Source organism: Panthera tigris, chromosome A3 (assembly GCF_018350195.1).
Source record: "Panthera tigris isolate Pti1 chromosome A3, P.tigris_Pti1_mat1.1, whole genome shotgun sequence".
NCBI lineage: Eukaryota > Metazoa > Chordata > Mammalia > Carnivora > Felidae > Panthera > Panthera tigris.
This window is the reverse complement of record NC_056662.1, coordinates 126,769,249-126,913,427: the sequence shown is the minus strand read 5'-3', so window position 1 is coordinate 126,913,427 and position 144,179 is coordinate 126,769,249. Positions and strand designations below refer to the sequence as shown.

Below are 144,179 nucleotides of genomic sequence, written 5' to 3'. Positions count from 1 at the left end.
CCGGGGGCCCGTGACATCGCTCACAATTCTGTGGGGTTTGGGGAACAGAGTGCCCTATCCACTTTATCTGAAGACAGAAGGGCAAAGTGGGAGACCACAGGATCCCCATGGATAAAGGACACAGGCTGGCCCCCCACTCTCAGCACTGGGAATGGGGGGTGAAGGGCCAGGACATGGGTGTGAGGTAGAAATGGATGTGGGGGAACTACACACTTCTTCCAGCTCACATCTAGATCTTTCAGCCAGTGCTCCACGTGGCTGAATGGGAAAGCTGAACACCTGACTATCGCCGGAGGCGGAGCTAGTATACAGGTCTGGGCAAAAGCAAAATTGGGGCAGAGAATGGACTTCTGTTCAGGCAGGACTTTCAAAGGGTTTGGTGCCCACACTGATGGTTTCTGTTGGCAAAGACAGCGTCTGTTCAGTTGAAACTGAACTTCTCCATAAACCCTGTTTCCTCCTACCCGCTTTCCCCATCTCTTTCCTCACCCTTTCCTGAACAATATTAAGAAATAGTATGTTTTTTAATACAATTTCCAGTGAAAATACATTATGCCCTTGACAGTGGTGTCCTTAAGCCAGCTTATGAGCCGATTGTTAAATTTTCAGAAATCGTGCGAGCTGATTGTTCAACATGGCCGTTATTTAAAAATTAAACTATAAAACTTAATTAAATAAGTTATGATGAAAACAACAGTAATAAATGCTCAAAGTCATCACTTCCTAATTATTGGACTGTCTCTTACCATTTTCTGTGCTCTCGAGTTTACTTACATCCATCACATCTGTATGATGAAAAATACTGTAGAATGGGGGTCACATATCTTTGTAATTCCATGTTCAGCAAAATTATCTTGGTAGCTCTAAAGTAGTCATGGTTGGGAGCATTTATACCACGGAAATCAGCAAACGTCACAAATCAAGCCTCGATTTATTAATTTGTTGATTGCCTAGACATAAAAGAGTGGTGGGTAAAATGTTAATAATGCAAGTTAAACTTAAAAAATGTGCCATGTCTATAGCTGTTCCATTGTAAATAACCCACCAAAACACGGAGGAATATTATTTTCATTTTCAAAAACTGATCTGAGTCAGCAAAGAAGCTGCTCATGTCATTGATAAACAAGCGACATGCCAACACACATCTCCATCCTTTCACTTCCATCTTTCTTGTTAACTAAAATGAAAATATCAGGGCACCTGGGTGGCTCAGAGGGTCGAGCATCCGGCTCTATTTTGACTCAGGTCATGTTCCCAGGGTTGTGGGATCAAACCCCTTGTCGAGCTCCAAACTCAGTGCGGATTTTCTCTCCTCTGCCCCTCCCCTGTGTGCTCTCTCTCTCTCTCTCTTTCTCTCTCTAAAATAAAAAAAAAATGAAAATATCAACTAACATTCATATCTAAACTGTTGTTCATCAATAGCTATCATAGGTTGGTAACAGATACAGTAATTTGGCAAACGTCTATGAAAGCATTCTGTGAGAACGACTTGGCTGTGTGAAATGTACAATAAGGAACATTATATATTTTCTTATTATTTGTAAATTGTGTACTATAATATTTTACATTGGCAAAATTTATAATCAACTTATGTACGAATGCATATATTCATATATAGGCAACTTGTGTGTGTATATATACACACATATATATTTTATATACATATATTTTTTCCCTAGAGAACTTATTGGCAGATATTTATCAGCATACCACTGACTCTTGGAGTCATCACCTGACTGATTGGAAAACGGACACTCATACACAATGTCACAACATTTGTAACATTGGGCCCAGATAGCACTGAGCCCAGAGTAGATACTCTAGTTACGTGACTTGGAGACTATATCAAGATTCCATAATGTTACTAGATTATATGAAAGTGCTCTATTCTTTTCATTTCCAATGCTTTCTGTTGACTTCCTAACATAGCCTTGCATTCCTCATCTCCAAATAAAACTTTATGACAGTAGTCTTGGACACGGAGGACTTCTAGCAGGGTAGAAACATGGCACGCAGGAGGACCCAGGGAGTACAGCCCGGGAAGGAGGGCGCAGGCTGGGAGCTTTCTCCTTTGAAAACTTGGGTGCCCAGGGAGGGAGAGTCCATGCCAGAACAAGCCGGCGGATGGTTTAAAAGATTAGATGCCTGGAAGTTCAGTCACACCCACCTGTTTACCTCTAGCTGAGTATACACTAAGCACTCCATAAATGCAGAGTTCACAAGAAGTCAACACAAAGTCGATCAACCCAAAGTAGCTACTATTTATGAAGAGTGAGCTCTGTTTATTCAGTGCTTGATGTTTCGTATCCGTTATCTTTCACTTTCGCTAGCCCCCTGCAGCCATTGGTATCATCTGATTCCATTTTATAGATAAGTAACCTGAGGAGCAAGGATGTTAAGTAATTTTTAACAACCAACTTTTGGCAGATCTGATTGCCTTCCTTTGCAGGGCTCTCCAATCCCAATACCTATCTTCTTGCCCTGTACCAGGGTGAGGGAGGTAGGGAGGTAGTACGTGAGAGCTGGTGCGTGGGAAGGAAAGAGGAGCACACACACCCCGTGGTCTGTACTTGAGTATAAAAATGAAGTACAGAGTCCACGCCACCGGAGGCTCTTCTCAATGTGTCAGAATGACGTAAAGATCCTCCGGAAGGACTGTTTTCCGGGAAGCTTCCCTGGCAACACAGAAACAAGAGCTATCGGAGAAGCCTATGGGGCCACGACGTGCCTGAGGTTGCCGGGCCGTAAAACGGGGGAGCGTCCGGAAGCCTCCTAAATAATCCACTGCAGTGTTGGCTGGAAAGTCTAGGCGGGCTTCCCGGTTCGTATCTTTAATGAATTCTCTGAAGGACAAGAATGAGAATAAGAGTAAAAACGGCAAACATTTACGTAGTATTGATCAGGTGCCTGGCACTCAGGATTCACATTTATTAAACTAACTTCATCCTCAAGACACCCTACAATGAAGGTCATACATAGTGACAAGATTGCTGGATGGTTCTGTGACCCGTTCCCTTCTTCCTGGTGCACAGCTGGGACCGTATTTCTAGTTTTCCCTGGGTTAGGTGTCTCACACTGCTCGGCACTGGCCAACGGAAAGCGAATGGCCAGGACGTGTGCCTGTTCCAGATCAGGCCATGGGGTTCCTGTGTTCCTCTTCCTCATGGGGTCTTCGGAAACCAGATGTTGCAAACAGCAGAACAACTGTCAGACTGAGGCTTCTGAATGACTGGAACAGAATTCCCTGCGCATCTGAAACTATGCTATTTTGTGAACGAGAAACTTTTCTGTTGAGCTAACGCATGTTTGAGTTTGTTACCATTGCCGGGTCTACTCTAACGAGGTTGTATACTGTCCTCCTCCTCATCAGTATCCCCATTTTACAGATGAGGAAATTGAGGCACAGGTAGCTTGCCCAAGGTCGCACATCTAGACGGTGGTACAGCTGGAATGTAAACCCAGGCAGTCAGCTCCAGAGTTCACGCCCTTGGTCATCACATTAGTACGCCTCCTTCTGGACTGAAAGAAGGTGGTCTCTGAGAAATCGACTGAGTTGGGGGTTGGTGGGGGAGGCACTGGTCACCAGGTGGGCTCATGCCCCTTCTTTCAGCTTGCCTGGATGGGTAAATTGAATTCTTAGGAGAAGAGGCTTCCCCAAGACCCCCCACAAGGTAGTCAAATAGGTAGGATTAAGGTTCACGTCTCCAGATCCCCCAATCTATCGGCCGCATCGCTCAGCCTGCCTACGACACGTAGTCTAACAATATGCATTCCTACAAAGCTGCCCAGACTCCAGCAACATAGCTTAGCAAAACCTCCACATTTACGGATGGGGAATGGAATCTTGGGAAGATGAACTGACCAGGTATTAATGGGGTAGGGCTGGGGTTCAAACTCAGTGAGACTTGGGGCTGTTTATTTAAGGAGCACCCCATGGGCCTAGTGGCACCAGGTGGCAGGGAGTGAGAGGCTGGGAATCGCCACCCTATCACTCAAAGTGAGATAATGGGAGTCGTGAACGGGGCTTTGAAAGCAAGTGTATTCACCCTCATTTATCGGTAATAACAATGTTCACAGCCTCCCCACGGTTTTCTGGCATGTCCACAAGCTTTACCTGACCTGCAGTCAGTCCCTCCTCTCACCGTCCTCTCTCAGGACACGTGTCTTTGGAGGTCTGTGGGTTTGGCATATCCAGGGCAGGCCTGTGTCACAGGCAGCAGGGAGCTGCCCGCCGGCACGAGCAGGAGCACGGGAAAGGTCTGCTGACCGTGGAAGTGAGCACGACGGGGTCGACGCCTGCACGCCCATTTTGCAGGTGGGCAGGATGAAGGTCACAGAGGTGACCTGCCAAAGCCCCCGGGCTGGCATGGCTTCTTAGCAGTTACCGGTCGTGTCCCTTGCAGCCCAGAATCTGGGGCAATGATCTGCGAATGAGTGACAGCGGAACCTGACCTGGCAAGTGGAACCACCGACGGGGCCTTGCCTGAAGGAGGGCCTCGTGCTCCAGGTCCCCAGAGACTCCCCGGAGCGCTCAGCCCACCTGCTTCCCTGCAGGGGTGGGTGGTAGCGCAGGTGGGCCGGCGGCGCGGCTCAGACTCCCGCACGCCCGGGCTCAACCGCTCCCGCCGAACGCGGGCGCACAGAGCAGCGGCTCCCCCTTCGGGGAAGCGAAGGTCCGCCTTGCAGGGGTCCCCGCGGGCGGCCCGCTCGACGCGCCGCCGCCCCCGCGGGTCCTTCCTTTGTCCCGGCCCGCCGTCTGCCGCAGCCGCGAGCTGGCTGCAGGCGGGGCGCGCCAAGGCGCTGCCTGGTGCACCAGCACCATCTAGGGGTGGTCCGGGTCGCTGGGGTGGCACCCAGAACGGGGGAAGAGCGCTCTCTGACCATCCCGGGGCGGGGGTTGGGGTCACCTCCAGGGCTTAGGCAAGTCGCCTCTCCGGCCCTGTCCTTGGTTTACCGCATTCCCGTAGAGGGGACACTCCTACCGACCCCGTCAGCTGTCACGTACTCTCATGCCATTGTACTCCCAGATCGTGTTGGATCATTTCAACAGCCACTGGCACGTAAGGAGAGACGCCGAGGCTCTGAGAGGTTAAGTACCTTGTCCCAGAGGGCACGGCAGGGTGAGGGAGCACCTAGAATCCAAGCCAGGTGCTTTTGTGCCCCACACCCGTGCTGTCGTACCGCCTGGCTGCGGGCAGTTTCTGTAGATACAAAAGTCCACGGGAAAGCTTATCTTGCGCCTTGTCCTCCACCGGCTACCTCCTGTGTGATCTTGGCCAAGCCACCTAACCCCTCTGAGACTCAACTGTGTCGTTCACCCTCAGGGACCATCCGCAGCCCTTCCTTTGCCCCTGCTCACAGGGGCGCATCTGCCTGCCACGGGAAGGTTCCTAAGTCAAAATGCACTCCGAACGGGAAAATCAGATGTTGTGAGTCATGTGAGGATCAAGAAGGAAGTCTCTCTGGAAAAAAAAAAAAAAAGCTAGCTCCATAAATACATGAATTACATTCCCACACACACAGGGCTCCAGAGCCGTCCAGCCGGAGGCAAACCTTTAGACCCTGGCTTGGAGGTCTGCAGCCTGTGTCATTATCTCCATTTTACAGCTGAGAAAATCGAGGCGCAAAGAGCTACAGACGTTTTCTCAGAGCTGCTGTCAGAGGTGAGCCAAGACTGAGGTCATTGCCTGCTGCCCGCTCAGGTCCCGTCTCTGGGGAGGGAGGGGGCGCCCCTCCGAGGATTCTCAGAAGGGCTGAAAGCACCGGCTCCCCTGAGGCCCCCGCTGGAGGGTGGAACCCCGAGGACACTCTGCGTCAGGAAGGAGGACGTGGGAGGGTCTGGTCTGGAAGAGAGAAGACCAAGAGGAACACGAAGGCTGGCTCTAAATAGCGGGAGGATTGACACACGGATGAGTAAGCAGAGGAGCGAGGCCGAGAAGGGATACACGGGGCGGGGGAGGGCGGGGGATGGGTGAAGGTTGTAGCAAAAGGAGGCGCAGAAGCAGAGACGGGGGGAGCCCTGCCACCGGGCGATCTGTGTGGTAACCTTCCTCCCAGAGCTGTCTGGAGCCCAGGCCATCTCCCTGAGGCCACAGCCCGCTGTTCCTGAGCTCCTGGGGCATTCTCTCTCACCTTGTTCTCAAAGGTAACCTGACAATAAGCCTGCGATTGCCAAGAGCAGGTGCACGACTTCAGAAAGCATCTTTGTCCTCTGTCCTGAGAGGGCAGGTGTGCGGTGACGTGCAACATAGCCCAAGCCACCCTGGGAACTGCTGGGCCTGTCATTTGTGTAGGCTCCCCCGACTCTGGTCGGCTCCGCGTAGGATGGCCATCACGTCAGGGAAGCAGTGAGTTTCCGTCTTGTCACCCAAGGGCCTAACTGATGCAGGTACCGCCATCCGTCTTTTCATGGAGCCACGGCCTGAGAGTGACTCTTGCTCCCTGGGACCGGGACCTCCAGACTATTTCCCTCATTCTCTGCCCCACACACCCCACTCCTACCCCAGCACGACGCCAGTGAAGAGAGAATTTTCTGGAAGCACTGTCGAAGCGATAGCACTTGAACCCCTCCCTGGCATCTGTTGTCACTCCAGCGGCTTCCTGCCACTGACACGGCCTGAGGATTTGCCAGACCTGGGTGGTGCACTGGCAGATGCCTCCGCCCCGCCCCCCATACAGGCGCGTTGCACTAACCCCACCACCCACGTGGCTGATAGGAACTAGCTTGCCAGGAATGGGCACGGTCAAGTCTTTCTAATTTTCCTGGTCAATGTCCAAGCCCCACTTGCCCAGCTTAGCAGGAAGGTTTTCAACCCCTTTGACGGCCAACCCCTACCCCATCTCCAGTTGTCTACCAGCCTATGAAGGATCTTTAGGGCTTAGTCAGACTGAAGGGATAGGTCCTGCTAACACACGCGAGATGAAGAGACAGCTGGAGTATGGTAGGTTCAGAGTTCACTGCGGTGGAAACTGGTTCTGGACACTCTGATGAGTCCCTGGCCACTGTTTCTATGGTGCCCTTATTGGCCTCTGTCCTGCTCTGGCCCCCACACTCCCAAGGTTATAGCTCATGGAGTTTCTACTCACATACTCAGCCATTGTAAATAAATGCCATCATCTCCTGGGCCACCAAAGCTGGGTCTGCAGGGACTTCTATCCATACTCAGCCAAGATCTCACCTTTCCATCATAAGGCACCTAGCTTTGACCCTGGCTCACCCAGACCCTTCTGCCTTCCTGTCAGTGGGCTGCATAGGTGCTCTCTCATTCTTCCAGAGGAGATCCAATAGCAGAACATCTCAAAAGAGGAGTTAAGACCCAGCTCCTTTCCAGAAGGTTCCTTGCCCCTCCTGCTTTCCTTTTAATCAACTCTCCTAACCAAGACATGTTATCATATATCAGAAGACATTAGCTTTGTTGCACAAGGCCAGGGAAAACCTTATCACTCCTTTCTATCTGGGGTACAGACTAACGTTGCTAATTTGTAAACAAGGGGCTGGGGTCCAGATGATTGAGATGTCTTGCTCAGGATCTCTTGCTTGACGGTGGAGCCAGAACTAGGATCTAGATCTTGTTAACAGGGAGGTGTTTATTCCAGTTGCCTCTCCTGGCCAGGAGTGAAGTGCTAAGAGGGTTGTCCACTTTACAGACGGAGGCTGCTTTTCGACTCTTTCTGTGGAGGAAACGGTGACATTTTAGTACGACTTCAAAGAAGTTGAGACCTCTGGGCACTGGCTCAGCAAGAACCCAGCTTGCCTCCCACCCAACACCCCCTTGCCTTTTGACCACAGATTACAGCAAGGGGAAGTGGACTCAGGTGTCAGAAAAACTTAAATTAAATCCTGACCGTTTATCTTACCACTCATGTGATCTTAGCCACGATTCTTCAAACCAGAGTGCCATTTCCAGTTTCCAGAAGCTAATAAATGTCTCTGCTTCTTGGCCCTTGCTCCCTGATGCTAGCTGCATCGTCCGATGCAATTTTAGTGTCTATATTTAGGCCTGGGATTTGGATCGAACACTCAAGGTGCCTTCCTCTAGGTATGAAACTCGGGTTGGCATTGTTCCTGTCCGATTTTCACTGGGAACAGAGGTCTCTGAGTCCTGGCTGCCAGTACCCGGACCAGGCCTTCATTAATTTCCAGTTCCAAAGAGGCATATTAGAGTATCCCTGTGGAATAACCCCTGTGGTCCACACTTAGGATGATTGCTCAGCCAGAAATGACCGCCCGTGGCTGCAGTAGCTGCCGCCGATCTTTGGGGCCTTCTAGACTGTGATTTCCCTGGAGACTCTGCCCGGGTGGGGCTGAAGGCAGCTCCAGGATGCCTGCTCAGTGCTAGCTCATCCACCAGTCACAAAACATGTTATTGTGCACGCTTACATCAGAACAGGGATTGAGCCTATGCGCAAGGGAGACCATAAAGAGATCGAAGGCAAATTAAAAGGCAGAACTGCACTTGGACTTGAAGAAGGAAAGCAGAGCGGAGGAAAGAAGTGAATGGAAACTAGTGATTATGCATAACTGAGCGACATTGTAACTTATTTTTTTAACTTTGCCCTGCAAGGTTATCTGCATAAATAAGAGGTTTTTAAAAACGTTATAGTTAGCTAATCAAAAATATTGCACTTTTTAAAAGGAAAGGCAAGTAATCAGTTCTTTTGTTCTGATCTGAATCTCAGCTTGAAGCGTGAACCTTGACGTCTATAAGCACAGCAGCCAATCAAGGTTGGTGGACCCTTCTGGACGTTGCACTAGCAACGACAAGCCCCTAAGTTCATTGCGTAACTGTTGCTAGCTTGTTTATTAAACATCTTCTAATATGATTTTTTAATGGGGGTGGAAGGCCGACTGCACTGTATATGCAATACCCTGGGCAGGGCCCGTCCCACTCTGGGGTATGAGGAATCAAAGAATAATTAGCAAAACCACTTACTGAGCCGATGTTCATGTTCCTTTGGGGAAGGGTCATCTTTCCTTAATTCAAGTAGAACATTTGATGTCTTGATCCTAAGTGTCAGTATCAGAAAGTCTTGGCTGAGCCTTGGTCCCTCTTGAGCAAGGCAGGATGTGTGAACTTCAAATACACATGTGCCCTGTCATCTTAGTCCCTCTATTGATTGTCCAGAAATGAGTTTAATGAAGACAGAATGTCTCCTGTAAACAAATCATTATCCCTGATCAAGGAAGTGTAAACAGAACCGGGCCTGGGAAGCAGGCTCTTTGTCTCTCCCTACCACAGACATGTGAAACGCCTGGGCTCTGGGGATTTACCGGAGTCTGGAGTCAATAATGGAACTTCCTGGAGCATAGGGGGAAGACCCAAAAGACAGACACACAGAGCTCCAACAGTGTCTTCAACATCAAATCTTATTCTAAAAAATTGAAAAGATGGAATTAAAGCAAGAATAGGTGAACTTTATTTAAAAAAAATTCAAATGACCTTCAATGTTTAAAATGCTGATATAAAGGGGATGGAAATCTATCACAAAGCATTTTTTACAAGACTACTTTGAATGATAGAACCTAGAGTGAGATCGAATATACTTAATCTCACTAAAATCAACATTTACTTTCTCCATGCTCCTGGATAAATCATTAGAGCCTCTTGATTCTTCATTTATAATACATACTTCATCTTCTTTGTATTTTAATATGTACTCTAGGAACTTTGTTTCGTTTGTTTTGTTTTGTGATGAAGATAAAGCTGCTTAGATAATTGTGAAGGACGGGGTAAATATGAGGGGTTATATTTATACAATGCCCAGCACACTGGTCCTTAATAAGTGGTTGCTCTTGTAATTTTTATCCTAATTATCGTGATCACCATCCTTCTTACCATTTAATTACCTCTGTGCAAAGTGAAGGATATAAGCATGTTCGAATTAATAATGTAATAATGGATACCTCTTATTGATTGTAAAACTGTATGCCAAATTTTGCATGCGAATTAACGTTTTAGTGATCCCCAGAACACGGAGAGAACGGCATAGTGATCATCACTTTACTGAGGCTCAGAGAAGTCAGGCATCTTTTTTTTTTTTTTTTTTTTTTTCCAAGTTGCCCAAGTGATTCTCATTGTGTAGCCAAGGTTAGGAGCCGTCGTTCCAGAAGTCCCGTGGTCATCAAAATGGCTTGTTAAAATGGATCTAGCTCGTGTTCTTCAGAAAAGGAAGCAGGAGAAAAAAACCCACCACCTGCTTTCTACAGGGCTGCTGTGGCAAGGAATAACTCTAGGACACTGGTACCCCAATGGGTGAGGGGTTCTGCACTTGGATCTTTTCATTACATCGCACTCACACCCAACCACTCAAGTCCCCCGATCACCCCTGCTCAAGATGAGTCTGCTGGCCATGCTGGGAGGTCTAGATACTTTTGAAAAGAGGAGGCTCGGATGTGACAGGCAGGTTATATTTCTTTAACTCACTGCCCGGTCCCGTCTGTGTCACTTCCAAACTCTGGGCCTCTGTGTCTTTTGTAAAATGCAGATCCTAGCTCCTGTCTCACTAGGGTGCTGTGAGGCTCAAAGCAGACCATGTGGATGGAGCCCCTCTGTGGTCTGTAATGGATAAAGTGCCTATCCCCACGAAGGCGGTGGCTGAGTGAGGGAGGAGGGAGACTGCTTTGCAATGCATCAGAGGGAGGGAGGCAGAGGGGACAGACTGAGGAGCCCAGGAGAAGCTGAGCTAACCTGGGTGGGCTTTCCTGAGATTCGCCCCTAATCCCCCTACCTGTGAGAACCCCATGCTTTCCCAGTTCCTCCAGATGGAGTCTGACCACATCAGAGCCTCCCTCTAGTGGTTTCGGTGCTAGGCGGCCAGACTTCCCGATCCCACACTGCCATCCGAATTCCTTACAGGTATTGGCCTCGCTTATAATTCCATCCAGGGGATCAGAATCCCCACTTTATCCCCTCTGCTGATTCCCTTTCTGTGAACTGGAAAAAGCACCAACGTATGAAATCTACCAGCTCTCTATTTTCTTCTTCTCCTCTCCCCCACCCCCTTCAATCCCCTTCCTCCTCCTCCCCCCCCCCCCTCTTTCAAAAACAGGTCTTCTTGTCCCACACCACAGCTAGGGGCATAACTCACAGTTTCTGTTCTTTCAGCTTCTATATCCCTCAAAATGGGAAGTTAAGGTCAAAGTGAGATGCCTGCGGTTATGTCTTTCAGAACCAGCATCTAGATCCCCCAGATCTGGTGCATCTGTTCATTGATTCCTTCATTCCTTCCTTCATTCATTCATTGAATTTGTTGAATGAACATGCAGTTCCAGGAATATGGCAGCATTTGTTGAATGGGCACTTGCCTGGAGTCAAAGGACAGACAATTGGGAAGCCGAAGGGATCCTATCATACCTCAGCCCTCCCACCATTCCCATCCTGTTCCACTTCCTAAATCCTCTTAGTTTCCTTCTTTTCTCTTGCTCGCCTCCCAGGCTGGTCTCAACAAAGAAGTCAGTGTGTCCTTTTTAAAATGCAATTTATAATAAGTCACTCCTCGTTCAAAACTCAACAATGACTCACCATTTCACTCAAAGTGGAAACCCAGATCCTTACTATGACCTATAAAACTGCCAGATCTTCCTCTGCCTGACTCCTACTTAGCTTTCTGGCTTCTGTCTTCACATTCCCCTACCCTGGCTACCAGGCTTCTCACCCTCCTCCAACACAACAGGCACTCCTGTGCATGGGCTGTGAGGCTTCCCTGCTCTTCTCTCTCCTCTTTGCTCATTTTTTGCATCCTAATCCAGGGTTCTTGGCTGCCCAGCCCATTTAAGAATGCTGAATTCCCAGCAGCCCCAGCACAGGAGACAATGGAGCGGTCTGGAGGTTCAACATGTTAAGAAACACTAGTCTGTTCATTAAGGATTTCCTAGTCTGCTTCTACCTGAAGCCAAACATCTGGATGGAATATGCAAAAGCCAGACCACATAGTTGGGTGTTCTTCACATGTGAGTATTTGCCAGCAAAACGCAGACCATCTGGTGACTGCCGCTGTTTCATTCTGTATCCTTAAGTTCAGGTTCAGTGACTTTAAATTCAACAAACATTTGTTTACACCAACCCTTTGCTGGACCCTGTGCCGGTGGCGGGGGATCTGGAGAGGAATGATTCCCACCATGGACGAACTGGCAGGCCAGGAATGGGTGCCAAGGTCACAGGTGATTTTCCCCAAGGCAAAAAGTGCCACATGAAGGTTCCAGATCTGAATCAAGGGGCTGATTAAGGGGGTGGGGGGTGGGGTTCATAGACAACCGGTGAATTGGAACTTCGGAAGCTGCAGCCTGTCAAGGCAAGGAGAGAACCTCGCAGAGCTCAGTTGTTTGATCTGTAGAATGGGGGAGACATCCTTGGGTTGCCCAAGACTAGAGTGGACAGTGAGGAAAAGAATATGAGGTCTGTGGTGTAGGGGCACTGCCATCTCATCTGCAAATGGGGGGTGTGAGCATGTAATGTAATGTAATAAAAATTCTTCCCCATGTTTGAAAGTATAGGTTAAACTATGGACCAACCAAATATAGGAGTTTTACCTCTTTTGAAAGTAGCTCCTCCTCCTCTCTTTACTGCGTAAACATTTACTCACTTAAGGCACAGACGCTTGCTCCACCCTCCTGGAGAAGTCTTCTCTGACTGCGAGTACGTGAGCCACTTTTAACTGTCCACGGCCACCCCTCGCCTGACTAAGCTCTGCCACAGTTCCTATCCCCCCGTGTTCTCGTCGTCTGAGTCCGGGACTCATGCAGACCAGATGGAAGGGAACACACGCCCTCCTCCCTGGACACTTCAGAGCTCACTGACTTTCACGCGCCAGGGTGGTGCCTTCTCCAGGCACTCTACAGGGAGCAAGTCCTGAAGGGACCACGAGGAGCGGACATAAGGACCCTGGATGGCTGGGGTGGGGGATGATGGAGAAAACGGACGTTGCCCGGAGGCAAATAGTGCCCAGCCCTTTGCCTTTTTTTGTCAGCTGGGGACACAGAAGACATTTCCTGACATGCACCATCCTGCCATAAGTGGCTATGTCATGAGGCTGGTGTCAGGATGCTTGGGAGGGCTCCCTCTCCCTTCTTGCTCCCCTCCTCTTCATTCCACATGGCTTTATGTTTTTCCTCTCTCTTGCGTCCTTTTTCCTTATTCCTCATTTACCTTTACCCCGCCTTTCTTTTCCTTTTCCTTTCTACCTACCCATCTTAATTCCCATGACTTAGGAAGGTTGGGGATCCCGTAACTGAGGAGGGACTAGGTCGGCAGAAGGGGAAGCCCTACTGAGTTGACTGTGGGCTCAGCCTACCTCGCCCGATTTCATGCTCATCATCACTCTGTCGGCAGATTTTTCTTGTTCCTCCTTTGCAGATGAGAAATCTGGGGCTGGAGAGATCAAAGGATGTTTCCGAAATCACACATCTAGGCCAAAACCACACGTCACCAGGCCGCTCTCGGAGCGCCAACTACACACCAGGTCCTGCGCAAGCCCTGGAGGGTGAAGATACACATGTCATTTTCTGTCAAGCTCTCCTACTCCGGCAGCAGCCGAGCGCCTGTGATTCTGCTGTGATTCTTCGTAACACGCTGCTTGGCATGATCAAATCACAGGTTGGGCAGAAACATACAAAATAAAAGTGGGTGGCAGTTACAGATGAAGCAAGAATGGGAAAATGTTGGTGCCTGTTGAAGTTGAGTGATGGGTATCTCGAGATTTATTGTACTGCTTTGTTATGCCTGGTTAATGTTTGAAAACGCCGTGTTAAGTGGCTCCTAATTATGTCTTCTCAAAACAGACAACCACCCCACCCCCAGCCCCGGAGAATCCCTTCTGGGAAGTTAAGACTCCTAAGTACAGACACCTTCCCAAAACAGATTTGTCCCTGTAAGCCCTTGTTCTTGCATAGGGTTGTCTGGGTAAAAATGGCCCTAGTTTGGAAAGGAGGAGCCAAATCACAGGAACAACATATACCCCAGCTGTCTGTGGGCACAGGCAGGACAATCACGTGGACTGAGAAGCCTCTGTCCACCTGGGACATCATGGAGTGCATTATCCTCTGTTTTATAAGCCTTCTGTGATACACGCACTATTTATCACGATTGCTTAGAAGACACTAGAAAAAATTATGATCCTCCCAGACCCATGAACCTTTGTTCTTTTGTCTTACAGGAAACCATTCTCTTCAACATCAGAGTCTCCATTTCTGAGAAGGCAATAGAATAGTCAATTTCCTACAATGTTGCTTTGCACAGGAAAGAGCTTGATTGAAAACCAAAGCCACTGATTGTATCTCCCGTCTACTCTGAGGAGGCTTTTCGTCCTGGTTCTTTGAGATCTTGGCCACGATGGCTTGTTGGCAGATGGGTCCATCTCTATATTGGGCGTGGTAAAAGGCAGGGTCCTGAGTTAACGGCACATCTCTTCCCACCCCAGAAGTGACCAGGTAACAATCTCAGCTAGCCGCTCCTCTGGTTCTTTCTGGATTTAGAAACTTGTGTGAGCTGCGGACGTGCTGCTTCTCCTGCATGTATAATCTGGATCCCGAGTGTGACCAAAACCCGGCTCTGCTGGTGGGTCAAATCTGTCAGGCTGTGGGGAACGTGGGGTGATTGTACCAATCTGTCAGTTCAGTGTTTTTCCCTGAGTACATTCTACGTGCTGAGGCTTGTGCGAGGAGCCTGGGAGAAACAGAGGGGAACGTGATTGTGTCCTTTCATGTGGGAGCCGGGGAGACAAACAACGTAATTTAAACTGAACGTATTCCAAAGCAAGATTCTCTCATTTTACCCAAAAACTCACACCTATTTCTGTGAATGATCCCATTCACCCCCCACCCCCTGCCCCCATCACTCTTACCAGAGACATGGGATTCATCCTAGATTGTTTCCTCCTTCCCACCCTCCCACACCCCATATAACATCCTAAATCTTCTAGATTATTCTTCTGCTCCTCCTTTCCCATCTCATGAGCTCTACCCCATTGGCTGTCTTGCATGACCTCCCTCCCGAGTTTCCCCGGGGCCACCCCTTCCCAGATGACAGATCATTGACAGGCTTACTTTTGAAAACCTGTCAATGGCTTTCCATCTCCTTTCAGGTCAAGCCTGTCAATCATCTGAAAACCAGGTGCTTCCCAAGATGCTGACTCACGAGACATTTCCCATCCAGTTTCCCACCGTTTTCCTTTGGGAGTCGCCCAGCCAGTTTTTTTTTTTTTTTTCTCCTTCTGGGATTCCATTCCATTTTCCTGATGGCGCCCCTTCTCCCTGACTTACATTCTGTCTGACACGTATCTCCCCCTATTTAAATGCTACCCATGCTTCCCGCTTACTCCAATGCCACCTCCTACATGAAGCCTTGCCTGATCTCCCAGTCTGAAGTCACTTTTCATCTCCAAATCTCTCAGAGAAGCATTGTGGCTAGACCAATGCTTGAGATACAACAGGCTTGGACTTGAAATTTGATTACGCCACTAAATAACCAGGTGCTATTAGGGAGTCAAACTCTCCAAGCCCCAGTCTTTCTGCCAGTGAAATGGGGACCAATCATTCCTCATATTTTTGTTGTGAGGATGAGAAACTACGGTCTTAGCACAATGCCCATAGCACGTGTTTGCTAAAGGGGGGGTATCCTTAACATCATTCATGGCCATTATTATGCTCTGTCTTTAAGTTGTGTGGGCATTGGCCAAAACTCCCACACTCTGAAGCGAAGTGGGTGAGGGTGATGGGTGAGGGCTGCATTTACCGTACGGTGGGGGTCTGCTCTGGCGGCCGAGGGCACGGAGCGGTCAGGTCACGGAATGCAGCAGGCTCGGGGCCGACACTACCAAAGCCCCTAGGCCCCGCAAGGACCAGCTTGTTTCATTAAAACAAAGGGAAGGGTTTCCTTGGAAATCCTATTTTCCCCCAGATTTCCCTCTTGGCTGCTTCTGTGGCCACACATGTTTCCGATGAGTCCACATTCAAATGAATTTCAGCCGACAAATAACTCGATACAGCTCTTTGGTGGGAGAGAATTCCTTCGGGATGAGGTCGTGGTTTGGCTACAGTAAAATTAAAAATAACCCAGAACCCCCCGCCGCCCAGGCTGGCATCAAACCAGGACAGTGCATTTGGGAACCATTATCGGGTTTATCGGGGTAACATATCGCAGAAAACCTGCTTCTGTTTATAGACCATTTTATTATTCCGTTTTGACATTTCCCTTTTTTCTTCAACCTTTTTCCCCCTTAAGCAAATATCTATTAGACTGAATTGAAATGTGATCCAACCAAATATACTGTTTTTCAACTTCAGGCTAAAGCAGGTCTGACTAGAAGCAGAAACGCTTAAGTGAAAAGTTATGATTTACTTTCTTTCTAAAGGGAAACAGTGTCAGAAGGAGAATTTTATGTGACAAGGGAGCTTGTGGAGCACGGAGCAGGGGGCTGGCGGCTGACGGGGGGCCTGGGAAAGCCCTGGAGCTTAGAAGGCCAGGAACGACCCTGCCCGAGCACCCCCGGGGGGAACACTGGGAAGAGTGCACAGGCAGAACCTGCTTTTTCCAAATCGGCAAAATCCCCAGATTGGATGGTACGTATGTGAAGGGTCAGATCAGGAAGAAAACCTAGGGATGGTTGACCTCCCTCCACCCCTGTTATCTTACTATTGGGTAAACTGAGGCCCACAAGGCTGCAATGACTCACCCAAGGTAACTACACTGAGCTCTGGAGCTCAGCACATGTGAGTTTGAGGACCAGCTCTACCACAAGACCCTGGGCAAGAGACTCAACTTTCTTGTGTCTCAAGTCCATTGTCTATGAAATGGGGTGATGACTGTTTGTGCCCTGCCTGTGTCAGACAGTGATGGAAAGATCCAATGGAGAAACAGCCAATAGAGCAATTACTTCCTGAGTGCTTTTTCTGTCCTGTGCGCCGTCCCAACCCTTCACACACCCACCTGCTACTCACAGCAATCCTACCAGGTAGATTCCAGGATGGTCCCAATCCTGAAGATAAGAGAGCTGTGTGAGGCTCAGATAAGTTCAGTGACACGACCACAGTCAGGTCGTTGGAGGACAGTAGATGCTTGATTTGAACCAGGAGCAGATTCTGATACGAGAGTCTGTGCTCTTGACCTTGACGTGAGCGGGTCTCTGTGACCCCTTAAATCAGAACCCCGATTCAAGGGTGAAATGTGAAGTCCATGCTCAGCCGGGACAGAAGCCCAGGTCTTCTGAGTCTTGACCCTTTGTCCTGTGTCCTTTGCCAGGGCCCGAACTGTCCAGCTTCCATCTCCAACTGGGGAGAAGGCCAGGCTGCTTTCCTGCCCTTGTTGTCAGGCCTGGAGCAACAGATGAAATGATGGAATGGAAAGGTGATTTGGACTGTCCGCGAACGCAGCAAAGTACAGACCCAGAAGGAATGTGTGCTGGCGAGTGCTGGGGGCTCCAGAGGCGGGCCTTCCCTGAAGACTGACATGCGCGTAACAGCATTTCCTGGGTAAGGCTGTGAGGTTGTGAGGTCCCCGTGGTTGCTGAATCGCGCTCTGCCTTTGTGTCTGCTCTCCTCCCTCTTCCTCCTTCCCTTTGACTTCTGATTGTTCCCAGGCATGACTGCCTCCTGGCTCCCCTCTTCGTAAGTGCCTGAAGGTCTGATGCCCTAACTTCCTCTATCATATCCATGTTCCTGTCCCGTTTGCTGTCTGTGTTCCAGCTCCACTGCTGTGTGTGCGTGTGTGTGTGTGTGTGTATTTTGTTCTGACTTCTTGGATGCACCAGGCTCTCCCTTCCCCCGGGGGCTGTTGCCTTGGCCCAGAATGCTCTGCCCTCCACTCTGCCCAGCTAACAACTCACCCTTCAGGCCGAGGTCCCAGTGTCCTTCCTCAGATATAACCTCCCTGATCCTCTGTCTTAATCTCTCCCTACATCTCCTTGTTTTTCTCTCTCATAGAACCATTCCTTTTCCTTTGTGCCTTTCTGACACTGCACTCATTTCGTTTTTTACCTTTCTCTTTATCGAGACCAGAGCTCAACAAACTATCACTGTAATAAAATATTGCAGCCTGTACAGCCTGAGTAGAAATGATTTTTACATTGTAAATGGCTATAGAAGCACCAATATAATATCCTTGATTTTGCTTCTTTGCCCTGCAAAGCCTAAAATATTATTACTTGTATTTATCTTTTAAGATAAAGTTAGCTTACCCCGCTCCAGACTGTAAACTCCATGAAAGCATAGACCATATCTCTTTAATCTACTCCGTGTACCGATTACCTGATTCAGTGCCTGGCATATAGTGGATGTTCAGTCAAAATTGGTTTACTGAAATGATCAATGAATCCTCCCCTCTTTCCAGCTCCCCCAGTGGAAGGCCGTGGGTTTGGTAGGAAGAATTCATGTGGCATCCAAAAATCTCATTTGAACTCCAACGCTACTGTTTGTTAGCTGTGGGGGCTCCGGATCGGTCAACATCTTTGAACCACCATTTCTTCATCCTTTGAATGAAGTTAATAATGGGAGGGGTGAAATAAGGTTATAAACATAAAGGTGACTTGACAAAATGTAAAGACCATATAAAATGTTAACTATTGTCATACTAATTGATGCTATTGTGCCAAATATCAATTTATTGCCTGTTAGCTCCAAATTCACCTTTTGCTGCTTGCTCTGTGATGATGAAGGACCCTGGAAATATTTTCCCTTTGTCAGCTCATGCAATGTTTAGCTTTTCCAGTAGAGGGCGCAGAAGGGACAGGTCAAGAAGAAGGCACTCCACTCTGGTGGGCTGCTTCCTCCTCCTACCGTTCTGCTGCCAGGGTCACATTTAGGGGCATCTAGTGGGGCTCCCCCTATCAAGTTGTGGTGGCCACCCTATGGACAATTTCCCTTTGACTTTCAGTGCCACCTCTAAGGGCTCACAGGCTCTCCAGCGGCCAGCTCCCAGCATTGCCTGCATCACGGTAGGTTTCCAGCTTGTCAGTCATGCCTGTGGTTTCTTGCCTCCCATCTTTGGCCCGCAAGCACCACGGAGGAGCCTTTCTTTCTTACCAATTCCAGCTGTGGGCCCCTGCCCATCTGTCTCAGCCTCCTTATACCTGGGAGGGGTATTTCAGCTGTAGTTCCCTGTCCGCCACCCTCGTCCTGGTGTCTGGGCATCAGCTTTGACCTGGGACAAGCCACTGAGCTTCTCTGCTGTCCACAGAGTACAACCTACACCTTCTCCAATGAGGAGAGTCCCATCCTTGGAGAAAGCCCTCTGCCTTCCCAGTTTATTTCTCCCACAGATGCCTTCCATCAACCTTAGGGAATTCTTAGGTGACTCATCACTCCTTTATAGATGAACTGTGGCTATTGTCCTGGTTAGTCATTATTTATGTTACATTTTCTCTGTTCAAATAACTGTATGCATTCTGTCTCCTGATCGTGCCCTGGCTGATGGAGAACTGTTGTGGCAAGTTGTCTCAGGAGATAGACCCACAAAGATGAGATTTAAGGATTGGTTTGGTTGTGTCTTTAAACTTGAATGTAGTGCTGGGTTTTTTGTTTTTGTTTCCTAATGGGAAATGAGAAGCTAGTGGTCCATGGCATGCAGTGGCCTGCTGGTTAGTCAAGCTGTCACCTGTGGTTGAATGTGGTGAGGTGCCAACTGAAGACATGCCTTGGGAGCCCAAGTGGCTCCTGCACATGACCATTTGGTAGTAATGATGACCACGGGAGCTGTGGTGTGGGAGGACTTTTCTGAGTACAAGCGAGCAATTACAGAAAAAAAAAAAAAAAAAAACCAAACTCTAGTCCTTTAACTATCAACTCAAGTCATATGTTAAGGATCAGAAAGACCCTAAAATATGCTGTTTTTTCTTATAACCACAGGGCTACTATTAGGAAAATCAACAAAAAAATGTATTGGACAGGTTGCTGAATTAAAATGGCAGTTGCATTCAAAGTCTTGTCAAGTTTATCCCGTGAAAGTCAGGACATTTATTGGGAATTACGAAGATACGAAAATCTGGCATGAGAACAACTGGTTGGATGCAGATGATACTGACGATCTTGAGCCTCCAAGTTGCTCCGAGTCCATTTGCCACTGAAATTGACTTCTTGGAGACTAGCCTTCCTTTACCTGAAAACCTTCTCATAAATCTACCTGGGGTAGGTTATTCCTGTCCCCTGCCTTAATAGAGGCTGATTATTTTCTTCGAAATCTACCACAACCACGTCTGTTGCCCCTGGATCCATAGCCAAGGTCACATCTGTACCGGCTCCGGCAATAAAAATACCTACCAAAGCCCAGGTGGAAATAGTTTAAACCAAAAAGGATTTAAATTTCTGCTAATATATAAGTAGAAAGCAGGGCACATGAGTGGAAGCTGATTTGGTAGATGTTAGACCAAAGAAGGTAGAATATAACAATAGAGTGGGCCAAATTCATTTGATATTACTAAATATTCCAGATCATGTGCTAACTCCTACATCTAGCGGTGGCTCTCCTAGCTTACTTGGAAACTATGAACCTGCTGGAGAGGTGCAGTTTGTAGAGTGAGGAAATGCAGAGGATTTCCAGCCTCCTCTCTACCCTCCAAAAGACCAACTTTGCTGGGGAGAAACCATATAGATCCATGTGAAAAGTGAGTCAGAAACAACCTCTTAGGAAGGCAGCCACCTGGGAACAGTGGGAAAACAAGCAGCATAAATAGCCACAACTGTGGTGTTCAGAAGGGTGGGCTGGAGGAGTCAGAAGCCATTCGTTGGAAGGGAAGGGCTTTTGTTGGAGGTGGAGGGATGCCTAGGTGTGGGGGGTCATGACAATGGAGTGGGGTAGCTGAAAGAGAGAGGCAGGCTTTTAGATCAAGAGTGAAAGCATGGCCACAGAGCAGGGTCTTCAGATCTGTGGAGTCTGACAAATGTCCCACAGATGCTTAGGGAAACTCAAGGTCCCAACAACAGACTGACTCCCATGTGTAAGTATGACCTATGACCTCAGCATCTTTGGCCTGTGTCTGGGGCTGTGGTGCTTCCTTTCTAGATCCAAATGGCTCATAACCACAGTAACAGCACTTTGATAAGATGCAATAGTATTGCGACTGGGATTTTGGTAAAAAAAAAAAAAATATGGCTCAGTCCTTGGGCAAGTGGCTTCCCCTTGGTGAATTTGCCTTCCTGCCTAAACGATGAGCAACTTGCACTAGGCCATCCCTCAAGCTTTGAGAATTTAGGATTCTTGTCTTTATGTTTTTTAAAGTTAAGTCCATACAAAGTGTCCTATTTGAAGGTCTAGAAACCAGTAAGATAGGAACAGAAGTACCAGTTTCTCTGAGAAGAGACTATCCACATCAGCGTGGAAAGAAAAATCAATGGGCTCTACTTGTTCTGTCTTCCAGACTCTGATGTTCATAACGTTGCTTCACTTTAGGCTTCTGAGCATTTGTAGTAGTTGGTTAATCAAAAGCGCCATTAAAAGAACTACAATCCTATGCTTTAGCTGAATATAAAGAATATATTAAAAATCAATGTTAAATGGTTAATTGACCAGTGTTTCTTTAGAGGTATAAGCTCCCCAGCCCTGGGGTGTGCAGATATCAGCAGAACGACTCTCTTCTAGGAGTGTCACAAAAGGGCATTTCTGAATGACATAGAACCCAGAGAACACGTGCCAAGCTGTCACTGTCCAGATTTATGCTGATTAAGCTATGAGATAAATATGTGTGCTGGTCACTTGGGGTTGGCTTACTCCACCTATCACAGCAGAGAAGGAAACACTTCCTTTGTTCATGGGTCTATTTCTGAATTGCATGGATATTACAACCCTGATATATCGGTACCTTATGCTTTTTTCTTAACTAAGGAAGAGACTTGTGAAAAGAAATAAGAGAAGACACAGAAAGCTGGGTGACTGCCACAAGGCTAAATTGGATATGTCATGAATAATAAAATAAAGATGAAATATGCCTTATTATTTGCAAATTTAACTAAATCTATGAGAAATATTTAATTATAGCTATAAAAGTTGTCATCAAAATGACCTACCCTAATATGAACATAAAAAGAGTAGACAATGAAATCTTCATTAGTTAATTAAAATTTCTTAATTTAATGAAGTAAGTGTCATTCAGATAGATGAAGTTAAACAAACATGGTATGCCCTGTAGTTTACAAATGAGACCCTGAAAATAAAAATGGTTAGAAAAGTAAAACTCTGTCTTTGTTTTGTGAACTTGTTCATTCAGTGCCCTCACTATAGTCTAATATAACATGCATGTTATCAAATGTCAGAGCTGGAAGGATCCAGGACAAAATGGATGGGACTCGGTAAACATTTCTGCATGCGTGGATAATCATCTGCTCCAGCACGCACAGGGAATTTAGAGGAAGAAACACCTGGTGCCAGAAGCACTCACATTAGACTAAGGATAAAATACCTCTTCTACAAGGATATAGCAGCAATGGTGGCTTTATAGACACTATCCGACATCTTCGGATGAATTGCTCAGTGCACATGCCAATGACGGTATTAGGTTGAGCTGGGGGTGAAAGAATGAGGACGATCGGATGTCTGTCTCTCCCACTACCGCGTGGCAATCATCCTTTGTAGATCGCGAAGTGAGTTTAAAAACTTCATTAACCGATCAAAGTCCCAGACCAGGACTTGTTGAGAGGAATGTATCAACGTTGGCTTCTGCAGGAAAAGCAGGCCAAGCTCAGGAACCCAACAGGAGACAATATTCTGGCACTGGGATGTGTGCTATGTTAACCAGCCAGTGTCTCCAGACCCGCTTGATAAAGGATTCCCTTGTCCCCTCTATGCAAATCTGTACTTTGAGGTGATAGCTGCACATACCTCCTAAGCTATCCTAGATCTAGTCTTTGAAAGATCAGAGATTGATTGAAGTCCCCATTCCCCGATGCTTCATTCATGTATTGTTACCTCCTCCTGAAGCTACCATTTCCTTTACTCCGTGACATATCAGTGCCTAGGCTGTGGAGTCCCCAAGTCCCAAGATTCAGCTTTGAAGTTTCTTAGGGCCAAAACAGCTGCCCCAAACCAGCACGTTGTGAAGAACCCCGAGAGAGGTATGATGGGAGCCATGTAGAACTGGTGGCTTGGAGAGCAGTGGTATGACCCAAACCATCCCTTCCCATTGACAACAGGTGATTTGCCACTGATCTTGGCTTACTGGGGAACACTGTGACCTTTAAACCTTTGTACATATTAGCTGTGCAAACACTCGTATTCAAAATATTACCTATGTTTCCAGCCTCAGTTTATGCACCACAGCCCCTAGAGAGATAACACTCATAATTAGATGTTCACATCATCTACCTTCTTGTTCTTTAGGGAATTAGACAGAACCTCAGAGCTCCTGGGAAACTCCCATAACTTCTGGACCAGAGTTTCCAAAATGTGCATTTCAATATCCTTGGTCTTCAGTGTTCCATGAATGTCAGGCAGTGAGCAAGTAGGCATCCAGACCCACCGTCCCCACCTCTTCAAGCAGCTCTGGTTGTCTGCGTTTCATGGTGTTCTAGGTAAGCTTTTGTTTAAACACAGGGATTTTTAGGCAAAATGTTTAAATTACCTACCTACAGCCACTGTTGTGAAGAGGAACTGAAATAAACACTCCTGTGTGCTTAACACATGGCTTACGGGTATTGAGTGTGCAAGAAGGTTCACGTTTCTGAAGCACAGTGATTGAGAGCATGAGCCATGGAACTCAGCTGCCTGGGTCAGAATTCTAGACCTGCCACGTACAGCTCCGCGAGCTTGGAGCATTTCCTTAGCACTTTTGTGTCTCAGTTTTCTTCGCTGTAAAAAATGAGGATAGAGAGGTTAATCTGCATAACATACCTTCTGGGCCCACCTCCTGGTAAGTGCTATTCATAAGCATTTATACTTACTTGTATCTTCACTATAATTGTCGGTTCCCTCTCCAGTTCCCTCCCTTCAGTCCATATTTTCCAAATCATCTTCCCATAGAGCCATCAAAATAATCTCTGGAAGGCATAAATTCAGCCATGTCACTTCTCAGTTTAAAATCTTTCCCTCTCTTCCTATCACCCTCATATATTTTTGCCTCCTTGTCCAGCCTCACCTTCTACTGGTCTCCCATCTTTTATACCCCCAGGGAAAAAACCCATGTGCACCAGTTATGTGAAGTCCTTGATGGTGCCATGCTCTCCTGCCACATGCTGTCACTTCTATCTGATATAGTCACCCTCTTCTTCCTGCCCCTATGTCTGTCTCCCTCTGGTCCTCAGAGCTCAGCTCAGCCACCATCACCAGGATGACTTTCATAATTATGTTCTTAGCAAGTAGCGCATGGTCTTACACGCAGTATAAGTCATCGGATAACTGAAAAATGGAATGAAAAAGGAGTTCAGAGAAGAGATGAAAAATGTTTTCATTTAGAATTTCCTCCCTTTACCCCTGGGCCAGTGCTCTTCCCTTATCACCTTAGGAATTCAGAGATGCTAACTTGAAAACTCTCTGAAAAAACCTTGCATGGGCAACTACAGTTCTATAGGTCCAGTCTAGCTATCTTGAGGGCACAAAATGAGTTAATAACAGGTAGTTCAAGTCAACATGCCATGCATGGCTGCTTCTCAAACAACCCAACTCACTCTAAGGCTAGAATGGGACATTTATTAAAAACACTGGCAAAATCTGTCAGAGTGAGACCTTTCATATCCGTAATTCCTACCATCTGTAACATCTTACGTTACATAAGATCCCCAATTACCAGTAGCCGTGTTAATCCATCATCTGTCCTAAATATTTTTAGCTGTTCTTTCTGTTTTTGTAAGTGTATGTGTTTTAGTCGCCACAATTAATTTTATGCTGACTTTATCAGATTATGCGACCATCCAAAATCTTTTGGGAGTGATTTTTCAGAAGTATTATAAAGTGCAATAACATCTTATATTGAAACCAAAGGAAAAAGGACAAGTCTCCTAATTAAGGAGAGGCAATCAAGATTTCCTCTCCTTTCATAGAATATTAAAAATATGATTTCTTACAGAGCTGTTATTTTTATCTAATAAGAAGGCACTCCATAAGGTCTGTGTTACTATTTTGTGAAAGTAATAAAAATGCATCTTCAGGAAATTATTCATGCTAATGAATCTAGAATGCATCTTTTATCTATTCTTCACGAGTACTAGAGTTATTTACTCTTCAAGTTCCAGTTGGACATAAAGAAAATCTTCCTCAAATAAATATGAGCAATGGTTTACCATTGGTTGATTAAGAGGACGATGTAGAGCTCTATCTCTATTTCTTTTGGAACGGTAGTACTCTTGTATGTCCCTAAATAGTATTGTCTGCTTTGTGAAGTATTGGGCTTCTTCTTTATACAAATATAGAAGCCAAGACTGGAAATCACACCTCAAAGAGGCTTAAAAATGTCACCTTATCGTTGGTGCACTTTGCAAATAGAGATCATTTTATGAGCACTAGACAATATGGCTCCCCACACCTGACCCCACGGGCCTACCCGTGATGTCAGAGGCCGCTCTGGTGAACAGTTCTGCTGCTCATTGTCAATGGTCTGCTCAGGGGCTGAACTCTCCCTCTCCCCATGTTTTTGTTTCCTGCTTTCTCTGATGTCAAGGAAGCTTGCTCAACCCGTGCACAGGTGCAGCCCAGGGATAAAGCTCAACTAACTGAGGGGTAGGGGGGAACTGTGGGTGAATGCTCCAGCATCCAGCCCTTCAGTGAGAGGCAACTGAGGAGTTTCCCCCACAGTTCTGTAGAGGGTTTTGAGAGGACTGTGCCTCAGTTGCCCACATAAAGTAACTTGTTCAACAAGGGATCAATTGTCAGGTGCTCCTCTTTCCCTGTCTCCTTCTCCCTCTTTGCTTGCTCCTCCTGTCTGGGTTCATCTCCTCAGTAAACTAGCTGTGCCTAAGTGATGGGATCGAGCTCTGTTTTGGGGCGGAATTCAAACTAAGATTAGGCTACAAAGAAAAACTTGATGAATTCCAAAATGGTAGTGGTAGTATAATTTTTTTTTAAAAAAATGTATCTTTATTTTTGAGAGAGAGACAGAAAATGTGAGTGAATGGGGGGCAGAGAGAGATGGAGACACAGAATCTGAAGCAAGCTCCAGGCTCTGAGTTGTCAGCACAGAGCCCGATGCGGGGCTTGAACTCACAGACCACGAGATCATGACTTGAGCCAAAGTCAGACGCTTGACCGACTGAGTCACCCAGGGGCCCCGGTAGTGGTAGTATAGATCATACATTCTGGTCATGATACAATAATACCAATATCAAGGACAAAATTAGAGCATGAAACCCAACAAAATCCTCAATTGCTTGGATATTTAAGATCACTCCTAAATAACACTTAAATGTATTAAAAATTATACCCAGAGCATAAAACAGCATAGTAAAAATGGTAATGAGATGCAGCTAAAGGTGTTGCCACAGGAAAATGCATTTCCTGAGTTTTCCCATACACTAAGAAAAAAGCACTAAATATTCCACACGTTATTTAAAAAGTCAGTTAAAAAGTTAATAAATGAAAATAAGAAAGTTTAACCAAGAGAATACGAAATAATGAAGTAGTTGTAACTAAAAATTAATGATCGGTTGCCATATACAAAGCCCTTTGTTATTTTTAGTAATTAACGTCAGTTCACAGATGGCAAAACTGAGACACCAAATTGCCCAAGATCACGCATTTACTAGGTCATGAGAGCTGACTGAAAACCCAGGCTGCTGTCCGAATTTAGAGCTCTTTCTCCCCCTCTTAGGCCACGTGCTGCTACTCGGCAGCTAGGTCATACAGCGCACACACATACATGTATGCGGGCACACGTACAAACAGATAAGGCATGCGTTTGTCTAATCGAGGAAAAGAAGGAAGAAACACAAACTCAAAAACATTACTTCCACGGAAGTGTCTGTAACTACAGATAAAGAGAAAACAGTGAAACAATGTATAATTAATAAAAATTTTTGCAAAATGTTTTCAAATACAGACAAAACATATCACTTTCTACAAAAACGTAAACTAAAAATCAAAAGAAATGTACATAGTACGTGAACAAGGCTCACACATATGGAAGAAATCAGTAATACTGAGTGCGAATGCCTCCCTAAAAACGTCAGTTGAGATAGTTTCTTGAGTAATTTGTTTCAGGTCGTCAAACAACACATAAGTCTTTCCTTTTTTTTTTTTTTTTTTTTTTCAGGTCTAGAATTAATAGCAAAAAGTAAACAAATCTCTCTGATCTTTTTAAAGATCCTAGAAGAAACTCTATATATGGATTGTGTACCTGCATACTTGTACACATACCCACACATAACAGACCAGTATCACTATTAATATTGAGAAAAATGCTAAATAAAACTAAACCGAAGAGAAGACAGCTATAGACGATACTACACTATAAAAAAGTACACAGTATGACTATGTAGAGTTTAGCCCAGGATGTAAGAATGGTACAATATTAAGAAATTTGTCAATATTATTCCTGACACCATTTTATCTCACAGGAAAAAAATACAATCTTCTTACTAGATCCTTAATAGGGCATGTGTTTAAAAAATTAATGTACTTAACAAGGAAGTTGTTCAAGTCCACCACGAGCTACACAGTATTATTAGGCGATTGTGATAGAATTGTGAGCAAGCTGGAGAAAAACTCTGACTGCATGAAGCTTACATCTGGCCAAAAGTTAATGGTAATAAAGCAAGTATAAACATAATACATGCTATGAAAGAGTAAATACAGTGGATTATGCTACATATACCTAGGAAAGATGCAAAAATCTAAGGATTTAGATAGGGCTCTGAAAAGAAAGTGATCCTTAAGCTAATATAAGAAGACTGGGAAGGAATTAAGTAGGTCAAGGAGTTTAAGGAGGGGTGAATTCTGTCCAAATTCCTCCAAAAATTGCAGAGGATGGAAGACTTCCTGACACATTTTATGAGGCCAGAATTATTCTGATATTAAAGTCAGGCAAAATCATTACAAGAAAAGTAAACTAAAAGCCAATATCCCTTATGACCATAGACGCACAAATTTTGAACAAGTTTTTTTTTCAAATTTTGTTAATGTTTCATTTATTTTGGGGGGAGAGAGAGAGAGAGTGCAAGCAGGTGAGGGGCAGAGAGAGAGGGAGACACAGAATCCAAAGGAGGCTCCAGGCTCTGAGCTGTCAGCACAGAGCCTGACGCAGGGCTCCAACTCACAAACTGTGAGATCATGACCTGAGCCGAAGTCGAACACTTAACCCACTAAGCCAACCAGGCACCCCTCCACAAGTTTTTAAAAAAATAAAAAATAAAGATGTGTAAAAGGACAAAAAATCATGAATAAATGGAGTTTACCTCAGCAATGCAAAGTTGGTTTAACATTCAAAAACCAATCAATATAATTCACCGTATTAATAGACTAAAAAGAAAAGCAAAGATGTGATTTTCTCAATAGATTCAGACAAAGTATTTTCCAAAATCCAACAGTACTCTTTTTTTAACCCCTTAAACATATTATTAGTAGCTTTTAAAAAGTTTTTGTGTGCTAATTTTACCATCTTTGCCATTTATGGATATATTTCTATTGTACTGACAAATTTTCCTTGATTCTCTGCACATCAACTAAATTTACTAAATGTTGTACATTGTATATGCTATATTTTTGAGAAACTAGTGTGGTGAATTTGTGTGTGTGTGTGTGTTTTATTTCATTTTATTTATACATTATCCATCTATCTATTTATCTATCTTTTTAAATTTCAGTATAGTTAACGTATAGTGTTATATACGTTTCAGGTGTACAATATAGTGATTGAACAGTTGCACACATCACCCAGTGCTCATCATGACAAGTGCATTCATTTATCCTTATCTTCTATTTCACCCATCCCGCCCCCCACCCCCACCCCTCTGGTAACCATCAATTTGTTCATTCTAGTTAAGAGTGTGTTTCTTGGTTTGTCTCTCTTTCTCCTTTGCTTGCTTGCCTTATTTCTTAAATTCCACATATGAGAGAAACCATATGATATTTGTCTTTCTCGACTGACTTATTTTGCTTAGCATAACACTCTCTAGTTCCATTCCATCCATGTCATTGCAAATGGTAAGATTTAATTCTTTTTTATGACTGAATATTATTTCATTGTATATATATATATACCACACCTTTATTCATTCATCAATAAGTAGATACCTGGGCTGTTTCCATAATTTGGATATTGTAAATGATGCTGCTATAAACATAGGGGTGCATGTATCCCTTTGAATTAGTGTCTTTGTCCAATATGTATTCTTAATAAAGTTTTTCAGCAATGAAAAGAAATTCTCAATCTGACTAAGGGCATGTACATATAACCTACAACTAACAGCACTCTTAATGTTGAAAGATTAGATGTTTCCTCTTAGGATCAGGAACTAGAGAGGAATATCCATTCTCACAGCTTTTATTCAACATTGTGCTAGAGGTTAATTAGTGTTATAGGGCAAGGAGAATATACAAAAAGGATTCATGTTGAGAAAGAAAAAGTAAAGCTATCTTTATTCACAGTTTATGTTAAACATCTTATGAAATCAAAGAAGACCTTACGGGGAAATTTACTATATTCACAGATCAGAAGACTCCCTATTTTAATATGTCCATTCTTCCAAATTGATGTGTAGATTCAAAGAAATCTCCATGAGATCCCAACAAGTTATTTTGTGTGTGTAGAAATCAACAAGCTGATTCCTATGCAGAATATGCTGTACCCTCCTGTGGAGATTTACAATGAATAAAAAAATCTGGTAGTAAAAAATAGGTAAGTAAAATACGTTTAACCTTGTTTCATAAGTACTTGAAAATTGAAAACTTTTTTTGATGCAACATCAATTAACATCTCTGAGAACATATTTTAGAACACATGCTAAAGGTAATAGTATTATATAAACATGGTCAGATATATGTCATGGAAAGAAGAACGTTGGCTGTTTAGAGAATGGTTTAGAGGGAAAGTAAAGGCTGGATGATCTTCTAGGGAAAAGATGATGAAAGTTGGAGGAAATAAAGAAAAATGAACTGGGGAGAAATTGATTTTGAGAGCTCTTTAGAAAGGATAATTGTTAGGACTTAACGATGAGCTGAAGGAATTAGGGTAAGGGATAAGGAAGGTCATTCCTATGAGTTTGGCTTGAATCTAAAAACACTATAAATATGAAAACTCAAGATGATACCTGGCCATTTCCAAAACTATTTTCTGCCCATCTTATGTGATATTCAGAAGTCCAAGGACAAATAAAAATGCTTTTCAGCTACCTAGCAACGTAATTTTTTTAATGAACATATTATCTTTTATAACCAGAGTTCTAGAGACAAAGATGAACCAAGTAATAGGACTTACAGGTTCCAGGATAAATGGCTATGGACTGACTGTTGGACATTCCTAGATTGCTATCCAAGGTGCTGAACTGATTTGTCTAGTTATTGGAAACTACTGCTGTTGCCCTTTTGCCTTTGCCTCAAGCTTAGTTCTCTGATGGAGTATCAGCCTTGTCTCAGACCAAGCTAGACTTCATCTGATAGCATGCCTGCCCTGAGCAGGACTAACTGACTCTGACTTTTGATTGAGACAACAGCTTGATTTCTCAGTTGGACTCCTGGCATATCAGCTGCAAGCTGCAAGCTATATGTCCACAGACATTAAAAATATCCTGGCAGGTAGGTAAATATTTTCTCCAGGAATAAAATTGACCAGCCAATGGAGCAAGTAATTTGTTAGTGTGGATGGTTGTGGGCTATAGAAATTCTCAGGGTTTCATTTCAGCACATTCAAGTGTCAGAATCCTGAAGTTTTCCCTTTACAGGCAGCTTCTGTTGGCTGCCTGCCTATGTTGAACTTGACCCTATAAGGGACACATTCTCCTCCTTTAGGCACTTAACATCTAGTATAAAAAACAAATATATAAAGTACTGTTCAGTGGCCTATATTTAGCATCAAATAAATCAAATGCATTAGAGATCAAGACAGAGAGAATTAGCATGGATTGCAGTAGTTGGGGAAAGCTTCTGGAAGAGGAGGAGTAAAACCCAGGCCTTGATGTACAGGTAAATTTTAGATAGGCAGTGAAGAAAAGGGGGTACAATATCACAGGTGTGGAAATGCCCATGGCACATGAAGGTAGTGAATACTCAACTGGTTCAACCTAGAGCTCCCTCTACTTTTATCTTCTCAACCCACATTCACGTATAACACTATCACTTTTCTTTGTATCTCTCCCCACAGTGATGGCATTATTTCTCTTACACAAAAGGAAGAAAAACCATATTTATTGACATTTGGAAGAAAATAATTCTATAATTTCCTTCAAGTGCTTTTGATATTTCCTAGTGACATGCTTCTTCAATGTGTAAGGAACCTTTTAAAACTCCTGGTCCTCAAGTCACAAGATTGAAGACTCTAGCTCTTAGGAAGAGTAGGAATGGCTAATAAAATGTAGCCCCTGGTTCGAAACAAAGCTGTCATGGTGCAAACAAGGACAATTTAAAAATGAACAGTAAGTGCAGGCAGAGAAAAGGAAGAATCTAGGAATATGCAACTTGTAGGGAAAACTGGAAGAATTCGTAGGGAAAAGACATTCTTAAATGAGTTTACAAGATCTTCCAGCCTACATGAGTCTAAACAAAATTCTGAGTCTTATATAGAATCCTTCTTACCACAATTTCAAAAAGTACTTTGATAGAACTTGGAACCTGATGTGACTAGGGCAGAAAAACTCCCTTCTTTGGAGTTCGACTTTGAGCTAAAGAGATAGGGGACGCCTGGGTGGCGCAGTCGGTTAAGCGTCCGACTTCAGCCAGGTCACGATCTCGCGGTCTGTGGGTTTGAGCCCCGCATCAGGCTCTGGGCTGATGGCTCAGAGCCTGGGGCCTGTTTCCGATTCTGTGTCTCCCTCTCTCTCTGTCCCTCCCCCGTTCATGCTCTGTCTCTCTCTGTCCCAAAAATAAATAAACGTTGAAAAAAAAAATTAAAAAAAAGAGATAGAAGACTCAAGACCTCTATTTATAAGAGGAGTGTGTGGTTGTAATCAGCAAGTTTTTGTTTGTTTGTTTTACCACTACACCAATTTTTTGGCATTGGATGGAACAATGTACTTAATGAACATGAATACTTTAAGTAAATTGATCAATATTATTTAGCATTACTTAATCACTTAAATTGTGATAACTGCATATAGTATAGACATTTCCAACAGCAATGTCTGCCTGTAAAATCTATCTACTCAATGTTACCCCGAAGCAAGAAGTTAGTGTGAATACAGATTGCACTGTACTCACATGTCACCAGGTTTCATGAATGTGGCCAGCTAAACTCTTCATCTCCATTCTTCCAAGAGAACCCCAATTAACAACCAACTTCTTGACTATCATGAAGGGTATTCCTCACTAGCTATATTCCTCTGGACAATCACACACACTCATTTTTTCATTTCTCTTGACCCTCAACACTCATTTAATTAGGGTCTCTCTCTCTCTCTCACCTTTGGTTCCTTTCCTTCTTTCTCCTTCTGGCTTTTGTCCATTTATAATCTGTCAATGTTTCTATTTACAGAAAATTTCCCATTTCTACTCATTTCCCTTTGAGCTCCAAATCATCCTAATTATTGTGCCTTTGTCTTTTGTATAGGGCACCATGGAAGGTCTTTTTCTGACCTATTGATAGCACACACAATTAGGTCTCAGGTGAAAAGCTTAAAAGGTGCAGGGATGTCCTAAAAATTTCCATATTCAATTTTTAAAAGAATTGCATTAGGGCTGAAGTTGCCTGAAAATTGTACTTATATAGAATAAGTTAATGGCTGACTTTGCTGAATCCATAAAGTGTTACCACACTAAAAAAATAGAATACATGGGTATTTATTAGGAATTCTTAGCATCCTTGAACAAATAGGTCTCATGCATCTCTAGATATCAATCATGTCTCTGTTTATTCTATGTCTTTTTTATAATGAATGATCTTTGCTGAAATGAATAAATATAGCTGGTACCAAGAGCAGAACATTGTAAGTATTTTATGTTGTATATGATGAAGGCGAAAGGCAGATGGTGTGATTTGCTGGTACCCAAAGCAGGTATTTAGCAAGTACAGATGTTCAGCAAATATCTATGATCATGTGCTTATTACCCACTCAAACTTGAACATCATAAAAATAGAGGTATATTTTTAAATATATGTACCAAACTTTAATTTTCATTTCACACTCAAAACTTCTGTACAAAAAGAGGCAAAGCAGGCGAAAAAAAATCACAATGACTTTAGCAAACAACATATGACAATTTTAAAACAGCTTTGTGTATGCAACAGCCTTGATAGATGTAATGGGGAAATTGGGTTCCAAAATTTTTGTCTCTTTAGGATAAAATTCCACTCTTTATCGTTAATATTTTTTTAAAAAGTTTGTTGCCGTTTGGGTACAAGATTGAATAAGAATTCTCTGAATTCTGCTGCACAGTTGGATTCCAAGATTGGGTAGGCTTCTTTTTTCTTTTGAGGAAGCATGATTTTTTTTTTTAACCTAAATGTGATGATGTATAAAAACCTCAGTTTACCATTAATGTCTTGATATAATGATGATGAGTAGAAGCAAATGATGAAGCATGATATTAACTAACAGTTAAGAGATAGTATCCAAGACTTTCTTTCTGGTTGTTAATCAATACTGCAGCCCTAATGGGCTACCACAATTCAAAACACTCACTGCCACTTGCTTTCTATTAGTAGTTGTTAGTGATGGATGAAAAATTTCTGCGAACATAGTTATGATGCCAAAGCAGCAGTGCATCCGAGAAATGTAATTTTCACCTGTTGCCTGCCCAAAAATAAATATCTGAGTAATGGCAAACACTGTTTACTTGAAAACTATGAAACATCAAATATGAAATAGAATGAACATTGACATGGATACTGTGGCTAGCACTTTCCCCTAAACCACCCCATGGATCTTGAACACATGTGCATGCAGCACACAAAAAAAATCATGATTGTTTAAGGACTCCTAATGCCTGGAGGACAGTCTGTTAAAAGAATTTGTCTCCCACAGTAGCTCTGGAGTGGACCGGAGATCCATCACCTCTTAGTGATCACAGACATTCAATTAACTTGTCCTCCTGATAATCATAGGCAATAGTTCAGGCCCTGGACTTTTGAGAATCCATGTACGGGTGAATCTTAGCTTTGAAACAAGGCAGCCTGGCTAAACTGGGGCAGGCCAGCAGCCCCTCCCATATGTTTGGTCCCACTTGATAAAAAGTCTAATTAAAAATTATAAATATGCTCAACTATTTACTCTGCAAGTCCTTTCCTCTCTCCAAGACTTAAGCTCCTCACCCGATAAAGGAAAAAAAATGGACTCCATGATGATAAACATTGAGCGCCTCTATAATTCTTGACAGTTGTTGCCCAAAGATAACACGTGGCTGCCAAATAGAAGATTTCTTAAGCTGAATAATCAATGAATTTGTTCATCCATTGTTACCCCATTTTCTGGCTTCCTCTAAGGTATTAAAATCCCTAGGCTTGAAAAGGTCGTGAAGGCCATCTAAGTGCATTTCTGTTCTGATGAGAGAATCCCCCCATCTAGGCAGCTGTACTTGTTCAGCTTGAAAAGCTCCAAGGAAAAAGGTCTTTTCTCTCTCTGTTGACTGATATGTAGATATAAACCAGAGAATCTTTTCTGCCGCTTGACTGGGTTTGTTGTTATTGTTAAAAATAAAATAAAATTTAAAAAAAGTATGTTTCCCTTTTTTTTTTTTTTTTTTGGAAGACTCAAGAGAATGCCATCTGGACACTAAAGTCTGGAAATCAATTGTGTCTACAAGTTATTCCTTGGAACATGGTGAATGAAACCCTGATGTACCCAGGCCCAATTTCTGGGATTATCAATCACTGGGCAACTCTCTCCTTCTATCAGAAATAGGCAAATAATAATATAAACCAGACTTAAGGCTGATTTAAAAGTGTCCAGTCTCATCTTATAGTATGTATGCATAGGCCACATGGTGAACAGGGGAAGATTCAGGAGTGAGGTATCCTGGGTTCTAGTCCTACATGGAGTTGATCCTCTTTGACTTCAGCCTTGTCTCATTTCTGTACCGGAGGTTGAGACGGGAGATTTCTAAGATTCCATTCCAAGCTCTGATCTGCAGAAAGGATGACTCTAGGCCTTGCCATATATTCAAATATATTCAATCATCAAGACAAGATGGGGTGATGCTTCCTGGCCTCTGTTTACTAAGGAAGCATGTAAGAGTCAGCCATTTTATTGGCTCATTGCCTTGTAGGGCTCTTGGAGATTGTTTTAATTGCCCATTTCATAGATGAGAAAAGTGAGACACAGAGCTTAAGTGTATTTTCAAAGCTCACACCATGGATCAGTAAGGCTAGGACTCAACCCAGGTACTCAGACCAAAGGTTTAAACATTCCAACCAGCCAGCAGTGTGGTCAGGGAGGAGCTGCCTTTTAAATATTAGGGAGCTGGAAAATGCAGGGATTCCCCTCTCTGAATTCCCCAGTTTCCTGGTAATCAATGAAGTACCCTAGGCCTCTGTTGCCATATGGATGGTCCCCAGAGGACAGGGCTCATTTTAGGAGGGACTGTGTACCCAGCACCCCACAGACAACTGGAATGTCATCAAAATTACTACAGTTTCACAGCCAAAGGGTTGAAGCGGAGAGGTGACTGTCCTGTTGCCTGTGTGTCCTTCCTCCCAACCCGTCCCCCACTTTCCAGACAACCACTTTCACAGCTCAGCTATGACAGCACATCTGTCTATTCTCACTTCTCTCTCACAAACTGATTCAAGCACAGGTGATTTTCCTCTTGAAGGATCAAAAGGGAATGTTAGAGGAATATAAATCCAGAATAAATACGTGCAAACAAAAAAGCTGCACATGTGGTCTGCAGTCTGAGGAGAGAGAGGGGGCGTGCTGAATTCGAAACACTTGAATCTGTGTCTTCACATGCATTTTTCTTTTCTCGGATTCCTCTCTCCCTCTGTCAGGATAACAGTTGTGTTTCTTGTAGCCAAGCTGACACAGGAAATCAAATACTTCGTGTTTCTATAAGTATACTTCCCAGAGAGATTACACATCTAGATTTAAAACACTACCACAAACTATTAGGAATTTCAGATTGTTACAGGTGTAGTTAAAGGACTCCAGTAGTAAAGATCGAAATCTCCAAATTTTGACTTTGGAGAAGGGGGTTTTGTTTTAGACATCAAAGGTAAGGCTCTCAAGTCAATTTATGCTCTGCTGGGTCGAGTCAGTCAGGATACAAATTAAGGTCCGTGTATTTCAGTGACAAGGAGGAAACGGTTATGTAAATACACAAGTATTAACATCAATCTGTATTAAATTATGTAAACATATACATCTTCTGAGGTCAGTACATAGATCCTCTTCTTTGAGCAGAGCTCTACTGAAGCATTGCTCGAATCTGTTTGGAAGTCGATTCATCATTCAAGTGCTTTGTAGTGAACCTGGATGGAGAGAAAACACTGGGGGTCAGTGTGTAAACAGCACCTGCCAGAGTGCCAGGGATGACTCTCAGCCCATCTTGACCTTGAGAGACACAACTGATATTTATAAATCAACCCGGGGCTTGTGCCTTAGACAACTAACCACACTTCAATGCCCAGAGTATTCTCAGACAGACTTAATATTTGATTCTTCTTTCCAAAGGAATTTTGTATTGTGGTTTATTCAACAAGTAGACTTTTGTCTAATCAAAGAATTACACGGGGGAGATATAAGCTATTCCATTTTCCGGGGAGGTAGATGTCATGTGAATGAGTGCAGGATCTCAACCATCTAGGCTAACCCTGCTGAGTTACAAATTTCAGCATATGGATCGGCTAGCAACATTACCCAAAACTCCAACGTCTATGGTTTTCTACTTTCCTGGGGACTCCTATGCTCACTGCCACCACAAGAGGGCACAAACGCAGGTCAACAAACAAAACCAGGCAGCACATCTGCACCCTCACATTAAGCTGGTATAGGAATGGTTTATGAAAAGGGAAGAAAAGGGAATTAAATTGGAATCAAACCTTGACCATGTCCTAGACATTTCATGTCAGTTTTCATTTCACTCACTAACTTTGCAGGAGAGGTTACTGCCTCCACTTTACCGACGAGAAAACTGAGATTCAGAGAGGTTTAAATGACCCATTTCAGACCCCAGATCTGACAACATGTGATTTGTGAACCATCCGTGGTTTCTGATTTGGACCCAAATGAGTCTGCCCCAAAAGCCTGTGCTCCTTTCCTTCACTGCACTATCTACAGAAGCCACAAATGCCAACACTCAGAGGCGACTGCCCTGCTTTTCACAAAACCCTGCTTGATTCAATGAAGCTGGAAAGCTAAAAAAAATAAGAAAACATCAGAGGTGCCTGGGTGGCTCAGACAGTCGAGTGTCTGACTTCGGCTCGGGTCATGATCTTGCGGTTCGTGGGTTCGAGCTCCACGTCGGGCTCTGTGCTGACCACTCAGAGCCTGGAGCCTGCTTCTCATTCTGTGTCTCCCTCTCTCTCCGCCCCTCCCCCACTCATGCTCTGTCTCTCTGTGTCTCAAAAATAAATATAAACATTAAAAAAAAATTTTTTAAAAATCAGACGTGAGAGTCTCACTGTGTATGGGAAGCCCTCCTGCTGTGAAGTGGGCACCAGTGGAGAAACGCTTGGTTCACGCACAGAATCTGGAAGGCTCCCGTGTTAATGTTGCATCTGCTCTGAAGAATGATGACCTAGCAACTCCACCAAATAACATCAACCTCAGTTTCATTCATTTCACGTGTGGCTGTTTCTTCATTTATTAAATGGGGATAACAGATCACCTTCCCTCTGAGTTGTGATGATGAACGTGCTCGGGAGTGGAGAATAAGACGTAAGTGTTGTATGTAGGTAGAAGATTATTGATCCATCCCACTTATACTTATTGAACATTTACTGCATGCACAACACTGAGTGGAACTCGGGAAAATCAAAGATGAATAAGGCAGCAAGGACCATAAACCTTCCAGATTGCAATCCGGCACAGGAATGATTTACACAGTAGTGTGATTCCACAGATTCCTGTAGATGTGTCATAGCTAAAAAATAAGCATCCCTTCTCTAGAGTGTATTAATAAGCACACGTATCCTTGGGAGAGAGACTGCTTGGGCATTAGTGGTTGGCAGGGAGAAGCTGAAAGGGGCCACCGCTGCCACTGCCAAAAACTGGGTATTAAGATAGGGTAGAGCAGGGTTTTCATTCACAGCTGTGTATGCAAGGCTCCTAGGGAGCTTTATAACAAACACAGAGTGGATGCCCGAGTCCCCACCCCGAAGACTCGAATTCATTCGGTCTGGGTTGGAAACTCTGCCTCAGTGTTTGCAAAAGTCCACCACAGTTCTCACGCGCAGCCAGGTGAAGGGGAGAGTGAGACTCGGGAAGCTTCTTCCGGTGAGTCCCCACTTACCATAAGGCAGCACGGCGGCCCACAGTTAGGCCCATGACCCATGGGGTCACACAGACCCAGGGTTAGGTTCTAGCTTGGTGTTCGGCCGGGTGGCTTTTGGCAAGTTATCTGATTTCCCTACATCTCAGTTTCTTCCCTCTGTAGAAAGGCTATGATACAAACGATGCTGACTTCAGCTGGTTGTTGGAAAGATTAAACGTGTGAAGACATGCACGAGGTTCTGCCTGGTGCTCCAGTGCTGGGTCCCTAACAGCATCTAGATTCGCAGTCTCTCGGAAGGGGCGCAGGGTTGAGGCTCACCTGAGGGCATTCAGCAGCCCCTCCACACTGTCCGGGGCCTGTTCCTTCAAAACCTTTATGCAGCCTTTCATCTAGGAGGAGAAAGCACCGCATTTTGTTAATACTACAGCAATTGCGTCCATGACAGTATCTGTTCAAACAACCATGTGTGCATAATCAGATCACATTACTTCTGCCTGGAGAAATCACACACAGAAACGACCAGCAGACCTTCCTAATCCCTCACGTTAGCGAGAGGTCGCCTCTGGGCACTTCTAGAAGTTGTGTATCCCTTCTCACACTCTACTGCCATTGAACGTTTCACGTGTGTGGCATTGAGGCTGTGACCCTGGCATTGAGGCTGTGATCTTGGCATTGAGGCCGTGATCCTGGCATTGAGGCCGTGATCCTGGCTTGCACTCCAGAGCCACATGCAGGGCATTCCTCTCAGTGGTTGCTCGGTGCAGACTGACTGCCTGAAGGACAAACCTGATGATTTTTCTGCCATCACACTTTCCACGGTGCTTTTCCTCCTTTAGCTGATGGACTGGCAAACACTTAATTTTTTTTTTTTTTTTTGCTTTCTTTTTCTCTTTTTTTTAAAGGACACAGCTAAAGACCAACACCAGGAGGCCTCCTCTCACCTCACGACCTTCACCAGGTAGAAGTAACCACCACCTCTTTGTGTTCCTAATAGTAGGCTGGCATTTATCAGGGAGCCTTGGAGACTGAAGCACCCAGATCAATCTGCCTCCCTCACTAGATCAGGGGAGGACTGGTGAAGGCCACAGGTTAAGAATGTGCGTGCTTGGAGGCAGGCTCCTTGGGGTTCCTCCATTCTTGCGTATTTAGTACCTGCGTGGACCTACACAAGTTTTTGGTTTTTTGTGTGCCCTTGGAATATAATTTATTCATAATTTGGGAAGTATAAGAAAGATACATATATAGAGATCACATTCCATTATGCATAGCCTAAAATTTTTTTTGACAAAGGAAGTATCTCCCTGCAAAAAATACAATCACTCATCTTCAACTCAGATGTTCACACTCTGTATTAAATTTGGGGAGACTAAGGAGCTCTTTTATAATGGTTTCTTATAAATATTTTCTGTGGGTATGCTTCTGGTATGTAGGAAGCTTTATCTTATGGCCTAATGGACCCCGATAGCTTGATGGAGGTAGCCAGAAGCACAGGGTTGAGAATCATTTGGGAGTCACATATAGGCTCATCAGGAAAGAAATGCCATGGGCAATCAGAGATGTCTGTCACGGGTGCAGGGTGGGGGTAGGCTACAAACACGCCAGGTATGTGTCACTTGCAAGGATGGAATCAAGCTCAGGGATGCACAGATTTGGTCCCTCTCCCAGTGGAGTTCATGGTCTAGTGGAAGAAGGGAGAGAAATAGCTCATCAGCAGTGTGAAAAGTGTTCTTGTAAAACATGCCTGAAGAGTAATGATGACTTGAAAAGGGGAGAAGAGCACTGGCTGCTCTTTGGGAATTTCTAGTTCTGTCTCAGCCTGATTATAAAGCCTTGGGTGTGAATACGACCCAACCAGGGATGTAGTCGGGCCCAGATCCAGTGAGAGTTTAATAGCATGTTAAGGAGTTGGCAGGCCTTTGCCTGTAGAAAACACCCCTGGCAGGTGTTAAACAATCTAGCAATGTCATCAATATAGGAAGGGATCAGAAGGATGCAAGTCTAAGGATGGAAGGGTCAGTGAGAGCCCCTGAGGCTGTCGAGCGTGAGAGCAGCAGTGACATGGAGAATCATGGGGAGGCAGGAGTATGGATCCGAGGTCCGTCCAGTCCACGGGACCCGGTGACTGATAAGATATGGGGGCAAAGAAGAGGAAAGAAAATAATTCCAGGCTCCAAGGGACAATTCCTGGTTTCCAGCTTAGATGTCGGGTCAGAAGATGATGAAACACCTGAGGCAGGAACCCAGGAGAAAAGCAGGTTTGTAAGGGAAAGGATTGTCTTTGATTTGGTGCCGGCCATGTTTCAGGTGTCCAGAGGAGGTTGGGTCTGGAATTCTTGGTGAGCTTTGGGCTGGAGACTGGGGTTAAGGAGTGATTCCTTATCAGATTATTACAGAAGTCTAAGGAAATCAGCAGAAAACACCACCTCACTTCAGCCTGGCTTCCTGGAACCCAAGGATAGCATCTGTTCTCTCAATGACCCAACCCCTCTGGGCCTCGGTGACTTTTCTCTGATGATTCATTCCTCCAGAAGTACTCTTCCTTCCCTCTTTCTACTTGGGAAAATTCTACCCCTTTCCCAAGATCCACCTCAAACATCACCCTCTGTCTCTCCTCTAAGCGGAATCAGCTTCTCCCTCGTCTGGGTTTCCAGGGCATTTTCTTTGTAAGTGCATATAACAATATGCATCTCAGGGTTTCACAAATAAATGCTTGTCTTTTCACAGTTGATGATATCCTAAGGATTTATAAACCCAGTGCATGTAGCTGCTGGCTTAGCAGCAGACTGGCATCTGAAGGAGCTCCTTTATGTCATCAAAGAAAATGGCCCATGTTGAACACATGTTGCGTTAGGTAAATCTGAAACTTTCTCGGAGAAACATGCAGACTTCAGTAGGAACAAAGCTTTCTTAGTGAGATCGAAGAACAAATACATTTCATGAAGACTATGTGTGGTTAGATTTAACATTATATCATATTTACGACCTCACCAGACTCAGTAAATGACAAGCAAGGACAAGCTATTTAAAGGTTAGGGTTACAAGACATAATTGTACCTAGTATATTTTTATTTTTTGACTCTGTGACAAGTTACCAAATGGCACTGGTAAATGAGAATGTCCTGTGAGTTACCACGTAATAAACTCCATCCACATTCAAATGATATTCATGGAGTTATTAAGAGTTATTTATACTCAGTCCATAGTATAAAAAATGTTAAAGCCTCACAAAGAATACAGTAAAAATATTTATTGGTATGAAAAAAAAACATGCTATACTGTTATGCAAATAAATGTTTTAAAAGAGCATTTATAGCAGGGTGCTAATTTGTTAGGTACACACATGCATCTACACAAACATCCATATAAAAAGAAGGGACGAAGATATGCTGCCATATCGACAATGGTCAGTGGTAAGGTTACTACAGATACATTTAACATTCTGTATTTTGATTTCCTAGATTTTCCTATTTTTTATACTAAACACTTTTTTTCTTGGCAAACACAAATCACTGCCCTAAAAATAATACTCTATGAAGACCCATGACTAGCTGTGCTAGGAGGCGAGAACTGCAAAATGAGTAACCCAAGTTGCATTTCTAACTGATAAATTTCCTTACATCCTTCTGACTCGTGGTCCCTCTGGGAATGAAGACTTTCTGTTGGCACAGCACTAAAGCATCAGAGATGCTGCTCTGTACAGATGAGTAAAAACAGAGTGTGCTGCCCAAACTTAGCATTGTCAGAATAAGTTAGTACCAAGAGGTCCCATTCTGACCTTAAAAGGCTTTATATGTGTTTTTTGGTTTGTTTATTTGGTGGGGGGAGGGAAGTAAAGAGAGAGAGAAAGAGAGATAGAAAGAGAGAGGGAGAGAGAATCCCAAGCAGACTCTGTGCTGTCAGCACAGAGCTCGATGTGGAGCTCAAACTCACGAACATGTGATTGTGACCTGAGCTGAAATCAAGAGTTGGATGCTTAACCGACTGAGCCTCCCAGGTGCCCCCAAAAGGCTTTATATGAACACATGAGATACACTATTGGGTTGATGCTGCAGACAGAAAATCCAGAATGCTAAGTGCTCTGGGGCCAGAGGAGAAGGGAGGTTCTGAGCATGCAGGGCACAAGAGATGTGCTCCTGGATGAGGTGACATTTGTGGAGTGTCTTAAAAGAATCCCCACACCAGAAAGAAGGGACGGCACTCTGGGCAGGGCAAAGGGCTCAAGTATATCCCGATGACAAGAAAAGGCATGGCATTTGGGTGAAGCCACCAGTTGGGGGAGGCAGGACAGGAAGTTGGAATACTGTTTGAAATGTGACCATATCTTGCCATGTCTTGCAATGCAGTATCTCCCAATGCCGCTAACTTTAAGATGCCTATAACATATAAAAATATATTCATATGGCACATCGGATACGTTGAAGGGGAAGTTTGCAGCTAAGTGACTATTCATCTGCTCAGCTCCTCTACCGGCTGAGGGCATTAGTGTCTCTGTGCTCCTGCCGTGCTTTTTGATCGGACGTCTGGCTGTAAGCACATGAAAAAGATTGGGCTTCTTGCTATGAGGACGGCTGCCAGGAGGGGGCTTGCCCCTGGGGAGAGATCCCTCTCAACGGGGAACGGAGGAGAGAGAGAAGCAAGGTCTGTTGTGCAACACTCATGAGCTCTTATTTAGAAAGCAGAGTTCATAACTATTCTTACATCGATCTTGGATGTCTTGCAGAAAGCTCCCACGGGATGGACGTGGTCATAGAGGATGATTACTCCCACCATCACCCTCATGCAGAACATCAGCGTTTCTTCGCTTGTAAACCTACTCCTGTACTCCCTGGAAGAGAGAAGAAATGGCAGCTGTGTTTCTTCTTGCCAGAGCACGTTCATTTCTGGCTACTTTAGACTCCTCCAATCATCTCTTGAGAGCAATCCCATACCTGCAACAACCAGGTTAATACGCTCTTAAAGAAACCCATGATGATCATTCTCCTTGAATCTATCCAATCAGCAATTCAGTGTGAAAATAAGGTAAATTAGAGGGCAGTAAATTCTCTTCTCTTCTGCCCTTCAGCGGGCCAGCTCATCACGTACATCACTCCCCCCACCCATCAATCTTGAATATTTTATACCAGGTCCCTCTGGCTGTCCAAGATTATAGAGAATAATGGCTTCATTATGGAGAGAAAGAATCAGGCTCATTGCTACAGAGCAGCGATCATGTCTCCAGTCAGAGTAACTTCCTTTGTTAAGACACAGGCTGCAGATTGAATTGGATTGGCAAAGATGCGTAAAAGAAATTATGTACCATTCACTGGGCCGGGAGTACTTGTGGAGTGTGAATTTTGTTCACTTACCTTGACAGGGTCCCTGATGATTCAGATAATTCAAGATAATTTTAGAGGCTTTCTTAACATCTCTCTCATTATGAATTAGGCCCGCAATGAAGATGATTACTATTTCTGTCTTGGAACAAGTCTTAACTTTGGTATAAGTGAAATATTTGAAATTAACACCATCTTACATCTGAACAGAGCATCACATTTTATAAGGTGCTTTTGATGTCTTTGGCCCTCCCAAGCCCTCTACAGCACAGATGACATTATGGGAACTTCATCGGAGGAGGAAACCGAGGTCCACACAGGCCATTTCGCTGGTCTGCCGGCACACAGAAGTAGCTAAAGAGATAGCTGGAGCCCTGACTTGTGGGTGTGTATTTCCTCATTACTGTGCTGCCTCACCATTAACGACCTTGGCCATTTCTAAAATCTAGCAACTAGTTTAAGCACAAAGAAACTAAGAGAGACAGACAGAGACAGAGAGGGAAGGGAAGGGACAGAATGAGAAGGATAGATGGAGAGAAATCTCCATTATCACCCTTGCCGCAGTCCTACCGCTCCTACCCTTTGTTCTAAATCTTCTGTCAAATCTTTTCTCCCACATACTCATAATAATACCCAGTCATTTAGGCCAACCCTCCACGTGGCCCTTCCACATCTTCCACAGCATCTTTGATTTGAGTCACAGTTCTGCCATCTAACAAGCTATGCAGCATTTGGGAAGTCATGAACCAATTTGGACCTCAGCTTCTTCAACTACAAATTGGGGCGACTTACACTTAGCATCCAGCGTTCTTTGTGAAATGGATTCAGATCATATACATGCCCATGTTAACGTGTTGACCCAAATGTTACCATCGTCGTCACCATCATAATCGTCAACATATGAACAGGCCCTCTCTAGGTGAACCCTGACCATGAATCCACCACCGATGGAACTTACGGTGTTTCCAGCATGACTTTACAAACACTTGTCATCGTACTGAGGCAGTCTGTGGTGTTCTCTATTGGCAGGGTTTTGTTCTAAGAGGGAGACACGGAAGTAGGTTAGTCCTGCTAGCAGCTTTTACGTGTAATTCAGAAAAAAGGACCTCGGTGCGTAGTTTCACTCACTTCGGAGACAAAGTGCATGGTGGCGTTGCTGAGGGTTTTCAGCATTGGCGTGGCTTCTGCGTAGAAGAGGGACATTCGATTGGCCATCTCATTATTGACTTCATTCTCAATGTCTAGCTGATGAAAGTAAGAAGAGAATATGCAATTGATAAACAGATGGTCAAAAATCCTGACACGATGTCTGCTGTAAACGGAATCACAGAAGAGGGCTGGCTTCTCCCTGTGCCCTGCCTGATGCAGAAATCAGAGGAAGACATGGGGAATGGGCACACACAGACCAGGGGACCCAGGGGCTCACATGCATGTTGTTGATGCGGTTGCGACTTATCGTCCTTCTGTAGTAGCTGAAGTCATTCTGAATGGCTGGGTTCCTCATCTGAAATTCAGAAGAGAGGAAAGAAGGTCATCTCTCCACATCAGATGGGGGATGCGCATTAGGAGCCCAGACACCAGACTATATAAACATAATAGGACGTCTCTTGGTTGCAACAGTCAAAGCAACTTCTGGTTAAAAATAAATACTCAGAGGGGCGCCTGGTTGGCTCAGTCAGTTGGGCGACCAACTTCAGCTCAGGTCATGATCTCACAGCTCGTGGGTTCGAGCCCCGCAGCAGGCTCTGTGCTGACAGCTCGGAGCCTGGAGCCTGCTTCGGATTCTGTGTCTCCCTCTCTGTCCCTCCCCTGCTCACACACTGTCTCTCACAAAAAAATATACATTTAAGACAATTTTGAAAATCCTCAGAGCCTTATTATTTTATCGTATGGCTACACGCTAGATTTCAGGGAAAGAATCCTTGTTCTCCATCAGGATGGAGTCCTTCTCCACTTGAAAAGGATTCCTCTTATTGAATTTGGCAGATTTTGAATTTCTGTTTACAAACCACCGACCTACATCACTTTTACTGTAAGGAAGGCAAATTCTCAGCTTACATGTCTCTGTAGGGAAGGAGACACCTCTTACTCACTGATTCCCCACCCCACAGCATTAGCAGAGTGCCTGTACACGGTAGGTACTCAGGACAAGTTTGTTAAATTGTCTGAGCGTGTGCGGTCTAACCTTGAGCTCATCAAATCGAAGGGTAAAATGAAGAATTTCCGCAAACTCCTTCGCCAGGGCCTGCTCCCTCTCCAGGTGTTGGGTCGGTGTGTAGGGCGGACAGGTCAGAGATTCTAATAAACTCTGAAGAGCTTTTTCTGAAAGTCAAAGTGAGTAATACACATTTGAGGTGGCCCACGGAGATTCTTCAAAAAGCATAGTTCTTAGGTCCTGCAGACATTCTCAGAGATAACCTTTCTTCTCCATGCCTTTTGCCATAACTGTGTGCAGGGTGATGTGTGTGGATAAGAAGAGGGAGCCCATCATGCCTGAGCAGACTGCCTCCCCTGCGACCCCCAGGGCCACACAGATTCATCCGAGTCTCTCAAAGCTCGGCTGAACTCTCCAGTGCGCACAGTGCTAACTCCTGCCACTGTTCAGAAACCACAGATGCGTGTTTTTGGATCATGTGTAGGAGAGAGCCTTTCATGACAGGGGAGGAGATGAGGTGGCCCAGAAAACATGCCTAGATAACCTGCACTGCAGGGAAAGACTTGGGGTCCCTTTCCAGCTCATCTCTGCCCCTATACTCCAACCTGATCCAGGGGAGCTTTCTTGCAAACCCATTGTGATACCGACCTCCATTATTGTCCCCGAAACAGTCTCATTAAATCCTCTTGTCCATTTCCAAACATTCCCTCCAGTTTTTCCTTCAACGTATATCTAACAATGCCAAGTCGTTTAACCAAGACTTGACAGCAAGGGTTGGAACCAAACTATGGCACACAGGCCAAATCTGGCCCACTGTCCACTTTTGCAAATAAAGTTTTATTAAAACACAGTCACACTTTGTTTCTGTTCCTTAATGTGTGGACCATGGCTACTAATGTCCTACGATGGCAGAGTTGAGCAGGTGCAACGAAGATAGGAGGGCCCAGGAGCCTAAAAGATTTATCATCCGCTCTTCACAGTAAAGTTTGCGGGCACCTGATCTACGGTTTTTAATGGTCTTTTACAGCATCTTTACAAGGACATCTCTTGCCGTTTCCGTTTATGGGAATGCCTGGCCTTCTGAGTCAGCCAGTTCTACCTTGGTGGTATCTTTTGCCTTCTGTTAAAAATCTGGCTCATTAAGATTTCAGTTCATGGGGTCTAGATACACACTTTGAAGAAACAGAAAAAGGAAACAGAGAAGAAGCTATCTGAGAGTCTTCAGAGGCTCTCTGTTCTTACAAAACTGTTTTTGCTCATTCAACCACTTCCTTTGGGTCTTAGCTTCAAGTTCTCTCGACACCATGGCTATCATTCTCCCCCAATTTTTTTTATTTCTCTGTTTAACTCTTAAAATATGGCATTCACTTACAGAAAAAGTAAAGTAGAACATGACTACCCCTTTCTTCTTTCTAGATATATTACATTAACTGATGGAACCTCAGAGAGCTGTATCCTGGGGGGAGTGGTTATATCACATAGGTGGACGCATCAAGCTTCCTGTCAACCAGACTGGACTTTACTCTTGCTTCTGCAAAGCCATTCTGAACGTGTACAGGTTGCTTTTCAGGCTAAAGAGCAGAATGTTGTTTGTTTTTCCTGTGTTTTACTATATTAAATTTATCACATGACTCTAACCAATCAAGTTCTTTTTTGGATTAGCCGGTGATCTTTTGTTTCAACTCCCCTGTCATTTAGAAATGTGGTCAGACCACAACAAAACTGTGACGAGTGAGACTTAGCTGAGAACAAGACTAGAGGGACACCCAGGAGCAGAGACACCCCCAATGTGCCGAGAACCTCAGAGGAAGAAACTCTGAGATGAATTTAAGGGAATGAAAACCACACGTGTTGTTGTCCATGAGTGGCCTCTCCTAAGACATTGCAGATGGATGTGGGACATCTCTCAGGTCACTGAGCTAGCTCTTCCTGCTTCTTTCTCAAACTCTGTAACATAACACAACTCCGTCACACGCAGGATAAAAACTACACGTACGTACTCACCTAGCCTTATGGAAAATTCATAAAATCTCTTTAGCCTCACAACCAGAGGACACACTGCATTCCAAGCTTTTTCTTGAAGCTGGATGTCGTTGGGATTTTGAATCGCCTACAAAAACGCGATAGAATTGTCTGTTTAAAAAAGAAGCAATAGCCTCCACATCAAAATGCCTCAAGACTGAGAAAGTATGGTAGTGGAAGAAAACACAAGTCCTGATCTATTTTGCTAGACATCGGTTCACGGGACTGTCCTCCAAGATGCTCAGTTACAATGAGATTTTAGCACTTGACCATAATGCAAATGACCCTACAATCAGATCCTATATCATCTCACTTGTTTCTCTTACTTTAAATGCAAAAAAAAAAAAAAAAATGCGAATCTGATTGGAAGCAATTCAGCCTTCCTCCATCACGTTTTGATTCTACTAAAGTCAAGCCAGTGCTTATTAGAAAGTGCAGGTCCTGAAGATGTCTTTCTTTCTCTACGATACGTATTACGTTCCTTCCGTTCTGTGATGTTACCTAAATTACCTAAATTAATGGGGACCACGACGTAGAATAACCACCTTTGAGAAGCTGTCACTTTCTCAGAAATGCTGTTTTGTCTGGGTTGCAGCAGCTTAAGGACTAGAGCGTTAGTGGTGTTTTTTCCAGAAGGATGGCGGCAGTGGCCGTAAACTGTGTGTGTTAAGTGAGCCTGTGTGCACATTTGTGTATGTGTTGATGCTGCCACCAAGCTAATTATTTCACATAAAAGGAGTATCAACTTTCTTGCCTTTAAGGCATTATGCAGCCTTAAGAGCCATGTTGGCAATTTTGTCTTTTGTTTTGGTTGTTGTTTTTCAGGTATTTATTTTTTTTTTAATCTCAAGTCATTGCAAGATGATAGACCCCCAGGCTACTTAAAGCAAGGCAGCTCATGGCTGTTGTTTCTGATACTGTGGAACCTGCCAAAACTATTACAAAATGCTGGAAGTCTGTGCAAACCCAGACCTCACGACTTATGCTTCAACTGTTGTCCATAGGCTTTGTATGGATGTTTCCTTTAAATGAAGTAATATGCCGATCTATCGTTGTTTAAACGTCAGTCCTGTGATAACAAATGTATGACGGAGAAAAGAATGGCTAATATTTTACACGGTCTACCGCACCGTGTGTTCAGATTAATGTACTAGAATAAAAGGGGCCATTCATACTTTTTTAGAAAACACATTACCCTCCTTGTTCTTCCTAGTACACTAGGAAATACTAGGGCTATTACTTAATCTTGCTGGGTGTGTGTGCGTGTGTGGGTTTCCCTTCTCCTCCGAGGGTGCTGTCAGCTCAGTGTTATCATTGGCATACATCTCGGATCTCTGGCCCCGCGCCCTTGTAAGCTTGCAGGTCTGCGAGGATGCTCTCAGAATCCTGGAGGACGGCGCTGATCTGGTTCCATATTTCCCTCTCTCCTTCCGTGGGCTGGGCATCTGAGCAGAAGGGAAACCAAAAGACACAGACGGCTTGTGTTTACAGACAGCTTGGGAAGAAGATTAGCATTCAGTCTACCTGATAGACAGTCCTATTTGATTCCTACAGGTTTGGTCTTTACTCGTTGACATAATAAGCTGCTAGGAAAGGAAACTAACACAATTTCTGCATGTTACTTAGTTCGAAACAGTCATCGGTCTCTCTGCGCACGTCAAACCAAGCATGTTGGAATCACTGCGGGTACTGTATTTGTTTGTGTAGAACATGCTTTTTGCACACCGATTATCATGTGCCAAGCGGTTAACTGGGTGACAGAAGAAATAAATATTGCTTTTTGGGGTCCACATTTAATAGGAGAAGCTACTGAATATTTCTGTTCTGACTAAAAGCCCGTGAATCTGAGTACAGACGGGAAAAGCAGTCCCCCTTACATTTCCATATAAAAAATAAGCTTAAAATATTAGATAATCCTTCAGAGCCATGACGGAGATGTATCTTTCTGGAACACAATGACACGGAGAAAGCATTGAGACTTCCCATTGAACATGAACTCAAGAAGTACGGGAGGTTTTTTTTAAAGAGACCTGTACTGTTCATCTTTGGTCTTGACTGTAAATGCTATTCACAAGAATAAGTGACACATTCAGGCTTACATAAATGAAGAGCATATTCTGATAACCACAGAAGCATTTCCCTCAGCTCTAAATTCCCACTTGATTACATTCCTGCAGGTAATACATGTTCTTGTCCCTTTGAGTATTTTGCGGGGGTTGGTGGGTGGATTTTGGTGGTAAATCTCACATTACCTATAAAATAGGTTGCGTGCCTGGGCTAGTGAGGAAAGTAGCCTCCATCCCAAACAAAGGCATTGCTAATCGAAGGGGGATAGATGTCACCTCTTAAAAATTTGTTTTCAAAAATCCCAGTCCTAAGGTAGTGAATTCTCTCAGGAGACCCCACTCATGAAAGGGTAAGTTAGAGTTATGTCTGTTATAACATTCCCCAGATCAAATCCCAGTTTTGACAAGTCTTGGTGGGAGCACCAAGGGTTGATCCTGAGAAAGGTAATAATTCACAGGTGTTACTCTGGGAGTATAAGAGACGGAATTCCTGAGCTAGGTGACATTGAAGTAAGGTGCTGACCAAGCTGATGGGGCTTACAGGAGGGCTATCAGAGTAAGGGTTGGGCCAGATGAGGCTGCTTCTGCTTTGGCCGCCACCTGCTGGACCTACGCTAATCTGAGGCCAGAGCTTTGAGAAAAGATGCCCATTTTTAGATCATTTTCCTTACCATGTCTTGCTAAGACCTAAGAGATTGGTAGAGTTACCTGGGAAATGAAGGGTGAAACTCATCAGAGTATGAGAGTTCTCTTTAGAAAGAAAAATCACAGGTCCCTATAGACTATTCAGATATTTTGCAAACTCTGCCTTTTAGGAAGGAGATGGATTTCAATGAGAGAAGGGGTAAGGACTGAAGTGCACGTGCACCAGGATTCAGAGAAGGAAGAGACAAGTGTGGTGTGGGAGGAGAGACAATCACTCAGTATAAAGGATGGGCTTGAGCTAGCTGGCTGGCTGGAAGGCCGAAGGGAGTGCGACCTGAAGAACATGACAGAGATCTGGCAGGTTATGGTACAGATCCTAGCCTGGGAGGCAGAGGGGCAAGAGGAAACGTGTTATTCCTTTATCCTTTTCTGCCCTTCCACTGTTTCCATAAAATTCTTTGGTGCGATGATATGCACGTTATTAATCACTTTGTAGGCTATCCTTTCCTGCTTTCCCAAACTTTTCTCAAAGGATGTCCTAAATAGAAACCATTAAAACCTCATGAGCTAGGAAGCCTGTCCCTGAAGACAGCATTTCAGTGAACAGAATTCCAGGGCAATATCTGAGTAAGAAGAAAGTCAGGGAAGAGAACCATGTGACAAAAATGCAGCACAGAGGTCCCAGAAAACAAGGAAAAACAAAAGCTCATTCCCTCCAACCCTCTCCTCCTTTGGATGAATAAACTGAAAAATCATCAGCCAAAAAGGCAATTTCCTAGAAAGAGAGAGAGAGAGATTTGAAGAGGAAGAAAAGAAAAATAGGCTGTGACCAAGATTCTGAGGGGTGAGTCTCTTTGAATGTAATTAGAAAGCAGTATGTAAAGAAGGCACTTGGAGACCAGAAAAGGAAGCCTTCTGAACTTGGCTGTCACGGTGACTCCATCTCAGCAAATCACCCCTCGGTAAGTTTTAGACAAAACCGAATTAAAGTGAAGTGGCTGGAAGAAGACAGCCGGACAAACACAAAAACCCATTCTTCTGGTGATTAACACAAAAGGAGAAAATTTTCAGTCAGGTTTTGAAAACAGAAGCCTTTCTTAGGCGCTTCAAAAAGACTGTTTCTAATAGCGCGGCCCCAAAGGGGTCCTGGCTGCAGACGGGCAAGCTTCACTCTCGCTCCCACGGGAAGGGAATCTTGCTGATCCAACTCAACACTGACCCTGATGCGACCATAGAGAGCTGGACGAACAACTTGGGGCGGTGTCACCTCTCTCTCAGAGGCGGCAGATTTGGGGCTTCAGTGAAGCAGGTTCCATCATACAGTAACCCTCTCCCGGCACCGCAGTGACCTATGAAACAGGACCCCCGGTCACAGCCTCCCTCTCTGGGGAGATGTTTCTTTTGGCAGATGTCCTGGTGTCTTCATAAAAAACGTTTCTCATATGGCCCCATTTAGCAGGGGTGGGGTGGGATGGGAGAAATCCAATCCATCGGTCCTTCTTCATCCTGACTTAGAAATGTGTTGGCTCATTTTCTTCCGTAATTTGTTAGTCTTATCGGGTGCCCTCTTTTTTTTCTCCTTCCCCTGTCATGGAACCGAAGTCCCCTCTTTCAGCTAACAATGAGGACCTTGATGCTGGCAGCATGGTCCCTACCTTCTGGGGACTCGAATCACAAGTGGGGTCAACTTCCAGGGTGGAGAGTACGGACTGGGAGAAGCTCTGATCTGTGTATTTTGCTTTTTCAAATAGAAAGAGGATGGTGTAACCCTAAGTGACATTCGGCATCGGCTCATGTAACCTATGGAAGTTCAGGATTCGTTCTACTTTGATCCCCCAGCTAAGTGATTCGACAGCCAGGACTAATGAACGAGAATCTGATCCACTAGGCTGCAGGACTCTGGCCTTATTTCTTTCATCAAACCTCCAGGACCTAGTGCAATGCCTGGTACATAATGTGCGCTCGAGAAAGATTTGCTGATTCAAAGAACTGAATGAATGATTTATCACTCACACTATGTCTTATAACGATTTTTCTGCTTGTCTTTGTATTTGGAGATCTTTGGAGACAGAGTCTATATTCTTATTCTCGGTGCCTCCATATGTCCTACCCATTGGAGACACTCAATGCGTATGTCATGACTCAATAAATAAATGAGGATGTTGACCAGTATATATCTCTATCTCTATACCTCTATCTCTATCTCTGTCTCTCTCTATATCCATCTACCTACAATCAAATTGGCTATTCGTACTTTCATTAACACTTGTGTTTTTAAATCATCCATCATTTAGCTACAGCCTCAATGTCTCTTCAGGGTGGTTAACACACTATTCGGATATTTGTTGAGTGAAAAACTGCACTGAAGTTGACCATCCCAAGTTTAAGGCTGTTAGCACTTGTTTTCCAGAATATCCCTTTAAGAGGCTTTGGGGTCTCCATATTCAGGTTCAGTTGGTACCCATGTTTTAAAAATGTATGGTGTCTTCAGATGTCAAAGAGAAACATCTTGCCAAATTGGTGATTGAAAAGGTCTGCTGATATTCAACCTACCAGCCACCTCCTAAAGCACTTGCTGAGTGAACAGGGACTCTGAATTATGGGTTTTTTCTATTTTTAACACAAAGATTGACCTTTTGTCAAAGGTACACACACGTGCATATGCCCACCAATAACATTATTGATGGAAATGAGTCCTTATTGTCAGTGGTAGCCGGTGAATCTCTCGGTGATGTTTCTTCCGAGAATCACATTCTAAAATTCTAATCATTGTCAATTATTTCATTGCCATTGAGAAGAATAGTTACATCAGGCTGGACTGCTCTAGTCTAACAATAAAGCTGTTAAAAAAAAACCTGTGATTTACACAGGCAATTTCACAAACCAATACTTTGAGGGGCCCTGGAACAAGCCTATCCAGGCCATTCCCCAGGGAATGATTTAAACCCCTGTTCTGGACTTGCTATTGTGGGAGGTATGAAAATGTATCATGTGCACTGTGACCTTGAATACATTGTCAAGAAATCGCTGAATTCCAAGTGCCTAGAATTTTTAATGGAAAAATACCCTCTATCAATGAAGACAGTGAAGCAGTATTCATTTTGTTTACAGGGGATCTATTTCTCCTCCTCGGGCTCAATTTGCTAGTAATTATGGATATTAACTGCCAGGATTCTGGTGTCACTGGGGTCAGGTGGAGGCCTTGCCATGGAGGACTGTGATGTTTACTGAGAGCAGAATGCCTAACATTCCACCGTGTGGATGGAGAGGAAGGTGGCTGAGTGCTATGCTTGTCAGGAAGGAACATCTTTGGTGAACATACCCCAGGGCACAAACCAGGCTGTCAAATCAAAGTGTTCTTATCTTTGTAAATCAGCCAACAACACACTCTTGTCTTCACAAGCATCGGGAACACACATACCTTCTCTTAACAACCTATTCAGGACTGTATGGAAAATCTGACAGAGAATCAAACAAATCAACTGAAGATAATGTGAGTAGAAGACACAATTTATTTGGAGATGTCTTTGGCTTTGAAGGAAGCTCTGGCCTTTCATCAATAGGATATATTGCTATCTCTGCACCTCGCCAGCTGTTGTATAAACAGTGAAGAAAGGTACAGCACAAAGATTTGCCAAAACCATAGATTAAATCCATAGCTCTTCTTTTCCACCACGTCCTTACTTCTCTGCCCCTCGCCCCTTCAGGATAAACGAAGATACACAGCTAATTATCTATGATTAACATTTGGGGATATAAAGCAGTCATGATTTATAGCAGAATGCTAACTGCTTACAGAAACCCCATAAAATTGCAAAGATCCATTGGAAAATGTGTGTAACTGGGCTGACATATTTATTTGTAGAGGAACATTAGTCATCCTGCACCAGAGCCCAGAGCCCTCTCCTATGGAATTTCCGATGAGGTCCTGTATAAAGCAGGAAGGGTTGAAACTTGAAGGCTCATCTACTTCAGCTCTATGCAGTGGGACCCCTGTGATGTCACAGGAGGAGGGAACTCAGAGGACAGAGATTTTTGAGGCTTAGTTCCTACTGTCACTTTCGCCACTCACTGCATATGAGACCTCAGGGCCAATCAGTTCATCTTTCTGGTTCTCAGGTTACTTCTTGGTAAAAGGAAGGACATTGACAAGAGCCCTGTCCCCTCTCTAACTGGTCTTGTTGGGATTATGACCTGTAGACCCGCAGAAGGATGTTGACAAAGATATAAAGCATTTAAAAAGCAAAGTGCTAGAGATTTCATGAATTTAATGACCGGATTTCTATGTTGGCATAAATAAATTGCTTTCCAGGTCTGCTCTGTTGGTTTTTGTTTGTTTGCTTCACTTTTATTTTTTTTTATTTATTTTTTTTTTCAACGGTTTTTTATTTATTTTTGGGACAGAGAGAGACAGAGCATGAACTGGGGAGGGGCAGAGAGAGAGGGAGACACAGAATCGGAAACAGGCTCCAGGCTCCGAGCCATCAGCCCAGAGCCCGACGCGGGGCTCGAACTCACGGACCGCGAGATCGTGACCTGGCTGAAGTCGGACGCTTAACCGACTGCGCCACCCAGGCGCCCCTGTTTGCTTCACTTTTAAAGTGACCAGGAACATCTCCTATCTTCCCCCCTTTCCTCTCCCCAAATTATCTAGCCTCTTCTGAACAGCCTTAGCAGAAGTGAGGGTACCAGAGATGGAGGTGTGAAACAAGAGCTCAGTAGTGGCAGGGGGTAGCCTGCATCAGCAAAATCATCACAGATGAGCAGCTAATCTGACATCCCTCCTCGTTTTGAAAAGTAGGAGACCATAGTCCCAATAGAGCAAAATATTCAGAGCCTTTCTGAGAGTATAATGGTTCGGAGGCTTTAGAATTGCCTTCCCAACTACCCCCACCCCCACCCCCACCCCATGACCACTGTTACTGTTCTCGGTATGCTCTTAAAGGTGGGTTTGTCTTCTAAGGAAATCATTTCTCGGTTACCGCCTGCCAAGAAACATTTCTTCAGCTCAGCCCTAGACTTCCTGTATTTTCTCTTTTGGCTGGCCCGTCACCTGCTCTCCATTCTTCCAGGTAGGCTTCTGTATGACCTGTACTATGACTGTCTATCCAGTGCGTCTGCATCTTCTCTCCTCAGGAAAATTATAATAGTTTTTGAAGAAGCGGGCATGTTCTCCCAATGTCCTATATTTATATGCCCTGTGTCATCCCTCCACGCCTCTCTGCCTCCTAAGATCTCATCCCCACTCCTCTTGTTCCTGCCTGACGCTACAATGCAGGAGATGCTCCACATATAATTACTGAATTAGCATCAATAAAAAAAAAAAATCAAAGTTCCTAAGCTTAGACTTCAGGCCCAGCTCTCTGCTGGACACCGGATATGCAGTGATAGAAGCATAAGATACCATCCAAATCTTTTCTGCAGGGAAGTTCTTCATGCTGAAGTGAAATGATAGCAAAGACACCTAGTTATGTAAGAAGGAATTGGAGGGCGCTGGAACAAGTAAATATGTCAGTAAATACAAAAGATCTATTTAAATTACGCACACACGCGTGCGTGCACACACATATGTGCACGCACGCGCGCACACACACACACACACAGACTATTGAGAGTTTAAAATATAAGGAAAAACACCACCACCACACATGGCAAATGGGGAGTGTGTAGCAGATGTCGAAGCAAAACATAAAAGGCACAAGGGTGGAGGGAGGGTGATCGGATATGCTGTCACAAGATTATTGAATTCTTTATGAAATGAAGAAGACATTTTGAAGACAGATTGCAGTAACTTAAAGATGTATATTATAATCTCTACAATAAGCCCTAAGAGGCAGAACTAAAAAGCCAACAGAAAAGATAAATGAGAGTACCGAAATTATTCTATTTAATCAATCATGTTTGAAAAGATTCTGAGAAAAACAAAGAGCAAATACAACAAATAGAAATCAACATCAAGATAGGCTCAAGTACAAACATTAATTAAATGTAAATGGGCTGCTGACCCCAATGAAAAGGTAGATATTATCAGCATGGATGGACGAGCCAACCAGCTTTTGTTGTTGACAAGAAGCACACTGTGAAGGTGAAGGCACAGATCAGATGGGGAAACATACACCATACAGACCATAAGCATAAAAAAGCCGTTACGGTCAAAATATAAAATGCTTGAAGATACACTTAACAAAAGATATGCAAGAGCTCTAGTAACTATAAAATACTGCTGAGTGAAATTAAAGAATATCTAAACAAATGGAAAGACATACCATACTCCTAGGTAAGAGAATCAATATCATCTAGATGTCAATTCACCTCAAATTGATCTATGGATTTGATACCATAATAGTCAGGGGCGCCTGGGTAGCTCAGTCGGTTAAGCGTCCCACGCTGACCAAGCATCCCACATGGCTCAGGTCATTATCTCTTGGTTCGTGAGTTCGAGCCCCGTGTCCAGCTCTGTGCTGACAGCTCAGAGCCTGGAGCCTGCTTTGGATTCTGTGTCTCCCTCTCTCTCTCTCTGCCCCTCCTCTGCTCATGCTCATCCTCTGTCTCTGTCTCTCTCTCTTGCTCTCAAAAGTAAATAAACATTAAAAAAATTAATATCATTATAATCAGTATCTCAGCAAGATTATTTTGTAAGAATTGAAAACTTAATTTAAAATTTATTTAGAAAAGTAAAGGAGCTAGAGTAGTCAAGGCAATCTTGAAAAAGAACAACAAACCTGAAGGACTTACTCTTCTTGACTTTGAGACTTATTATTTGTTATATTTGGGTAGTGAAAAAGATCAGTAAAGCAATAAGAGAGAAGAGAAGGTCCAAACATTACAGTTAACTGATTTCTGATAAGGGCATTCAAGCAATCTACTTGTGCTAGAAAAAGCTGATAACACACGAAAAAAAATAAACCTCTCTCACAAAATACACACAAATTAGTTCAAGACTGGCGACTGACCTAATTTAAAGCTTAAATTTCTAGAACTTCCAGAAGGAAGTAGTAGAATATCTTTAGGCCCGTCGGGTAGGCCATGATTTCTTAAAAAGGATATAGCGTGTCCTTCATACAAAAGAAAACAATCTTCAATCACACTTCATCAAAATTTAAAACTTCTGTTCACACAAAGTCAAGAAAATAAAGAAACGAGGCCCTGAATGAGTGAAAACATTTGCAAGCTATTAACTCCCAGATGACAGGTATCCAGATGTAAGGAAATCCTACAGTTTATTGATACAAAGAAAAAGAAACTCATTAAACATGGGAAGAAGACCTAAGTGGTCAATATGGTCTAAAAACGCTAAGCAAATATTCCATAAGCACGTGAAAAAGGTTCAACATTATCAGTTACCATGGAAATGCAAATTAGAACCACAAGTGAGAAAACATCCCACAACCACTAGACTAGCTAAAAGGAAAAGGTTGAGGATACTAAGTGTTGGGGAAGGTGTGGAACGTCCGAAGACTAAGCTGCTGGCAAGAATGGAAATGAGTACATCCCATTCGGAAAACTATCTGACACTGTCTTGAAAAGTTGCATAGAACTGACCCGGCAAATCTACTCTTAGGTATGGTAATACAAGAGAAATGATGCCCACGAAGATTCTACAAGAACGTTCACAGCATGTTTAGTCATAGTAGCCCAAATCTGGAAGCAGTCTAGGTGTTCATCAACAGGGAATGAACACACAGACTCTCCTACAACAAGAGTATTTAGCAAAAAGGGGGAACAAATTAGCACCACGTAATAACATGGTTGGATAGCAAAAATATTATGTTGAAGGAGAAGATACAAAAAAGCATAGATTGTATAATTCCATTTATATGAAGTTCAAGACCTTATAGATTAGGTAAATTAATCTTCGAGATAGAAATCAGATCTGACCGGTAGTTGTTTCTGGGAGTTTGTCAGGGGCAGGGGATTGCCAGAAGAAGAAGAAGATTGCCAGAAGAGGAACTCTCTGGAGTGAAACATCCTGTCTTGACAGAGTGTGGTATTTGTCAAAATTGACTGAAATATACACTTAAGACTTGTGCATTTCAGTGCATATAAATTATGCCTCAATAAAAATAAATGTTAAAAAGTGGAACAGTCGGGCTAAGAAGAGAAGTTATCTATTCTGAGCAGATGGAATGGCTTCAGAATTAACCAGAAGCAAGAAATCAGATTTTCCAAAAGATGCTTGTTATTATTGTTATTATTATTGTAACAGCTTTATCGTGATATAATTTACTCATCCCAAGTATACATTTCAGTGATGTTTAGTATATTGCCATTGTTGTACGACCACTGACATCATTAATTTTAAAACATTTTCTTAATTCCTCAAGAAACTTTGAACCCATTAGCAATTCCCCATTTCTTCCCAACACCCCCAGGTCCAGACAACCACTAATGAACTTTTTATCTCTGTAGATTTGCCTAATCTAGACATCCCACATAAATGGAATTATACAATATGTGCTCTTTTGTAACTGTTTTTTTTTTTAACTTAGCATAATTATTTCAATATATCCATCTATCAGTACTTTACTTTTTATTGCTTAAGAATATTTAAGTGAATGGACACATCACACTTTATTCGCCCATTCATGATTTGATGAGTACTTGGGTTGTTTCCACTTTTTGGCTATTATAAATAATGTTACTATGAGTATTTATGTACAAATTTCTGTGTGGATACATTTCTCTTGGGTATATACCTAGGAGTGGAATCATTGGGTGATAGGGTAACTTTATGTTTAGTGTTTGAGGAAATGCTAAACTGTTTTCCAAGCCATCTGTACCATTTTCCATTCACACCAGCAGTGTATGAGGGTTCCAATTTTTTCACAGCCTCACCAACGCTTTTATTTATTTTGAGAGAGACAGAGAGAGTGCAAGTGGGGAAGGTGCAGAGAGAGAGGGAGAATCTCAAACAAACTTCACAGCCCAATGCTGGGCTCTAATTCATGAAATTGTGAAATCGTGACCTGAGCTGAAATCTAGAGTCAGAAGCTCACCCAACTGAGCCACCCAGGCGCCCCACTCATCCACACTTTCTACTCTCTCTCTGGTGAAGTGCTATCTCGTGGTTTTGATTTGTGTTTCCCTCTTGGCTAGTGAATGTTTTTTTTTTCCTGTGCTTATTTGTCATTTGTTTATCTTTGGAGAAACATCGACTCAATCCCCATGGAATATTTTGATAGATCAAGTTGTTTACTGAAACAGAGTGTCTTTGAAGCAAGGTGACCTTGCATAGATTTCAGTCTACTTGAACTTTGACCTGTCTTAGAGACCTTCCACTCCAAGGCAGATACTGTATGAAGGACTGAAGAAGTGTGTCATTCTAGAGTCATAGGTGTGATTAACGGCTAACTCTCTACTGCCTATGTGGCAAGGGAAAAACAGGGCAACGAGAACTAAAAGGAGTTTTTGGTGACCAGTTCTGGAGACCTCAGCTCTGGATCTTGGAAAGGTTGCTTGGTTACATCCCCTCTACTAAACCCTAGGGTGAGTTAATGCGTCATTTGGATGCATTAGTTAAATGTGGTTCCCAAACTGGTTAATCATCAGAACCACCTGGGAGATGTGGGCAAAAGCAGATCCCTGGAACTAGGCCACTGAATCAGAATTTTGGGAGACTTTCAGACAACTATGTAAAAACCGTATCTACCAGATGTTTCTAATGATCATTTCAGTCCGGGAATCACTGGAACGATTTCACTGAAAGGCTAATGTCTGCTGCCCACTTTGGGTGCCATTAACGAGTGGATTCAATTGAACAATCATCAACAGACCTTCAGGCATACGTCTTCTGTACAGTGTCTCCCAAACCATCACTCACGCAAGATTAGGTTGCATTTTACTCCCCCTCTGTCTCCCAGCCTTCAAAGAAGAAATGGAAATATGACAGTAGAGACAGAAAAGGGAAAAAAAAAAGTAGTGGGCTGAAAAATAAAACAATAAAAAAGATGTTAAGTGGTTGTGTAGAAATGTGAGCAAAGGGTATAGAACTCACTGCAAAGGTCAGACAAGAATTTAAATTAAATCTACACAACTAGAAAACCTTGGGACAGATGTGTCTAATTTTGTATTATATTTTGACCCAGCTTAATTATATCTATTTGACCCAGTTCAATTATATTCCATCACTGACTTCAAAAAGAATATTCAACACTCAAAGTAGAGGTGCCAAATTCATTTAAGCTGTTGCTACATGCTGTTTGGCCTTCCTTCCTCCCTCCCCTTCTTTCTCCTTAACTCTTTGCAATCCAGCCTCTATACTCAAAGGAGTAACTCTTGAATCTGTTTTTCCTGTGGCCACTAGTAGTGGGGTAGTCACTGCCCAACTTGCCATTCCCTTTCCAAGCCTTATCCATCCTGACTACTCTGCAACATGTGAATCCACTCACGTTCCCTCCTTCTTTACTGTCTGTGATCTCCTGACTGCCTCAATCTAACGTGTTCTATTCCTTTCCTTCACAGGGCCAGCATCTGTTACTGAGGCTTTGTTTGGCGATCAGTGTTCCATGGGGCTAAGTGCTGGGTTGCAAACCTGAGCGGTAGGGTCCAGGCCTAGTTTAGTCTCGGCTTAGTGAGATGTTCTCCTACCTTAATAGTGTAATCTCTTTTTCCTCTTTTCCAGGGAAAGTCCTCCAACTTAAACAACCTCCCTTGAAGCATGAGCACACCTAACATTCCTGCCTGCCGTGCTCTTGTCTGCTTTCTAGTTTTCCCTCAGGGAGTTCAGCTATTCTTTTTTGGTTTTGTTTTTTAATCTTGTTTCAATGTTTATTTATTTTGAAGGAGAGAGACGGTGTATGAGCAGGGGAGGGGCAGAGATAGAGGGAGACACAGAATCTAAAGTGGGCTCCAGGCTCCGAGCCATCAGCACAGAGCCCGATGCAGGGCTCGAAATCAGGAGCTGTGAGATCATGACCTGAGATGAAGTCAGACGCTCAGCCGACTGAGCAACCCAGCTCCCCTCAGCTATGCGTTTTGAGGACAAACCCAATTACAGACCCGATTACAGACTGTTAGCCCTGAGCTTCTGCAACCGCTGTGGTCTAGCCCAAGCCAGCCTTCCCTTTCTGCCCGCATTTCCTTTCAGCAAGCATGTGCTATTCTCTCTAAATTGGGCTTCTTGTTCTTCAAACATGCCCTTTCCATTCCTATCCCTATTTCCACTGTTGGAAAACTCTTCTCCCTGTATGCCTATAGAAAAATCACTCATTCTTTAAAACTCATTCCAAAGGCCACCTTTTGCTGGAAGACTTCTCCAGTTCCTTCCGCAGTCTTCCGTTTCCTGAAACCAGATGCATTCTTTTTTCTCCTTCTTTACTCCCAGGGTGTGGTGCGCCCTTAAGCCCCTTAGTTTATCTTGTCTTGAACTATGGGCTGATATTATCTGCAAAGTAGCCTCAGACTCCATTAGGCAATGACTGTCCTTGTTTAGCTCTATTTCTCTGACATTGCCTCCCTTACATGGATACTTGTACCCATATTCCACATACCACTACTGAGTTGAGCTGAAATCTACAGACTTAAAGAAAAATCATGACCACAGCTGACCTTTCCTACCCTTCTGGTCCATCATCATTCTGTTTTGAAAATCACCGTTAGGAAATAGGGTTTTCAGGATTAAGAAAAAAGTATTTTTTCCATGAGATGTCTTGGTTCGCAGAGAAATAAGATGTCCCTCCCTAGTCAGAAATGGAGGTTGCTTGTGATAAGCACTTAAGGAGGATAAAAGCCAGAAACCTGTGTTCACGTTCCCATCTTCATAGTGAAGTCATCTTCACTATTGACTTCTGTCCAGTTATTTATCTTTTTAGAGTCTCAGTGAAATAATGTTAACCTTCTCCTTGGGATTGATGAGGAAATAAATAGTTTATATATTTTCTATAAATTGACAGTTTTATATTTTCCTTAAATACTATTGCTCTAGTCCTAATGAGCCACAAGGCATGAGAACCTATTCTACATGTTCCTTGTTGAAGAAATTGTTAACATATCTACAAATTCAGTTTCAGTACCATAAGCCACTATCAAAATTCAGGATGTTTAAATGTTTTTGTTTTTGTTTTTGTTTTAGCCACCATGACCTTTTTAAAAATAAGAAAAAGTTAAGGAACTATTCAAACTACAAGACTGAGCAGACCAGAGTACTGGGTCATAAGAAAGAAAGAGAGCAGTCCCTCTGCTATAGCCAGGGGCTGGGGATCCCCTGAGGAATAACCTCCGAACTCTGGTACTCCAGAGAACACCCTTTGAAAACCAGTGCTTTAAATCCCTGAAGATTTTTATTTTATCACTTGGAAGGCTTTTAAAATTAGACTTGACAAGGAACTCAATACTACTCTTTATAAAAGCACAGAAAGCCAAGAATCCCAAAACAGGTAAATAGACAAATGGGGGGCACTGAACCTGGTAGGCAATTATAAGCAGCATGTGCAGATGTGTGTAGAATTTAGAGCTTCAAAAAAAAGTGCAGACATCTGACTACCTTAGGTGTTCATATGCCCCCCAAGTTTTGAGTGAATGGGGTATTTTACCTTCACGTCTGTTTTGGACTTCGTACATGCTAGTTGCAACAGTGTAAAACGCGTGCGACAAGAAGTGGAAGGAATCAACTAAACATGCAAGTAGTAATATGAGGGGGTAGGATAAGAGGTGATTTATCTTGTAAAATTCTTTAAAGTGACTAACAAATTTTCATTTTAACAACAATAGTAACAACAACAAAGATATGTATGCGGGAGTTGCGAAAGTTACACCAGTAAAAAAGCCCATTCCTTTCAATGTGTCAAATCACTCTATTGTTGAGTTCCCACCTACACACCTGGCCACCTATGCCACCTCACCAAACCTAGCCAAGCACAAACCAACCCAACTCAACCCAACTCAACCAGTCCAACCGAACCCAGCCCAACCCAATCAAAACCAACCAAACCGTCCAAGCAACGATACCAGCAAAATGAGTTAAATCAGAAGTGAGATATCCTCATGGAATATAATCTAGATTCAACACTTTTTTTAGGACCCATGAGTTTTGGGAGTACTTTTCCTTTCCAAGTAGCTATTTTAGACTCACGAAAGATTCGGAAAAGGCATATCTAGGGAGCAGTCATCTTTTGCTTTACTGTATCTTGAAAGGGTCTTCTAACATTTACTTAGAAAATCTCTGTTAGCAAGTTTAAAATATATGCCATGAAATTCTGACTTATTTTTTGATCTAAGTAGATACTTGAAAACTTAAAGTTTAAAGCAGATTAAAGTTTGCAACAGTGAACACTGGGAATAGGAACATTTAATGTTCTTGCTATTGTAGAATTGTAATTTAGAAAAGGGGGAATACAGGAGTGAAGGTGGAACCATAAGCTTAGTTGATAAAACATGAATGTGTCACTCATTTGAAAATATATTCAACCAAGAAAATAAACAAGATAAGAATAATAGCCTCCATGTTTATTCAGTCATAATGCACAAGCCACTTTACTTTAGAAAAAAAAATAAATTTTTCATAAGAGAAACATAACCTCCAAATTAAAGGGGGGGTATCTCAAAATTTTGAAATAGTTTTGTGCAATCAAATAACATAAAAAACAGAGATGACTCAAAAATAATCTGTAAGCCTATTTTCTAGTTTTATAAATTTTTTTGTGTCTAGTGATATTTGTTATATTAATCTACATAAATTAGTATACATACTATTTTTCTTTAGAATATGACATAGCATTTCATAAAAATTATTAAGAAAAATACATGATGATGACTGATGCTAGCTGATGAAAGCTGACTGGTTGTAAAATCCAAGAAAACCCTACATACATTAAAAATTTTTCCTATTAGGTTTCTTAAAAAAATAACAGGAAAAGAAAGAAATAAAATGATCTTTGAAGACTCAGAAAGAACGAACGGTAACATTTGGATTTAAGTATCATATAAAATCTTTATAACTTCTCTATCAACAAGCTATTAAGAAAGTAAAAGGTTCCCGTCATTATCATTTGATTTTTGGAACTTACTTTCAAAATCCAGGAAAAAATGTGGATAGTTTTCAATTTCTCTGGTAAGGACTTTGAGCAGGTTTCCCATCCCAGCAAACCTAGGAGAGGCAATACAAAACCAAATACCATTAAAAGGATGAAAAATAGACTTTTTTTTTAAGAAAAAAAATAGACTTTTTAAAGGGTTGGACATATTTTACTAATTTGTGTACATCACTCTGGACTTCCAATAGCTGCATCTGATATAAAATATCTCCACACCAGATGACTAGTAACTTAGCAACTCCTTCCTGAATCAGGGTAGGATAAACATCTGTGAGGTCCTGGCTCTCCAGAAGTTAGGGATATCCAGTGTAAAACATATAAAGTATGACAGTGAGAAGAACGTCACAAGCTGTCTCTGAAGAATACACTTGTATCTTGGGTCTCATTCATAATAATGACAATTAACCAAAGAACACTCTATTCTAAGAATCAGGTACTTTAGTTATAGGAGGGAGGGCTTAGGTGTATTTATGGGTTTCCCTTTGCCCTTCACCAAGTCCTTGAATCTTTACAGTTAATACTTCAGCATTGCTTTGTTTCCTTTCCACTGATGTGAGAATATACCATGTTAATGGACAAGCACAACAAGAGCATTATTAAAATATCTTTCCAGAAAGGTCAGTTTCTTAAAATTTCTGGAGAAAGGAGTTTAGAAAACACAGATTTACAGCTCCGGAGACCCCTCATGGCCTGTGGAGGAGGCCAGATTTCCCAGAGGTGCAACTAGCTGGAAAGTCAGAAGCTCTCATAATTTGACATTTCAGTGGTAACAAGATTGGGTACTTCATGAAGTGTAAACATGAAAAGGTATTCATATTAATCCAAAAAGTTATTTTCAATGAAATTATAGCATAATTGCATGGGTGAATCAAACCAGCAGAGAAATACAAATTTGATACATATTTGCAATCCCAACTTAAAAAAAGAAAGAATAGGGAAATAGTTATTATTGAGGTAGAACACAAAATTTCTACTTCTTTCAGCTCTAGACATTAAACTATTTTCTTCAGGAGGCCACTGGTCCATTCAATCATTCGGCACCTACTCATGGAGCCACAGTTTGATGCTGGATGCTGTGCTCTTTGGAAGGCATTTCTCTAACTCACGACTCAGACACCTCAGTTTGTAAAGGATCAACTTGAAAAATCATTGGACCAGTAAAAGAAAACCGCAAGGCTGCAGTTTTCTCTGCACAGGGCTTCCAACAGTGTTTATGCTGACACAGGAATTCCTAAAAATACACCACTGTAAGAAAGATGTGATGAGAGGAGAATGCTTTGTGTGAGACAGTATGCAGCCAGAAGTTCCCTTGGATGCAGAAGGTGGTAGTCTAGTCCCCATAATCCTCCCATGAGAAAACACCTGCACACATCATCCACAGTATAGGTCACTAATGTGGAGCCAGAAAAGAGACTGGGGAAGCCTGATTTCCATCCTAGTTCTGTTACCCAGGGCGAGCTGCCTTACTTCTCCAAACCTCGGTTTTCTCATCCGTAAAATGAGTTTTTGAAATTTATCGATTTCAGGGCACTTAGGTGGCTCAGTTGGTTAAGCCTCCAACTCTTGATCTCGACTCAGGTCATGATCTCAGAGTCATGGGACCCCACATAGGGCTTACCATTGAGTATGGAGCCTGCTTGGGATTCTCTCTCTCCCTCTCTCTCTGTCCCTCCCCCACTCATTCTCTCTCTCTCTCTCTCTCTCTCTCTCTCAAAATAAAATAAAATAAGTGAAATGTTATCTATTTCATTGAGTCTTGAGGATTAATGAGATAGAAATATAAAATGCTTAGCACGTCACGTACAGGAAGTGCTCAAGAAATGTTATGTACTACCAGTGTTAATAATGATGATGATGATACCGCCATAATCATTATGATGATTATAACAGCCTTCAAATACTTATTTAGGATTATCCTATGGAAGGTGGATTAATAGGTTGCATGCAGCTCTAGGGAAGAGAGCTGGGTCACTGAAGAAATAATTGAAGAAGATCTTCATTCAGAGTCATGAAAAACAAAACATTAGAGTTGTCTGAGTATTGAGGGCTGTGCCTTGTGAAATAGTGAAGTTCCTGTAACTGGTGGTGTATAAGTAGAAATGTGTTCTACCAGCCTGCAAAAATATTGCAAAAATGAATTATGTGTTGGGCAGAAGGTTGGACAAGATACTTAGACTTTTCCCATCTCGTGGTATCTGAATATCTGGGCATGCACATACACGTGGGTGCACACACATACACACACGTGTATGCACACACTGGGAAGCAAACACCATGCTTTGCTCTTCCAAAAAGAATCTTCCTTATTCTTCCTGTCATTTTTCTCTTCCTCCCATGCACATTTCTTTTTAAGATACCTTTGAGCAAAAGCCCCGTATGAGGTAGATCCTGCCAAATTCAGAAGCTCAGAACTGGTATGGTCCATCCCTACTGCTGAGCAACATTCACAAACCCTCCTGGGGTCTCTTGGAAAGAATCTGTTTCCAGCTTAATGAACAGTTCCACTTCAGACCTGGAGACACTTCTGGTAGTAAGATGATTCTACAGTTTAATAGCAATCCCAGCTTCCACATAAAATGCCCTAATGGAAGTTAAATATTCTTGATTTTCCTGGTTTTGTGCTATTAATGTGTCGCAAGAGACCTGAATGGATTTAGCTGCCTCCTAAAACTCTGTCTTGTGTATGATTCTACTGTCAGACTACCTGGGTGGGAAATATGTCAATCCTTGGAAATTAGCAACAGCCTGAAAGGAATACACGTGGAGATACAATCAAATATCACTTGGCTACAGAATTCTAGATGTTCAAAAGAATAAAAGATGTTATTTAAGCTGGTTGGCTCATGTAGTCAAACATTTTGGAACATGATTCTAACATCAACTGGGGTCAATTAAGGAACTCCCAATATTCTAGATGTTTCATACCCCAAACAGGAAATGTCTACAACAATGACTGTGGAACATTATGTAGTATTAGGGGTCAAGTGCAGTCCTATGGAAGCTGCAATTCAATACACACTCTTTGAATAAGTACAGAACGATTTGAGGATTTCTATTCCTCTTCAAGGTCAACAAGAACCCACAGAAGTGTATGCTGGCTTAAGGTCTACAAAGTGAGTTAACATCACACAGACAGTCACTGAGAAGAGACCCCAGGTTCCACTTGGAAGGGATCCTCACCCATGGGGCTTGCACCACAGCCCCGGTCATGACCTTCATGGCAGTGACTGCTCTTTGCAAAGAGCTTCTCCATGCACACAAAATCCATTGCTATGCAGCGCGTTACTAATGAGATGGTTTAATTCATTAATACGATGATTATTTTTAATATTTCATCTTGCTCCATAAAAGAACATAAGATAAGTTATTACGCACTATTAGAAACTGCAAATACTTACATAGCACAAGTGGGGAGAAGAAAGAAAGAAAAGTGGAACAGGAAGATAAAGAGAAAGTAGTATGTGAATTATAGTTCATCTGGGCCATAAAGTCTTCATGTTTACCGGAGACAAGTGTTCAATTTGGACCTGAGCTTCTGCGGGCCGGCCAAAGCAAAGGAGAAAAATGTTCTCTTTCAAGATTTGGTGTCCGGAAAATAAAAACAAATGGGTTAGGCTAAAGAAGTAGAGCTTCTTGTTCTACTGTTTTTTTTTTTTTTTTATTAAAAAGAAAAAAGGAAAACTTGATCATAGCTAAGAGACAGTTGAGACAAAGAGAAGTTTCCTATGGCTAAGAGTAGACAGAGGAAGTCATGTCTGGGGAGAAGCCAAGTCTCAGGGCTCCCGTGGGTACAGAAGAGGTTTTGCGGCCAAATGGGTGGCAGGCAGGGAAGCTTGGTGGGCAGTACGGGGCTGATGAGAAAGCACGAACTCTGGTTTCCACGTTGTATTTGGTTAACTCCATGGCTACAGTTCTAATGTGTCCTGCTGCTGGGTCTGTCCAAGGGATGCCAGCTACTTGTCATTCTCCCCTGCAGTGTGGGGACATATGCCAGAGAGAAGAGAGAAACCCAGCAGGTGCTCTGGGTCTTGTAGGAGAGCCATAACCCGAGTCCCTTAAAACAAGGATGATGATTCTGATGATGATTCTTGGTGGTTTCTATGCTGTTTATGTAAGTTCAAGGGATAGGAAAGGTCTCCCCAGTAATATAAGAGGGGGAGGAGAACCCAGTCTGAAGGAGAGAAGTATATCAAAAAACATAGATGCTAAAGTACTAAAATAATAGAAACTGAAGTCACAAAGGAGGATGGTACGAGGGATTCCAGGCATAAAAGAGATGAAGCAACAAGGTCTAGAGCGTTTTTATTACTGAAAATAGAATGTTGTCTGTATTGTGAAGTTTAGACTTACTTTAAACACACACACACACACACACACACACACACAATTCCTTTAACATCTTCAAAGATCATCTTAAAGTAAAGTCCTCCTGGGACTTGCTATAGCCACAGTGTGCACCTGAGTGTTGTGAGATCTGAATTCATTTCTGCAAGGAGAGTCTGGCAGGGGGGCAGCAAGGGAAGAGTCCAAGGTCTTGGTTATCAGATGAAGAGAAAGGAAAAGGACATACCAGTTGGATAAGTACTTATGAAGGGGTGGGTCCTGCAAATACGCTCTCTGACTCTTTTACTTGGGATGTCTCCTGCTTTTGGAGAATACCATCGGAAGGTGGTTCTCTTTCCATCAGTTTCCACTCTGGATGGCCTTTTGCTCTTAGAGACATGAGTCTTCTTCCATGGCTGGATTTTCTAGGACTGTCCCTTCCCTACCAAAGCAAAGATGTGTGGGTATCTGCTTCACTGGGTCCTTGGCATGTTGGCCTTAGCTATTGGCTGGACCTATTTTCCCATGGCATTGCAAGCTGAGATTTACTGACAAAGAGTAAGACATAGTATTGAGAATCTGAAGCACAGTAAGTCAAAAGAAGAACATGGCCAACGGATGCTCTCAAAAGATATATAGTGTAAGGAGTAGATGAAGGAGATGACACAGAAAAAGTTGAAAAAGCTGCACAAACATAAATAACCATCCAATTCTCCCATTTTTCCGGAGCAAGTCATTTTGGCTGTGAGACCTGGGGTCCTCATCTGCACGACAGTCCTACAATAATATCTTCTGTGCAACGTTCTTGCGAGGACTAAATAAAATGGGTGTGAAAACATTGCATATAACTGTAAAATGCCATGCAAATATTAGTTACCATTATTCAGCATTACAACTCATGTTATGGCTTAAGATATGCAGAGAATCAAAGAAATGCAATGTCCCCTGACTCAAATAAGGTGCATTTTTCTTCATCCTTCATGTTTGGTCTTGGAAGATTAATTGTTTCTTTCTTTCTTTCTTAAGTTTATTTATTTCTTTTGAGAGAGAAAGAGAGCCTGAGTGAGAGAGGGACAGAGAGACAGGGAGAGAGAGAATCCCAAGCAGGCTCCAGGCTGCTGTCTCTGTGAGGCTCAAACTCACAAACTGTGAGATCATGACCTGAGCTGAAATCCAGAGTCAGAGACTTAACCGACTGAGCCACCCAGGTGCCCCAATCCATGTTTCTTCATGCAAAAAGCTTTCACTATCACCAGACCGAGATGGAAAGGCATTAAAAGCTAGCACTTTAAGATACCTTTCTACATGCCGAACTTTGTATTTTAGATAGATTCTTCTTATTTCATCTTCAAAATATACATAGGAGGAAGATATATTTTCTAGAAGTAGAAAATTTAGGAGTATTCAGATTAAATATAGAAACTGATTAAAAAATATATAAATACTTATTAAAAACCCCAAAATTCTCAGAAAACCAATATTTATGTAAGTCTGTAATAATTTGAGGCTGGGGTCTTCCGATAACTCTATAGATCATTACCTATTTCCATCACAAGAATTCCAAGCATACATAAATGCTTTTGAAAATAGGAATAAGTAGGACACTCTTTTAGTAAATGCTAGAAAAATCCTTGAAAATTGCAAATGTTAGCCAAATGGTTATGTCTATGACTGTGTCCCATTTCATAAATATAGCAGGAAGTTTAAGGAAAACATGAACATCTAACGACACACCAAAGTGGCTTACGAAACACCTCCACGGACAAGAAATGGAATGCCAAAGGACAAAGGGGTGACACGCAGATTTGCCAGCAATTTAAAGGAGAGGACGTTAGGATTACTGCCCACTCAGTCCCAGGAGGCTTGGTTCCCTCCAGTGTTAGCCTTCCTCAACACTGATTCTATGATAGTGACCTATCGAAAAAGAAGGAAAAGGCAAACTCCTATTCCAAGACAAGGGACTCTGACAGCAGTTCGGGGGGAAGTTTCTTTTTCCCCCTTTGTTTTTTAAAATAAAAAAAGCCACCTTTAATAATGACCTGAGGGAAACGGTCAATGACTTGTTAAACGCCCTCAATACACAGGACACGTGGGGGTGAGGTATGCAATAATGGAAGGCATGACCTCAGTACTCAGGGGATGCCCATTCTATTGGGCAGGGAGACCATAACCGACTTAAGAATGTGATCTACCCAGGAAGCATATAACAAATTTCTGATAAGTGGTAGGTGCTCAGAAATGTTAACTGAATGTGAAAGTCACAGTATGTACTTGGTACATCTTAAGAACCAATCAGAGACACTATAGCTTTTTATTACATTATTGTACCTAAGAGGGACAAGAGCATCCACAGTTTAAAAAAAATTTTTTTTAATATTTATTTTTGAAAGAGAGAGAGAGACAGCACGTGTGACAGACTGCGAGGAAGGGAGGGGGCAGAGGAAGAGGAAGTCACAGAATCTGAAGAGGCTCCAGGCTCTGAGCTGTCAGCACAGAGCCTGACTTGGGGCTCCAACTCACAAACTGCAAGATCATGACCGGAGCTGAAGTTGGACGCTTAACGGACTGAGCCACCTAGACGCCCCGAGAAATCCACGTTTCGTTGAGTGCCCACTGTGTGCCTGGCACTATGTTTGAGCTTTCGCACACTTTAGTTCACTCAAACCTCCCAGCAACCCTTCGGCTGGCTGTCATTATCTGTACGTTTATTGGAAGAAAAAGAGGCTCGGGCGGTTAAAGCATCTTCCTGAGGACTACAGGAGAATCAGAGAGAGAGTCTGGGACCCTGAAGTCTATGCTCTTTTCCCCATAGCAGAAGACCTGGAACTTCAGACCCCCAGGAGGTCTCCGTCTGGGGACCCTGGGAGGCCACGATCTGTGGAAAGTGCACGCAGGATGGGCTGTTATTGTACACACGCACTTTCTTTTTTTGGAAGAGGGTCTACTGCTCCTGTTCCCTTCCATTCCAAAGTGGCCTGTTCCACACTAGCACCACTCACTGGTGTAGACAGGGAGGGAACTGAACACCGCAGGGGGTGGAGTCTCCCTGAGAAGCTGGCACAAAAGAAGTGAGCTGCCCCAAGGGCAATCCTTCGGATCTGGACTGGCCCAGAGAAGCTCTCCAGCTGGGGGTGTGTGGGGCAGGGTGAGGGGAAGGGGGTTTAGAGAGGAGAGGAGAACAAAAGTCACAAGCTGGATGGTGACTCAGCAAGTCTTCCCAGTACCGAAGTCTGATTCCTCAAGGTTCTGTTACTGGTGTATAATTTTGAAGTGGGTGCTTTCATACTTTTTCCCCAAATAGTCTCGAAGGAGGAGGGTGTTTCTCCAGGCACTCTAGGTGTGTTAACAGTGCCTGTAGAGACGGCCCTCACGTTCCTGCCAAGGGAGGCTCTCATCTCCCAAGGGTGACAATTTGGGATGTGCACATGGTGTTTTCTACGACTACTTTCTTGGCTCTGAGCACAAAACCACTTCCACGGGACTTAGCTCTAAGCCTGCTCAGTGGAAAACAATGACCGTTTGGAAAAACAGTTCTCTGCTAACACACACACACACACACACACACACACACACACACACACGTGTATTTTTTTTTTTTTTTTAATTTGGAACTCTGTTTTCATTTGGAAGAAAAAATATTGAATAATAGTATTAGCTGTATTCCCAGAGTGTAAAACCAAATAAAACCAATCTGAGCTTGCTTTTAAAAAACGTGGTCGTAGTTTGTGAGGAAATTAATTTGTTTATTATAAGACATAACAAAGGACTCGAGCACAGGGTGCAAGCATTAGTGTGAATGCTGACTGTTCCCTGCATACAGCAGAACTTCAATACCAATCTTCATGAATAGGCACTTGGAAGATTTCTTGAGTAGCTAGGACTATCTGAAAAGAGAATTCCTAAGCCAAGACCACCTTGATCAATAAAGAATAGAAGATGAGAAAAAAAAAATAGATCAAACAGTAGTCCTACAGAGTTTTATTTTCTAACGTTTTTCCTTAGGGTCTCAGATGATAAATACCCAATACCTCTATCAGAAGGGATAGGTTCTGTTAGCATTTTAAGTGAGCCAATACCTTCAAGAATCTACAATACTTAGCATTCCTGGTAAGACAGGGATATTAATAAATCAAAGATATTACAAAGATATTAATAAACCAAAGACTTTGATTCTTTATAAATCAGTATTTGGGGGAATAAGAAGTTCTAGTCGATCTTAATATTTTTCTGCAACATAGCATGTAATCCACAGACCAGTCATGAACACAACAATGACATATTTATATAACATCACATCTTTGTCAAAGATGCGTCTGGCCACATTCTTCCTCACCATGAGCATGTGTTAAATGTAGAAAAGGTATTATTGGACCCATTTTACAGATCAGAACTCACGGGTCAGGTATAGAAAGTATCTTTCCCAATGTCTTCCAGTTGGATTCTGGGCTTCCTGATCCATAATCCCAAATGTCTTCACAATACATTCTACATTAGAACCGGGATCATCTTTTTAAAGCTCTTATTTAACAAAAAAGCACTTGCTCAAGGACACACAATACATTTGGGCCAAAGAAGGGTCCAGAATGGAGATGTCCTGCCTCTCAGTCTCACGCTCTGTCCACCCAAACAAAGAGTAAATGGGACATCAAATCCATTCTTCTTTTTTTTTTTTAATTTTTTTAACGTTTGTTTTTGAGAGAGAGAGAGAGACGGAGACAGAGAGCGTGAGCCACTGAGGGGCAGAGAGAGAGAGAGAGAGAGAGGGAGACACAGAATCCGAAGCAGGCTCCAGGATCCAAGCTGTCAGCACAGAGCCTGATGCGGGGCTCGAACTCACAAACTGCAGGATCATGACCTGAGCTGAAGTCGGAAGCCTAACTGACTGAGCCACCCAGTCACCCCTAAATCCATTCTTTAAGACATAAAAAGTACAGCTCAGTGTATTGTTGCCACTGGAGGGTTTCTGTTCCAGGCTGACCAGGTCTCACCAGAACACGCCAATCAGCTACCTAACAAGGACACCACCAGACGCTTCATAAAACTGTGCACTTCTTTCTGTCTCTACCTTGGTCATCTTACTTCAGACCCTCAGCAGAGCCTACCTGCATCCAGAAACAGCTCCCAAACCGATCTTCCTGACGCCAGTCTCGTTACCCTTCCATTCATCTCCATACGACTGGCAGAGCCCTCTTCCTAAACACAAATCTGATTATGTTACTTCCTTGCTTAATATGCTTCCACTGCCCCGCAGTGCCTACAGGGAATAGCGCACCCAGATAACATGCCCCGGGCACAGAGACACCTGGCCCCTGGCCCCTATCTTCCTCCCCATCCCGGGACCCTTGACTCCACTCACACCCTGCCCTTCTCTAAAGGAGCCCCGCTCTTTAGTGCCTCAGGGCCCTTGCACATGTTCCTCCTTCTGTTTACAATTACAATGGCAACCAGCATTTCTTAATGCTTTGCAGGCCATAGTGATGACAGCTTCTCATGTATCACCATATCTTAAATTTTACAGCCACACATGAGGGAGGAATTGTTATTATCTCAATTTTTAGAGATAAAGGAAGAATCTTAAAGACTTAGAGACTTGCTCAAGACCACAAGGAGCAGAGCGGGGTGTGGCATCCAATTCCGTCTGACTGCTAAGCACCGGTCCTCGGCAAGGGCCTCCCTGGAATTCCCTTTCAAGTACGAGTTTGGAAACCAGAGCCTTCAGGAGTCCCCTGACTTCTCCCTACCCTTTGGCCTGATCTCAGGGAAAGGAAAACCCCCCTACTTGAGTGAGCTCTGCCTCTCTCTGCTCACCTAACATGCTGTGATGACCATATCACCGTGTCTTCCAGCCTGGACTGTGACTCAAGCCCGTTCCCTTATCTCTCTTGATGCAAGGTCTTCTGGGGCAGGGCCGTGTTTACACCTTACTGTGTCCCCAGCACTTAGCACAGGGCCTGGCCCACGGGTGGCCCTGGAAAAATAAGAAATCCTTAAAACTGCTCTGCCCAGTGGTTCCAAGGCATCGACGAGCCAAGGGCAAAATAAGAAAAACTAAAGTCTACGTCTTGGGCCACGCAGAAAGCTAAAGCTATTCAAACATTATCACGCAGCAGCGTTTTCATTCATTTTACAAAAGCAAGGTGATCGCCGCACCCTAAGTCCCCAAGGTTTATTTCGAAATTTTACTGGTTGACGAAATTCAAAAATCTAGGAGCTGCTAACCTGGTCAGTTACTTGCTCAGGCGAGGAAGCAGAGCTCCAAGGGGAACCTGCTCTCTGGCCTCAGGCCAGTGCCTCCGGCTGGATCCTGCTACCAGCCTTACCATAAGTCTTCCCAGTTTTCCCAGAAGTCTAACTTCCTAACTGCAGTAGTGCCCTGAGATTTCTCTAAGCAGAACTGCGAAAAGCAGGCCAGTTCCGGCTTTGGGAATGTTTCCGGGGACTGTCCGTCTTTAGGAGGGCTATTGAGACGATGTAACTTCCAGCCTGATCGACAAGGTTCAGAGCTGCAGAAATCATGACAACAATCAGGAAGGCAGCCGCTGCCAGTGACACCAGAGGCCTGCGGACTCCCCACACCGCCCTGCAAAGCAAACAACCCCTTTGGCTTGCCTTCCGCGAACCACCAGCGGCATCCAGGGAGATGTCCCAGGAGGAGAGTGCAGCTCTGAGAGACTGCTATTCATACAGCTCACACACCCTTTCTCTGGTAGCCACAGAGCCCTCTCCCGCACGTACTGCTTTTCCACAACTTGACGGCTTTGAATTATAAGCAAAACCGGTTAACCATCAGCCTGTAATGTATCAGATACAAAAGAGGGGGCTTAAAAAAATAACTTCTCAACTAAAATCAAGGTACGCTGCCTAAACGAAACAAGCACCTGTTTTGCTGGAGGGAAAAATGCCCCGATGGAATGATGTTGGCTCAGCTTATAAATTCCGGGAGCTGAAATGTGCTAAGCCAGGTTAGCGATTTTAGATCGCTGGGCTGGGCTGCAAGGCGCTCCCCCATCTGCCGCTTCTGTAATGAAGTCATAAGGTTCTCTGTTGTGTTGCCGAATGGGTTGCCAAGAATCCAACAGATGATTTCATTCCGAGCCGAAGGAGGAAAACTGAAGTAGAGTGAGTCTATTAAAGCACTTTCATCTGACAATAAAAATGAGTTAATGGCTAAAATGTGTTTTCAAAACGTTTTAACACTACAAGTAATGGCACTCAAATGGGAAAATGCCTTGAATATTCTCATCGATCATTAATACCATGGTGTCCCTCAAAAGGGCTTGGCGTTCCCCAGGGAATTCAAACTGCTAGAGTCCAGTTGTAAGGCAATCCGTGGGAATTCTCAAAAAAAAAAAAAAAAAAAAAGCCAAGAGACCATTATGGAACCAAACGATTAAGTGCAGGTTTAAAATAGCCCTTTCGATATCTGAGTTCAGTTTTCTAAAATAGACTATTACCTCATCATAGCTAATTTCCCCGTAAACATCAATATTATAGCAGCAAAAAGCCTCCAAGAAATGAGGGCAAAATCCAATTCTTTTTTAGGGATGCCAGTCAGCATGCCCCCCAGTTTCAAATGGTAGCGAATATGGAAACAATCAAACTGGGGTTTTGCGCTGGACCGGCCCACCACTGGGAAATCATTAGTGAATTTGTTCCCTTTCACTTGTGAAATCAAGAACACGGTTATGAGCAAACTGGTTGGTCAGCCTGTCCCTTAGCTCGAAGGAGGGCTGACGGTCTCAGCCCACCCAGGCCAGTTCTGCCTAATTTCAAAGGGAAAGTGACTCCCTGCAGAGCCAGCAGCTTAGGGACTGAGCTCTAGTCTTGGAAATGCCTTTCCCTGGGCAAGTTATTTATTCCCCTTCTCCGGGTTGGCCTCAGTTCAGCCTAGAAACCAAAAGGAAACACCAAAACACCAAGAAGTTACCCCAAATCTGGGCTGTTCTGACCATCAGTGTTTTAGATTAAACACTGGCAGTTCTCTTGGATTACAAATCTCCATTTTCCCAGAATTCCTTCTTAAGTAAGTGGGTCAACAGGCGCCCGGCAGCCCCTTCGTCAGAGGGAGGAGCTGCAGAGATGATCCTGGAAGATCTCTGTTCCTCTCTCTTCTCCCTGAATATTCCTTCTCAAGTTTCCAGTTCCTCCATGTAACCTTTAAGTGTTGGCCTCCAGTTGTCTTTCTTCATACCTTTCTCCCTCCTCTCAGGTGGGACCCTCCCGACTCCCAACTTTTGCCCATATGCTGAAGACTTCTCAACCTCCGGCCCCAAACTGGACCTCCCTCCTCAACTCCACGCCCGAAAATCTAAATGGATTTCCTGAAAGCATAGCGGTTTGGAGGGAGGGGTTAATATCTTTCCCAAATATCCTCCCCCTTCCTTTGTTCAATAAAAGGCACCATCATTCAACTAATTACATGAGCCAGAAACCTGAGTGTCATCTGAGACATCCCCATCTACTATACTCCACAGATCCATTCTGTCACCAAACTCTATCCACTTAACTCTCCCATCTCCCCAAGATCCACCCCTCTCCATGCCTTCTCTTGGCTTCGGTACGGCCGATAGTCACTATCTCCACCTCTCTCACCCCCTCGAACGCAACCCCCAGATACTCCAAGCACCTGAGATCATGTACCAGTCTCTCAGCATGTTATAGGAAATGCCACGTGCAGAATCAATGCTGCCGAATTAAATCTCTTCCATTTCTGTTATCTTACAATATAACACTTAAAAAAAAAAAAAAAAGCTTTTCCTGGTCTCTGCCTGGTTTTCATTCCATGGGCAGCTGGATCCCACATTTGTGCTTGAAGTTTCTTTGCCTCCATAGTTCACTGTCGCGTGGTAGGTGAAATATGACCTAGTGTGTTGAGGCACAGGGAGGTGTTATTGAAAGGAATTCTTCTGGGAAGTGAAGGCCCCTGAAGAATCCCACCCACCCCAGGGCCGTGGGTTGACTTGATTCGTGGGTCTAGATTTTCAGATGCTGAGTTTTCCTAAACTGGGGTCCACCTGTGTACCAAAGGTGACGTTTGGAATTGACAGGTCAAAACATTAGGGGTTTTACGTCCCAGGTCAAATTTATCTGGGGGGGGCGGAATGTGGGATGTCAAAAATTATGTAAGTACCAAAAAGACCAACAAAAAACATTTCACATACTAAAAACCTGAAGAATTTGAAGCCCAGGGAGGTTGGCACGCTCCATTTCATCTCAAGCATTGAGGACATCGCAGGGGCTGCAAAGCTCCCTTGAAATGTCGGAGGCGGGAGTGGTTCTGCTTTTGTTTCCAGTTTCTGAAGTGAGCAACCGGCTGGCTTTCAACGTATTCTTCATGGCAGATCAAACTAACGTTCTCAAATAAAATCCCTGGCTTGAACCCCAAGCACGTGATGAGGACCATCAACACAGGCTGGACAGGGAAGGGGCGGTGGGGTGGGTTTGCTGAGCACTTGGAGACCTGGCTCTTCCCAGGGGTTAGCTGGGTAGAAGGAAGGCGCAGTTTAGCATAAACGTTTCCAAACTGGCTGTCAAATTAAGAGGAGGACAATTTTTTTACATGGTATTCAGGGCCATAAAATCTGGCCCAAAGCTCTCTTTCAAGTTTCAGCAACTTTGAACACTCTGTACTTTGGTCACACCAGAATCTGGACAGTACCAACAGCTCTGGCCTTCTTCTTCCTTCTGGGTTGTTGTTGTTGTTGTTGTTTTGCTTATGTTATTCCCTTTGCCTGGAATGCCCTTCCCCTCTTCTCTGCCTCCAGATGTTCTGTCTGTCTTTCAGTACCCAAATCAAATAGCATTTTCTCCCAGAAACCTCCTATCTGGATTTCCAAGCTGAATGAACCACCTTTGCTGTGAATTCTTTTCAAGGGCTGTCTTCTTCGTTTTCAGAATGTCACCCATTTCACTTTATCCCCCCCGACTCCTCCCCACTGAGCACCAAACATGGGTCCAGCACACGGCCCTCTTCATCTATGTCTGCCAAAATGGATCGGAAGCGTTAGATGAGTAGTCACCGCATAGCAACAGTAAGATATCAGTTGTGAATAAACTGAACAGAGAAAATAGTCATTGGTAACAGGAAGAGGTCAGAGAAAATAAGCATTTCCCAAAATAGAAGTATTTTGGGGTGCTTGACTCTGTTGTTTTATGGTCACAGATGACTTTGAGAATCTGATGAAAATCAGCCTTTTCAGAAAAATGCACACATCCACAGACTCACATATTTTTTTTTTTTTTTTGCATATAATACCAGGAGGTACTAGAAACACACCAAAGCCCAGGAGTGGCAACTCCTCATCTGTTTTAAAATCACCAATTCCAGTGTATGAGCAGCCCAACGGGATGAGGAAAGGCATCTTCAAGTGTGTGGACCAACAGACCACACTGAAGAAGAAAGGGAGTCAATTAATGGGAATAGCATGAGCTCTGGACACCTTGGGCAAGTCGTTCTACTCTTCTGAATCTGAGTTTTCCTCATCTGTAAAATGCAAATCATAATACTTCTTTACAATGTTGCTATTGAGTAAATAAGATACGCAGATTACGTAGCTAGTGTAGTATCTGGCATGCAATCAGCCCCTGACAACAAATACTAGCTTCTGCACCTCCTGTCTCGCGTGGCAAAAACTGCAGCCACAGTGCAAACAAGTCATTTCCCTTTCAGCAATAAATACTGCACTGCTGCTTTGGGGCAAGGGAAGAAAGCCTACTCAGACCACCGTCTCCGTGAAGAGGTGAAGCCGGGTGCTGAACGGCTGCTGCAAGCTCATTCGCATGGCTATTAATCATACAAGAGCCCATTTATGACAAACACAGGTCCCTCCCTTTGCATGATAAGGCGTATGGGTCCACAGAGCCCCATTATCCAAAAAAAACAGAGCATTGTGGGCGACACAGGCGAAGCCGAGCGCGCACACACAAGCGGACATTGTAAGGCTGTTTGCACAACCCCGCAGTGCTCCTCGAGGATTTCCTGCCAAGGAGACATTTAGATCTCATAGTCTGCTGCAGACATTTGCTCATTCAACATGGCTTCAGGCAGCCGGCTGCAGAAACCCGGGTGCGTGGTCCCCTCTGCTGGCCATCCCCAGGACTGCATGCCGGGGATCCTGGGATGATCCGGCACCCGAGGTGCTGTCAGGATCCCAGCCTCTTCTCTCCTGTCCTTTCGGGAGCAGTGCGGTGCAACAGGCATGAGCTTGGGGATCTGGAGAGCCTAGTTCACATCTCAACAGTATCCCGTACTAGCCGCAGACCTTGGACAAGTCACGTCACCCCTCAGACCTTACTCTCCCAGGTGGGGTCCACAGCACTCATTTGCCTGTGACGAGACCTAATGGAGATGGCAGCAGGGCAGAGTGCCTGTGGACGGCCAGTGTGGCACGAACACCTGCCTCCAGGAGGATGGGCGCTGTCCTCTGACAGCGAAACCAGGAAAGGAAATCAACAAGCACCTGCTGGTAATGTCTTTGCTTAAACTGTAGCCGGCGTTTAGAGGGGAAGTGTGACCCTGTCTTCTCATGTCTCATCTCTAACGCTTTTTCAAATTGTCCCCCCCTTACTTTACATTGTGTGTCGTGTTGGTGTGGGTGGCACCGTGTGTCCCCTCAGGCTTTATTTCATCCGGCACCTGAAGTGCCCCATCTTCAGGACACACGTAACTTGAAGGCGGGGGGCGAACTGGCAGAAATTCTCGGCCGAAATGCGTTCTTCAAAGACGACAGAAGGACCACGCCCTTGAACTTCTTAAACTGAGCCGTGATCTGCTTCCTGATGTCCAGCACAGCAACAGCCACACGGACTTAATCAATGTATTTAACAACATTTACTTAACCTCCCCGAGTCTGGCTTTCAATACGAGTAAAACAGAGATTACTTCAACCTCTCCAAGGGTGGCTTTTAGAAATAATGAGACAACATAGGTAAGCAGTCAGATGCGTAAGTAAGTGGTAGGTGCCATCATCACTATTACCCTTGTTATTTTTATTGTCTCAGTTCTGTTGTCCCGGCCATGACCAAGAGCTCCTCTTTCCGACACAACTATTGATATCTGTGAAGGCTTTAAATATTATCTTAGAGATGTATGCCAATGACTTCCAAATTCACAACTGTTGCCCGACCCCCTCGTCTGAACCCCTGACTCGTGTATCCAATTGACTACGTGACTTCTCACAAATAGCTGAAACTTAACTCACCCCAAATTAAAGTGTCGCTTTCTCCCCTCAAGAACTGCCCTGCTCCAGTCTTCCGCATCTCAGCCAATGACAATCCCGTGTTTCCAGCAGCCCAGTCCCCAAAAGCTGGTGTTATCCTTGACTTTTCTCTTTCTCTCATACCCCATAACCAAGCTAACAAATCCCACCAGCAGTACTTTTAAGATGATGTCAATTCAATTGCTTCTCACACCGTCCCTCACCAGCACCCTAGACCAAGCCACCAGCCATCAACTCCTGCCCAGAGTATCATACTCACCCTTTACACAGATTTCCCAGCGCTGCTCTCATCCATTCCCAACCACCCAGTCAACTGCCTTTCTGGCAGCTTTGCTGATGTTTAAAAAGTTGCATTATGTCACTCCTCTACTTAAATTGTTTCAGTGGGGCCCTGTTTTACTTACAGTAGGGTACTAGATCCTTATCACGGTCAACAAGGCATCCTATGTGATGGTACCCCAAAGTGGTTCATCCCCTGCAACTTCTCCTTCACTACCAGGTGATTCAGCTACCTCTGCCTCCTTACGTTTTCTTTTTTGAATGTATGACATATCTTTCTGTCACAGGACCTTTGCACTTCCTAGTCCTTCTGCCCAGAATGCTTCCCCCCCACCCCCATATATCTACGTGGTTTGCCTTTGGGCCTCTGTTCAAGGTTTACTTTTCAGTGGAGCTCAACCTAACCAACTGGCCCAAAATAGTATTTCTCCCCACCTCACCTCACCCCACCCCACCTCACCCCACCCCGTGCCCAGTCACTGCCTTTATTCTTCTTTCAAATCTCTATTACCATTGACTTGTGTATCCTCAACTCCTAGACTACTGCCTCACACACAGTGGGAATGCCACACATACATACATGTGGAATGAATTAAGTCATTCATTGTAAACAAAACTCCCATGACCCCATGGAGCTTCTCTGTCAACAAAACCTAAGATTTTCCTTCCATATCCCATGGGAGGAGAGGCTCTCAGGTCATCTGGTATTTGGGTCAGACACTGTCTTTTGGATAAGAATGAGGGAGAATTAGTCATTGCAGGGGATGGGGAAATGCATGGTCAGTGAGCATGGTCCTAAGGAGGGACAGTATGAAACCATAAAATAGAAAGTGCATCTTGGAGGGGAGGGGAAGGAGAGAAGGTCAGAAGAATCACTGAGGACTGATTATATACGAACTTTCCAACCAGAAAGTGGGAGCAGGGACATTCCTGGGCAGAAATGCAGCCTGGCACCTTGGATGGATCAAACGGCTATTGTGTAACTCAAGGCTTGAAGTACACAGGCGATACCATTGACTGCAATGCCTCTGTAATGCCACCAAGTGAACAGAGAGTCATGGGCTCTGTGCCCTACTCTCATTTTAGCCACTTATGTGCTACAGGACCTTGGGGAAGGTCACTCTCCTGCTCTGAGCCTCATCCTTATCATCTGTTGCCCACCAGGCCTGGCTCAGGGATCTGGAACCGCTCCATGCTCCAACCTCCTAGGGTTATACAGAGAGGATAGGCAACAATTTCCAAATATGTACCCAGGCAACCTAATGCCCAATCATGAGCTAAGCTAATTAGAAGGGGGATGCACCTTTCCTCCCAGCAACACCATTTCACACTGACAGCACCTTCCACATGCCGCCCGGGTCTTGTTTCTTGAAGCCGTGTGGATTGCAAGTTACACGGCAAGGAGAGTGACGACAGAACCCCAGCACTTTCCCATGTCCCCCGCTATATCAAAATTGGCCCACTGCTGCCATCAGGGAGTGCTACAGAGTTAGTCTGGGAAAAAACAGTAATTCTGGTATCTGGTAGAATGCCTATACTACTACAGAGAAACTGTTCTCAAGCCCTTGTGTATGTTCGAGGCAGTAAATGTTGTGAACGCAAAGGCATGCAAACTATAAATAATTTTCATACATTCAACAAAGTTTCCCCCAAGTACCTCTACTGGGCAGTGCTTGGATAGCCTAGTTTAATCCTCCATGTGTATTCAAAGGACTACTATGACATTCTCTAATGCAGACCCTTTTTCCTTGGGAATTCAAGAAGCAATTGAGGACCTGCTAGGTCCCAGCCCTAGAAGCCTCAATCAGGTCTCATTGCAATTATAATAATAGTACAACTGTAACATTAAGGCATTAGGTTGGCGATAATTTGCAAACACCAAAGGTCTACTCTTTGGCTTTCAAATTTCAAATTGGAAAAAACAAACCCCATGAGATGACAAAACAATGATGTTAATACAGATCCCAAGGCTTTGGGAGTCTCGTTACGTTGCCCAGGAAATGGCAGCATTTTGTTGGAATAAGTAATAAGCATTTTTCAAAACTTCTAGAAAGTACCACCATACCCGAAGATTTTGTTCAGTGGGCAAATTTCCACTGGCTCTGCTGGGCTCTCTACCAATTTATAGTCAATATAATTTAGCTGATCCCCCACTGGCAATGAAATCAAATACCTCGTCCTCACCCCACCCTGACACTTGCTCCCAAATTAAATGACCTCTTCCTTCCAATGACCCTAGTAGATATAGACATAGATGATATAGATATAGATATAGATATAGATATAGATATAGATATAGATATATAGATATGGATATGGATATAGATACAGATAGGTTTTTTTTTTTTTAGTTTTCTAAAACATTTATTTATTATTAAGAGACAGAGAGAGACAGAGCATGAGCATGGGAGGGGCAGAGAGAGAAGGAGACACAGAATCCAAAGCAGGCTCCAGGCTCTGAGCTGTCAGCACAGAGCCTGACATGGGGCTTGAACTCACAAACTGTGAGATCATGACCTGAGCTGAAGTTGGATGTCTAACTGACTGAGCCACCCAGCTGCCTCGAGATTTTCTGTATATAGACAACTCGATAGAATATCTATCTATCCACATACACACATCCTGTAAATCCTGTATATATTTCTTCCAAAACTAAAATACTTATACATGTCTGTTGAGCTCCTTGAGGGCAGGTCTTAATTATCCCTCCATCCTCAATACCCAGCACAGTCCTTAACAGAGTATAGAAAGTTGGTGAATGGTTTAAGGAATAAATACATGAACATCTGCTCTTTTTAGGGACTAGTGCTCAGTAAGACTCGATCCCTGCAGTGGTCTGAGATAAGAGCACAACCCAGTGAGGGCAAGAAGCCATGTTCAAAGCCCACTGTAAAGGATGGAAGGTTCTAGTGAGGACTGCGATTGGGGTAAAGCGAAAGCGTTCTGGAAAAGGGGCGCAAGAGAAGAGGTAACTCATCTGGGCTGGAATAAGCTGGAAAGGTTTCAGGCAGAAGGAGGCTGTGGACTCGGGAGGGAGAAACTTGTTACTGAACATCTGGCAACCGGTGAGGCTCGGGAGCTGGATGGAAGGTAAGGCCAGATCACGCACTCTTGGTGGGTGGGTGGAGACGAGGGGCCTTGGGAGTGACAGCTGTCACAGGCTCACTTGGAGATCCTTCGGCAGATCCCAGTCTTCCGGTTACGATGAAGGGGCGGGACTGGTATTCCTATGCGCTTTTACACCTGCGTTAAACGTAGTTCTCTGCCAGGTAGACTGATATCCTCGGCTGGCCTGGGGCTTGCCTGGATGCCTGTCCCAGTCCTGGGGTGGGAGCGGTGTCCCCTGCTGTCCACCTCTTACCAGAGCCCCAGGAGTCCTCACGTGCCACCCTTCCACGTTCCAGTCACTCCTGCTTACCTGTCTGCCTCTCTTCCTAGAAGGTGAGCACCTCCAGGACAGGAGCTAGGACTTTATGCTTGAATCCACAGCAGGCCACTCAGGGAATACGGGTTTGCTAATAAAAGGGAAAAAAAAAATGAGTGCAGAAGTGACGGCGTGAATACCAAAATCTGTATCCAAGGATCTCGTGTCTGAGTCCCAGCCATTTGCTTAGAGAAAGAGGGAAGGAAGAATGGGCAGGCAGAAGAGGGGAAAAAATGTGACGGAGGAAGGAAGGAAGGAAGGAAGGAAGGAAGGAAGGAAGGAAGGAAGGAAATGTTTTTCCCCTTTCCACCGAGTTTAATGAAGCTGTAACTGGTTTCTGGCATATGAAGAAGCAGACAGGGATCTCATGTTATAGTTGAAAATTAAAAGGAAGGAAACTCGAGCCATCTGAAAGCAATCTACACCCTCAGCGATGCACAAATGAGCTGAAGACAGGCAGCAAGGGGCTTTGAGAAGAGTCTGCTTCACCCGCTTGGAGGAGACGGTCAGCGACTCATTCGCACAAAGGGAAGCCTGTGACTGTCCCTGCCTTTGGCCCTGCCAATCAGATTTGGAGGCTGAGCTGGGAGAAGCTCAAGGTCAGGGACAGGCATGACAAAATGACATGTCTCCGGGCTGTGGATTCGCATTTGCAGATGTCTCTTTGAATCGAAACTCCCTGTGCTGAAACCTGGGTGCACTTGCAGAAGTGGGCTTCGCTGCCTCCAGGCTGGTGGGCCAGCTGTGAGAGCGTCCCATCCCAGGTGAGGACATGCTGACATATCACCGCTGACACGGAGGACCTTGACCTAAAATCCTGGGGACTCGAAGATGACTTCACTCATTCCCTGCTTACCCACATTCTCCTTGTCAGACAACCACGGTCACAGCCACTGTCAGTCCTGTGCTCAATGCTATTTTAAGTGCTGCCCACGAATGATCTCACGTGATTCTCCCGGTGACCCTCAAAAAATAGGTACCCTGTTCAGTTTTAAGAATTACGAAAGAGAGGTCGTTCGCTAAAACAGCTTTTCTTTGGGCAAATGCAAAAGCTTGCAGTTATGTGTCTTCTCCACTAAGGGGCATTATCGTCTCACATTAAAAATGCCAGACCAGGTCAGGGTAGGGCCTTAGCACGAAAGCAGAAGTTTGTAAAAAGGACAAAGCAGAGGGATTGATTTCAATGACCTGGATATTTTCTAAACGCTATTCCTCTTAGTAGTAGAATGTTCAAATTCACAGCTGTAGTACCCAATGCTTACTTAACTCAGTAACTCCCTTAATTCCCGTTCAAGGTCATTTCAAAGGCACTGACTGGTCTTCAAGAGTCAGCCAGCAATGGGCCAAGGCAACTGGGGTGGGGAGAAAAGATTAATAGATTCAACCATTTGGCTAAGTAGTCATCCTCCCCAGCTGCTTTCGCTAATTTCTTATGTCACGTTTTCCACCAAGGGAAACACGGCTTGCGGCTGAATCACCTTGACTCCAGTTGGGAGTGTAAAGTGAAAGAAAAAAAATAGGAAAAAAAAGAAAGAAAAAAAAAGGCTGACATTCTATCCCAAGCTTATCAAAATGAGTTTCTCTGGCTCACTTTGGCACAACTGGAAAACACTCTGGAAGCGTACATTAAGATAGGAGGAGCTCCTCCATTCGTGGTCGTACCCCCACCCCTGTGCTTATAGACAGATAGGCTGTTTCTACACAGATGGGCTTCCGGACATGTGACGCTGCTTTCAGACATGCTCCTGCAGGAAACTCACAATACACAGAGAAGGCAGCAAAGTCACCGTGGGGCTTCCCTGTTTGGATGGATGCACCAAGACCGCAATTAAAGCAAACAAAGTCATTGAGTTTATCTCCAAGTTTATTTTAAAGCCCAGCCCAGCTCTTGATGACTCAACCATACGCTATCCCGATTTAAACTTTACCCTGCAGCTGGGGTTCCCAGGCTGGTGTCCGTGGCCACCAATGACTAAATTTGAAAGCACTGCTCTCCATCTGCTGCGGAGCTCGCAGCCTCACAGACGGATCAAGTACTGTTTAGGCTGCGTCTTAATCCCACTTGAAGATTGCAAATTTTTACTCAAACACGAGGTCTGAGGCTACTCTGCTGTTCACACCAGCAGGAAAGCCCGCTATATGAAACAACCTCAAGTCACCTGGGCCCAGCGGCGTGTGGGAAACAACACCGGAGAGACTGTGGAGACAGCAACTCACCTTCACGGCGGCCGAGCCTGTGGCCTTGGCCATACATTTGAGAAGCGCTGCGCTAGACTAAGGATTTGAAGTCCCCTTTTTATTCTGCATCTCCAAAGGAAGCAGTTATTTTAGGACGAAGGAGATCAAGAGGCTCCCCTGTACTGATTCAACATGCATTTTGTTTTATGAGTGTTTCATTTATTGACCCCACTTGGCACGCATGAAAGTTCAGAAAATAATCAGGGATAGCATTTACGGAGCCCCACGGTGGACCCAGGTCTTGCGCTAAGTGCTTTACACACGGTATCCCGCTCCTGGAGCCCAGGACTAGATGGCTACAAAGCCTTTACGCTTCTCCCTGTTCAAATTGCCTCCTACTCCCCACTCAGCCAGCCTCAGTTTACTCACCTGAAAAAAGGATCAGCCAGAAGCTAGACCAGATGATCACACAGATCCCTCTGATCAGTAAGCTTTTATGAAACGTGGAAGGCAAAACTATATACACATCTTTGTTAAAATAGAAAACCCAGGTGTTTAAATGCAACACTTGCTTCCTTAAGGGGAAAAAAAGAAACCCAGAAAACAATCAACCCATTGTGTGTAGCAATACTTAATTTGACCCTCTACTAGTTTGTGTATTACTGACCAACCAGCCAGCCTCTCTTAGGACTGACACCAGCAGCTCCTCCTGGGCCCGGACCAGGCACTCAGCAACTCAACACGGTCCCGGGCGTGACCGGGAAGGGACACAGGCGCACGTGCCGGGGGCGCCATCTTCCTGCCCCGGCTGGGGAGCAGGTTGGCATGGCAACGCCGGAGCCAGTCTTCACTTGCTCCCTCCCTTCCCTTTCACGCTATTATCACTGTGTGAGATCTTGCCCCAGAAGAACAGAGAAGTCCTGAGGGCGAGGTCTGATGTCAGGGGAGAACAAGCGAGGCTTTGTGGGGCCCTTCAAGGAGAGGAGGCCCGGCCAGGGCTCTTCGCGCACACAGAGGGGCCTGTGCTCTCTCAGCGTCGGGGGCAGAGAGGTCTGCTCCCGTCCTGCCTGCAGGGCGGGGCCTCCACCAGCACATGGGGGGCCCTGTCCCTCCCCCGACGGGGAGCTGGACAAGGTGGACGGATCTCCACCCGGTGCCCACAGGCTCGCCCACGCCAACCCCCGTGACCACTGTCAAGCAATCTCTCTCTCCTTAGCCATTCTCCCACCTCCCGTTCAGAACGGCACCCCCACCCCTCCACCACCCTTGCAGATCTCTGCCTCCTTCTCACAACCCGTCATCTGCTCCCAGTCTCCTGTCTCCAACCCTCCTGGGCACCACCCCTACTCTGAGCCACCTCTGCCTCTGAGAAGCCTCCCCGGTCAGTGAGCTGCCCTGCTGCCTCTGGTCTCCTAAAATGCTTCAGTTGTTCTAATGGCACAGGAGGTGTCACACATCTGATGTTGGTCTGTTTATCACCATTGCTGACTTCGGCTTGGAAACCCCATCTTCTAGGACCAGTTCTGCACACCGAAGATGCTTACTAAATAGCTTTAAAATGCTCGAACCCAGAGAGCATCCCGAAAACGTACTTTTTGCAATATGGTTTTTAAATTTATTTGAGGTGGGGGAGAGGAGCGGAGAGAGAGGGAGACAAAGAGAATCCCAAGCAGGCTCTGCACTGTTACGGCAGAGCCCGACACGGGGCTCGAACTCACAAACCATGAAATCATGACCTGAGCCAAAACCAAGGGTCGGATGCTTAACCGACTTGAGCCACCCGGGTGCCCCCCAAAAACTTACTTTCAAGTAAAATATTCAACTGAGGCTTTAGATCAAAATAAGAAGAGCTAACGCTAATTGAGTCCTTACTATGTGCCCAGCACCACCGGGAGCAGGTGCACATGCTGGCTCATTTAATGAGCAAAGCAGCCTTACTTATGAAGAAGGTGCGATCGACTCTCACTTTACAGACGAGGGAACTGTTGGAGGAGGGATGTGCTAACTGTCTGAACCCACCAGCTAGCGAGCGGGAGAGGAGGACTGTGACCCAGGCGGTCTGGGTCCAGTCTGTCCTCCTAACCATCATGTGACACAGTGTTTCATGATGACCACCACTGAACCAACCCCACCTAAAGTCCCCTCTGATGCACACTGTCACGTGTCATTCCCTGAAAGTAGGGACACACGCTTTTGCAAATGTCATCACATTGCCAGGCCCCTTTTGTCCCATGTAATGGCAACTGAATAATTCTGTCAGATGGCCATGTTCCCCTTCTTCCTGGGCCGGCAGCACGGTCAGGAGAGCAAGGTGGCCTGTTGGGAAGTGAGGTCTTTGGAGGAGACACGTTCGGAGCCCGATTTCCTCAGCAACGATTCTCTCCGCAGAACGCGTCTGCCCATTTGCAGCCTGGGCCTAACTCTGCTGTGCAGGTCAGATGAAGTCCCCTCATCCTGCGACCACTAGGCTGGCAGCTTCCAAGCGCCAGAGAAAGGTGGGCTCGCCATCAGGGCTAAGCCAAGCACCCTAAGCTGATTCTCCTATCTTCCAGCACAGAGAAGAAGCACAGACAGAGCTTCAAGAAGCTGGAAAACTGGAAGAAAGGGGCAGAGCAAGGGCACCAGGGCTCACAGCATCAGGATGGGGGCAGGGTGCAGGCTGAGCCCTTTTACTCTGAGAACCAGATCAGCCGTTCTGTGCTCCAGAGCTGATGGAGGCCCTTCCTGCCATGAAAAGGGGGGGGGGTCCAGTTTCTCACCTTCCAGAGGTGCTTCCTGGTTCTGGTGGTGCAAAAGCGAACCCCACATCAGGGTCCTGCTGGACAACATGTGGGTTCAGCAGCCATGACTCTCTCTGGGGTCATGTTCGGAAAGGGAAAGCCCTGGACAGTCAGGCCCGACTCCCACATAGTGACGATAGAGAGGGGAAGGGGGTGTCCAAGGTCAAATGGTGAGTCCGTGCCACAGCTCGGGCCAGAACCCAAGTTAATCCCGACACCACAGCCGTCCTGTCCTTCCTTCCTTTTCTTTCTCATCTCTGCTCCTTCTTTCCAAACTTCACCTTATGTCAGTTAAAGGCATCCAAGAGAAATGCTTACTCGCCCTGGTACAGCCAGGCTTCTGGAGCAAAGAGGGTGAGAAGAAGCTCACGGTGAGGTTTTTCCTGAGAGGGAGAAGAGAAGAAACCCAGGTGCCATGTCGTCTCCTCTGCCTAGCCCGTCAGGAAGGACAAACAGACCCCCCAAGAGAAGAGTCAAGGAAGCCCTGACTGATTCTCCTGGTTCTCCAAGAGGAGAAATGGAGAGGAGGGTACGTCATGGGGCTATATCTACCGGAGACTCCAATCAGAGCAAAGCACTCATCCCTCAAGCTGCTTGCTATTGAGATGTTTAAGCCTACTAGAAATGAGGGTGAGCCTGGCTGGCTCAGTCAGTGGAACCCGCTGCTCTTCATCTCAGGGTCAGGAGTTTGAGCCCCACATTGGGTGCAGAGATTCCTTAAAGACAACAACAACAGCAATTGGAAGTAAGCCTACCAGAATGGGACAAGGTTAAGTTCAGAGACAGCTCTTCAAGGAGGGAAGGATCCCCAAGTGCCCACAAGCAGAACCGACTGTTGTTATCAAGTAGTGAGCTCCCCGTCCCTGGAAGCATGTAAACAGACACCCTTGGGGCAAGCTGTGGAGAGTCTGCTGGCATCGGAAGATCCGGAGAAGACTCCAAGACAGGATGTCACTGCTCTGTCCAGTGCTGCATTTCAGAGCTCTAGGTGAGGGCCACGTTCAGGGACGATCCTTAACTGCTCCTCATTGGTTTATCAGAAGGATAGCACGGCATGCAGAGCGGAAGGGGAGACAGTCACAAGTGAGTGTGAGTCCTGACCACCTAGGAGCGGGGGGCCTTGGGCAAGCTGCTTCATGCCTCTGAGCTGCAGTTTCCTCTTCTGTAACGGGCATCCTGGTGTGCTTGTGGACCTCTGGTGCCGGGAGCACAGACCTCAACACACCCAACACGCCCAAGGAAGTGGTGCAGGTCAGCGAGGCCAATTCTAACCCATCCGTTCGTCTTTCAGCCGCCACGAGTGGCTGGAGGGCGTCGGCACCAGGGTGCGTTAGGCTAGAATAGATTCTACATACTACATATGTGTGCGTGTCTGTGCGCGTATGTATGTATATACACACACACACACGTATCTGGGTATATACAGACACACAAACATATACATATAACTTTTTTCTTTTCATTTTTTTTAAGTTCATTTATTTTTGACAGAGGCAGAGTGCGAGCACGAGCTGGGGAGGGGCAGAGAGAGAGGGAGACACAGAAGCCGAAGCAGGCGCCGGGCTCGGAGCGGTCAGCACAGAGCCCGACGTGGGGCTCGAACCCACAAGCTGTGAGATCATGACCTGGGCTGAAGCCGGACGCTTAACCGACTGAGCCTCCCAAGCGCCCCACATAACTTTTTTCTAAGAGGAAGGGAGAGGAGCACAGTTCTAAACAGCCCTTGCAGTTTCCACTGGGAAGAAGCAGACCCGGCTGTCTGTAAAGTTGAGTTTTGCTACCAGAGAGCCCTGGTGCAAGCTATACTGTTCCGTCAGTGTTTCTGGGTGATGGCGATGGCTCCCTCCTCCTCTTTCCACTTCTTTTCTTGGTCCCTCTCATCCGATTGCACTCACTAACACCTCCATGGGGTCAGAGAAGAGATCGACTCAAATTAGTCAATCTGATTATTTTTAGTCACTGTTGGGAACAAGGTGGGAGGCTAAGGAGGAGGCTACTAATGGATTCTAAAATGCAGAGTTGAGGCATTTTCTGTGCACGATGATCACTCCGGCTACTTCCTCTCCACCGCCACCACAGATGTTTGAACACTGGCCCTTATTTATAGAGTGCCATTCTGTACTAGGGGTGTCTCTCGCCCAGCTCCTAACTCCTACTCACCCTTCAATACCCAGCTCGTTTGGCCCCTCTTGGAAACCTTTCCTGACTTCCCAGGGCAGAGGACATGCTCCCTTTCTGTACTTTGTGCATGCAAGGGCCTCCTACCCACTCTCTGCGTCTGTGGCTTTGTCATCGTCACAAACATGATCTCCTTGGACGGATGAGCAGGCTTAATTTGTCTTGATGGTTTCCAATCCTCATACAGTGTACAGAGCCACATGGTTGGGACTCAGGTATTGTCTGGCCAGTGAATGTGTACTTTCTAAAGAGAACATTCTTACTGTCCTATTCAACTAGGAGAGGATTAAGAGATAGATATTACCCGTTTGTTTTCTGACTAGAAAAAAAAGGTACCAAGACCTAAATTCCATCATTTCTACTAGAAAAGCTTGGGCTTTCGCCAGCTACTCCCTCCAGTCAGAAACAAGGCTCATGTTCTCACCGCTTTCCAGCAATTTGAGTGCCAAGACCCCACACGAAACCATCAATGTTCAACATTCACTAGGGCACCGGGCGGCAGAAAGGGCCATGAATTCATCAGCTCCAGAAGACCATCTCATTCAGTCCATCTGCATGAACCTATTTCACATCTGAGGAAGCTATGATCTTATAATGTTACCAGGAGTAGGTATAAAATAAGCACTTTAAAAATGAAGCATTTTTTGATCAATCAGAACAAATTCAGGGTCAATAAAATTAGACCCTTAGTTTCATCTAACTCCAATCTCCTCAGGCCATCACTCTGGGCTTAAAAAACTCTTCCCGCTCTAGGCTGTCCTCAAGTGCACTCAACACCCTTGGCTGGGCATTCAAGGCTCCTGGTTAGCCTTCCATCTCCCCCCTCTGAAGGCGCCTCTCAGACTTGCCTCACCTCACACTCCAGTGACTGTCAGGCATGGTGACAGGCACCGGGCATCCCCTGCTTATGTCCTTCCTCTGCCTGGAAACTCCCAACACCCCTCCCTGATGTTCCCCACCCTCCTTGCCATTCACTGCTCCTCACTTCTAGGACTGAGTGGAGACGACATGCCCAAGGAGCTGCCCCGTCCTGCCCCTCTGTCTGCATCAGGAGCGTCCCCTTGGGCTCCCTCACAGCCACAGATCAGTTGTGTTGGTGGGTCACTAGCAGGTGTCCCACTAAAACCATAAACCCCTCGAGAGCAGGGTGTAAACCTAGTCGTCATCTGTACCCAGTGTCTACACTAGCACTGACACAGAATAGGCACTCAGATGTTTGCTGAGTGAATTCATCCTGTCTCTACCCTGAAGGCAAGACTTGGTAATACACTATGTGAATGCATTTCAAGAGAACCGGTAGGAGCGACCTGTGCGAGGTGCCCGTGGAAAATGGCCACTCTAGCAAACTGGCTCCACAATGACCAAATCAGAACAACGACTCATTTCGACCTCATTTACCAATGCAACTTTCTCAAGCAGCTTGAACTAGCATTGGACCACGGGCACTAGAACAGGTCTGCGTCTCATTCATCTCCAGAGTCTTGTTACCAATACAGGTTTTTGAACGGATGGCTCGTGCTCTACTGGGCAAGAGCATCCGTCCCTTTCTCTACTCAGGGAGGCTTCGGAGATGGGGCCTTTAGAGATGTTCTAGGGAAGAGGGAGGAAAAGTAGGAGAATCTCTGGAAAGGCCAGCCAGAACATAAAAGCCCACGTCCTTACAGTGGCTTATGAGGCCCTACATGATCTGACTGCTTCTCTCTGCCCTCACCCCCTTCCACTGTCCCCTGCTCCTTCTGCTCCAATCCTACTGGCTGCTTGCAGTTCCTTAAGCACATTCCCGCCTCAGGGCCTCTGCTCCTTCTAGCTCACTCCCTCCCTCTGTCTACATCCTACTCCAGTAAAACCTAGCCAGGGAGGCTTCCCCTGGACCCTGTATAGAACAGCAGTCCTGCTCTCCCCACATCCCATCTCTCTGGCTTGCTTTATTTATTTAGGTTTTCCTGTTTTACTTTTTTCCATAACACTGAACACTGCCTGATACAATGTACAAATGTTTATTTGCTGATGATCCCACAATTGGCGCTGTAGGCCTAGCACCAAGATGGCACCTTCTTCGGAGCTAACGGACACACAAGGCACAAGGTTACGAAAGAACCCAATGGGGGATCAAAGCTACACTTAAGTAGCTCTAGATAAGACTGGGGAGGAAAAGGAGCTAACATCTGTTGAGGAAGAAACTATGTTAATGCATTTCAACTATATCCTTTGATCTTGACCACAAGTGGACAACATAGAGCATATTGTCCCCATCTTACCGACGGGGAAACAGAACCTCAGGAATTTGAAATGATCTCAGCAAAATCACTCAACTAAAGAAGCAGAACTGAGATTTGAAATCGGGTCTGTCTAATTCTAAAAGCTCTCCTCCTTCCTCTAAATTATGCTGTAGCCTGGCGGCCACTCTAGGGGAAGAAACCGTAAGAGGAAGAAAAAGGAAGGGAGCACAAGACAATCCTATTCCCTCAAAGAATGAGAATTTGGTATAAGCAACAGGTCTAGGATGAAACCGGAAAACACCTTAGAGATCACCTGGTCTTGCTTTCTGTGCTACACTCAGCTGTATGAAATGTTTCTGCTTTTAGTTTTAAGGGAACTCAAGACATCTAGATGAAGAAGAAGAGCTTTTGGACAGAGGGCAGCAGAAGGTAACACCAGCAAGTGGAGAAAGATGAACAGGTGCATGGCCTTCTCAGTGTATTGGCATCTCCTTCGTGACTCCTGGTCTTGTCCTGGTGGGCGTCCTGGGCCAGCTTATGGAGATGTGTTAGAATACCAGAACCCAGGCTGCTGAGCCCTCAGTAGAACCTTAGTCATCTGGGAGGGGTGTCGGTTCATGTCACGTCCGAGTTCAACGAAGAAGTTCAGGCAGATGTGGCCCAGTCCTTGCAGATCCATAATGGATCAGGAGGAGGTGACAGAGGAGGAAAGCAGTAACAACAAAGAACCCATGTGCCTGGCAACCTGCAGCTGGTGCGTGGCAATGCTCCTGGATGAGAACTTCGCAAACTAAAAATGTCTCAAAAAATGTTACAGCCAGTGCGAGGCAAACCAGACCTCGGGCACGAGACCCGAATTCCATCCTGGGTTTGCTACTTAAGGACGTTCCTGCTCACCTGAGTCTGCACGGCAAGAATGGGCAAGAAAGGAACCCAGACTGTGCTTCAGAGGAAACGAATTCTGCAAGGACAAGTCACCTGGAGGTACAGTTCTAACCTGCTCTCTCCTGTATGCAGTTCTAAGCTACTCTACCTCATGCCTAAACACTCACAGCTCAGGACAGCTACAGCTCCCACTCAGAATATATTGGTAGAACCCAGGGACCTTTAACCACTTTATGTATGTATGCATGTATGTTTATTTATTTCTTTTGAGAGACAGGGAGAGAGCACACAAGCAGGGGAGAAGCAAAGAGGGAAGCAGCAAGGGAATCCCAAGCAGGATCCGCACTGTTAGCACAGAGCCTGACGCAGGACTCGATCCCACAGACTGTGAGGTCATGACCCGAGCCGAAATCCAGAGTCGGACACTCCACTGACTGAGACTCCCAGGCACCCTCCCTTTAACCATGTCAAAACTATAACCTTGGGGTGTTTTTTTTTTTTTTTCCTTTTATGTGTATATGGTGTCAGGAGGCATGACTTCTAATCAAAGATGACAAATCTGGTGAAATGACCACCTTAATACTTTCCAGTATTCTATAAGCACACACAGCGCGTATCCTTTCCACTAAACAGGAAAGTTACCGTGGTGCTGTCTGCCATGGCCAAAGTCACTTGTTTCTTACCCAGCACTGTGTCTTGTGATTCAGGCTCACCGATCCAGGCTGATGGGACAAACCCACTGAACAAGATGGCCGCGGCAAGTCTGGCTCCCAAGTCAGGGCCGTGCCCGCTGGAGTCCCGTGGCTTCTCTGTCCTTACGTGAGTGACAATCTGCTAAGAGGGAATGCAAGTCATGTTATTTTGAGAGGCCATTTCCTGTTCTCCTCTAGAAATAAGACATCTTTTAAGGAGAACAGAGAGAATACCAGAATCACAGATTACCAGGGCTGGAAGAAATCAATGCAATAGCCTTCTCTAATGCTTTCATTTTGTAGCTGGGGAAACTGAGGCTCAGAGAAAACAGTGTCATTCAAGGATTCAGCAACTTGGAGAATTCAGATTAGAACATGTCTCTGACTCTCTCAGAATGTTTTTAAAGAGGAGCTTCATGGTCCGGCTGACTTCTCAATTGACCCTGAATGGGAAGGGTTTGTTTATTTTATTTTATTTATTTATTTATTTATTTAATTTTTTAAACAGGTATTCAAAAAGGGAGGTGGACTTTTTCCAGATCGCTGGTTTTGTAGTTTGGCCCCTGGGAGCTAAATTAGTGAAACAGTCTACCTCAGGCATGTGGTTGGGATTGTTCTGTTTCCCATTAGAAAAATATTGTTATGGAATAGAAGCCTCAGGAGCACGGTAGTGGGTGGGCTTTGTTTTCCAGTGATTTGTGCCCAGTCAGTAGGTCTCTCTGTCTCTCTGTCTTTCTCTCTCTCTCCATGTTTCAGGAAAACACAGTAACAGATACAGTCCCTCCTCCCATGGGTGTCATTTATTATGTGGCTTTTCTGGCTACTTTGGATTTGAACCGCCCCTCCTGTTTGCAGAAAACCAAAACCCAACAAGCGATCTCACGTTTATTAAGTAAATAATATCTACCAGGCATACCAAGTGAATCTTACAGTACATTTTCCTGATTTGTCCTCAGAAATTCCCCACAAGGTACCCTGAAGTCCATTTTCTCAAGAGGTGAGAGAACCGAGTTTCAGAGAACTACAATGATCCGTAGAGTCATAATGGAAAAAAGGCACAGAACCAGAAATAAATGCATGTCTAACTCCCACATCTATGTTTTGCCCATCTACTGTAGACCTCAGTTATTAGGCCAAAACACTAGGACTTGTCTTACTTATTTTTCCAGTGTTTTAGCTTGAATGCGGGAGAAAGTTCTTTGGAAACTATAAATTGTTGTAAGGACATGAAAGATTATTCTTGTTAGATTCTCTTTCAGCCGGGAGGCTCCAAGGCCCTGCTTCCTGCTGTGCTCCCAGCAGAGGCTCCTGTGTCCCAGAGAAGCTGCGCCTGGGCCCTGGCACTGAGAGGGCCCATCAGGAAATCATGATTATCTACGCTTGGCGCTTTGTTCCTGTTCTCAGACAACAAGGGACAAGGCTGGAGAGCCGGGCTAGGGGGGTGGAGAAAGAGGAAGAAAAAAACAGTAAGTGAAGGGGGGGGGGAGGAGGAAGGAAGGAAACGATAGGGAAAACACAGCAACTTTGAAAAGTCCTTGGCCTGATGAGAAAGTGATTTCTGAACTGACATCATGTGGGGATGGCCCTGCATTTTGGGAAAGCAGGTCACGGAGGTAGAGGAGGAAGGAGGTTTGTTTCCTCTGGATTTGGGGTTGTGTTCGTCAATTCCCACCACAGAGCACAGCCAGAGGAAAAGGGTGCCCTGACACAGGGGCTGTTTTCTATGTGCTTGGGTGTAGACGATGAAGAATGTGAATTTCTGAAGAAGGATCCCGGGGTAAGACCGTGTCTCTCACCTCTTGGCTGTGGCTGAGAGGCCAGATGTGCCACAAAAGGACCTGGAAACAAGAGGGAAGGTGTTGAAGTGATTCAGTATTGGAGGAGCCTCCCTCCCCACCACTTTCTTTGTCAAACACCCTCGGAATTATAATACGTTTTCAGTGTATATGATAGAGACTTCATTCTCCCACTGGGGCCCAGCAAGAATCCCACTTTCTTCCACCAGAAAACTAAGAGGGTCAGGCCAGTAGAATGCTCAGCCTCTCCCAGACTATGACTCTCAGGTACTTCCGGAATGTTCTCCCACCCATGTTGACCCCTCTACTCATTTACAGACGCTCACAAGAGTACCCCAACTCCCAAAGTGCATCTTTAAGGATACAGTCACCTGGTTAAGTTGCACAAGAACACAAATAACCCTAATCATAACCTAATCATACATCAAAGCTAATACTATTAACTCTTTCCAGTCTTTTGATGGGGACAAGGAGGGGGCAGGGAACGCGGAGCTTCCTGACAGGCAAGTCCAGTCCCACCCACTCTAGCAGTTCCCAAACCCATTGTGCGCTGGAGAAGGTAACAAAAAGTACAATTCTGGCCTGGCGTAGCGGCCAAAGCTTCTGGAGAGTTTTGATGTCACCAACCTGGCTCTGTCCATGGACCAGCATTTGGGTCACTTGTGATCCTAATCCAGCCCTCAGCATGCCCCAACTCCTTCCATCTTATTGATTTGGTCACAGAGGCCCTACCAGGGAGGAGGGGCTCACTCTGAGGATCTGCCCTTGATTCTGTAAATTATTCCCCCAGGATCTGCCCTTGATTCTGTAAATGATTCCCCCCACCATCCAAACAAACACAGGACAACACAAAGTAAGCATATCCTTGAGAGGAGTCCAAGCTTTTCGAAGCGATGGCTGGTAGTTTCCTGACTGAGTCACCCATGGGCCAGATGTCCATCAGAGAGAACAGAGGTCAAGCAGGGAAGGACACTGACAACTCCCATCTCAGGTCCCCACGAGCACAGCCTCACACAGCAAACACCAACACTGATTTGCTCCTCTTGTCAGCAGCGTGGACTGTGGCCACAGCTGTTGCCACAAACCCTCTGCTCCATCCGAGACCAGTGGGAGTCCTCGCTTCTGTAGCACGTGGCAGCCAGGAGAACACTTCTCAAAATCTCATGTTTGGTCATTTTCAGAGAGGTACAGAGCAGAGGGGATAATGACCACCATTTTGAAAAGGGAGAAGCTGAAATCCGGAGACATGAAATGGCTTATCCAGGGTCATACAGCAGAAGCAGGACTACAACAGGCATCTCTTGCCCTCCAGTCCAGTGACCTGTCACATTGTCACTGTATCATGTGCCCCTGCCCCATTCAGTGGAGGGACTCAGAGCTTAGAACAGCTGCATGTCTTCCACTTTAGAATGTCTCTGGAAGTAGAAGGACAGGGCAGGGACAAACCAAAGAGAAGGCAGATGGATAGGGAGAAGACCAAGCATGGAGGACCTGTTCCCACCATCCAGTCTGAGCAGGTAAGGACTCACTCGAAAGCCCCCGGTGCAAGCATGGTCTATCGGAGTCCCAGCCTAAACTCGGAGTCAACAGACCTTGCTGCAGCCTCCTTCCTACCAAGAGCACCAGCCAACATGAAGAAATATGAACGGGCAGGTTTTTAGATAATGAAAATAGTTCCCCTTCTGCAAGTACCTACTGTACGTACATCAGGCGTTGTTAAGCAGGGTACCTCTTAACTCCTGAAACTTCCCAGCAACCACACTAGGTAGGCATTATTCTTGCCCCTTTTTCATAGATAAGGACACTGACGTGGTCGTCCAAGGGACTCAGCTTTTGAGCAGTAGGTAGAGCCAAGATTTCCATTCAGGCAATCCGGATGGAATTTCCGCTTTCAACCGCTACCGTGAACCTCCCTAATAGGGCAGTCACGTCAAAAGAAAAAGGAAAAAAAAACAAAAAAGAAAAAAAAAACAAGGAAAGAAAAGGGAGGCTTACAGGAAGGCAAATTAGTGGAAAGAGACAGGGAATAAAGCAAGGACACCGGGAACAGATGACACTTACATTCAAAAGGCAGAGGAAGGGAGGAAACTCCCCAGCCAGGGAACATTGAGAGGTGCCTCGCCGGCCCAGCCAGAAATCTGGACCCTTCCCACACTCGGGTGGCAGCCCCCGAGTCAGCCGGCACCAGTAAATGACATTCTGGCCTTGGTGTTTACACACTACTGCTCATGGGAGGAGGAAGTAGGCTGGGCCGAGGAGGGCCAGCGACGGGAGAGTCCTCAGGGCGGGTAGAGGGATGATGTCTTGGGAACCTATTTTCCATGTCACCCAGAGGGACGGATCCATTGGGCAGGTGGGCAAGCGAGACTCTGCCGAAACGTCCTCACCTTAAACGGTGCACACGCTCCCAGCAACCCTAGGTGTTGAGGATACTACCTGCTTTCAGCCTCACAACAACCTGGGGAGCAGGGCAGGACAGGGATCATCCTTCACCATGTCACAGATGGAAAGACTAAGGCCAAAATAATACTAGTCATAAAATCATAAAATCATCATCATCATAATAAAAATAACAGCGGCAATGCCATTTGTTGGCAGCTTATCACGTGTCAAGAAATAAGCGAGATGCTTGACATGGGTGATTTCATAACAGCACCAACTGCTGAGGTCTGTATGATTATTCCCAATTTACAGTCGAGATAAGCTAAGTAATTTCCTCAAGGTCAAAAAACTAGTAAGCTACGAAGAAGGACCTAAGCTCCTATCTACTTGACATTTTGGCCCACGATCTCACCTCTCAGCAGCACATGCTATGAGACGGTGATGTGACTTAGCCACAGCTGTAGAACAATGCTACCCCTACAACCAACTTCTGAGAGGTTGAAGCACACAGGTATAGGCTTTTACCTAAACACATTATCTACTCTGCAACTTACTAAGTGCACATACAAAGTGACACACGATTAGGGTGACCATGCGATTTATCAGCCAAACCTGGATACTTCTAAGAGCGAAAGGGGGCATATTAATAATGCCCAGGGGATGACAGGCATAAAGCGGAATTGTCCCAGGCACACAAGACATATGGCCAACCCTAATATAATCCACAGCCCCATGGGGCTGGTTATTCTTACGCTTAGTTGTGTTGGACTCTCCTGGATGACCCCCTGCTTTCCAAGCCATGCAAATGCCCCTCTGCGACCATTCACTCTCCTTTGCTCAGCAGAAGGCCTTCTAAGTCTATTGGGCTCGTAGACCTTACATATAAAACAGGCTGACGTAACTTGATTAGGAAGCCGTCGTGCTATGATTCAAGAAGCAAGGAGGGACTAGTTTCAGCAGTATCTTTTAAAAGGACTGCTGGGTTCCTTGTGCCCTCACACCCAGAACCTGAACGTGAAGCTATTCGGATAACCAGCCAGTCCCCCAAATGTGAGGGCTCAGTGGCTCTTTGCGGCAGCCTACGGCAGCCAGACAGGCGACTGGCATGTGAGCAGCTGTCCAGCCCCACAGGAGAAATCAAGTGCACCGACAGCCCCAAGACCCGCTTCCTCAGGGTCAGCAAGCACGGACCCGGCCTGGAGAGGGCAGAGCTGGGATCTGGAGGGCAGGGAGTCCGGTCTGGTGGAGGGGAGAAGGACGCAGCACTCATAGCCTGCTTCTATTTTATTCCTTCCCCCAAGAATCTGCCTGCTTAAGAACCAGGCCAAGAGGAAAAAGAATCTGCCATTGTTTTGAAACCAGGAAATCAGTCTTGAATCAGACTCATACATCAACACAGGTAAAGTGAAATGTTAATGAAGGGCAATGAGCCTCAGTTGGTTCTCTGAAGAGATGTTGTGGCATTCATTTAATCAAGGAACATCACAGCACCAGTAGGCCAGCGACTTCTGACAGCTCTAGAGAAGCTTGCTGGCCTGAAGAGGCTTAGTGACGCCCGAAGAGGCTCGGGGAGGCACTGGCCTCATCCCGCTGGAACACAAAGGGCAACGCCTGCCATCTGCTTTGGTAGGAGCTTCTGAGAGTGATGAGATTTGATAAATAGGTGAGACCCTTCTTTCTGTTTTAAAAAAAAAAAATTTAATGGTTCTTTATTTTTGAGAGAGAGACAGAGACAGAGACAGAGACAGAGAGAGACAGAGCATGAGTGGGGAGGGGCAGAGAGAGAGGGAGACACAGAATCGAAAGCAGGCTCCAGGCTCTGAGCTGTCAGCACAGAGCATGGGGCTTGAACTGGCACACCGCCAGATCATAACCTGAGCTGAAGTATGTCGCCTAACCAACTGAGCCACCCAGGCGCCCCAATACCCTTCTTTCTAAATTAGGTCATATTTATAGGTGGTAGGGGTGAGGGCATGGACTTTTTGGGGGGCCACCAATAAACCCACTACTGCTATTGGTATTATCATTACTACTCCTAATATGATTATTCATGTGATTCAGGGGGTCCCTGAGTTCTAGAGAACGGGATGGACTTATCCAATGCCACCCTGCTGCTGGTAGGCAGAAAAGCCATGACTAGACGCAGCTCTCCCAACTGATTCTGGTTTCTTCCGTCTTGGCATGTAGCTTCTTATGCTGGGAACCCAACCCGAGAGCAGCCCAGAGGCCAGATGGTGACTGCCCAGGGTGCCAGGGCTCGGGCAACCCTAGACCGACAATCAGAGGTCAACCAGTGGGTGATGGCGGTGGGATAAACTCAAGTCACTCTTTTGCACTGTGCACTGACTATGTGCCGGGTGCTGTGCTGCACATCACGTGGCCCTCGTATCAATCTTACTGCACACGGCTGTGCCCCCCCTTAACCTCATCATGCACATAAGGACTGGGAGAGCAGCTCCGAGAGAGGCCGAGCGAGCAGCCAAGGTTGATGGTGGGCGGGGGGTGGAGCACACCTCTGAACCCAAGTTCAATCTCTAACGTCCACAGCTGCCAGATCTGACGCTGTGCGCGAGGGCCATTGCCAGTGGCAGGCGGTAACAGAACCCGGACAAGAGCCCAGGTCTCTACTCCCGAGCTCACACCTGTTCCATTTCCCAGGGTCGTGGCTTCCCCATCTGTCCTCCTGGTCACACCCAGACAGCGAAAAGGTCACTCCCCCACGAGGATGGCAGAAGGAGACCACCTTCTCTGGCCGGAACCCATCGGAAAACTCTGCCCAGTCTTTCCAGAAGTTCAAATCTCACTCTCTGAACACAACTGCCACCATGGATTGCTGCTCTCCGAGAAGGTATTTCACAGGGTTGGTCACGCCAACCAGAGGTCCTCCTCAGGGGTGGGGGTGGGGGTGGGGGCAGGACACACTTTTGAAACTGAATGCGACCAGCGGTGCCTGGGTGGCTCAGTCGTTTAAGCATCTGACTCTTGATCTCAGCTCAGATCATGATCTCAGGGTTCACGGGATCGAGCCCCATGTCGGGCTCTGCGCACACAGTGTACAGCCTGCTTGGGATTCTCTCTCTCCCTCTCTCTGCCCCTCCGTCCCCCTCACAATAAATAAACTTAAAAAAAAAAACTGAATGTGACCAGGCCCCTCTCCCTGACACCCCTGAGTGTCCTAGACAACAGGGGCATCTTCATCGTTTCTCATCCCTTTCCAGGCTACACCTATAGGAATGTCACCTTTCCAGAAGAAAAGGGGCACAACTTAACAGGTTTGAGGCGTCAGCAGCTGACAGCTGACTTGTCTCCATCAGGCAGGCAGCAGTAAGACAGACACAAACAGTCCAGACTACAGAGGCTGTCCTTAACCAACACTGGTGATGCAAGGCGGGACGATGCCTTGATGCGGCAGGAACGCTATATAGGGCCGCAAGGAAAACCGGGTCTGCTCCCAACCTGGCCTTGGCTGGGCCGTGTGACCTTAACTTGGTCTGATCTTGAGGTAGAAATTCTATTAAACGCAGATCTTTCAGCAACATACACCAGCAGCCTCTCTGGGCCACTTTGAAGATCAAATGAGCTTTCTCTTCTGAAGTATGAAAGCTACTTGTGTTCACATTTTCTTTCTGCCACGGGATGGGGAGCCCCTAAAGAGGGGGGGCACGTCTTCCTTATCTTTACAGGGTAGTCACACCTACTGCAACCAGCCCAGCGTCCTGCACAAATGCCAAGGGCTGACGGTCGAATCTGTAAATTGTGGCTTCCTTGAAGGCCGTGGATGGCTCAGAGTGGCTGGGGAAGAAGGAAGGAGGTAGCAGAGACAGTAGGAAATGAGGCTGGCATCAGGCTGTAATGGGCTTTACCTACATTGGCGCTTCCCGTGATGCCAGCAGTGAATCAGCACATCAGATATTGTGTCAGCAGGGAGATGAGGCTACGGAAAGAGCCTGGGGTCTTGAGTCCAACAGCTGTGAGCCGTAACTTCTTTGCATCTTGGCCCCCCTGTCTGTCCATCTCAGGGTTGTTAGGGCTCCCAACGTTAAATGTGACCAGTGCGGTACTCGGCCCCTACGTCAGCTTTAGCAAATACGCCCGCTCCTGAATGAGGGGGCAAAGCTGACCTGGACTAGGAGAGTAAACGATTGCTATGGAAGTTCAACGCCCGGGCTGCCCAGGAGTAGGAAACTAAGAAATGGTGCCATGGCCAGACTGCACTGAGCACGATCCGAAAGCCAATCTGGCTGGAGTCACTGGCCGTCCAAATTCCTGACGACCGCGGCGGGCTCCAGCATACTGTGCAAACATCCGCGGCACTCGTCCTCCCCAAGACACAAGAATGTCACACGGCCAACGCCAGCTGTGAACTCCCCACCAGCCCCTGGCCTACAACAACAAAAGGCACTTTTCAGGTGGCTTATGCTGGGTGTTGTCTAGCGAGAGCACCATTGCCGTGAGGCCAGAGGGAGGCAAAGCACTGTGGGTGGAGAAGCTGGTGTTCTGGGCTGCGGTCTCTGCTTTGACCCTGAATCTCTAAGACATCGGGCAAGCCACTCGCTGCCTTCTGTATAATGAAGAGGTGCTTGGGACTTGGGACTCCTGATGTCTACAACAGCCCATCAAGGGAGCATTTCCGGAAAAAACCTAACCTAGGACATATACTGCCGTTTGAGAACGCAACTTTCTTACAAGGCCGACCTCTGCTGAAATGCCGTACAAACGGGACTCTAAATCCAACAGGGGTACGCTGAAGTCCAGAGGGTGTCTGCTTTCTGTCCTCACCCTACCAGCTCCCGATGGTGCAACGCTGGGTGAGTCGTTTTCCCTTCTGAGCCTGTTAACTCACGTGAGCCTCAGAGGTGATTCTATCTAGCTCGTATCATTTCCCAGCCAAATCCATTTTTCTAACACGTCACGGGGAAACCCAGAGCGCATTTAACTGGGACGCTGTGAGACTGGCCATCCTTCGCCTTGTGGACAGGGACGGACACACGTTCACGAAACTGGCATGTGAGAAAATGGGGCATTTCCTTCATTCTCAGTAAGGGGAGAGAGTCAGAGCCAACAGGGGGAGGAATGATTGAGATCGTACCTGCGGCAGCTGCGAGACGGCTTATCGCGAGGGACAACGGTCACCCTGGCCTAGGCAGACAAATACTGGGGACACGCTCAGACAATAGCACAGCTGCTCCCTTCCTGGGCCCCCTGCTGTGAGGCAAGTCAGAAGCCACACATCAGCATTCAGTGCTGTATTCATCCTCAAGAGTCAGAGGCACTGTGCTTCCTCAACAGCAGGGGGCTGCAGGGGGTGAGTGTATGTACCGGCTATTCAGGGCCCCAGGCACCCTACACCTCACCAAGGGAAAAAAGCAAGTGGCAGCTGCAGACAGGAAAAGGCCCGGGATAAGAGCTGCGCAGAAACTGACTGCATGAAAATGTGCGTTCCCTGTGAGGACCACCACCTTCTAACAGAAGCCACTTTCTTAATCCTAGGGTCGAAGTCGCTCCATCAAAGGGCCATTTACATAACCACCCTTTACATAAATTCTCAGTTTAAGCCCAACATGATTTACTGCAGTGTTGCGGGTTTTTGCCCAGTTCTGCAGCCTAGACTTACACCTCCATACGCCTCCATCCTTCCAAGTCAGCAGCGGCCTCGCCTCCTCCGTGAAGTCTTCTCGGACACTCTTCTGACCTCTCCCATCTCCGAACTCTCACAGCATTTTCTGTCTGTGCCACTCAGCTAGTGCGCATGGGACGCCTCATCACTTTTTGACTGGGCTGCTGAACCACTCCCTAACTGGTTTCATCCTGCCTGGACTCTGGCCCTGTGCTCTGCAGAAAGAACGTTCTAAAGCACACATTTGATGATGTGTCTTCTCTTCAAGCACTTTCCACCGCCTTCAGGATAAAATCCAAATGCCACATCATGCTCCCACCCCTCCCATGGGGATACCCACATTCCTGTCACCATGAAGTACTTCCCAGGGTTATGTAACGGGGCGGTACCAAAGTTGGGACAAGAACCCAGGTCTTCTGATAACCAGCTAAGGGTTCTTCCCACAGTCCCAGCTCAAGTTCAGGTCTAAGGCTGGACCAGAGAAAAGCATTTGGCACCGAACCATGGCCAAGATGAAAAAGCCAAGACCAGCTGAGTCCTTAGGCCTGAGGAGCTTATACTAATTATGACGACCAGCCAATCCTTCAAGTAACCGAGTGGGTGACTACACACCTGAAGCTTAGACATAAGCTGGCTCTCCTTTCACAGGTGTGGAAACTGAGCCTTACGGATGTCAAAGTTCACACCTGGATTAAAACGCTAGCCAAGATCCTACTCCTTACCCTCCAGAATGGTATCTCCAATAGCCCTGTAGCCATCAGCACCTTGTGATCACTCACTATGTCTGATGTTGACCCACAGCACTTAGTTCCTGCTCAGGAGCGGACTGTGTCCAGAAGACCCTATTGCTGACCTCTGTAAGGTCTCTGCTCTCAGATCAGAGTGTCCTACTCCTGCAACTCCTCAGGTGGAACGACTGGGAAACAAAATGCTGATTTAACAGAAGAGGGAGAAAATTCCACTCTAACTGCTGTGTACTTATCCAAAGAGGCGATCAACGCCCTCACCAGATGAATGCCTCCCCGTGGCACTTTCCAGTATATCTGTTTATGGGGGAAGAGGAAGAGGGGTGGAAGAACAAGGTCCGGAAGAGAGCGAGGCTACCGAAACAGAAGTACACGTGGGCCCAGTGGTGTCCTGGAGCCAGCCGGCACCTGCTGACCAGAACCAATCACACGTGTCTCTTCCCAACTTCACGTTCAATGACGTCTTTTGAGAAGGAACCAGCCACGGTGGGAGTACTTGTGCCATGAAATTGGCAACCTCTCCTAATCAGGTTTGTTCTGTTTTTGTTTTTCCCAGAGAATCAGTTACTAAACACTTGCGGGCACACCATTAAATGGATCCATAAGAAAGACACTGGCTTGGGAAGACGGGAGATTTAAATTGTTAACTTCGGCTCTTTCCCTGACCTACTGTTGGATAGGCAAGTTTCTTCCGTTCCTGACCCTCAATTCCTTTAGTCATAAAGGGGGAACAAAAATCCTTATGCGTAACTATATCAACTAAGACAACAGACATGAGGGTGTTTCGGTAAATGCAAAAGTCTGAGGACGTATTTGGCGATGTCGGTAGACATTTGTGGCTGTCACAGCTGGAGTGTGTGGGATGCCACTGGCATCCAGGGTAGAGGCCAGGGATGCTCCAGAGAACCTGAGAGCCTCCCACACCAAAGACTTCCTTTGCCCAAACTGTCAGGGGCGCCCAGGATGAAAAACCCAAACTAAAGATATGCCAACACAGTGGCCCATTCAAGTTCCATAAACACAACAGCATCCAGGAGAAAAATTAAGGGGACTTGGGTCAGTTCACAGGAACCCTAGACGGCAGATGGGTGCAGAGCATTGAGATGTAGGCGACAGGGAGAGAAGACAGGAAGAGGACACACTGCTGGACACAAAGTACGTGCCCATTAATGGCTTGTAGGAGGAAGAAATGGGTCTGAAACCACAGGGTGCTCTCTCGAGAAACCCCACCCTCCAGTGCTCTCAGAAACACACCCCTCCCAAGGTGGACATCAGAAGGAAGAAAGTGACCAGCACAATTTCATCTCCTCTGGGAGGGAAATGGTGTCGAGTGCCAGCCCTGGAGACTCAGGTTAGACAAATCATCACCAGTCTGGCGATCAGAGCAGCAGTGGTCAGAACAGCAACTTTATTTAAGTCACTTTCTAATAGGAGTTGAAACATCTTGAAAGGTGAGGTTTTCAACCCTCCTCTGGGGGAAGCAATTGTTAAAAACACACAGCAGGCAGCCTTGCTTTCCACACATTCAGAAACCACTTTTTTAAGACAATCCTTTTATCCCTTGTACCACATGGGACTGAAAATGCATTTAGCACAAGCCGCCCGAAGCGGAAACCGTGTTGGGTAAGAAATAATCCAGGCGTCGCGGCAACCGTGGGGAGCCAAAAGCGAATCAGAGCAGGCGGGCACAGCTCAGACACTCGCAGGGAAAAAAGCGATGACGTGCGGTGTCAACGGTGCAAAGGCCACTGGGGCCTGGAGTCAGCGGGGCTGTGGGGTAAGGATTAGCCACAGCCTCTCTTGGAAGTCCCCCTCGACACTCCCAACTTGCTGTCCCTGCACTGGGAGAGATGGCGGATTTCTCAAGGAGTAGATGACAGGACAGAGGACCTCCCTCCGTGTCTCCCTGAAGATCCGAATCTGACCATAAACCATCTGACTCACAAAGCCCTTTAATTAAAAGCCCAAGGGTCCAGAGATAATTCTAGATGTGGCAGGACCCAGTGGCTTCTCAGGCACCAGAGCTGCGAGCAGAATAATGAGGGTAATTTGGCCCTTCCTGGTCTGTGAATGACAACTCACTCAACCATAAATTAGACTCCCAGAATGCCAGAGCTGGAAGCCACCTGGGCAACTGTCTGCCCTCCCCCTGCACCCCCTGCACGAGGAGCTGGTGGCCCAGGGGAGGTGGCGGCCTGCCCCAGGCCTGCTGTTGAGTTTCTTTCTGACTCTCAGTCAAATGCAGCTTTTCGAGCGCCCAGAAAACGCTTTTGTTCAGGTCTCTATGCTAGACTCCAAGGCTACTCGGAGCTCAGGAACAAGCTGGTTACAATCCAGGCAGAATTCATAGGATGGGAGTAGAGCAGCTTCAGGGAAAGAAATTTCAAAACCACTTACTGAGAACCAACTCTGCCCTTGGCGGAGCATGGCCTTTTCCACTCCTCGCCTCTCATTCATTTCTCACATCCACACCCTGGCAACATGGGTCTCATTATGCCCATAATGGAGATAAGGGAACCCAGGCTAAGAGAAATAAGGAAATGCGCCAAAGGCCAAAGAGCTAGTGATTTTTTTTTATTCTGATGTTTGTGCCTTGAACAAATTATCTCCTTTTTTTTTAATTTAAAGTCGTAATATCTAAAGCAAAAATATGACGACTTACTTCTTCCGTAATGGTAAAATCATTTTGATATATGTATCTTTTTTTTTGAGAGAGAGAGCATTTGTGCAAGTGGGGAAGAGGGGGAGAGAGATAGAGACGAGAGAGAGAGAGAGAGAGAGGCAGAGAGAGAATCTTAAGGAGGATCCATGCTTAGCACAGAGCCCGATGCAGGACTCGATCCCACAACCCTGGGATTATGACCTGAGCTGAAACCAGAGTCAGATGCTCAAGCTCTGAGCCACCCAGGCACCCTCCATTTTGCTATATTTTTAATACTCTGATTTATTGGATTGGAAGCCGGACTTTTTTCATACTACTGATGCTCAATTTTATGAATATCCTTTAGGTACCAAGTACTTTACAAAACAATCTTTGTTATTAAAAGATAGCCTCAAACAACATCTCTCCCTCATTTTACTGAGACAGACACAAAGGCTCAGAGCATTTAGGTCAACTTCCTGAGGTCATGCGGATCACCCGTTAGTGGCAGAAATGGGATTCTCATGCAGGTCTGCCTGAACCCTGTGTTCCTTGTATCCTAACGGCCTGCTCCTACCCTAGTGACTTTATTGACTCAGTGCTGAGTCAGACACCAGAAATGCTGGAGACCAACCTTGTAAAGTGTGTTAGCTGGGCATAGCACCAAAGGCCTGGGTCAGTGGAGGTAATAAGTGAGGGCAGCAGTGGTGACCTCATCTTGGGGTCTGAAAGCAGCCACGTACCTGAATGGTACACAGGACAGTCACCAAACCCTGCCTGGGAGGCTGACTCCCTGTTTAGGGTTCATCCAGAGGGACCATAATAGGGAGGAAGGATCCCACCAAGGCCCATCCTGCAGCCTACTGGGGCCTTCCCGTATCTCTTCCACTCTGGGGGTGAAGCTTCTGAGAACAAAAGTGTGGTGCCTCACTCATGTTTGCCAGGAGCTCCCGAGCTACCAGAAAAGATAAATGCATGAAAGAACAATTAAGAATATAGTGTGGCAGGGGCACCTGGGCTCAGTCGGTTAAGCGTCCGACTCTCCATTTTGGCTCAGGTCATGATCTCTCATGGTTTGTGAGTTTGAGCCTCGCATCGGGCTTTGCGCTGACAGTTCGAAATCTGCTTGGGATTCTCTGTCTCCCTCTCTCTCTGCCCCCATTGGCGCGCGCTCTCTCTCTCTCCCTCGCTTAAATATAAATAAACATTAAAAAAAATTTAAAAATACAGTATGGCAACTGCCACAACGGGGAGCGTGGGCTGATATGGGAGTGCCAGTAATGGGTGCCTAACCCACACGGTGGGAATCTGGGGGATAAATTAAGGCTTCATAGAAGGGCCTGAACGGAGCCTGGATCCATGCAGGTCTTAGTCACGGAAATGAGGAGCATGAGAAGGACAGCGGGGAGGGTGCTTGGGCACACGTTCACGATGAGGCAATACATATGGACAGAGATGATGGAGCTTGTGAAGTAAGGAACGCCATGTGGTTACGTATGGCTGGGATGTAAGAACACGACGTAGTGCAGCGGGAAGGAAGCCCGGATGGAAACTTGAGGCAGGGGCTGAGCTGGAGGACAGTGGGCCCGCGAAGCCTCATAAAGGAATCTACCCTCCAAATGGGAGCCGATCATAGGGTTCACTTTCTATTATTCGGCAGTGGCAGAGTAATAACCACCGGGTTTGTATTTTATATCATATACATGTGTGTTGAGATGCATGTATATTTCATGGCTCCAGTGACACAGACTCTACTCAATTACATCTCCACTCTAGCTTTCGATTATTTCACCTTCCAAGATGCTAAAAACATGGTATGCCCACCACATCCCAAAGCATAATAAGGACAAAGGGAGATAGTTAATAAAAGGATTATTAAAGATTAAAAAACGATGAGAAGTCTGTGTAAAGAATTGTACCTGGCTTCTCTCACTACAGGAGAGCTCAGCACGGTAAAATGTCCACCCAGAAGAATGGATTGGGAGGGAGATTATGGGCTCCAGGGCAGAGAAGACCATTTCTGCAGCCACAGGAGTTCTTATCTGGACACCTCAGCCAGTACTGTGCCTGGGGGTGCATCGTGTTCTCGGTGACTATATTCCGGGCTAATGTTCTCCTCCCTTTAAGGGCTGTAAGGAGGCTAGAGAGCAAACACCAAGCACCCGCCTTTCCTATTTACCCAGTTAATGTCTCCAATTTCAGATAGAGTTATGTTCATAAAGCCCTCCTTGAATATTAGAAGATACACAGATGGGTAAAGAATATCAGATAGGCAGACGTCGGCAAGGTCTTTGTCATAAAGGGCGGATGCAGAAATGCCCAGTTCACGTCCTCGCTCATTCAGCCCTGGCTCTGTGGGTGTCTGACTCCTGCCGAAATCAGGCAGGACAAAGCCAGAGCAAGCTGCCCGCTTAAGCACCTGGAGTGCAGGATCAGTGTTGGGGGGACAAAAGCTTCCTTCCAAGGGAAAACAGAGCAGTTTCCAATCATTGCACAATTACCTTTATTAGCATAACGTCTCTTCATGCATTTCGTAAAATACTTTCCTTTTCCTTCTCAGGAAGAAGGCAGAGACAGAAATTGCTGCCACCGAGGGGGGAAAAAAAATGTCTGTAAAATTTAAACCATGGGGCATTTGTTCAAGACTCCTGGGTAATGATGTCTCTTGATATATAATTCATGATAGCCTTAAAGCTTGGCCTACTTCTGACACAGAGATCATATATTTTGGAGAAGTCAGGGAGGGGGAGGAAGAAAATCACTTTTAAATGGTTCTGCTATACTTTGCCTTTTGAGTAAAGCCAGACAATATTTTGGACCATTCTTTTCTACCATAAGGGCTTCCCTTTAAAGCTTTAATTTTTTTTTTCCTCTTGTAAATTGAAGAAGCAGCATATCATCCAGTTTCAGTTTTATCTTCTGTAACACTAGATAAAAGATGAGTCTGAATCCATCTGTTAGCACATACAGGCTGGAAACTGTGTGAAAGCTCGCTTTCTCTCTCTCTCTCTCCCTCTCCCTCTCTCTTTCTCTCTCTCCCCACCGCTTGCAGAAAGGGGGAAAAATCCACACTTTTAAAAAATTTATCATCAGCAATCCTACCCAATGCCGACCAGATAGCAGCACTTTTATCCTTTTATGGGCAGATTCAGGAGGAAGCCAGGCTTGCCACAAAGGCTCTTCCCCCTACGCTGCCACATGAATCGGGATGCTGGGGCTGGCTGCGGGCCAGCCCCTTCCCCCACAGCCTGGGGTTCCAACCTCCCCGAAATCAGCGATGATCCCCCCGGGTGCCATTACCTGCCCCGTCTGAGCCCACTCGAGCTGATGCTGGGAGAATCGCAGAACAGCGGGAGACTTTCTGTCCTCCGGTAGTAGGGAAAATGAGCAGGCAGGCTGCCTGGGCTCCATCTGGGTCACTTGGCATTTCCTATGACACTGCAGGTTGGGGTGACACCGTGTATTGCCCTCTCTGGGCTCTGAGAACTGCTTTGCCCGACAATGTGGGAAACGCCGTGTGCCACTGATCAGACCAGACGCAGCAGAAGATCAGAGACGGAAGGCCGGAGGTGGCCTGGATGGGCGCTTGCCAGCACTCATGTCTCAGCTCCAAAATCACCTCCTCCCAATCCATTCTTCTCCTCCCATTCCAGAGTCCTGGAATGCAGAGTTCCTTTGTTTCTTAAACGCAGAACCGGCGTTAATCACAGAGTTCCAAGCTCCATGCCATTAATGAGGTGAAGCTCAAGCACTCACGGTTCAGACGAGGATGGGGGTGGAGGTGACAAGTACAAGCGACCAGGGACTGCCTAGGCCACTGCCCTTCAGAAGGCTCACGTGTATTTTCTTTCTAAGTTTATTTATTTATTTTGAGAGAGACCTAGAGAGCAGGGGAGGGGCAGAGAGAGGGGAAGGGAGAATCGCAAGCAGGCTATGCGTTGTCTCCGTGGGACTTGAACTCACAAACCGTGAGATCATGACCTGAGCCGAAGTCAAGAGTCGGAGGCTTAACCGACGGAGCCACCCACGCTCCCCCAAAGGCCCACGTGGTTTTTAGGGAAGGCCTAGAGCCGCAGCTGCATGCCGTGCACCCCGCACTCTTCAGTGCTATGTCCTGCGGGTTCTTCCTCTGCTAAGGCTCACAGCACCCCTACCCCCACCTCCCACCGCCAGTGCCCTAATTTAGGTCCTTCTTATCTTTCTCCTGGACAGTTTTGCACACGCAGCCAGATGACTCTTCCTGAAGCAGCACGGCTATTGCGTCATTCCATGGCTCAAAAGCCTTTAATGATTTCCCCACTGACAAAGAGACACAGCCCAGCCTCTAATTTCTAAGACTCTCTTCACCAGGTCCTGGCCAGAATGCTAGCCCTCATCTCCCACTTCTCTCTCTCCTTCCCACACCCTGCCCTGCAGCTCCGTGCCCCCACTCCCTCTGCCTCCCTGCCACCCTTCTCCTCTAGTTCCCTGTGTCCGACAGAGCTTTCCTCTTCACTTTACCTTATTTCCAAATCCCGCTCATCCTTCAAGACCACATTCAAAGGCCACTTCAGCCGTGGACTCAACCTTGACCCCCCCAGGGAAAACTTCTCTGTCCTCTCAACTTCCATAATTTTATCATACCTCAATCACTCCCTTTTGCTGTAACAGGACCCAGACACCTTGTTTTTCTCCCTAGACTGTAAGATATCTGAGGGCAGAGGAGGGCCCAGGTGACTTTAACACATCTGTTCTATCTAGATGCGTCCTGATGCATGATTGGTGTTCACCAATATCACCTAAGTAAATTAGTGAGGATGGCTCCAAGATTGCCGTCGTAAGCTACTTCGTGGGAGCACGGCTTTGAACAGATCACATGGGGGCCACGTACAGCATCACTAAAGGAGCACACGGCATGCAGAGGAGGCACGCTGGGTGGGCGGGGTCACAGTGGACCAGGCCCATGACCTCCAGGATGCTAAATCCAATGGTCAGTTCTCAGCCTTCACATTTACTAGCCCATCATCAACTAACTGCGACACCGCCGAGTCATCGTCCGTTCCAGAAAGTCTTGTTTCCTTGACCCCTAGTGACCCCTAGATCGCAGTCTCTTATTGCCCCTCCTTGCTAATGCCGCTCCTTCTTAGTCTCTTTGGCTCAAGTCCTTGTCTTTCTTCGAAAACTCTTTATGTTGGCATTCTTTGGGACTCAGGTCTTCAGTCTCTCTGTTCTCTATCAGGATTCACACCTTCGGTGACCTTCCCCAGCATCATGGCTTTAAATGTCAGCTGTATTTTGATAAACCTCAAATCCGTATTTCCAGCTTGACCTCTCCCTTACTTGCAATAACCACAGCCTACTCAAAATCTACACTTGGACACCAACCTCGAACTTCTCGAGGCCCCAAACTGAACTCCCTGTCTCCTCCCCTAATGCCGCCCCCTCTCCCAGTCTTTCTCATCTCAGCTAATGACAATTCCATCAGTCCAGTCTCTGAGGACAAAATATTGAGTCATTCTAGCCTCCTCTCTTATTTCATGCCCCACATGCAATCCTTCCGAAAATCCTTCTGGCTTTACCTTTAAAATCTATCTGGCATAGATCAAAATGTATTCCCTTTACTCTGCTCCTTTTTTTCCATCACTTTTTTGACCTTCTAATGTACTAGAAGGTAATAAATATCACTTGATTACCTTTCCCTGATTTATTATGATTATTACTTTATTATCTACCTTTTCTTAAAAATATTTTAATGTTTATTTACTTTTGAGAGAGACAGACAGAGACAGGGACAGAGGCATGAGCAGGGGAGGGGCAGAGAGAGGGAGACACAGAATCCAAAGCAGGCTCCCGGTTCTGAGCTGTCAGCACAGAGCCCAACATGGGGCTCCAACTCACAGACCGTGAGATCACGACCTGAGCTAAAGTCGGACGCCCAATCTATTGAGCCACCCAGGCGCCCCACTTAGCTACCTTTTCCCTCACAGATGTAGCACATCCTCAGAGTTTAGAACTATGCCTGGCACAAAGTAGCCATTCAACAAATGTCTGTCCAATGCTTGAATGAATGACTTTAGCCGATGGTCTCTGAACTGTAGCTTAAAAAATAAACAGCATTTAGCCACAGAGAAAGTCATCTGTAGGCAGGGGAAATGCAAGCAGCAAGGGCCGACAGATACAACTTTCTTCAATGTTTTAAGACGTAGCAGTGTCCCTAAAGCCTGCCTGAATGATACAAAACCACAGAAGGAGCAGACGTGAATAGTCCAGGCCAGCCAAGGAAAGGCTCAAGGGACTTCAATGGATAATTATGCTTTTTTGTAAAATATATATACAGTTGGGGCACCTGGGGGGCTCAGTTGGTTAAGCGTCTGATGTTGATTTCAGCTCAGGTCATGATCTCACAGTTTATAAGTTTGAACCCATATTAGGCTCTGTGTTAATGGTGCAGGGCCTGCTTGGGATTCTCCCTCTTTTCCTCTCATTCTGCTCTCTCTCTCTCTCTCTCTCTCTCTCTCAAAATAAACAAATAAACTTAAATATATATATGTATGTATATATATATATATATATATATATATATAGTCAAACTGAAATGAAACACACCGAAGTTGGTAAATAATTGTGCATAAACATCCCTCTGCAATTTTATTTAGATTATACATTTTTTATATATCCCCCCCCCCCCACAAGATATGACAAAGATAGTGTTCTTGGCTCTTCTGTATTTGCCCACAATTCGATGTCCTATAAATATGTTTTCAGGACCAGGCCCATGTCAGTCTTGCTCCCTGTCATTCCCTCAGTGCCCACCAGGAATAGTGTTTTCAACGTACTTGTTCGATTAACGAAGACATGAATAAATGCCTTCTGACTGTCTCCTGCCCGGACCAGTTCCACAATATAAGAATATATTCTGAGAGGGGCGCCTGGGTGGCGCAGTCGGTTAAGCGTCCGACTTCAGCCAGGTCACGATCTCGCGGTCCGTGAGTTCGAGCCCCGCGTCAGGCTCTGGGCTGATGGCTCGGAGCCTGGAGCCTGTTTCCGATTCTGTGTCTCCCTCTCTCTCTGCCCCTCCCCCATTCATGCTCTGTCTCTCTCTGTCCCAAAAATAAATAAATTAAAAAAAAGTTGAAAAAAATTTTTTAAAAAGAATATATTCTGAGAAACAACTCTCCACCAGACTTGTCCTCAAGGCAGAAAATGCATTAGCCCTCACTTGCCCTCAGCGCCTAACACCGTGGCCAGCTCCCAGTAGACATTTGACGGACGTGATGCCTAAAAGTCAAGTTCACCTGCCTGCAGGACAGGAAGTGGTGAAGGGCACTGTCATAGGTCCCTCTTGCTGAGTCTGTGTGCCAGCACCTCAGCGCTCTCTGCTCTGCTGCTGTGATCTGACCCAGGGTAGCGAGTGGGCACAGGGCAAAGTGGAACACTGGACTTGGCTGCCTGTGCACCTGCTCCACAGAGCGGTGATGATGGGAACCAGAAAGGCGCTGCACTAGGACCAGCCGCTATAGTGGACGGGGTGAGTCACAGAGGTCTCAGTGATGCAAACATCTAGAGAAAGGACATCTTCACAGGCTGTGGTGAGGATTTGCAAGACCCTTTGAAGGTTGATCTCACTGATTTGACCTCGGATGACCATTTCTTCTATGGGAGCTGCCTGCCACATCCCCCAGAGAGATGTAGCTTATCACGCTATTCAAGAGGCATCTGTCAAGCGGGTGCTGTGGCTTAACCACTGCTCTCTGTGAAAAGCTTCCTATAAGCATGTTTTCTTCCCCAAGCAGACGTTTGTGAAGAGACTTGCCATTTCCAAACTCAGAAGCATGATTAGGGGCTTTGGGGTCTGATTAGAGTCAGGAATGAATCGGGCTGGAGAAGCAAGTTCCTTGGAGGCCACACTTAGATAATCACACATAAGATGGATCCCACATTGCTGCACATGCTCTGTTCTACTTGTGGGGGGTCTTTACCATGGAAGGGGGCGATTAGTTCTATGGAAAATAAGAAAGTAGAGCAGAAACCCAAAGCAGGACATTCACTGCCCTGCCACCGGCACACACACGTGCACACACACACACACGCAAGCTGCAGCCACCAGGCCTCCCAGAGACCAGCAGCCGATTGGATTTCTCTCATAAATGCAGAACTTATCAAGGAAATCAATTAACATCAAAATGAAATGGTATAAATTCCAGTTTTCACTGTGGTAGAAATCAGGGGGGCAAGGCATTCTTGCATCCAAAAGTCACATTTCAATAGAACTTGCAGACGTTCCCCGGGGACACGGGGAAATAAGGAGAACATACCCATGAGAACAAACATTCTTTTCGTTTGTCGCCAGTACGAGGGCACCTTTATGACCAGTAGCAAAAATCACACGACTTATGTTCAGCATCTATCAGCCTCTAAGTTCATTAGCTCACTTCTTCTTGGCTTGTATATTTATTTGACAAAAAGCTAAGGTCTGAAGGATGTATCCTGGGCCGGTGCAAAGGGTATGGGACTTGGGCCAGAAGTCTTGACCTCAACTAAAACCGTCTTGAATGGGCACCTCTGCTCTTTAAGCGTCAGTTTCCTTGTCTCATACAATGAAGCATAAAAAATTGCCGCGTCCACCCCACAGGCCTGCCGAAGTCGAAATGAGCACCTGTGATGAGACTTTGTGCAGTGTCTGATAGGTAATAGGCCCTCCTCAAAATACGCTGACTCTGAATCGAATGCCACGCTGTTACATGAATCCTCTCGTCTCCAAGTGTCTGTATGATTGGAAAGGAAGATGGAATCCATTCACCTCTGACTCCAATATAAGGTAGAGACTAGTTAGAGCTCTAAGATGTCACAGAAAGAATGCTCTGGAAGGTCAAACAAAGCAGATGTTGTTTACAGCCAGGGACATCAGAGAACGCTTCCTGGAAGAACAGACACTTGATGTAGCCACATGCCACGGTTTATTTTAAAGGTTATGGATGATTATTCATTGATACTTTAAGACACAGAAAAGTCCAAGCCATTACACTTGCTAGTTTGGAGGGGATAGGAGAAGAAAGAGAACATGACAAAGACCTTGTCCCTAGGTCGTCTATAACCTAGTTGGGAAGAGGTCATGTGTGTGTACACATGTGCACACACATACACAAGTCCTTTGTCTCTGACAATTTGTGACAAATGATTAGGAACAGTTCAGAAGTTTGAGGCCATGCAGTGCAAGCAGCAGTGTGTAGGGAGGTCTCAAGGAGTAACCAGCTAACTCTGGCTTTTCCCCTCTCTGGGCATCAGTATCCCCATCTGTAAAATAGACGGCTTGGTCTAAATCAGACTTTTCTCAACCATGTGGCAAAGATGGGCTAATGTATGCCCACAGCCGTGGGAGACAGCTGGTGAGCTCCAGGTGGCCAGCGCCCCCCACCCCAGGCCACTCTCCTGTGGCCACAAGCAGCTTCATCCATTTCCTCTGTGTGCTGTACAAATGGTACGATTTTCCGTGTGACCATGACATGGACCATTTTAGAAAATCCTTATTCCAGATGATCTCAGAGAATCTTGACTGTCTGATCAACCTAGCAAGCGGAGCTTGAAAATTTTCCCAAAAATGCAGGACCCCGGAAGTGGCTAAAAGCAGTCTTAGGAATCGAGAGAAACTGATCCATGCAAGGGGGGCCTGGCCCCGGCAAGTGAGGCCAGGCCTCCCTGCAAGACCAAAGAAGGCACATCCACTACTGAAGCCTCCTCACTGCAGCTTTCAAGTTTCTTTATTTGTATTTATATTTATCAAAATGGCCTCTGTGATGGCTGGTACCATGTGTCAACTTGGCGGGACATGGGGTGCCCAAATACCTGGTTAAACATTATTCTGAGTGTATCTTTGAGGACGTCTCTGCATGAGACGAACATGTGAATCGGTCAGCTGAGCAAAGCAAATGTGGGTGGGCCTCATCCAACCCCTTAAAGGCCTGAATAGAACACAGGGCAGGGTAAGATAGAACTTGTACTTTCCAACGGTCTTTGAGCTAGCACATTGGTCTCCTGCTTTCCAGAAGCTCCATCATCTCTCCTGGTTCTCAGGTCTTTGTACTTGGACTAGAACCACACCATCAGCTCTGTGGGGTTTCCAGCTTGCCCAGTGCAGACCTTGGACTCCTTGGGTATGCATGTGTACCTTCTGTTGGTCCTGTTTCTCTGGAAACACACTAATCCATACCAGGTGACAGGGGAGGTGTTAATTTGCTCAAGCTATGAAACCACATCTGATATAATCTCCCTTCCAAAAGATGCATTACAGCCATTAACTCAGTTCATGCAAGTTAGAGAGGAGAAATTGAGCCTTCCTGTATCATCAGGGTTGATATGAAGCAGAAACACTTAAATACAGTCAATGGAACAACATGGGTCTGAACTGGGCAAACCCACGTATATGTGGATTTTGTTACAGCACCGTACTGTACGTGTATTTTCTCAATAGCATCTTTTTTTTTCTAGCTCACCCTGTTGGAAGAATATGATATATAAAGCATAACATACAAAATAGGCGTTGACTGCTTGTGTTATTGGTAGGGCTTCCAGTCAATGGTAAGCTATTTGTAGTTAAGTTTTGGGGGAGTCTAAAGTTATACAGGGACACAAACTCCTCAGGGGGTGGGGGCTTCTAACTCCCACTTTGTTTAAGGGTCAATTTTAATTAAGAGATGTCTAACTTTGAAGCGAGCCGGGGGCGCCTGGGTGGCTCAGTGGGTTGAGCGTCAGACTTCGGCTCAGCTCACGATCTCCTGGTTTGTGAGTCTGAGCCCTGCATCCGGCTCGCTGCTGGCAGCTCAGAGCCCGCTTCGGGTCCTCTGTCCCCCTCTCTCTCTGCCCTCCTCCTGCTCATGCTGTCTCTCCAAAACGAAGAACACATTAAAAAAATTTTTTTTTAATTTATTTTTTAAATAAATTTTGAAATCCAAAGGACTTATGAGCGACCTGACTGCAGACCAGCACCTCAGCTTTCTCAGCTTCTCTTGCAGAGTTATTACAATAATCTTTGTAATAAAATTAGACCCGGCTCAGAGCTGAGTGCACAACGGGTGCTCAGTAAATGTTGGTTTCCGTTCTCCCTGTTACAAACCCATTCCACAAGGCCCTACAGGTCCTGCGCGACTTCCACCTCCCCCCTCGACCACTCCTGCTTCATTTAGTCCCCCCACATCCTGCCCGCCTTCTCCTCCTGTCTCTGAATCGGTAAAATATCCTCTCGCTGTCTTTTCCTTCTGCCTGGTCCAGTCCACCTCTCCCTGCAAACGCTGACAAGGCTCATCTCCCCCCTCCTTTCGGGAGCCTGCTCATCAGACCGCCTTCTCCGAATCACGCATATAGAAGCCAACCTCGTTCACTCTGCCCTCCCCCCCCCCCACCGACCACCCAGCTCCATTTCTTCCCGTAGCGCTCACCACAGCCCACCAGAGTGCGCGTGTGTCGGGGTGTGGGTGTGTGCGTGCGTAATAGACAAAACCTGGGGTTTCATTGTCTTCAGCGGCAGGGAGATAATAGGTGCTCGGTAAATATTTCCGACGGAATTAGGGAATAAATGAACGAACGAACCTGGCTCGGTCAGCACGGTCCCGTTGCCAATGCACGCGAGCAGAAGTACAAAGGGAAAACATCCAGTCTCGGGGAGAGGCTGAGGACAGGGTGCCCATGGGAAGAGCTCACCCACCAGGGAGCCCAGGCTCGACCACCCCGAGTTCTTCTCCCTCCCCCACCACCGCAGCGTTGCAGAGAAGGCCCTCTGCACAGGTGACCGCCTCTCCTAATCGCCAAAACCACCCTCACATACACGCTTTAAGCCACACCGTAAAGGTTTTTATAAACACAAATCCTCGCTCACTTTGGCCCAAGCAGCTAGGGCCGAAGTGCCCGCAGAAAGCTTGAGGTGATCCTCACGCAGTCGACGGCTACCCCCCCGCGGGGTCGAGGGCACACACTCCAGATCAGATCGGCTTCCGGGATCTGGCCAGAAGTCGTGGCCCCTCCATTCATCAGCTATTGTAACCGGAGCCCAACTGCTCACACGAGCCCCTGGACTTCAGTTCCCTCTTCCATAAAACGGGCATAAATAATAAGGTATAATTTCCACAGCTGCCGTGAAGAGTAAGGGAGACAGCGTAGGGGGGAACCAACCTGAAAATCAGGGCCGTGACCCTTGAACGACACACATCGGAGCTGCACGTAGAATGTCCTACCCCACTCATGCTCACGGAAGGGAAAAATGATCGCATTGTAACTAAGGCCTCTATTTTCCCGTTACTCCTAAAACACAGCCTTCTAAACGAGCTGTTTTCTCTGGCTAATACCTGTGAATCCTGGTGACCAAAGGGTTACATATTGAAACGGATTCCGAAATTTCTGGACCCTCAGGATGAAATCGTTTAAATTCAACATGTTAGAGACAGGTGGATCTCAATTACAGAATAAAAAGCAGGATGACACTGCATTTTTTTCAAGTTTCATAATACAGTTCACGCTGGCCTCTTAGAACATTGTCTACTCAAGGGGCGCCTGGGTGGCTCAGTCGGTTAAGCGGCCGACTTCGGCTCGGGTCATGATCTTGCGGTTTGTGAGTGCGAGCCCCGTGTCGGGCTCTGTGCTGACAGCTCGGAGCCTGGAGCCCGCTTCAGATTCTGTGTCTCCTTCTCTCTCTGTCCCTCCCCCACTTGTGCTCTCTCTCTCGCTCTCTATCAAAAATAAATAAATTTCAAGAACATTGTCTACTCAAGGTCTCAGGTGGAAAGATGATGACAGTTTGCAATCTCCTGTGTGTGGGATGTGGCTCCTACTGTGTGGGGCAATGGGATAAGGAGCACCTGCTTGCATTTATATGGAGCCCCCTCACCTGAAACGGGCTCTGAGCGTTTCTCCAGCTGCATTTCACACCTAGAGGCCCCACGCCTTCCACCGACAAGTAGGCACTGCTTGACCCAGACCCGAGACAAAGATGAACAGTGTCCCTGTGGAAGTTCCTTGTGCCTCAAATGAACACTGTTTCGGAGAGCTCTCGGCCCGAGTCACCCTCACAGCAATTTGAGGCCCACAGCCCGAACTGACCAGAAGTCCTGCCCAAACAGGAAGCCTAGAGGGTCTCCCTGTACAGGCTCAGGTACAACAGTGGTGAAGGCCCCAGACCTGAAGAGTTTTCCAGTCTCTGCACCGTGTCATGAGATTGTTCAAGACAGGAGCGTGGCCACATCTGAGGCAGGACCCTCCCTTCCTCACCGCCCATCTCAGTCCCTCCGTCCATGGGGTCCCACATCCCAGCCTCAATCCAAGACCTCGTTTCTGCTTTGGCTCTCCCTTTGGGGCCGAGACTGGACAGAGCTACTCATCAAAATGGATCATGAATGTCCTGCACTCACTATTGACAAGCATGGCTCCAAACCCTTCACATATATCACCCCATTAGCTCCGCCCAGCACCCCAGGAGGAAGATGCTATTATTATCCTTACTTTGCAGATGTGAACAATAAGACACAGAGAGGTTGAGTAACCAGCCCAAGCTCACACAGCTGGTGAATAAAGCAAGTGGTCCGTGCCCTCTGCACAGCCCCTTGCCCTGCCCTCACATCTCGGGGTCTTCGTTTTCTTCTCTATATTTAGGAGACTACCGGCAAGATAGGGTAAGGACAACAACAAAAGACAGGAATAATCACATGTGCTTTGGAAAGCCCCAAAGACACCACAGTGGTCAACAGCACTATTATTACTGTCCCTGACAAGGACAGTAGGTCAACAATGCTGGGGACCCTGAGCTATGTGTGCCCGAGAGTTCTCCGATGTAATGGCATGAGTTCCAACCTAAAGGAGTAAAAGGCTTCAGAGATGTGATTATGCTTGCATTTAAGAAATACACTGATAAACCTGTTTATCTAGTGCACAGTTACAATCCGTGCTTTGCCAGATCTTCTCATCTTAAACAGACTGTGGAAACTTTAATTATATTTGGCTTTTGAGTTCCCAGAGAATTAGAGCAGCTGTGACCTCACGCAGTTATCCAGAACACCCGGTCTGTACTGGTTACCTATTATTTTCCGGGCAAGGTGTGAGGCTTTACCCCGAGCACATGGGGGTAAACGATACAAAATTTCTTCCACCCTGGAGCTGCTATCTCCTGGTGCAACTGAATGTTGGCTAGGTCGCGGTATTTCAGTTCACTAAAATATCAACAGGAAATAGAGGCTCAATCCTATTTTCCTAAGAATCTGACATTCCCATGTTGTTTAATAGGTTTACGAGGCATGGGTTAGGCGGCATGATTTTCCCAACTGTAAAAAGATTATATTGCCTTTCTGGTTGCCGTGTGACTTGCGTGTACTAGTCCCCTCCCACGGGAGGGAGGCACAGTTGACAGAGGACTTGGCCACTCGCCCTGTTTAGCAAAGGGAATGTAAGCGGAATAAAGCAGAAGCTTCAAGAAGCATGTCAAGCTTCTGCCACCTTTTGCTCACTGTCTTCCCCGTGATGACCATGACGCATCCCCAGAAGTGCCTGCCCTGTCGGTCCGGGTGGCAGACAGAGAAATGTCGAGCGATGCCACGGAACCAGCCTGCAGCCCCTGACGTGTGGCACAAGAGAGACGCTTGTTGCTACCAACCACTGAAATTTTAGGACTGTTTCTTACCGCCACAAACCTGGCTGATACACCACATTATGGCATATAAAATCATGTCACATTCACCGGTATTAGGTTGAGGACAGCAAAAGGAATTATGTCCATTTTGTGGATGAGGGCCCCAAGACCTAAGGATGGTTAAGTGATGGGGGAGAATCGAAGAGCAGAGAGAGGAAAATAATGGACACAAAACCAGAGGCATTATTCTAGCCCAGTGTGATTAAAAACAAGGCTGACACACCATTAGGGTAAAAATCTCTTTCACAAACTACACGTTGATTAAAAGACCAACAAACCACGCAGGTTTCCCTGGTCTCCGGGCCATTTCCTGGCATCGGGGATGATCTAGCCGAAGAGCAAGAGACAGGCAGTGCGAGAAATATGGAACCCGAGGGCGGAGCTCTCATCTGCTTGAACTGAGCGGGGGCTAGCCTCAGCTCTTCTGCTCCATGGCTGAGGGGCACCACTGAAACTTTTCAGGGACAATAGCTATTCTTCTCCGGCCATGGCAAGGCTTCGTGAGCTTCCAGAGTGGCCTCGCAGCAGCTACATGTCACGTAGCCCCAGGATGCCCATCACATGCCTGAAGCCAGCACTGGGAACAGTGTGTCATTTCACCGGGAAATCGGGCCAGAAAGACACCCTGACCTTAACACCTGGTCAGGGAGGTAGTAACTCAGGACAGAGGCTCACAGGATCTGTTCGGAGTGACTAATTCAATTTTCTTGTTCCTATTGTTTTAAACCCAAACCTATTGTTCTTTGTCTTTGCTTTATTCTCTCCTTTCCCTCTTATTTTCACTTTTTAAAAAAGCTCCTTTCAACGGGAGTGAGTGAGTCACCCTAATTATTGATTTAGACACATTTCGGGCCGGCTTTACACGCGCCATCCCGGCGTACTGACATATATGGAAAGTATTCTTTAACAGCTAATCTCTTCACCAGAAAGCTCAGTTTCCAACAGCTATATTTGGGGGTCTGAGAGGGTTGGCACCCTGCATGTCGCTTTTCATTCACACTGTTGGTTTCCTACCCTTGACCCAAGCGAGGCTGACTTCTGACACGTCCCTCCCCGCTCTCTGCCCACAGATGCTATTTTCATACAGCACCCAAGGCTTTTCATATCCTGAGCGACATTCTGGCCTTTTTTTTCTTTAGTGTAATATGCACCAAAAATACAATCAGCCCCATAGCATTTAGGTGCACATATACGTGTGCCTGTTTTTAAAAAAAAGTTTTGCGTTGAGTTGCAGAAACCAGACACTGATATAATGTCAGGAAAAGCCATTCCGGACGCTGGGAGAAAGCCCACACGGGCAGCCGGAGACATACCAGGAGAAGCAAAGCTTCTAACGATTGAGTTGTGAGCGAACTTTAGATTTCATCCAAACCTCTCACCGGGTACCACCTTGCTAATGGAGGTCGCTTACCAGGCATGTCAGTAACACTTTGAAATTTGTAGAGAGCTTTTTAACTTCTTTTCAAAGTGTGTTATGTTCATAATAACCCCAAGAGGGAGCATTACCAGGACAGAAGGTCAACTCCACCGGCGAGAGCCTGGCAAGGTTGTGACTTGTTTTAAACAGGTCATTGGTGTGTACAGAACTAACTCCCCATTCTTTCAATGTCACGTACTGTGAATTTTTATTCCCCTACTTTTATTTTTTTTAAGTTTTTAAAAAATGTTTATTTTTGAGAGAGAGAGAGAGAGAGAGAGAGAGAGAGAACAAGCAGGGGAGCAGAAGAGAGAGAGGGGGACAGAGGATCCGAATGAAGTGGGCTCCATGCTGACAGAGGCAAGCCCAATGTGGGGCTCGAACCCACGAACTGTAAGATTGTGACCTGAGCCAAATTCAAACGCTCAACCAGCTGGGCCACCCAGGGGCCCCATTCCCCACTTTTAAACATTTGCAACATGCATCTGAAGCCAGGACATTCAAGTGAGCTCATCTCAAATGCCCTGAATAAAGCTCTTCTAGAAGTCCCCGTAGAATGCAGGCTCTATGAGGGCCAGGCTGATCTATCTACACAAGCACCCAGCACAGTGTTTGTCCACAGTCCTTTCTCAAAAAAACAAAAACAAAACAAAACAAAAACAAACCAAAACCAAAACCAAACCAAACAAAAAAACATTGTCGAACAATTGCAAGACAAACTATTCTTCCTCCAACTTTTCTTGTTTTTAAGCAAGCCTGCCACCTGACAGGCCGGCTATGAAGGAATTACTGTCCTTCCCAACTCTCATGAATGAACCTCTGCAGCTCACAGCTATGTCAATGGCATACACACGTTGGCACACACGTACATCTGGTTGAAAATCCAATTTCATCACTGCCTTGTTGACATCCCCCAATGGCTACCCACGGAGTTTAGGACGTCCGGTTTCAATCCCACTGCCCCAGACCCCCTTACTCTGACCCTACTGGGCCACTTTTACCAAGTGCTATGATTGGGCCAAGTTGCTGTAAGTCTCCTTTGCCCTGAAGATGCAGGGTTGCAACCGGGAGCAGTTTCTGAAGGCAGGAGCAGACAGCCATGGGCAGCCCCTCATGCTGGCAGTCACTGGAGGCCCCGTGCTTCTGCCTGGCCCTCTTCCCTTAGCCCATATGCACTTCACACGTTCTTTCCCCACCTCAGAAGCAGCCCAAGCCTCTCAGAGACCGGTGTTCCACTCTGTGAGGGGAAACTCCCTACCGGGGAAAATGCTCTTTTCTCTCCAGAAAGGTCTCCAGAGGTGAGGCTTGCCCGGTCCCCGCCCCAGCAATCCTCTAAGAGAGCGAAGTGGTGAGTGGAAAGTCCTGGCAGGTCTACTGACACGCTTTGAGGGTTTCTTAAGGCTTCTGTTCTAGCCGGTGGTCACTTTTTGTAAACATCAGTCCCTAGCAGGGAACTGGGCCATCCTGCTAATCCCTGGGGATTTCTGGTGAGGCCCTCTTCCTCCTGACTCCAGTGAACCCCCCCTCCTCTCTGCAACTTTCACTTCCAGCTTTTTCCTGGCACCTTACTGTCTCCCTAGCAAGCCCATCCGTTTGATGGCTGTCCAAAAAGGAACTGCCTAATTGGAGTTTAGAAGAGGCATTCCTTCAAAATAACCTTTTTTTTTTTTTTTAATCAAAAGGATCACAAATAATCTTTAATTAGAACACTTGGCCTTAAAAAAAGAAGAAAAGGAGCAGTGTTATAAACGCTGCCCTCTTCCTCTCCCCTAGGCCTGTGCTGAGGGCTCGGGACATGAAAACTGTGGATAAGCGGCCTTCCCTCCAGGGTGCACAGGCCAGTGTGGGGACGGGTCAGGGGAAAAGGTGTTCATAAAAATACCGTGAAGGCTCGCGGTCAGAGGGAACACCAGGCGAGCACTGAAATCACAGGCCAGCTCCAGGCTGTCTCCCCAACCTCTCTGCCGGCCACTGCCCACCTGTCACTCTGCTATAGACCCCGGTCTTCTTGTGGCTCCTTCAACGGGCTGGGCACGACTACCCTGCTCACTCTCTTCCCGGAGCATGCTTTCTCTGGAAAGCTACGTGGTTCATTCTCTCACTTCCTACAGACCCTCCCTCATCTCACCCTTCGTGAGGACTTCGCTGACCCCCCCAAGTCCAAGTAGCAACTCTTCCCCTGAATTCCCCCACTCTCTCCTCACTCTGTATACCATCTCTACTCCATTTCTCTTCATGGAATATATGACATCTAACATAATCATTTTACTTGTTGACATGCTTATGGCCCACCTTTCCCCAATAGAATAAAGCTTCATGGGGCAAATTTTGACTGCTTCACTGTGGATCTCCAGAAATTGACACAGAGGAGAGGTCACCAACTCCCTGTGAGTTCCCAATAAATGTTCATTGAATAAGTGGATGGATGGATGGATGGATGGATGGATGATGGACGGATGATGGATGGATGGATGGGTGGATGATGGATGGGTGGATGATGGATAGATGGATGGATAGATGGATGGGTGGATGGATGATGGATGGATGGATGATGGATGGATAATGGATGGATGGATGATGGATAGATGGATGGATGATGGATGGATGGACAGATGGATGGATGGATGGACTTGGTGGGGAGTTGGGGGATGTATCCAGAAAAGGGTACTAAATCTTAAAGGACCTTTTGGGTTAATACAAAGCATTTAGAAAAGAGAACGCCTAGCCCATGCGTGCTCTTGGGTAAATCATATTACCACTTTCTCCTCTGTAACATGAAGCTAATGCATTATATTGGCAAGTCTATGATGAGCAATGAAACTAAAACAGTTCAGACTAACTAAAATGAGCTACGGATGGCACAGGCTAATGCAACATGGGAAGAGACAAGAGGAACCATGCCTTTCTCCACAACCACCAAATCAAGTTCTAACCACAGCAGACAGAGACTGAAGAAGCCAGGCACAATGAGGGTGAGAGCTAGGTGGGTCGGCTGAACTTGATCCTGTTTTCAACAAGGGGTACTTTGGTCCTAGGCCAAAAGCAAAGCCCCCAGCACGCTATAGAACTATATTCTAAATTGTTAATTCAAAAAGCAAATCACTTTTCATATGCTACTTGCCTTTATGCAAATAATTGCATCTCTCTGAGCCTTCGTTTCGCCATAAAATGAAGCCCACATCTTCTCCTACTAAGCGACATGTAAAAGTTTCTAGAACAGTGTCTGCCACTTTGAAAGTGCACAGTAAAATTTTTCTGTATGGAAATACAGTATTTGCACGCAGTTTACATGAAAGTAGGGAGATCCATGGGACTCCTTTCTGGAAAAAGGCAAAGAACTCCAACTGAGTGTATTTTCTGGGGCTTAAGTAGAGTCATGGCAGGGGAAAAAATTGTATTTTCTTAAAAAAATAAGATTGTGGCCTGGAAGCAGTGTGAACTATGTGGTGTGGGAAAGTGTAGGACTTTGAGAGCCAGGCAGATTTGAGCCAAAATCCTGGTGCCCCATTTTCAATCCTGTGTCTTAAAGCGAGTTTTTAAAACTGTTTTGCTGGGGCGCCTGGGTGGCTCAGTTGGTTAAGAGTCCAGCTTCAGCTCAGGTCATGACCTCACGGTTTATGGTTTATGGGTTTGAGCCCCGCTTCAGGCTCTGTGCTGAGAGTCTGGAGCCTGCTTCAGATCCTGTGTCTCCCTCTCTCTCTGCCCCCTCCCACTTGTGCTCTGTCTCTCTGTCTCTCAAAAATGAATAAACGTTAAAGGAAAAAAAACCCTCTCTTGACTTGATTGTCTTTATTTTCAAAACAGAAATAGGGGCACCTCCGCGGCTCAGTTGGTTAAGCGTCTGACTCTTGATTTTGGCTCAGGTCACGATCTCTGAAGTTTATGAGTTCAAGCCCCATGGAAACAGCACAGAGTCTGCTTTGCCTAGGATTCTCTCTCTCCCTCTCTCTCTCTCTCTCTCTCTCTGCCCCCCTCCCCAAATAAACACATAAACTTAAAAAGAGAGAAAGAGAGAGAAATAAATATATCTACCTTGCAAGGTTGTCTATAAGGTGAAAAATGTATATAAACAGATGAACAAAATAGAATTAATAGGTGCAAAATGCATGCTGAAAAGCATAATTAATTTCTACTAATATAAATGAAAATTTGAGTGTACTTTGAACAATGAGGGGCCATGTCGGTCCTGGGTAACCTGTAAATCACTAGGCAGAAAAAATAATTCATGTTGCATATACCATGAAATATCAAACATACCATAGCTATTTTTGTTTATATGAGCTACTCAAAGTATTTCCTGAGGTTGAGGCTGAACAGATAAATTTATACAAGCCACAACCTCACTAGCAGGTTACCCAGTGAACAGTGTAAAAGGGAAGCAGGGGGTGGAGTCTTGACACAGTGTTTCAAAGGAGGAAAAAATAAGAGACGTGCACATAGCACTCCATTCATCGGGCACACGCTTACACAACCCTCTCCCTCTCCCAGAGGCAGCCTTGAGCCCGGGAATCCAGAGCCAGGCTTCCCTCATCGACCCAGACCCAGGATTCGCTTTACACTTCATCCAGTGAAACCCACTCTTTAAAGAGGGACTGGAATCCAGGGGGAAACTCAGTTCTCCAGAGACTCCCCAGGCAGTGCTCCCTCCACATCCCACTAGGTCTCCCTGCTCCTTGGAAGCGTAGGAAGCAAAACTGAGCAAAGATTCCTAGCTCCCTTCCTAGCTCCTAGCTCTTTCTCTGCCCTCACCTCCAGGCTCCCGACGCTGTTTTCCTTTAACGAGGGGACCAGAAAACCATGTTTCCTGGGCAGAGGCAGCTGCCACAGTGTCTCTTCGGGGTTTCTCTTTCTCCTTCTCTTCTCTTTCTCTTTCATAACCTTTTCCTACGTCCCCCAACCAGTTAGTAAATAAAACTGAATATTTTCCTAGTCCTTTATTTTTTTTCAAACCTATATTAGGCTCTTCTTCCATTTATTTTTGTTTTTAAAGTAGTATGCTCAAATGATTTGAGTGTTTTCAAATATGTCCAGAGTAAGATTTGACAGGGTCCTGTGTTTCCAAAGCAAAAGAGTTAGACATTTCTCCCTAAAAAAATGTGATCTGGTTGCTTCTTGCCAGGGAACGTCAGAATTGCCTGTCTCAGTGGTGGTCCCCGGTCCTTGAAACACAAAAGGCCCCCTAGCCCCATGGGAGCCCCTCAGCGGTCAGTTCCTTAGTGAGCTACACAAAAACCAGGGTTCAAGTTGAGGGGGAGCCTTGCTCAGAGAGCACCTGGCAAGGCTCTGGCCTTGGTAACACCTCCCTGAAGTTGAAGGGACTCCCCATCTTGCACACACACACACACACACACACACACACACACAGGAGTCCAGGCCTCTCAAATTTACGAGGACCAGCCAACCCCAGGAAGTACCCTGGGGAACTTCAGGACCAGGGTGCCCCGGTGTTGACCATGTTCACCACTCCCCAGTGGCTCCCACAGTCTGCAAACTGAAGGGCCTCAGGATCCTAAAACTCAAGGTCACTTCTCCGTTGTGGAAACCCCCTGTCCACAGTCAGGCCCCTGGTTCCTATCATGAAATACTGCCAAGTGAGAATCTCCTGGATGATCAGGGTGGGTGCTCAGATAGGAGCAGAGCGACCGATTTCTTATACGTCGTGAGATCCAGGAGGACATGCGAAACTTTCAACCTGGCAAAAGCCAGAGGTATGATACATCAACTGTAAACTTAAAGGGCAAAGAAATAGAGAAGGAGAGAGAGAATAAGGTTGGTCCCCAAAGCCCTGTACCTCCATGTTCTATAATCCATATTTAGCCCACAAAGGTGCACACTATTTCAGTTCCTTGGGTAGACCTCCCCTGGTTCCATGCTCTACAACAGGGAATTTTCACTCTCCTTCCCAACACCGCTTCAAGAATGCCTAGCCATGACCTTCACTACAACCCCAGTCACGAGAGCAGCTGCTGGGATGGCCACCTCCAGCAGGGCATCGGTCACCTGCCGCGCATGCTCAAGCATTGAGTGAGCCCTCGTTGGGCATCAGTGCAGGTGGATCCCACACAAACCAGCCCCCCACCCCCGAACCGGAGGATCAGAGTTGTGAGAAGTAAAGGAACAGCCGGAGGAAACAGACACACGGGGCAGGGAAGCCTCTTGCCTCCCCCCGGCCTGCACGGAGGCCCTACGGAGGACTGAAGCTTCAAGAACACAGCCAGCAAGCCGCTCAGTACTTTTCACTCTGATGGGGGCCCCCACCTCCACCCTAGCCATTCACAGCGGGGGAAGAAAGACTTAATTTACTTAGAAATAGAGTTCCTGGTGCCCAGAGGAGGGAAGCAACATGCCCAAGCTGACTCAACAAGTCAAAAGCAGACCCAAGATAAGAAGCGAGACCTTCTCACGCTCTGGTTACCGCTTTCACTTCCCCATGCTCCCTGGCCAGGCCCCGGTTCCCTCTCATATGGCTGAAATGATGAGTAAGATTTAAAAACTCCCTTCTACCTTCCTCCAACGGCCAATGATGAAACTTGCCTAGAAGCCACACTAGACCAAAAATTCCCAGCTTATTTTTAGTCCTATGGAATTTTTTTAAAAACTTACTTCGTCCCATTGAAACTCTGGAACCTATTCTTCAAAATTTTTGTTGTTATTGCTGCTGCTGTTGTTTTGTGTTTGTGCCAAGAATGGTCATTTATTTCCTATTACAGTTGACCCTTGAAAAACATGGTCCACTGACCCACAGATTTTTTCAATAAATGCAGGACAGTAGCGTAAATCTATTTTCTCTTCCTTATGATTTTTCTTAACATTTTCCTTTCTCTAGCTTACTGTATTGTAGGAATACAGTATATAATACATGTCACATACAAAATACGCATTAAGGCTTTTGATGAGCACCAGATGAGCCGTGTCACCAAACCATTTAGTATCAAAGGCAGGACACTTGAGGGGCGCCTGGGTGGCTCAGTCAGTTAAGTGTCCGACTTGATTTCGGCTCGGGTCATGATCTCACAGTTCACAAGATCGAGCCCCACATAAGGCTCTGCAGGGACAGTGAAGAGCCTGCTTGGGACTCTCTCATCCTCTGTCCTCTGTCCCTCCCAGTCCCTCACTCGTTCTCTCTCTCTCTCTCTCTCTCTCCCCTCAGGGAAGCTACGTGTTCTTTTGGGTTTATGAATAAGAGGTCGACAAACCCTTCTTTGATATTCTTTCCTTAGATGTACTTCTAAATTCAGAACCTTTCAGATTTTAGGACAATAATACAGTGCATGTACTATGTTATGTATACCCTGGCAGGCTCCCAGACACTCATCCTTCTGATGAAAAACTTATTCACCTAGAGTGGTATAAATGAAACCCATGAAGAGTCTCATGTACGATCAGGCCAGCTTTTGACTTCAAATGAGTTATGAAAAACAACACTTTAACTTTTCAAAGCATTTTGGATTTTGGACTTGCAAATAAGGGAATGTCAATCTTGCAACCTTATTCATTACATCTAAAGGTACCCAAGGGCCCAGATTTGAAACCTCAACACTTCAGAAAGAAAACACACATATGCACACTTACAAGATAAGAAAAAGACTAAGGGTGGGGAGACAGATTATAGATTAAGTTCAACACTTGTAATGCTCCAGCAAACAATACAGCCAGGTTCGATTCAAGTATAATATGAAGACTCACAGCTTGAAATATAAGCTCAGAGGAGTGGATCTGGGGGCTTTGTCGAGGGGCAAGTCAGGAATGTGTCCGTCAGAGAAAAGGGAAGCCCCGTGTCACTTTCTACCCCACACAACAAATAAAGAGGAGCCTAAAAGAAGGAGCGAAAAATTTTTCAAATTTTCTTCAAAGACCAGGCAAAAAAAGGAGGCTGACACATGGCTAATTAATTTCTTCTTTCCAATATTCCTGAGACACAAATATCATTAACTTCAGTTCATAAATTACAAAATTTAGCAAGTCTAAGGAATCTGCCTAGAGGAAGAGCCAGGATTTCAACCCAGGTTTGTTTGTTTCCAGGTGCACACTCGCCCTGTAGCCCCAAGGATATTCGCACAGAACTTCCATGTGTATATTTCACCCCTAGACATCTCAGAGAGTTACAGTCTGCTTGTAGCTTTCACAAGGCTGAATTCTGGTCCCAGCCTTGGAAAAGTCTCTGATATGGGTTCCCTATCTATCTATCTATCTATCTATGTCTTTCTCTTGACCTCAGTGTTTGTAAAATAGAGGAAGTAGACCAAAGGTGTCATTCTTGTTTTGACGACATGTGAATCTGTCATTCTGCAAGCTCAGTCCACGGTTTTCTTGTGCTCCCATGACCTCCAGCTGTCTCAGGGAGAAGTCTGAAAAATAAGTTATACACAACCTGCCTCAATTGGGTGGGCTCCACAGCTCAGCAAGGCCATATGCTGCACACACCAGAGGCTCAGCTCATTACTGCTGGATGGCATTCTCTGATGAAGTGGGCTAAGCAAAGGACACCCTCCAAGGACGTCAGTCCAATGCCGAGATGCCGGTCACAGGGAAGCACTGAAAACACAGCTATATTTTCTTTCCTCTTTTTTTTTTTTTTTTTTTTTTTGCCAATTTCAAGGTGTGGAGGGAGGCCCATCTAGCTCTTTGAGATGAGGATTTTCCCCAAGACACATCTTTTTAATTCCACACTCCTCACACATGCACGGTTCTCATTTGTCCTACGGGTGGTGGAGAGAGCCCAGGCTTTGCAGGCACACAGATGTGGCTTTAGGCGCCAGCCCGCAACCTTCCTGAATGAAATGGCATTCTGCAAGTTCCTTAGCACCTCTCCATTTCAATTTCTCCACCCAGAATGGGGCTATCTGTTTCCAAAGCTCATCAAAAGATGACTAAAAGTGACAATAAGTGCTCATGATTCCTGCTGACAATATCTACATGGTTCAGAAGCTGCCACGGCCCACGTGTTACCGAAGGGACCACAAGACTCAGAAGATGAGAATTTAGGCTGCTAGGGAATGGGCAGTGTGGGTGGAAGACCCCGGGTCTTCTCTGACTCCCTGTTAGTCCCCATGGTTGCCCCTGGAAGGGCCTATGTTTGGTCAGCGGGAAGGACAGAACTTGATGGAGCGTTGACGAAGTTGTGTGTTTCCCTCTGTTCCTCACCATCCTAAAATGATTGTGCATTTTCATTTATTCTAAGGCCTGGGAATCATCGAACCAAATTATTTTTTGAAAAACGTTAAGACAATTGCAGTAACCAAGGCATCTGTGAAGCCAAGCCCTCCATACCCATGTCAGCAGAGACCCTGGAATGTGGGAGGAAGCTGGTGACTCTGCTCCCCACCTCTGCTGAGTATCTGCAACCCTTTTGTCTCTCCCTGTCATCACTGGCTTTGACTTATTTCCCTGATGCTCGATCAGAACGTGGTTCCCTTTCTGTGAGGGAGAGCAAGGTTTCTTTGCTCCTTGAGAGGATTATTTGAAAACACACCAGCTCTGCCTCGGCAGCCTTGCTGACTAAGGCTGCCAGCCTTGCTTCCTTCCCCATCACTCAGGAAAAGGAGCCCAGGGGCTTATTATGATCATTAAGCTAGATGTGGAAGGGTCCTCTTAAGTCATCAAATCCAACCTTCCGTGTCACCAAGAGAGAAACCGACCCGGGCATCGAGGAGCAGAGCTGAGAGCCACGCCCAGGTCATCAGCTGTCTACGCCACCGGGCTTCCCTATCCCAAGCCTCTCAACCTGCAACATGTCAGGTGTATTTCACATGCTCCGCAAACAATACCATGTGGACGCAAACAATACCATGTGGACGGAAATGGACTGCCTTGCAGCAAGAGTCAAAACAATTATATTTCCCTCTTTCTCCGGCACACGAATGCCAAGCTGCGTTTAGCAATGTGTCTCCTGCTCTGCTTCCCCACGGAGTGAGAGCCAGCTGCGGGCAAGGATGATGCCACACTGATCACTACGTGCCATCTCTGGCAGCAGAGGGCAAGGGCCTGCCCTGTACGTATCTGTTAAATAAGTGAATGAGTGATCTCATCTTTACGCTTGATCCATCATAAAACTGCAATTAAATTCTTTGGGGGCACACCATTTCCCCGGTTTCATTTTAGAGATCTAATTATCTACACCATACAGAATTTTTATTGGAAAGTGAAGTCATTAAATAAGCAGACACCAGACTCTGGCCCTGAGATAATTGCCAATAGGAGCACATCTGTCCGCAGCGCTAAGCTGGACCAGGTAAACACATTGCTGGGGAACACGGCACCATTTTCACACCTGATTCTCTGGGACAACGGGTTCTCAGGCCAGGGAAATCGGGCTTCTGAATTCCTGAGAAAGGCTAGCGGTGAGTAATTCCACAACTGCTTCTCAATACTTTCCTATTCCTAGAGGTGGGTTCTAATGACAGTTATACAATCAGTCCCATTTATTTCAGTGACAAACCGGTAACCCGTTTGTGTGCAGAGGACACTCCTTTCAGCATCATCGAACACTTCCTCTTAACTTGGACATGTCAGATTCCTCCTCCATTCATCACCTCTCAGAATGAAGTCTCGACCAGCTGCAGAAAGCTCCATTAATGCTACGCTGAGAGCAAAACTCTAATAAAGTCTCTAAATACTTACTATGAGTCTAAGTTACCGACCAGGTCCTCCCCGTTAAAATCTGCCCTTGTTCTCCAAACACAATTACTTTAGGTCACTGACACACCAGCCAACGAAATGACAAGACTGTATACCAATGCAAAAACAGCGAGCAAGCAGGACCCAGTTTTAAATTCTGGCTGATGGGCTCTGTGTTGTTACCTTGCCCCTCCCGGTTTCCTTAACTGTGAAAAGGGGCCGATAATACTAATGTCACAGAATTCTGGGGAGGATTTGAGAAAATGTATATGTGGTAACTTTAAAAAAAAAAAAAAAAAAAAAAAAGGAAGCTACACATGCCCAGAATAAAAAGCATGAAGCATTCATTTGCAAGTATCCTTTGACAAAGGAGCCAAGAAACACAAGAGGGAAAAATGGTCTCTTCAATAAAAGGTGCTGGGAAAACTGGACCCCTTTCTTACACCATACACACATATAAGTGCAAAATGGATTAAAACCTTGAAAGTAAAACCTGAATCCATAAAACTCCTAGAAAATACAGGCCATAAGCTCTCTGGCACTGGTCGTGGCAATGAATTTTTGGATTTGACACCAAAATCAAAGGCAACAAAGAAAAAATCAACACGTGGGACTTTATCAAATCAAAGTACTCTCACAGATAGTAGCTTATCCTTGAAACTCAGAGTGTTCTTTGCCATTTCAAATAGGTTCCCCCTTGAGAAAACAAAAGTGTTGGGGATTTGCATAGAGTCCCCGTGTGGTAAAGGATCATTTCTCTGGTGAGAGATAACTCAAAGATTAACCAGCAGTTGAGGGTCCCGAGCATGGGCAATTTGCAACCTTCCCAGATAATGAGTGGATCTCCAAAGGCCAGAATTAGTCCAAAGAGCTCCCCACCTCTGCTAAGAGGACCCAGAGGCCTAGTACCGGAGAACTCTTTCCTAATCAATCAGACTAAATACTGGCAAGTGCACTACGAGGTGGGCACCATGCCAGACCCCATAAAGACATTAAGATCGTTTACATCTCAGAAGGCAAGTAGCGTTATTGCCATTTTACGGATACAAGAACTGAGGCTCGGTGTGGTTATCTAGTCCAGGATCCTACAGCTACAGAGTTTGGATTCATAGCTGACTCCAAAATCCACTTCTTTCCAATCACCACGCTGCCCTGTGAGGGAATTCATGCAACCTCTGAGAAAGGATTTTAACCAGGATGAAATAGGAGCCAAGCACACGATGCCCGATTCAGCCTTAACGGTGACCTAGTCAAATTGTCATCTCTGGGCCCTGCATCACCGTGACTTTGTCACACCACCTCTCTGACTGTATCCTAAGGATCTCTTTCCATGTCTGACTACATTCTTTGAAAAAAGGAATAATGTGCATGTTTTTTGAAATCCCCAGTTCCCACAATTATATTTGGTGCCGAGTAGATGCTCAATGAATGTCAAGTAGGTGAACTAAGTGAATGCAACATCAAGGGCAGACAAGATGGCTTTAAGGAATGCCTCTAACCCTGACATTTCACGGCCTAATTCTTTCTAGATCAGTTCTAATCTCTGGGCAGTAGTTCGGGGTCTCCAACACTGGGATTTCCCAACGGGATGAGGACATTCAGGTGCTTCAGGCTATCGACTGTTCAAAGCACCCCCTATAGGCTACTCCACGCCATCCTTCAAGAGCAAGCTAACATGGATAGACGCGTAAACCCCATTTTAAAGACTTGAAACTGAGGCCCATAGGAGTGACGGACGCCCCCAGGGCCAACTTCGACAACGAGGCTGCTGATTCCCTAGTCTTCTCATGTTACCATTTGCTTCTTCAGAGTATTATTAATAAGCCTGGAGCATAGGCAAAGTGAAGGGAGGAAGGGGAGGGGGTGAGAAAGGAAGGGAAAATAAAAGGGAAGAGAGGAAGAGACAGGGCAGCTTCTCTGGAGAGTGTCACTGACAGCTGGCAGTCGGTGACCCTGTGGCCCTGGAGAACTCTGAACTCCTCACCCAGGGCTGGCTGGGGTGGGGAGCGTGGGTTTACTTGGCTATCCGTGCCCCTGACTTACCCAGTTGCAACTAGGCTCTGAGAGCAAAAGCAAACCGAATGTTTCTTGGTCTGAGTCAAAAACAGGAAGTCACAAGTGGCTTCTCTCCCCTCTCAACTTGGGTCTCCAACAGTTGGGGTCAAGGGTGCACCAAAGGACCTGACAGGGAGCTCCCTGGCAGCCGGCCTCTGTGGGAGTCCGCAGCACCTCTAAAACGTGGAGGTTGGGTTGCTCTGCTGCCCCGGGGAGTTGGGGGTTGGGGAGCAGGACCAGGAAGCCCACAGGGTGGGAAGGCAGGGAGATGGGCTTCACGATGCCAGCTCCATCCCTGAGTGCTAAAACCAGTGTGACCTGAGGGCAGTAGCTCACTGGAGCTTAGTTTCGTCATCTGCAAAGTGGGGACAGCCCCTACGGCACGGGGCTGTCGTGAACAGCAGCAGTGAGCCCCTTACCATACACGGAGCCCAGTATTAGCACCGAGGCAGTCTGCCACCCCCTGTGTGCTGCCCGCTTCCCAGAGATGCAGATGGGAGGGGGTGTGGACGGGTGGGTCCTCACCTCTCTCCCCTCACAGGAGCCCAGGGCCAGAAGGAGGTGAAGTTCTGCCAGCCCCCAGCCTGGGCCCAGTGCCCATGTTTATGACTGTTTATTTCAGACCAAGTAGAAAGGAGAAATTAGAGCCATAAAAGACAGGACAACAGACCAATAAAAACCAGCTCCCAGAAGAGTCAGAAGGAGGAAGAGAGGCAAAACTGTCACCATAGCAACACAAGACAGTCAGAAGCACGCAGGGAAAACAGCCCCTGTTCTGCCTCCTCTCTTCACAGCAAAGCCAGCCTGGGACCCCATTCGGAGCTCAAGGGAAAGCCAAGGACCCACCCTAAAGCCTGAGCCCCCAGGCCCAGATGCCTGGCCTGACCTGGCTGGCTGCCACCCTCCTCCTGCTGGCCCTCGTGCAGTACGGGGTCCCAGCCCTTCACAGTCCCAGCCCAGCTTGCTGTGCCCTGGGGACTCAATGATATGCAGATGGCACAGGCCCTATCCAGAGGGATGGTGATGGGGAAAGACCGGAGGAAAAGTTTCCAACAGAGTAAGGCAGGAGGCCCACAGAGCTGTGGGGGCTACTAAGGCCCCAAACACTTGCCCCATTACTCTGCCCCAAGTCCTTGGGGAGCAAGCAGGGAAGCCAGCACATGGGTGAAGAGGCCAAGCCCAGAACAGTGGCCTGTCAGCGGCAGGGGGAATTTGGAGGATCTGGGGGTGGGGTCAGCAAATACCTCTAGAGGTCTTAAATGACAAAGGTCTTGGTTCTGGTCTCTGGAGACACTGGCCAGCAAGTCAGAACAGCTTGGAGAAGGACCTAGGAACCCACTGGCACATTTTGACAGAGGCTTCTTGGTCCTTCAGCTGGCAAGCAAGACAGGTGTCTCCACCGAACAGCATGGCTGGCCTGGGACCAGCCTTTTGGGAAGTGGGTCAAATTGTTCTCAAAGCTCAGGATCTGTAAAGTCCCTCTTGCCAGCCTGGGATTCTGAGGAGAAGGAAGTGATCTAGAGAGGAGGCCTGGGTCCTAGGCACAGCAGTGTGCTGGCTGGCTAAGAACATCTGGGCCAGGTGGCAGCAGAAAAGTCCAGGTATGCAGGCACTGGGGAAGCGGTCATCCTTGCCTCTCAGGCTGTAGAGAAAGATGGGGAGCCCGGGCCTCTGGTGGTGGGAAGAGGGAAGCAGAAGGATGGGGTCTCCTGGAAGAATGGCTCTGGAGCTGATGATACCTGGCTGGGGGCCGGGGATTGAGCGGTTGAGGGGTGAGGGGGGTGATCTAGAACACAAGCAGGAGGCAGTCCCGGAGAGCAGGGCAACGGGCGCACAGACGGACATCTGGACGGCGATCGCAGGAGAAGGGCTGAAGGACTGGGTTCTCGGCTCTCCCTCCCTCCCTCCCCTGAAGGCTGCAGGGGCATCGGGGGCCGGAGAAGGATGGCACGGTTCTCCCGGCGCCTCCCGAACCCCCTTCCCCGCCGACCCCCACCCGTGCTCCCCGCCGCGTCCCCGCCGCGTCCCCGCCGCGCTCACCCGGGCTCGCCGCCGCCCTGCTTGGCCGCGCGTCCGCCGCTGCCCCAGCCGCCGCCGCTGTGGACGCCTCTCCCGCGGCCGCCGCAGCCTGCGAGACGGCCCCGGAGCCCCGCCCCGGCCCGCCCCGCCCCGGCCCGCCCCCAGCCCGGCCCGCCGCGGCCGCCCCGCCCCGCCCCGGCCCCCGGGGCTCCCCACCCCTGCCGGCACCCGCCTCGCCCCACGCTAGCGCGGCCACCCCTTCCACGTCCTGGGGCCGGTGCCGGCCCTCTCCACACAAGGCAGCCCCTGCCCTTCTTTCGGCCTTGGCCGTTTGGCTTTGCCCCCCAGGAGGAAGCCCGGACCAGCCCTTATTGCTTCTACACACTGAATTCCTCCATACCCATAATTCCTTCCAAGAAAACCAAAAAAAAAAAAAAAGGCCCTGCAATCAATCCCTAGATAGATGGGCACGCCCACCCTCAATTTAGTGCCCACGCCCCCCCACCAGACCACCCTAACCTCTACCCACACTCTCAAATTACTTTGGGTTCTGAACCAGCCTTCCTCCCTGTCCCTCCTTGCTCATACTATGAACAGATTCCCAGCCCTGGGGGCTGCGGTTATCTGATGGGACCACCAAAAAAGTCTTGCAGATTCTCAGTCCAAATAACGTAACTACCCTAAAGAGTAAGCCTGCAAAAACACTCTGAAAATTTCTATGATGCAAAGGGAATGTAAGGGATTACAGTGTCATTGTCATGATCATTGTTTTAAAACATCTGCCACGGAGGCTTTATGCATTAGAGAGAGAGGTTCAGGAAACCAGAGAGGTGCACAGTGCCAAACAGGTTGTGAGTCAGAGCTCCTCTTGGGGGTGGGAGGGCAGGCTTCTCCTGCTTCCTTTCCCAGTCAGTCAGCCAGAGCATCATGAAACATTTATTAACCCCCTTCAATGGGCCTAGCCACGTGCTTGCAGCCATGTCGGTTTCCCCGGGAAGGGGGGGATGGTGCTGGGGGGGGGGGCAGTCTGGGAGCACAAGGAGCCCAGATCCCAGAGCGTGGGGAGCTTCCGGAGACTTTGGTCAACCTGTCTTTTTTCTGAGTTCCAGTGTCTCCACAAGGAACGTGATGCCGTCCCAGCCTCTTTCAGACTCCAGGAAGCTTCCTTGAGCTGCCTAGCATGCCACCCACTCTGAATTTTGGTAAGAATTCAGACAAGGCCCAGGAGAGCACAATCTAGTTAGAATAAAATAGTATCCCACTTGGAAGTGTCCTTAGAATGAACATGTTCCCCTTCTTTTGGTGGCCAAGCCCCCGCCCCCCCCATGCCTGCATGCCTGGCCCAACCCCTGTTGTCAATTCCTGCAAAGATAACCCATTTCCTCTTTGGGTAGCTCTATTCGAAGAGCCTTCTTACTCCACCCCCATACATACACACACCGAAACTTCTGGCTTATTCTCTCCATCTTGGACGTGGGAAGGACAAGGACGACCCACCCACAGATGCCATTCACCCCATAAAATGCTACCATTTCAGGGCATGGGGATACTCCTTACTTTACACCTGTCTGTCCCTAATAATATAGCTTAGGTTGGTGAGAAGAGACTATTTGATGTATGAGATTTCACTTCCACACACTTAAAAGACAGCTTCTGTTTCAGTAATTGAGGGATACCTGTATGGTATTGCCTAGCCCATTATGAAATAATAGGGTTTCTAATTATCAGTGTGGAATTTAATAATTAAATGTTTCCTAAGACACAATAATCAGATGAAATGGTCTTTCAACTTCATTAGTAATACTAATAACAGGTTTAGAAGTTACTATAATAAAGATTATAGTGAAATTAAACTGTCATTGAAGGGGCAGCTAGGTTAAGATTAAATTTCAGACGGTTTTCATTCACAATATAAGTTTGCTAAAATGAACTATAATGTCTTAATTAAATTAACTTTAAACCGAACTGTTCTAGTTTCAGGGGCATCCTCTTCGTGTATTTATTTCTTAAAAGAGATTTCTCAAGCTTTGACAAAGGGCTAGGTACTGTGCTAAATGATGGCATAAAGGTGCACGTCCCCGGCCCTAAAGAGTGCTCAGCCTGGTTTATGACAAGGCAGAATAGAAAGCAGACTAGAATAGAGGTATTTGCTGTATGGGCCCAAGACAAGAAGGAATTCAATGAGATTGGGGGAAATTGGAAGCAGATTCTTTTTTTTTTTTTTTTTTTTAATGTTTATTTCAGAGAGAGAGAGAGAGAGAGAAAGCATGAGCATGAGCAGGGGAGGGGCAGAGACAGAGGGAGACACAGAATCTGAAGCAGGCTCCAGGCTCTGAGCTGTCAGCACAGAGCCTGATGAGGGGCTCGAACTGACAAACCGTGAGATCATGACCTGAGCCGAAGTCAGAAATTTAACCAGCTGAGCCACCCAGGCACTCCAGAAGCAGATTCTTTTGAGCTGAACCCTGAGGGATGAGTTAGTCTTCAGTAGACAGGAAATGGGGTCAAGGACTCTCCAAGGAGAGGAACCAAAGGGACGCCCTGGTGGGAAGGGGTTCAGTGTGGCTGCAGTACCTGAGGGACAGCACAGAGTGGGCTGAGAGTGAAGAACCAGAACATGAGCCTAAGAAGGCTGCCTTTGACCCTGGGAGCTCCAGGGAACTGGGTGGCCTTGACTGGAGTGTCATATAAAGAGGCTGAGGACAGGTGAAGTTGCTTGGGGACTGGGGCAGAGAAAGAAGAGGCCGCAGTGAGAATGGTCACTGAGATCTTCCATCATCACTGGGGGCCTGTGAGGCTGACCCCCACGGACCAGGTTCTGCTCTCTCACATTTGAAAACACATTCTCTAAAAAATCCTCACTGCTGAGAACAATGCTTGGCACAAACTCAGTGCCTGCTCATATTTACTGAATGAATGGCAGGGTCACGGAAGATGGACATCCTCTCTGGAGGCAAAGTCACAAGGGCTGATCCCACTTAGAGCTCCTCACCATCCACCGAGATCCATCCATTCTAGGGCTGGTAGAACATTCCCTCTAATCCCTGGACAAATTCTGTCTTGCTTTCTCCCCTCATTCACCCAAAAGACTTCTGCTTCCAAACCTTTGCTTCTCTGTATACCTCGGGTGACTTCCTCTCCATCGCCAGTTACCAAAGACTGCATGTTCTGACGCTCATGATGTCTGGAGGGCGGTGGTGGCACTGTTGTGTCCATGCTTCTTTATTCTGAATTCCTCTGAAACTAACAACCTGAGCCACTTCTGATTCATCACATACACAAGTGTCTTGAGGACAAGGACCTTTTCCGAGACACGGATAAAACCTCCACTTGATTTGAAATCAAAGGTGAGCATAAGTCCCGATCCTGCCACTCACTGGCCGTATGAACTTAAGTTACTGAAGCCTTTGGAGTTTTGGTTTTCTCTTCTATAAAATGGAAGTAATAAAACCTACCTCAGGAGGTTGATGTAAAGGCTAATGTAAACTGCTTTGTAGCAGTGAAGGAAAGAACAATTGTGTGTGTGTGTGCGCGTGCGTGTGTGTGTATGTTGCTTCCTTGTCCCTTGAATAATGCTGGGCATACAGTAAATGTTCACTGCAGATGAGCTGGTTATTGGGTTGATTCATAGATGAGGATGGGAAGCAGAGGCTGAATGATCCCGTGTTCTGAAGCGCTACCGTGCTCTCTGCTTGCGGGAAGACTCTTTCTCTTCGGGAAAGGACTCTTTCTCTTTGCCCTCCGCGTTTACTTTTCTCCAGCAGGAATTACACGGCACTTGCTTTCCCTCTGGCGTTACTATAATGGCTTCCAAAGGTGGTGGATGTTCTTGCCAATTACAGACCGGGGTTCCTTTATGTAACTAGGGGTTTCTACGGAAACATGGCCCAGGCTTCAGAGGGAGCATAATAGATCTGATTATGAATATTGAGCCAATTTTCACAGCTGACATACCGCACACTTCCTTGTTGCAAAAAAATCACAGTCCAAACTATGTAGAGAAACTTGGTAAAGGCTGAAAATTCTGCATGTGGATGAATTGGAGCTTGTGACTTAAAATATCTGACTTTAATCACTTTTTAAATCACTGAGCGTGTCAGGCTCTTTCAGATCTCCCTTCCTTTGCACGTGGTTCCGATCTGCCTTGAACGACCTTCCATCCTGGTCCATTCCTTGCGTTTTTTACTTAGTTGTTTTGTTTGTTTGTTTGTTTTTTGTTTTTAATCCCAGCTCATAAGCAACCCCTCTATAATGCCTCCTGCGGCTCTCCTGGGTGGAGTCCATTGTTCCTTCCTGCGTGTGCCCGCAGTGTGGCATTCACACCTTTACCGTAGCATTCACCAGGCTGTGTCTTACATGTGTTTCTGTTTAAAACACCTTATTTAATGTGTACCTTATGTGGTTTCATTCATTACCATT

The 144,179-nt window shown here is 46.0% G+C and overlaps 1 protein-coding gene across 8 annotated transcripts; it reads right to left on the bottom strand.

Annotated features, from left to right (window-relative positions):
• Nucleotides 1-33,143: 33,143 nt before the first annotated feature.
• On the bottom strand, nt 33,144-139,833 carry CYRIA (CYFIP related Rac1 interactor A). Of its 8 annotated transcripts, none has more exons than XM_042982464.1 (14): nt 139,782-139,833; nt 97,623-97,664; nt 95,818-95,968; nt 84,889-84,985; nt 64,624-64,703; nt 49,233-49,354; nt 47,892-47,997; nt 45,918-46,054; nt 45,159-45,236; nt 44,861-44,977; nt 44,691-44,770; nt 43,119-43,245; nt 38,739-38,809; nt 33,144-36,456 (listed from the first exon to the last, which is right to left on the bottom strand). In XM_042982464.1, the coding sequence occupies exons 5-14, from the start codon at nt 64,691-64,693 to the stop codon at nt 36,393-36,395; spliced, it is 972 nt and encodes a 323-aa protein (XP_042838398.1). In that variant the 5' UTR covers nt 64,694-64,703; nt 84,889-84,985; nt 95,818-95,968; nt 97,623-97,664; nt 139,782-139,833; the 3' UTR covers nt 33,144-36,392. The 8 variants fall into 8 exon arrangements, with proteins under 8 accessions (XP_042838398.1, XP_042838399.1, XP_042838400.1 ...); XM_042982465.1 differs by having other exon boundaries at nt 95,818-95,965; XM_042982466.1 differs by lacking the exon at nt 139,782-139,833 and adding an exon at nt 112,309-112,871.
• Between the last annotated feature and the right edge of the window lie 4,346 nt (nt 139,834-144,179).

What these genes read in the sequence shown, in the direction of transcription:
- CYRIA (XM_042982463.1), bottom strand. Translation starts at nt 64,693, where the DNA reads ATGGGAAACCTGCTCAAAGTCCTTACCAGAGAAATTGAAAACTATCCA. An exon ending in CGGGGCCAGAGATCCGAGAT is followed by an intron (nt 47,998 to 49,232) that starts GTATGCCAATGA and finishes GCGTTTTTGTAG; the next exon opens with GCGATTCAAAATCCCAACGA. An exon ending in ACCGCATCAACAACATGCAT is followed by an intron (nt 44,978 to 45,158) that starts GTGAGCCCCTGG and finishes TACTTTCATCAG; the next exon opens with CTAGACATTGAGAATGAAGT.